General features: G+C 41.0%; 3 protein-coding genes across 7 annotated transcripts in view; 1 reads left to right on the top strand and 2 right to left on the bottom strand.

Annotated features, from left to right (window-relative positions):
• Window positions 1–8,631, top strand: part of LOC149314709 (hepatic sodium/bile acid cotransporter-like) — a 13,940-nt gene extending 5,309 nt beyond the window's left edge. The window contains exons 3-5 of the mRNA XM_089523134.1: window positions 3,225–3,406; window positions 7,382–7,578; window positions 8,456–8,631. Coding sequence (XP_089379260.1) covers window positions 3,225–3,406; window positions 7,382–7,578; window positions 8,456–8,631 — 555 coding nt within the window. The remainder of the gene's footprint in view (window positions 1–3,224; window positions 3,407–7,381; window positions 7,579–8,455) is intronic.
• Window positions 8,632–11,748: 3,117 nt separating this feature from the next.
• On the bottom strand, window positions 11,749–15,703 carry SRSF5 (serine and arginine rich splicing factor 5). 2 transcript variants are annotated; one of them, XM_089521768.1, is made up of 8 exons: window positions 15,578–15,699; window positions 14,887–15,037; window positions 14,344–14,414; window positions 14,133–14,231; window positions 13,969–14,038; window positions 12,786–12,859; window positions 12,531–12,641; window positions 11,749–12,377 (listed from the first exon to the last, which is right to left on the bottom strand). In XM_089521768.1, exons 2-8 carry the CDS (start codon window positions 15,010–15,012, stop codon window positions 12,128–12,130), a joined length of 801 nt encoding a protein of 266 aa, XP_089377894.1. In that variant the 5' UTR covers window positions 15,013–15,037; window positions 15,578–15,699; the 3' UTR covers window positions 11,749–12,127. The 2 variants fall into 2 exon arrangements, with proteins under 2 accessions (XP_089377894.1, XP_089377895.1); XM_089521769.1 differs by lacking the exons at window positions 11,749–12,377; window positions 12,531–12,641 and having other exon boundaries at window positions 12,841–13,738; window positions 15,578–15,703.
• Window positions 15,704–46,852: 31,149 nt separating this feature from the next.
• On the bottom strand, window positions 46,853–137,640 carry SUSD6 (sushi domain containing 6). Of its 4 annotated transcripts, none has more exons than XR_016280955.1 (7): window positions 137,433–137,640; window positions 94,638–94,834; window positions 70,458–70,658; window positions 68,651–68,789; window positions 58,503–58,930; window positions 54,707–54,782; window positions 46,853–47,042 (listed from the first exon to the last, which is right to left on the bottom strand). XR_016280955.1 is itself a non-coding variant. In XM_089521765.1 (7 exons), exons 3-7 carry the CDS (start codon window positions 94,756–94,758, stop codon window positions 54,757–54,759), a joined length of 915 nt encoding a protein of 304 aa, XP_089377891.1. In that variant the 5' UTR covers window positions 94,759–94,834; window positions 107,170–107,248; window positions 137,433–137,640; the 3' UTR covers window positions 53,213–54,756. The 4 variants fall into 4 exon arrangements, 3 of the variants coding, with proteins under 3 accessions (XP_089377891.1, XP_089377890.1, XP_089377892.1); XM_089521765.1 differs by lacking the exon at window positions 46,853–47,042 and adding an exon at window positions 107,170–107,248 and having other exon boundaries at window positions 53,213–54,782; XM_089521764.1 differs by lacking the exon at window positions 46,853–47,042 and having other exon boundaries at window positions 53,213–54,782.
• Between the last annotated feature and the right edge of the window lie 6,539 nt (window positions 137,641–144,179).

Here is a 144,179-nt window from a genome sequence, read left to right as displayed (position 1 = left end):
GCACTTCATGTGGGGAAAACCATTGCGGTATTTTTGTACAAATTCTGGTCTCTCCCATACATTTAATAAAGCTTTTTTCACAAGATGGTTTTTACTTTCTTTGTGGATTTTATCTTTACCATATACCAAATAGCTGTGCCACCCAAATCTCAATTGATCTCCTTCAAGGCTTAACAATTTCTCATCTTCTAGTGTGATCCATTCTCTAATCCAAACTAAACAACAAGCAAAATAATAAAGTTTTAGGTTTGGTAATCCCATTCCACCTCTTCTTTTATCATCACATAAAATTTTCAGTTTTTTTCTAGCGCTTTTCTTCTTCCAAATGAAATTAATGATTTCTTTTTGCCATATATTTAAAGGTTTAACATTATGTATTATTGGTAGTGTATTAAACAAAAACAAAAATTTTGGAAGCACATTCATTTGGATTACTGATGTTTTACCTAGTAATGAGAGTTGTATCCTATCCCATTGATCTAAGTCTTTTTTATGTCTCGCCATACTGTCTCATAATTATGGTACAAGTCTTAATTTTTGTTTGTCAGGGATTATACCTAAATACTTGACTTTTTTCTTCACTTTATACCCACTAATTTCCTCTAGTTTCTGTTCCTCTTTCCTAAGCATATTTTTAGTTATTATCATTGTTTTCTCTCTGTTCATCTTAAGACCTGAAATATCCTCAAATTCTATTAGGACATCTATTAATGGTTTAATACTGTGTTTTGGGTTCTCTACAGTGTAAATAGTCTCATATTTGCTCGTCTGCAAATATTCTCATCTTAAATTCAATTTTTTAAAAATTTTATCCCCTGGATGTTTTCTTCTTGTCTTATTCTGTTATTCAGAGCTTCTAGGGCTAGAATAAATAAAAGGGGTGGCAATGGGCAGCCTTGGCGGGTACCTTTGGTTATTCTAATTTCCTGGTTTTTTTTCTGATTTACAATTATCCTAGCTTTTCGATCTCTATATATTGCTTTAATCCAGCTTAAGTATAAAGATCCCACCTCTATCTTTTCCAGTGTTGTAAATAACATATCCCAACTTAAATTATCGACTCACATTCACTATTTTGAACATTTTTTCACTGTTTTAAGGCAAGAATATTTATCATTCAGGGCTGTAGGATGAGGAAGGATATTAGGGTGGGTCGATTTCCTTACTACTACAACCTAGAAGAAAATTATCTGTGTTTTGTAACACCACAAACTGTCATGGTGTTAGTAACTTATGAACATGTAAATCCAATGTACACCTGTGCAAGTCACTTGTTTCAGTTGCTGTGGAAGTCAGAATTCTCTACCCAAAGTGCAACAACTAAAATCCCCCCAAAACCAACCGTTTAAGCTACTGCATTCCATAAGAGCCACTCTCCCATTCTCTTTCTCTCAAATATATATAAAATATATATTGTCATATAGCTGGACAAGCATTGCTCTCTGGGATTTCCAAAGAAGCATGCAGTTGGAGGAAAACAGATGCACACTTATCTGTTCCCCGCCCCCTTGATCTCCACAGCCAGTAAATTGCTATGGAGTGTGTTTTCTAGTCACCTGTTGCCTTTTGGTGACACCATGAATATCATAGGATGTTCTTGGGTAAGGAACTCAGAGATGGTTTTTCCAATTCCTTCCTCTGAAATATAACCTACAGCACCTGGTATCGTTGGTGGTCTCCCATTAAATAACAACAAGATCTTACCTTGCTTAGCTTCCAAGATCAACTGAATCTGGTGCCTTTAGGGTATTTAGACCCTTGCTGCAGCAGCTTAGTGATGGTTTGAGATGTGTAAGAGAATAAAACATGTTTTCATTTACAATATGTCTCCCAGTCCAGGATCTCATCCTTCAGTGGCATTCTGCCACTCTGAGTGCACAGTATGGAGAATAAATTGGTGGACCAGGCAGGGAAAAACTGAAAAAACATCATATTTAAATAAAGTGAAATCAGGCATTGAATCTTTAAAATTAGCAATTGAAAAAGGTGAATTTAATTATTGAGGGCCTGAACAGACAGGCCAAAATAAAGCTGCTTCGGATCACTTTGGAGGTATGCTGTTTAAATGATGCAAGTATCCTAAGATGCCGGAAGCTGTGGCAAAGCCATGCTCCAGTCCTAAGGTCTGGAGCGCAACTTTGATGCAGCTTCCGACCTCTTAGGACGCATGCATCATTTAAATAGCATACCTTCAAAGTGATCCGAAGCAGCTTTATTTTGGCCTGTCTGTTCAGGCCCATAGTTACGGACATAAGATGAGTTCCATTACATGAGACCAAAAATCTATATCAGGAGTAGAAAGCATGCACACTTCCAGATGTTGCTGCACAGTAACTACCAGAATTCTTCACCATTGGCTATGCTAGCTATGGCTGATGGGAGTTGAAGTCCAGTATCTTCTAAAGAGACACGTTTCCCACTCCTGGTCTACACAATCCAGTCTCTCTCTCTCTCTCACACACACACACACACAACTGGTTGAAGTTGCTATAAGTTAAAGGAGTGGAGGATTGTTTCATTACTATATCAAATGGACTGGGCCAGGGCCGTGTCAAAACATGGAGAGGCCTGGGGCAGAATCTTAATTTGAGGCCCCTTCCTCAGGAGCAGTGTGACTAGAGTACTGGACTACAAGAGATTAGAACATTGGACTACAACTCAAGAAATCCAAAAGATCATGGGGTAACTTCAAGCTAGCCACCGACTCACTGCTTGATCTTCCTCACACAATTGTGCTCAGGATGAAATGTAGAAGAGGAATAGTGTTTTGTTTTTAATGTTACCTTGGATCTCTTTGTGGGTGGGGAGAAGAGAAATAACTGATTATTATTATTATTATTATTATTATTATTATTATTATTTTATTATATTAAACTTAAAACAAAAGTAAGAGATATTCTAAAATAACAGAATAGGCTTGAAGGGCAGGGCTGATGGCCTGCCCCTTCTTCATAGGGGAGGTCTCCCTCATAGAAGAGCCCCAGAGCTCTCTGTACCCCACCCCCATCTTAAAAAGGCCCTGGAATGAGCAAAGTAACTTTCTTTGGTACTCTATAGAAGATCAGTTGTTCCGAGGCAAGGGGGCTATCAATCACAGAGCTGTATGATCCTAATAGCTGGTCCCCAGTGTCTTGAATTATATTCATTTATCTCATTTTATTTATTTATTTATTTATTTATTTATTTATTTATTTATTTATTTATTGTTTCTCTTTTGTTTTCAGGTTGGTATGATTCTCCTGCTCCTTATGGCCATCCCTATGATTGTTCTGATGGTGGTCAGTCTTGGAAACAGTATCTTGCTGGTCATCTTATCACCACGCCTGGTGGGGACTTCTGTTTTAATGCCTTTTTTGGGTTTTTTCTTGGGCTACATCCTTTCTTCATTCTTCACATTCAACAACAAGTAAGTTTGCCTAAGCAAAACTGAGTTGTTGTTGCTTTTCTCCTTAAAGGCAGGGATTGATTCTAAAAGTCAATGAAGATGTTAGCTTTATGTGTTTGCTAGGGATAAGTCAATGAAGATGCTAGTTTTATATGTTTGCTAAGGATAATAAACTTCCCAACAGCCGTAAAGAATGACAAGTATTTATTGTGGTCAAGCCTTAATTGGAAAAACCCAAAAGTCACAAAAATCTTTGTGAAATATACTGAAACCACATGTTTCTTGATCAGGCAATGGCATTTTAAAAAAGTGTGCAAGGGGAAAGATTTGGTCAGTGATGGAGACTGTAGTATGCATGTTGTTTTCAGATGGTATGAGGGAAAAGTCCTGCAGATTCTCAAATTAAGTTCATTGAGCCCCACACACAATGGTTCTGGGCCTGCTGGAAGAAAATAAACAAATTCAATATAGCAATAGCAAGTACATTTCTATACCGCTTATCAGTGAACTAGTACTCCCTAAGCTGTTTACAGTGTGTAAGCCAACTGCCTCCAACAAGCTGGGTACTCAAAATTACAAAATCAGAGCAATAACATTTGTCCTTCTAGCTGAAGAGGAGGGGCAGAAACTTCAGTCCTGTTCCATGTTAAATAAACCATATTTAACTGGTTCAAAGTGGATGCTCAGTTTCCCTGCCTTCTGCCAACAGTCAACAGACCCTATGTCTAAGTAAGAGTCTATTGCCTGGAGAAGGGAACATATTGACCTGCCCAGGTCTGCCTGGGAAACAAAGGGAACAAAGAATGTTGTAGGGGCTTAAAGAATAACCTGTGTTGTTTAGCGTAAGCTGTTTTAAATACAGGGGTGGACTACTATGAGCTCCACTCCACAAAAACTTATGATGAGGAAAACTTGTTAGCTTTAAAGTGTCAGAAGATTCTTTAGGCAAGATCCCGGATCATGTAGGAGAGGAATAATACTTCATCTGCACAGTTCTGTGACCTCTCCCTATCTCAACAGCTTTCACGTCCCAAGGAGGATGGACTGCCACTGCTGCTATTTACTTGGGGGGAGGAGGGAGGGGGCAGAAACTCAGAGGAAGCATGACTGGTCTCAACTACAAGGGGGAAGGAAATGAAGGTGTGCTCCTTGACGGAGTACTCTCTCATTTCCCTTCCTTGGAAGCTGAGAACACCCACATATACCTCCTCACCACCACCCTGTCCCATTGGTAAGCAGAAACACCATCACCTGGGCTTAACAGTGACTTGGGATGGAGTTTTGGGATGGGGAACAAAGGGCTCAAGAATAACCCCTGCATCATGTCCAAAGAGACATACAGTATATACTTGTGTATAAGTCTAGAAATTTGAGTCAAAACATTGACTCAAAAAAATTATATCAACTTATCCATGGGTCAATGTAAATTTTGTACTTAGCTCTTATTTAAAAAGGAACCATCCCTTGGTGAAAAGCAATAGCATAATCTGTCCTTAAAGCACTGACCATTCTCTCTCATTCATCCAGCCTTTAGTGTGAGCAGTTATGCTTGCTGGGATTTTGTAAATTATTTGGCTTTGCTTTCCTTTGCTTCGTCCTTTAGATATTTTGTTACAGAACTCTAGGTTTTACCCTCAATTTATCCATGGGTCATATCAAAATCCATAATTTTGGTCCCCAAACCTGCCTTCGACTTATACAGGAGATCGACTTATAGTTGAATATATACGATATGTGTGTGTAAGCCACAGTTACATGTTTGTAAGAGCATTGCTGCCTTTGTTGTTTTTACTGCAGCATACAAACAAAGCTAATTAATTCCCTGGAATTTATTGTAAAGAACCATTTGGACTGTGTTGTTTGCAGGCTAACTAGCCAACACTGGACTTGTATTGGCCTCAGACCCAGTCTCTGACCAGGCTCACCACATTCAGTTTGTAGAGGACTCACTAGTCTTGCTCCCCATTCTTTCTCATATTAAACCAAAATAGCCAGATAGAGGCACTACCTCCATGGTTATCCTCTTCTATGATCAGGAATTCATTGTGTCAAGCTTGTGATTATGCAGAGGATCATAAACTGCATCAAGTCAAACAGGGTTGAAATGTCAGACCAGTAGGCCCATTCCCATATCCCTCCACAATTAGAACGTTTCATGTTGCAAGAAGGCTTTTATCTTCTCATGGACAAGTTTCCTTTACATTGAGGTCAGCAAGTTTGGCAGGTCTGACAGCCAATTTTGTCTCCTGAACCTATGAGTCATTATGGGCCTCATATCTACTGAAAATGTTGTTCACCAAGCCTGTTTTTAAAAAGCGACAAGTTGTTCAGTATTTCTCCAAACCCACACATCAAACTTCTCTAAAGCAAAACCATGCAATTTGCTGGATAGAGATAATTGCCATTGCTGGATGCTTTTGTGTGTGTGTGCGCGCCTTCAAGTTAACTGTTGACTTATGGTGACCTCGTGAATTTCATAGGATTTTCTTTGCCAAGGAATACTCAAAGGTGGTTTTGAGTATTTAAAAAACACTTTCTAAAGCAGTGCTCTCACCATGAGGTTTCTCTTCTCACCCTAAAACCCAAGAGACAAGCTCTGAGGTGTGGAAACTGTACTCATGACCCATATGTTGAGCTCTTCATTTCTTTTCCTATATGGCTGAGTCCTAAGCTGGTGGGTGCCTCTCATGAGGGTTTGTACCAACTTATGTTGGTGTGACAGTTTTGTGGGAATACCTAGATAGAACATGGTGACCTGACCAGCATCTCAGGTGCCTTGGTAATCTCCATGCTGGACTACTGTCATGTGCTTTGTATGTAAATACCTTTGAAAACATATTAGAAACTTCAATTAATTCAAAACGGAACAGCATGCTTATTAGTGGTAGCAAACCTTTGGGAATACATAACACAGAGACTGTAAGAAACATGATGGTTCCACAACTTTTCTTAACATTAAGCATTCTGAATACAGCATACCTTACGGACGTGGCTTTTCCTATAATGTGGGTAGGACTCATTTGCCCACCAGATGGCGTCAAAGTACAGTTCCCAGCAATTCTAGCCAGCAATAGCAATAGTAATAGCAAGTACATTTCTATACTGCTTATCAATGCACTTAAGCACTCACTAAGCCATTTACAATGTGTAAGCATAGCTGGTGATGAGGAATGTTTGAAGTTGTAGTCCAACATCTGGAGAGCTGCATGATTCTAACCCTTGTCCTACAAGAACTCCCTCTTTATATATTAAAAAACTTAATGACCAAGCTTCAAACGTTACCAAAAGATACCAACTTCAGTACAAGGTATCTTAATGCAGATTTTGGTATAGCTTGTTCACTAGCTACACTTGCCCTGGGTTTTCTCCAAAATATGTGGATAGGCATTCTGCTTTTTTCTTTTCAGTGAATGCCTAAATTCTTACAATAATCATATTCTGTAATAATGGCTCCTTCATTGTGTGGCGTGCACGCATGCACAAACACAGCTATAGACCTGACCCAAAAGCCACCCTCCACATGTATCAGGCAACAAGGGGGCAGACTTTTTTTCTTCTTGTATTCATTCTATAAAAGTAAATAAACATACCAGATTAGGATTTATGCTGAGCCTAAATACTAAATATTGTATTTAGTATTTCTCTAGCTCTTATATAATTTATGCTGGGTCTAAATACCTTACAATAACCATATTCTGTAAGGCACCAGACCCTATCTGATCTTTGAAGCTAAGCAGGGTCATTACCAGTTAGTATTTAGATGGGAGACCAGCAACAAATACCTGGTGCTATAGACTACTGTATATAAAAGAGGAAGGAACTAATAAAAACCAACTCTGAGTATTCCTTGCCAGAGAAAACCCTATGAAACTAATGTGCTTGCCATAAATTGATTGACAACTTGAAGGCACACTACACATATGGTTTATGCCGATGTGTCATGCCTATAACCCCATGTAATACAGGATTGTGTATTAATATTTCCTGCATTAATAGATGCAAGCGGACAATCTGCCTGGAGACAGGCTGCCAAAATATGAATCTCTGTTTGACCATCCTCAAGATGGCCTTTGCAGCTGAAGTTATTGGGCCTCTCTACTTCTTTCCTACTCTGTATACGATTTCCCAGTTGGGAGAGGGCCTTCTGCTGGTCGTGGTTTTCAGGAGCTGTGGAAACACAAAAGAACCAAATGGTAAGAATCAGCTTCAAATAACCACTTCTTTTTCTCCCTTTGTGTGGCATCATCTCTTGACCTAGTTTCCCATAGAACTTTGTAGATTTTTATTTATCCAGGATATAGCTTACAAGAGCTGTTGGCATATTGAAAATCAGCCTGTATGAATGTCAGAACAGAGCTACAACTAGGCATGGCTCAGAACTGAGATTAGAACTGCCGCTTGAAGCAGAAGGCAGAAATGACGGCTCTTGCTATACATAAAGCACAAACCTTTTAACTGCAAGGAAATAAACACTTTCATGCACTCACATCTGGAGGCAACATTACCAATAAAAGCACAGTTAATATCAGTTAACGGACAGTTAATAATCCAGGTTAAAACAATAGGTCTGCTTTATTTCCTTTAAAGCCAACAAACCCACTAGGTGACATTGAACAAGTCACACTCTTTCAGCCTCAGAGGAAGGTAATGGCAAAGCCCTTCTGAAAAAACTTGCCAAGAAAACCCTGTGATAGGTTTGCCTTAGGAATGCCATAAGTCAGAAATGACTTGATGATATACAGTAACAAAGTCCTACTGTAGCTGTGTGTGCCTATCTAGAACATGCAAGGTAAACAGGTGGCCAGCAGAATCCTTTACTGAGCTTGTGAACAGCAAAAGAGAAAGAGAGCAAATGAGCCTGTCACAGTAGTACCTACATGTTAAAAAAAACCCATAGATCTAACAGAACCTAACCAGAGTTAGAAACTGAAACTTTTGGGGGGCTAGATTTCAACACCGTGGATAGCTTCTTCAAATTCATACTATAACCCACATTGGATTCACCACACTCTACTGACATGGGAACACTAGGCAGCATTTCCATCTGTTTTCATTTCCTTTTCATTTCAGACTCAGTGAAGGTGGTCTCTGAAGCTATTGACAGAACTGGGGTCAAGAATGAAATGGAAACCAACCAACCAGAAAGTTTGAGACAAAGTAGCAGCAGAAAAACAAAAGGGTGCTGGAAAAAGTGGTCCACCTCAACATCAGAAGTCCAAGCCATTTCCACATCTGAGTCTTGCTGAACTGACTGGCAGCTTTGTGTAAAATACATGTCATTGTGATGATTGTGAAGTGAGATAAATACTTGCCTTCATAAATCATGCATTCCTATTTGCTCTGTGCATGTTTTCATCCTGTACACCAATGGAGTGCCAAGCTTACACCTTTTTGAGAAGAATTTTGGATTAGTATTCTTCCATCATTAAAAAAGGTGCTTGTTTCCAATAACACACTACAGTTGAGTGCTAATTGCCAAACTCAGATCCATTCCTCCTGTCTGATCTACGCTAAAAACGTGGAAAATAAAGATATCAGGAATTTGCCACAAACATTACTTGTATCGCTGCGTCTGTGTGAGACTAAAAAGCAAACCAGCAGTACATCTACTAACTTTGTCTTGGATCCTAAAAGGATGCAGTTAGTCAGTTAATAATAAACAGAACTAAAAAAATATAAAGTGAGCAAAATGTTTCAGCTTATACCTTTATCCAAGTTTAGAAGTTTTCAACATCTTCAGTGGATGATGGTATTCTCTTCTAGGCTTAGGCCATGTGGTGCAAGGGACTCTCATGTCTATGAATCTAGAAATGCTCCCTTTTTGTCCAAAATGCCTGAAGGAGATGGCACCTCAATATCAAATGGGAACAAATCAGAGTATGATGTTGAAGATTGCTCAAGCTTCCTGGTCAGGATTGTAGACTTGTGGTTCTTGAAGCAGGTATGCAGATGTGGTAGCTTTACCAAAGTATTGCAGAGACAGATCACACAAATGAGATTGCAGGACTGGCAGGCAATGTGTTAATATTGTAGGTCCTGCAAGTTGCAATTTTCCTAAAGGCAAGTCTGCTTAGGGTAGCTACAAAGCCCAATTTGTATTTCTATTGCCTGATTTTGGTTGGGAGTAAACAAGTGACTTGAAGGCACATACAAGCGAGGTAGGAGGTCCAAGGAATGATGGAACTTTTTGATTAGAAGGGGAAATGTCATTTGCTCCACCAGTTCCAGGTTTCCCATTTTCTCCTGAGCTGCTACCACAAGATCAAGCAGGGGTTGGAGCAAAGAATGTTTGCCCAATAGATCACTGTGAGCTATTTTTATTAAGGCCCCAAGGGCTTTTGCTAAATACTTGCTTCAGATGGAGATGAGAACTGTCAGAAATTAATGCAGTGGCAACTGCCACTCTATGGAACATCTTCATAGAGACCAGCACAGATAAGCGCTGGCTCTTCAGAGCATCCATCACTGGAGTAAAAATGCTAACCTGTGAAGCCAAGGAGCCTAGGACTAAAGTACCACTAGTCACAATATCCTAGTTAAAATGCCTGAGTCTGCAGACCCCAGTTGCAAATATTAATATGGCAACCCCTTGCTGAACAAATCCTGCCAAGGACACCCTGTGCCTTGGGATCAAAAACTACTTGGGACACAAAAAATAAAGATATGCAAGGGGACTTTGTAATACCTTTGAGACTATGTAGAAGACATTGTAGCATAAGCTTCAGTCTCTTTGAGTTTGACCACAACAAAAATGAGGTGAGGTTGCATCACTTCTTTTGCAAAGCTTGTTTTAAATCAGTACGTGACCCTCAAGTTGCAGATGTACTGTTTTCCTGAATGTGCGAGGCATAATTTAAGCTATGAGCTGCCTTGAAGATCATTTAATAATGAGCAGGCAGAGTATAAACCTTCATCTTGAATTACTAAACGATAGGCTTGCCGTGTGCAAATTTTCCCCTCAACCAACCCTCCTGAGAATTGTATGTCATATTTGTCCTCCAGCTAGAAGCACAGGAGCCACAGAATTTAGTCTACACTTTCAAAGGCATGGTATTTTACTTATTTCATTTAACACACTGTTCTATAGTGTAGTAGTGCTCATGGTGTTAAGATCCTGGAACTGAATCCTTCAGCCTGGCTCAAATTAAGTAGGGGGTCTACCTTTCAACTATAGGAATATAACCATTTTGTAAAATTAATAGTAAGCATAATCATGTCCAGAGGAAAACATGATTTTTAATGGCAATGATGGTAAATGGCCTTAAAGGTGAGCAATGTATTCAGCCTCAAGTCGATTCTTAGTGCTGCACAAGCTCCTTTTTCACTGTTTACAAGGTCAGCACGCTCTTGCTGATATCACATCACTGCATACTATGGCACTGAGTAGCACCATGAAGGAACATTCTGGAATGGCAGGGAAGAACAATCCACTGATGCTGGATTCCACCCACACAATGATTCACAACCATCACATGGGTGGAACCCAGCATTAATGGGCTGAGCTGCCCTGCCATCCAAAGTATTTTCTAGTTGAAACCAGTTTGCCAGCACAGCCAGAAATATCCCCAACTATTTTATTAAAACTGTATTTTGTAAGTGCATGTATTAGCAGTTTTAACTGAAGCTATGGGTGGTTAAAACCTGGGGGGGGGGGGTTTGCTGTGCTGCCATTCTGATAAATGTTGCAGTTCATCAGTAACCATATCCATTATTAACTATAACTGTACTGAAAGATCTTATTTTCCACTATCATCTAAAAGCAGCAGTAATCTTTCGTAACTTCAGGATATAATGCTCACTCCCCTGAATTTTATACTGTAGTATTAACACCATCACATTAGTAAGGGTGAAAGCTACCTAAGCCAGAGCAGTGGGAGGGGGTGACTGGTTAAGAAACATACTTTCCAGGAGAATTATGAATAAAATACTCAACCATACCGTTACAAACTTGAGTTCCTTAATTGCTAGTCCCAACCTAGTGTTCATCTGCCACATTTCTGTTGTTCTATAGGCCTGCTAGTAAAGACTCAATTGGGGTTATGCAGCATTACTTCCTTAATCCGTTTTTCCTTCTTCTCTGACATTTGAGCATTCAACTGACTTAGTCAAAGCCTCAAATGAAATGCCTGATTTATGTGAATCTGTTCCCCATTCTTCACTCAAGAAACCAGTTTACCAACCAACCTTCAAAGCCTACTGCTGTATAACATCTGCTTTTGTCATAACTAGATTCATTGCTTTCGAACCAATGACAACTTGGAAGAAATGCACACCACTTTTGTGAATATTTTTATTATCCATCTTGACCAGTATGATTGGAGATCAGGACAAGGAGTCAAACAGATTGCTTAAAGCACTATAAATCCAAAATAAAGCTTTATTTACAGCTGGTATAGAGCTCGGTGCCAATTTTTTAAGTTTACATCCTGAAATGGCAATTACTGGAATACACTGAGAGCAGGTTTTCAAAAGGAGAACTCTCCCTAATTACAAAAAAAAATTAAAGTTTCCTTAAAGAGCTCTAGCAATATACATAAAGCTATGCACTTCTGGTTCAATGAAGTGAGCAGGAAAAGGATTATCAAAAAGACAATACAATTAGTTCAATAACTTCTTGGTGGTCCACATATACAAAGCTGTTAAAGCCCTCCCCCCTCCCAGTCTATTTCCCAGAAGTCACATACTTACCACAACTATTAGCAAGTATGGTTCAAAAAGTCCCCACTGCAAACTGTTTTTAATTCAGTTTCCACTGTCAACAGAGCGTGATCTTGAGCGTGATCTTTGGCGATCCACAGAAGCTGGAGACTTTGATCTACTTGAAGAAGCACGCTTCTGGCTCTTTTCAGGGGCAGGAGATCTACTAACGGATCGTGACTTGCTACGGCTCCTGCTTCTGGATCGGGTGTAAGACTTGCGGCTTCTGGAACGAGATCGACTGCGAGACCTCGATGAGCTCCTGCTCCGGGAACGGGACCTGCTCCTGGACCTACTAATAGAAGTTAATTGTCCATTTTAGATTTAGCTAAATACATACCAACACACACACACACACACACACACACACACACACACATATATATACATAAAACCAATCCCTGGATGTGTATGATCACACCCAGTATTTTTAAGCTGGAATTCTTACCTATGCCTTTTGCTGCCTTCAATTAGCTTGATTTTCCTTCCATTTATTTCTTTGCCAGAAAGCTTTTCAATAGCATTCTTTAGATCACTGTAAGAGGCAAATTCAACCACCCTAATAATAAAAGAGAGTATACATAAACTCAAACTTGCCAAGTTTTGGACACTTACAACCACCATCAGGATATTTTTCTACAGATTCCTCCCCTTTTCACACAATATATTGGTGCAATATATTGGTTAATCCCAACAAACTTACCCTTCATTTAGTTTAGGCCTATGCGCATCTGCAAAGGTTACTTCCCCAGCCTGTCTCATGAAGTCTTTGAGATCCTAGCATAAGAAAAACACTGTTAGAACAGGCAGCAGACAGTATCTTGAGTATTTAAAAAAACATTACTGCAAGAAAAGATGTTAAGAATTATTACGTGGCAGATGCCACACTTGCAGATAATTCTCTATTTGATAGCATACATCAGGGCACGAAATAAATGAAAACAGCATACAGCTTTAAGCAAAATGCTAGATTTTAAATAATACACTTTATTAAACTGTCTTGCATTCAGTTTATTTGTAGAGGAGCATTCTGAAATGTTTTATGGTTTAAAAAGTACATTTATATAAACCAGTTATTTTGTGCCCCATATGTCATTAAAAATATAGTTTACTTTACCTTCATTAACATTTCCCTAGGCTAGCCAAGCATCAAACTGCATTAAGCGATCGAAGATACCCATCATGGTACATGCCCGACTGGCTCTTCGCCAACCGTTTGAAGAATACTACCCAGTCGATGGAAGCCTTTAATCGCACAGCCCTCCCTATTAGCAGACTATTGGCGGATCCAGACATTCTCTACTCTTGTGAAGTTACACCAAGGACCACTTCACTGCGATAGGATTCCAACGACCACCTAATGCGTATCTTTCAACTCTCTCGATCACGATCTCTTATTTCGAAGCTTTACGGGAGGTACAGTTCTCAACTTAGGAATCAGATCTCGTTAACTTTCGGGGATCGCTGCAACCCGGCACTTTTAAGGAAGTGCATCGATTACGTCTAGACCAGCAAACACAGATCTAGAGGTGGCCAACTGTTACACTGGAGGAGCTGACTGGATAAGTCAGCCAGGCCCAACCAAGAGTGACCAAGACAGAACGATTAGGATAACCCACAGGCACTCCTCGTCATAAGGCCAACGACACAGATAGGCTGGCAAATAAAATGGATTTTTAAAGTGGTTAAAATGGAGTTTGAAAACAAGGTAAAATTACATTAAAAATGCTACTATTAATCTAATTTTGAAAATGTATTTAAACATTACGTATTAATAATTTTGAAAATGTTTTAAGCTTAAGATATAAATTAGTTATAGTAAACAGCACTTTTATGTATTACATACCCATTAAATGAAGTCTAAAAAACAATCATGTTTAACAAACCTGCCAGCTGACTCTGGATGACAAATTTTCTACAATGAGGCGATTTTCTGTTCTTACAGGTGGAGCATTTCTGATGGGAATAAAATACTTAGCTTAGTACCAATGGCAATAAGCACCAATTAATTCTGCTGTAACAGAAATTCAGGGTGCTGCCATGTGTGTACCTTCTATCATTGCGTGGACGGCGGCTACTGAAACGATCAGAGTATCGTCCTCTGCCTCTTCCGCCTCTTGACCGAGCCCTTGCGTGCTCAATTGTAACCCTGAAAAGGAGAAGTCAAACCAGTGTCCTTTACTACACATTCAGACTTGCATGGACACTAAATAGAAACACATTCTCAGTACATAGTAAACAGCTCTTTAACATGTATTTACCTTTCACTGCAGAGTTCTTTTCCATCCAGTTCGTAAACGGCATCATCAGCATCCCTTGGATCTTCAAACTCCTGTGGGGGGGGAAAAAGAAAGCTTCTGTATCAAGAATGTACCACATCCTCCCTTCGTGTATGATACAATATATCAACAGCACAATACGGCCAGTCAAGTTGCACCGTGGCCTCTAGAACTGTCCCCAAGGCCCAGTAAACTCGAGAGAACTTATTTTTAAATAGACAGGCACAGAAACACATTCTGTGCTGTATGCTTTTGATACTGTTTATAGGGATTCAGGCATTTTCCCCTATGGAAGCTTACCCAGCAAAATTTCTACTTCTTCGCCTAGAGAAATGCAGTGAAACCACTCTCAAGACCCCATTCAGCATGAGCCATCCACATTCTTTTTTATTTAGTTTTAATTATTATATATACATAAACAAGAGCAAACAAACAAACAAACAAACATATAAGCACTCAAACCTGTTTTGTATAGCTATTTTTCTATTCCCTGTTATTCTAGAATTCTATTCCACATTCTCTTACCACAAACCCGAAGCCTCTTTTCAGGTCAATGTCGCGGATACGTCCGTATCCCTTGAAAAACCGCTCTACGTCTTTTTCTCGGGCTGCTGGGTTTAGCCTCCCGATAAATACACGACAGCCACTCATGATGCCGCTCCAGATGGACCACCAGCTGAGGAAAGAAAAAGAGAGAGACAAGAACAGAGCGTTAATTGGGAGCTTAAGCCCTTTGGAAAGGAAGGAAAGCGCAACACAAAATGGCCGCCAAGAAAATAGGTCACTGGTTCTCCGCTCGTCTCTGCCGCAGTCCAGGCCCCGCCCCGCCGCAGTGTGACGTCACAAAAGGCAGCGCGCCAAGCCCAACCCCGCCTCCTCCTCCCGCTGGACCAATCAGAATGCGCCACATCTGCTCCGCCTTTGTGACGCAGCATCGGCAGAGTGCCAGCCGTCCTCGAGAGGCGCATGCGCTCTAAGGCTCCAGCCGAGGAGGGAGAAATTCGTCCGACGCCATCGCTTCCACAAAATGGCGGCCGGGCCGCACCCAACCCCACCATTAACAGCGCGGCTGTTTCTCTCACTGCTTAGCCAACAAAATACTCTACATCGCCCCGATTAAAATAAATTGACAACCCTTTTTTCTCCCCCTTCTAATATATTTCTGTTCAAAATCCCCCCCATCGAGGATCCCTCCCTCAAAGCACCGTCACCTCACCTGCTCTTTCGACCTTCCGTTTTTGATGACTTAAGCGGGACCTTCACAAGAGACTTGGGAAAGAGCTTTACAAAAGCTCGAAGCGTCTCAACCGACGTCCAGTCCGCGAATGGCCGGCTCCGCCCGCCGGCAGCGCCACAAAATGGAACCCGCAGCGGAGCACGTGACGTCGAGGGGCACGTGACGCGGTTGCGGCTCCGCTATTGGTGGAAGGCGATGGAAAAAAATGGAGGGGATGGGCTTGGAGCTGGGCTGACGTCACCAGAAGAGGGCGACCGTTGAGGATGGCGGCTGTGTTCTATTATGTTCCCCTCGCTAGTTTACTAGGGTTGCATCCCGGTTTAGCACCGATTTAAATCTTTTTGGCTCAAGGCTATGGAATTCTGGGAGTTGGAGTTTGTTGTGGGCCCGGAGCGGAGCGGAGCTCCGCTCTGGGCCCCACAACAAACCCCAACTCCCAGAATTCCATAGCAGAGAGCCAGACAACGAGTTAAAGCGGTGCCAAACCGGGTTATTTCTCCAGTGTGGATGCAGCCTATGTTTATTATTCCCCACAAAACCAGATAAAACCTGAGACATATTGGTAGTGTTGAAAAACCACCCTGGAGACCAAGGTTCAAATCCCGCCACCTATTAGGTGACAAAGTCACACTCTCTCGGCCTCAGAGGCAATGGCAAAGCCCCCCTCTGAGCGAAACTTGCCAAGTAAAACCCATGATAGGGTCGCCCTAAGTCAGGAACAACTTAAAAAGCACACAGGAGGAGGAGGAAGAAGACACGTTAATAAGGGGAAACGCCCGACCTGAAAGGAATAGCCGTCATGGCGCCGGGGCATAAGGGACGAAGATGGCGATGTGAGGAGGAGGAGGAGGAGACATCGCATATTTGGCTGTTCAGTCGCACATCTTTTTGTTACATAAGCAGACATTTTGCGCAGGAATAACTGGCCCATTCCATATAGAAACCTGGCCTGGAAACACAACCTGGTCTGAGCCCGCTTTAAACATCTAAAAGTCCTAAAGATCTCTGTCCCAGCATTGAAAATGGTCTGAATCTGTTGCTGGAAATTTCTAGCAAGAAAGATGGTAGACTTCAATCTATTCCATCCAGCGAAGTCTCTTTTGCTACAGAATTCTTTGACATCTTTTTTAATACTGAAACAGACTTGGGTCCAAAAACACACTGCAGAAATAATCCAGTTTGAGACTGCTTTAACATTATTCTCTTTACGTATTTATATCCCACCTTCTTCCCAGTACAGGGACTCAAGGTGGCTAGGGAATCCTGGGAACTGTAGTTTTGTGAGACATTTAGCTTTCTGTCAGAGAGCTCTGGTGCCACAACAAACTACAATTCCCAGGATTCCCTAGCACTGAGCCAGGGCAGTTAAACCGGATTATGTCTGCACTGAGGAGGATGCAGCCCTGGTGTATCTAGCATTCTCCTTCCACCACTAATAAAAAGCAGTAATTTGCGTAGGAGGTGTCGGTTTTATTATCTAAAATGGCGCCCCCAAAAGACTCCTTCCTTCTTCAGACCCTTTTTCTGTCGCCCCCTCCCTTCCCAATTTCATCTCCGGTTTGTGGCAGCTTTAAGTCAGCTCTTCTTCCTGCTAAAAGGCTGCCATGTTTGTAGATCTCTTCCCAGGCTTTACAGGCTGGTTTCAATATAATTAAGGTCCAAAACACACTGCAGAAATAATCCAGTTTGAGACCGCTTTAACTGCCATGGCTCAATGCTAGGGAATCCTGGGAACTATAGTTTATTGTGGCACCAGAGCTCTTTGTGACAGAGAAGGCTTAATGTCTCACAAAACAACAGCACCAAAAATTCCCTAGCACTGAGCCAGAGCAGTTAAAGTGATCTGAAACTGGATTATTTCTGCAGTGTGTTTTGGATCCTAGTATTTAAAAGTCAGAACAGTTACATAAAGAAGGAAACTGGCCTTGCAGGACCATATAGAATGAAGATAAGCCCACCAATGTTTTAACACCATTGCTGTTAGAAAATAACTGCAATTTGTTTATTCAAAAATGAACCAGGTGTGGTGAAAGGAAGTAATCCTGAACATGTTGTTGTTGTGTGCCTTCAGTTCATTTATGGCAACCCTATCATAGAATCGTAGCATTGGAAGAGACCACAAGGGCCATCCAGTCCAACCCCATTCTGCCATGCAGGAACTCTTAGTCAAAGCATCCCCGACAGATGTCCATCCAGCCTCTGTTTAAAGAGCTCCAAGGAAGGAGACTCCATTACACTTGAGGGAGTTTGTTCCACTGTCGAACAGCCCTCACTGTCAGGAGGTTCCTCCTAATGTTGAGGTGGAATCTCTTTTTCTGCAGCTTGCATCCATTGTTCTGTGTCCTATTCTCTGGAGCAGCAGAAAACAATCTTGCTCCCTCCTCAATATGATACCCCTATCAGGAGGTTTTGTTTTCAGGTTTCTTCAGAATGGGTTGGCCATTGCCATGCCCTGAGGCTGAGAGAGTGTGACTTGCCCCCAAGGTCACCCAGTAGTTTTCCATGGCCAAGCTAGGATTTGAATCCTTTTCTTCAGAGTCACAATCCAACACTCAAACCACGACTACACTTTGTACATGTGTGGAGTAAATTCCATTAAAATTGTTTTCTGATTAAAACAAGCATTTTCAGCAAGGCTTACTCCAAATAAATGATATGGGATTGCAGCCAAAGAGCAGCAGTAGGAATCCAGCTATGGGACTACAACTCCCAGTGTCCTTGCCTCACAGTGGTGAGGAACAATGAGTTAGTTGTAATTCAACAACATCTAAAAGCCCTGAAGATTTTTGCCCCAGCATTGAAAATGATCTGCTTTGCTGGAAATTTCTACCATAAAAACTGTAGACTTCAATCTGTTTCATCTCATAGAGTCTCCAAATTGCCACGCGATTATTTAACACCTTTTTCTACTGAAACAGATTAACATGGGTCCAAAATACACAGCAGAAATAATCCATTTTGAGACCCCTTTAATTGCCCTTGCTCACTGCTAGGGAACCCTGCAAACTGTAGTTTTGTGAGACATTTAGCCTTCTCCGTCAGAGAGTTCTGATGCCACAACAAACTACAAATCCCAGGATTTCCTGCATGGCAGGGGTTGGACTGGATGGTCCTAGTGTTCTCTTCCAACTCTATGATTCTATGATTCCCTAGCACGGAGCCAGGGCAGTTAAGCTCATCTCAAATTGGATTATTTCTGCAGTGTGTTTTGGACCGTGGCTGTTTCTTCAAATGTGTACTGACTTGAAGAACTGAAATCTCTAAAACCACAAAAGGCTGGCTATGGTATGCTACTCAGTGACCTATTTGCCCATTGACCTCTCTAAAACACTTAGGGGTTTGCCTGTCAGCAGAATGGAAATATGAGGAAGTACAAAGTCTTTACAGAAGTAAAGTTGGAAATTAACTTTTTTGGGTGGTAAAGGTGCAGTAGGTAAAACAAATTCAATTGAAGCCAATTGTGTTACTAAATGCTTGAAGGCAGTGGACCTCATTGACTTGAAGAAAATCTTTCTCCTTCTCAAAGGTGTTACCAGGATTCCTTTATATCTTTTTTTATCCACTATGCATTGTTAGGTGTTATTCGATAACCTGCACACCTACCAGTAATTAACCCAACTGGTAACATTAGTCTTTTTTGTACTTGATTTAAACAATTACGGAAAACATGAACGCTTGCACACTGTCTGGCATTTTGGTAGTGCTCAGCTATGGATTTTATTTTTAATACTGTAGCTCTTCCTGCCTCCTACTGCAATACCAGACGTACCCAAGTAACCTGGTTGGTTTTTAGAGTAGGAAGCCTCCCATTTCTTCACCATACATCACAAAGGCGTATATTCACCCTTCCGTCCAAATCTCAGATTCTTTCCAGACATTGGTTTTGTAGAGAAAATAGCATTATCTCTGCTGAGAGGGATCCAAATGTGTTCCTATTATGTCACCCTTTTATGGTGAGGAAAATCAATGTATCCTAGCAATAAATTGCATTATGTTGTTGCTAGGCAAACTGAGGTTCCTGCTAGCAAACATTTTCTAGGACTGTGGACATGTTTGTCGCAACAAAAAGCAAGGAAATCTTTGAGGGCACCTGGAAGACTAATACATTAACTTGTCTGTGGTTTAGGGAATTACAGGCTTTTCCTGTTTTCCTAGTAGTCCTCTTGAGTCCTGCATGAGCTATCTAATTTGCTACAGTATTTCTGGTTTCATAAATTACAATTGATATCTCCACTCGCAGACCATGTTTGCGTAATTTTATAGATCTACTGAGCACTTTAATTAACAACAATAACAACAACAATCCTGATCTATACCATCGTTTGAAAAACACCAGCAAAACCACACTTCACAAGATTCAGGCCATATGTGATTAAAAGTGTTTGTTGGGATTCAAATAGTAAGATTGAAGGAGCATATGAGCGTATAGAGAGTTACACTGGAGAGCTGGACAATGTGTACAGGCATTTTTCATAGAGTGTGTGTTGTATATGAGGTATGTTTTATTTTATGTCTTTAATAAAATATATTTTAAAAAATGTTTAGTACAGTGGGCCCTTGGTATCCATTGGGGGTTGGTTCCAGGACCTCCCCATTAAATACAGTGGTACAGTGAAATGTTGTCCCTTATATAAAATTGCACAATCAAGGTTTGCTTTTTGGAATTTGTACATGTTTTGAATATTTTCAAGCCATGGATGCTTGAATCCATGGATATGAAGGGCCCACTGTTTTGTATGGGGAGGATTTCTACTTCAAGGAAAACGGATGATGTCAATTCATGTCAATGACCCAGCAACATCAGGGACTGCCTGAAGGAAGAGGCCCCTCCCTCCTCAACTGTCATCTTGGCCTCAGAGGGAGAGATCAGGCAGACTCAGCAACATCAGGGACTGCCTGAAGGAAGAGGCCCCTCCCTCCTCAACTGTCATCTTGGCCTCAGAGGGAGAGATCAGGCAGACCCAGCAACATCAGGGACTGCCTGAAGGAAGAGGCCCCTCCCTCCTCAACTGTCATCTTGGCCTCAGAGGGAGAGATCAGGCAGACCCAGCAACATCAGGGACTGCCTGAAGGAAGAGGCCCCTCCCTCCTCAACTGTCATCTTGGCCTCAGAGGGAGAGATCAGGCAGACCCAGCAACATCAGGGACTGCCTGAAGGAAGAGGCCCCTCCCTCCTCAACTGTCATCTTGGCCTCAGAGGGAGAGATCAGGCAGACCCAGCAACATCAGGGACTGCCTGAAGGAAGAGGCTCCTCCCTCCTCAACTGTCATCTTGGCCTCAGAGGGAGCGATCAGGCAGACCCAGCAACATCAGGGACTGCCTGAAGGACGAGACTTCTCCCTCCTTTGTCACCTTGTATTTTGTATTGCATTATGATTTTTACTGTACACCGCTATGATCATTGCGGAATAGCGGTCTATAAATAAAACATATTATTATTATTATTAATTCTTAAGCCGTAGCGTAGAGCTTTCCATTAATCATATTCAGCATCGTTCATTGCATATAAGGTAAAATTTCACCCGTTTGGATGGTGCAGCTGAACATATAACTTCCTAAGATAATAGTCCCATGTTCACATACTGAGAAGTGGTTTTGCCAGTTCCTTCCTCTGACATGTAGCCTACAAACCCTCATTAATTTGTGGCCTCCCATTCAAGCACCAACCAGGGCTGACCATGTTTTATTTCTAAGATCAGACAGGATCTGGTGACGTTAGGGTATTTAGGCCCCAGGTTATATAAAGTACAAAATATTTACACTTTATAGATTGGACCCTGGTTTCTGTGTACCTTTCTACTTTTTTACATCCAATGCACCACCCATTTTTATATTTTCCTTGATGAGGGCTGAATATAAAGATGTGAGAGAGAATCACACAAAAATGGAAATATACTTGAGAGGCCAGTTTGCAAGATTATCTTTATAAATGCTATAAAGTGCAAGTGGTCTTTAACGTTCTGTACCTGGCAATCACATCTTAATTTTATTATTTCAATCTAGCTAGGAGGAGGCCCCTGGAAATTTGTCTAGCCAATGCAAAACATAATATAGTCTCCTCTCTACAGTTTTCTTTTAGTAAGACATTGGTTACTGAACAGCATTATCTGTACCTGCCTACTGAGAAGAAAATCCCACTGAATTCATTGGGACTTTACTCCAAGGTGAGACTGCATAGAATTATAGCGTTAAATAAAAAGCATAAGAAAAATAAGCTTTTGATAACTGAAATTATTATTATTATTTTTATTTCCACAAACCTCTTGTTTATGTTAGAATCAACACGAAGCCTTACAAGGACAGTTTTAAAATGACTTAAAGAAAATAAGAAAAGAACAAAGGGATAATTTTGATAGAGGATACTATTTTAACCTATATTTACAGTTAATTAGAGGAAGAATTTAACATTTTTTAACTTAATGTAAATTAATCCCACCATAAATTTGTAGATTGCAATGAACTCTTGAGGAGCATTTACTGTCCTTCTACGAGGACAGTAAAAGGATAGTAGTTAGGTTCATTCTAAAATACCCTCATGATTGATGGCAAGCTATGAGTTACTGTATATAGTCACATCCATGTACAGTCAAGAATATCTCACTGCAGAACAACAACAAAAAAACTGGACTTATTTCCTTACACATTACATTAGGCTGGCAGCATGTCACAGATAGCAGTTACCAAACACAGTCTATGATTTTAGTACAGTGGACCCTTGTTATATGCTGGGGTTTGGTTCCGAGATCCCCCGTGGATAATAAAATCCGTGTATGCTCAAGTCCCATTAAATATAATGATATAGAAAAATGGTGTCCCTTATAAAAAATGGAAAATCAAGGTTTGATATTTGAAATTTATACTTTTTTTGAACATTTTCATACCGTGGATGCTTGAATCGGTGTATAAAAAATCCATGTATAAGAAGGGCTGACTGTTAAATATTTTGAGCTCATTAGAAGTCACATTATGGAATACTGACACAATAATCTTCTTGGAATAGGATTAAAACTATCCTGAGTGGGACAGATATCGTGCATTGAAAATTATTTAAACACACTTTATACTATTTGTGTAAATGTGGTGGTAATGACAGAGCAGATAACACTGTTAACTATATTTGAGCACTATTTACATTTCTGGATAAGCCACTACTGTTTACATAACTTCCTTTTTCATTCCTGTTGTGTTAGCCTAAATATCACCAGATTGATCTTAAAAGCTAAGCAGGTTCAGCCCCAGTTGGTACTTGGATGAGACACTGCCAATGAATACCAGGTGCTGTAGAAACTGACAAAACCTCCTCTGAGTACTGAGTATTCCTTGCCTAAGAAAACTCTATAAAATTCATGGGCTTGCTATAAGTCAACAGGCAAATCGAAAGTGTGTGTGCGCACACACATACAAACAGACATGCTTTTGTTACAATGGTGTAATGGTTCTGCTGAGGTGCAAAGCAATCCTATACAAGTCTACTGTGCTGAGTGGGATTTATGCCCAAGTATGTATGTTTAGATTGCAGTTTAAGGTGTTTCATACTATGAGCTTATCGCACATGCCCTAGAAAAATGCACGCAAAAAGGGCCTAATCTATTAGGTACATGTTGTGTGCACCCAAGTATACGTAACCAATCAGCTTATCGCGCAGGCCCTAGAACAGGCCTGTCATGTTACAAAAAGGGGTCTAATGGGGACGGGAGGCGGCATAGAATGCATCTTACCACACAGGAGACCGCCGCCACCAGACATTCCCATCATGTTCTGGATGCGTCCCAAAGGGGGCAATTTTTGAGAACTGTTCAAAAGTTCTCAATGGGAACGTGATGGGAATGTCCGGCAGCGGTGGCAGCATTCTCCTGTGCAGTAAGATGCGTTCTATGCTGCCTCCCGTCCCCATCACACCCCCTTTTGTAATGTGACAGGCCCATTCTAGGGCCTGTGCGATAAGCAGATTGGTTACCTATACTTGGGTACACACAACCTACACCTAATAGATTAGGCCCTTTTTGCGTGCATTTTTCCAAGACAAAAGTAACAGTTTTGTGCTTGCAATAACTTCTTATTTCTTGAAGCCAAGTACACTGGTACCCCGGGATACGAACGCGCCGCGATACGAAAATCCCGGGATACGAAAAAAAAAAATTAATTAATTATTTCCGGGTTACGAAGGTTTCCCCGGCTTGCGAAAAAAAGCCGGCGCTGTTTTAAATGGAGCCGCGGCGGAGCCGCGGCTTTTCCCCATTAGCGCCTATGGGGATTCGGCTAACGAAAGTCCCCCGGGTTACGAAAATGGCGCCGGAACGAATTAATTTCGTAACCCGGGGGACGAGTGTATAAAAAGAACTGCAAGCAGCAGGGTTTTAAATCTGAGTGGCTCAGACTATGCTGACTTGCTGATTGAGACAAAAATAGAATGAGTCATCATCTGACAGGGATACCAAGGCCCTTAGCACATGGGTCCCATTTTGGGAGAAAGGTGAGACATAAGTACAATAAATACAGTGTGCTCTTGGTGTCCCCTGGAGTTTGGTTCCAGGACCCCCCTCCCCTGTGGATACCAAAATCTGTGAATGTTCAAGTCCCATTAAATACAATGGTATAGTAAAATAGTGTGTCTCATATAAAATGATAAAACTTAGCTTTGCTTTTTGGAATTTATATATGTTTTAAAAATATTTTTAAGCCATGGAAGGTTGAATCCATGGATAAATAATCTCTAGATACAGAGGGCTAACTGTAAGTTACTCTTGTTATACTGCTATTGTTTTCTAAGGCGAACCTATAATGCGGGTTTTTTGGCAAGATTTCTTTAAAAGAGGGTCTGCGTTTCCTTCCTCTGAGGCTGAGAGAATGTGATTTGCCCAGGGTCACTCAGTGGGTTTCCATGGCCGAGTGAGGATTTGGACCACCAAAAGCATAGTCCAATACCTTAGCCACATTATCACACTGGTTCTGTATAGCACTGTATTCCATTTTGACTGTCATGGCAACATCATGTGGAATTCTGGGGCTTGTAGTTTAGTGAGGCCCAATAACTCTCTGGCTGGGAATTCTTGTTAACAGACCTCAAGTTGGCCTTGCCTCATGGCAATCATGTGGATGAGACATCTTTGCCCTTCTTTGCTCTGCTCAAGTCCTGCAGACGTTTGCCCATGACCTCCCTAATTGAGTCCAGCCATCTGGTCTTATCCTCTTTCTTCTACCCTCAACCTTTCTTAGCATTATTGTCTTTTCTAATGAGTCATGCCTTCTCATGAAGTGGCCAAAGTATGACAACCTCAATTTAGTCATCTTGGCTTCTAGGTGTATTTCAGGCTTGATCTGTTCAAGAACCCATTTGTTTGTCTTTTTGGCTGTCCATGATATCGTCAGCATTCTTCCCCAGCACCGCATCTCAAATGAGTTTATTTTCTTTTTAATCTTCTTGTTTTACTGTCCAGCTCTCACATCCATACATAGTGATTGGAAATACCATGGCTTGAACAATACATAGTGATTGGGAATAACATGGCTTGAACATGGCTCAGTTGTATATCCTTACTCTTTAGGATCTTGTCTAGTTCTTTCATGGCTGCCCTTCCTATTCCAAGACAGACGAGCCGAAAGGCGTGTGGCAGCAGCAGTACTAGGGTTCCGGACTGTGCAGCAACCACACAGTCCAGAACCCTAGTATGTAATGTTGGCGGCCTGATGGTGGCGTCCCATCCACATGGGCGTCACCATCTTGATGGTGTCTGCATATCGCTGCGCGTCTGTTACGTCACGAGTGTGCAAATGGTGCACTCGCAGCGTAATCCGGGCACCACTAAAAGAACCCAGAAAACCTGGGTTCTTTTTACTCCGGAGGGATGTTGCATGCTCTGGCGGCTGCAGCATCCGTCCGGAGCCAAAATGGGCATCTGCAGACTGCCATTTTCGGGCAGTCTATACTGCGCCCTAGTCGTCGTTGTCTTCTTCTTCTTCTTCTTCTTCTTCTTCTTCTTCTTCTTCTTCTTCTTATCTCTTGACAGCAGTTGCTGTTCTGAATGATGTTTGATCCCAGGTATAGGAAATCTTTATTTCAATTTCTTCATTGTCTAATTTAAATTTATGTTGGCCCTCCATGGTCATTATATTTGTTTTCTTTATGTACATCAGCAAGCCTGCCTTTGCACTTTCTTTCTTGACTTTCCTCAGTAGGTGTTCCAAGTCCATGATGTCTTATTCTAAATTCTACGGTAAATGTCCCTCCCTAAACTGCAGATCCTAGGATTTGATAGGATGTTGCAATTTATTTACATAAAATAATACTAGAGGGTGATTTACAAAGTAACATAGAACATTATATGGAATATAGTGCTGTAACAGCAAATGTGGAGGTTCTTCTCACCAGCTAATGTAGTGGGGTGGGTGAGATTACTCCCATTCCTGGAGGCAAAAACATGTACAAGCAGATCAGGGACTTAGTCTCATGCAAATTAGCTACCCATTAACACAATCTGGTCTCACATTTGTTCTTGCATGGCTGCAGAAACCCACAAGACTGCTAGAACTAGGGTTGCCATAAGTCAGGACCTCCAAACCGGGACAAATGTAGGACAAAATTTTCAAATGGAGGACACTTTTTTAAAAAATGGAGGACACGCGAAAAAAATTGCTGATTTTTTTAAAAATGTTAATATAAATGCATGTTTTTGAGGCTTCTATAGACAATTTCCCCCTCTTGCCCCCCCTTGCCCACCGCTGGCCCCCGCTTGCCCCCCTTGCCCACCGCTTGCCCACCTCCTCCTGACAGCCAGCAAAGCCCGTGGCACTGGTGGTGGCCGCAGCAGTGGCCACATGAGTGGCCCCGCGCAAGCGCGCTAGAGGCCCCGCGCGAGCAGCCCCCCGCGAGCGCGCCAGAGGCCAAAGGCCCCACGCGAGAGGCGCGGCATCAGAGGCCCCACACAAGCACGCGACAGGCCAAAGGCCCTGCGAGAGGCCAAAGGCCCCGCACAAGAGGTGCGGTGTCAGAGGCCCCGCGTGACTGCGTGAGAGGCCAGAGGCCCCACGCGAGGGCCTCAGGAGCGGCCGCAGCCAGCCCATAGCCTCCCTCAGCGGCGCCCAGGTTTGGGGGCCGGGACAAAGGCCAAACCAGGGCGGGACCGTGATGACCGGTCCAAACCCGGGAAAGTCCCACCCCCCGGCGGGATATGGCAACCCTAGCTAGAACTGAAGTGTAGCACTATAAAAAAAGAAGCAAAACTAAGGAAGGCCTGTGGCTCCATGTTGATATGTTTGTTCTCTGTTATTGAGGACAATATTTAGATAGTAAGCCCTGGTATAGCAGGAATCTTTTTGTTTTGTTTATGCTACTTTGTAAAATAAATATGCTATGGTATTATTTTATGTAAATAAACAATAATCATATCCTGTGCAAGGGGGCCCTTCTTCTGACTCATTGTAAGGGAATTTTATCATATCCCATGTGGAAAACTTAAATATGTAGACCGGAACCAGCAGTTAGCAACTGATGTGCCTTAAATCCACCTTGGCCCCTGAATGTTTGCCTGAGCTGCTGCCTATTTGTGTGTTTTTTTTCCCTTCTGCTTTCATCTTTTTCCTGTTATTCCTTTCATAAGAGGGTAAGTAGGTAGAACTAAAGTAGAACTTATAAACATTCCCTTAAAAAACCTCTAAAACTTCTACGATTTCTAACATCATCCAAAAACTATTTTTCCAAGTTCTGTCTTAGATGTATAAATGCATCTGCCTGCTTCAGGAATAAGATATATGCCTCCCTCTCCAAGAACTTGGAGTGCAGTTGCCTTGCCAGCATAGTCAATAGTGAGGATTGATGGGAGTAGCAGTACTAAAACTCCCAGAAAGCCACACATATCTATCCCTCCCCCCACCCACCTTGGGTGTGACAGGCCAGTAAGGAAACATTGGCTGCTTAGATATATTCTCAGACATGTCAGTTCCTTCATATGAAAAAGCAACATTCCCTTTTTCGTGTGATCAAGACCAACACCAACACCAACAACACCATGTGTACTGAGCAGAGGCCCCGAGATAAATGAGGAATTGGCATGAGTGAAAAGGTATTTTATGAAACAGAGTTTTTCTTTTTTCAATGATAACATTTTTAATGCCACATAACATTGATTGAATGTCAGCAGTATCTTCTGGGGGTTTTCATTGCTGATGGAATAAAGATGTTTCTGCTCTCCCTGTAACAGCCCACATGAGTTATGTTTTGTGAGCTGCCTACAGTTGTTTACTCTCGTTTCAACTTCCCTGGGTACAAAGGTCAGAGAAGGTTTTTCCAATCATTTCTTGCTCACATCACATGATTAAGCAAAGGTGCAGCCTCTGTACAAGCTTTAAACATTTAAGCTGGGAGGAGCATTCTGATATTTATGCTGGCATGCATACTGCTGAGCTGATTGGTTCCTATTGTTATATTCCTCAAAGAAACACCAACTTATATCTCCCCTCGCTTTTTAAAGAAGCATTTTATCCACCAGTGGCACTACCTTTCCGCAGTGATGGGATCGCATGCTCCTGTGAGGCAAGAGGCTATGCTGATGGCAGCAGTGCTGCTAATAGGGTCTCCCATGTCAGACAGGCTTTTGCTGAGGGGATAGACTAAATGTGCCAAGCAACTACTGCAGAGCAGCAGTAGTGGGGTGTGAGTCTGGTGCAGGATCTTTCAGAGACAATGGCAGTGGCATCATAGCTAACACTTGTTACCACTGCGCAGAAAGAAGCATGACAAACCCCTTTTGAATGTCTTATACTATGAAAACCCTGTGATAAGATAATCCAAAATGAAACAATATAATGCAAGAAGATGACAATCCCATGTTGTAAGGCACTCAGTGAACCTCTGGGGTATAGCAGAGGACAACTACAAGTAGTGTTGTGACTAATGATGCAACTGGACTCAACCAAAAATGACATTCAGCTGTTGACATACTTGGAGGTAGAAGGAAAATCTAAAACTGTACAACATATATTATGGGAACATGGAATGTGAGAAACATCAATCAGGAAAAGCAAGGCATAGTAAAACAAGAAATGGAATGTATACACATCGTAGTACTTGGGGTGAACAGGAATTGGACATTTTGCGTCAGATAATTACATAATGTTATGCTAAGAAAATAAAAATCTAAGAATTAATGGAGTGGCATTAATAGTGAGGACAAATGTAGCAAAAGAATATAATGCAAAGTATGGCCAAACAGTAAGAATTCAAGAAAAAGCCATCAATAAAGTCATAAGCTCCATTTTCTCTGCAAAAACAAGACCAGGAACAAATTGTGGTACAAACCATGAACTGCTAATTGCAAAAACTAGAGTAAAGCTAAAGAAGAACACCAAACTAAATATCTTTCTGTCCTTCAAAACTGGCAGGCAAAGCGCAGCTGGGGTACGGCTTGTAGTCTCCCGGCAGCATCGGCGGCATTTTCCTGTGCAATAACACTCATTCTCACCCCTTCAAGCCCGTTCCCAATCTGTGTGCAAATCGGGTGAAAAATGATGTGTGAGAATCTCCAAAGTCTCACTGTCTGTGTTTAGACTTCTGTGCTCCTCCAGTATAATGATGATGTACTCATTGCACTTCAGCAAAGCTACTTCACCATTTCAAGATTTGTTTATTTATTCCTTGTATACTATGCAGCCCTGTGCTGTACAAAGCCAGAAGCAGGGGGCAGGAATGAGGTCATCCAACCCTGCTTAGGAAAAAAAAACCTGGTTGAAAGTAACTGCCAAAGATTGTCCCTGCCAGCTATACATTAGACAGGCATTTAATATTTTGTAACTACTCAGATCAATGCTAGCAGAATAGCTCCAGGAGGAAAACCCTGGTCAAAAGACCTTGGTACCAGCTGGAAATTTTTACCAGAATGAAGAAGCATGGACCTTTGAAGAATTATTCACATTGTAAAATTCCTTAGGTCAACAATGAGGCATATCTCATTGAGGCTTTTGCACCTATACAGTATAGGCATATAAGATTGAGGTATACACCTGACATATTTGGAGAATGTTGCACATTTGCCCACTTTCAAACAAACGTCCTTCAGTATGCTTTGACCAGAAGTCTAAATATAGCCCCTTTCTACTTTTCCAGAATTTGGGTCTTAATGTGTTTTAAAATTGTATGGGCAAGGTAGAAAGTGGAATTACTTTAAACAGAGGAAGTTTGTATACCATCATGTACATTCTGAGTAAATTACTTTTTTCCTGACTTTCTTTCTGGAATTATGACATTTAATTCAGCTAAATGAAGGGAGTGGTTTACTTGGGTTATATAAAGAGATAAAAGGTCTCTGTCATTCTGCCAATTTCTTAGAAGCCATTGCATAAGGCTTCCTGGGGCATGAATGTAAATTTAATTGCCAAACCTGTTTGAAGTTGTTGAACCAGATAGGCTCCCACAGGTTTTCTTTAGCAGGCTCTTGAAGTATTTAATAGGCCTCCATTTAAAAGAGTAAGAGTTGTACATAGTTTCTTTAGGGTGCTCTAAGCCAGCCTTTAAGGAAGCCCATCATCCTAAGGCTCCAGACAAAATCGGGAGCTACAGATGGGACATAAAATGTATTTATGACCACTTGCATGTTATGCATTGTCCTGGATGGAAGAGAGTAGAACTAATGAAGGGGAGAGAAGACCTGTGCTTTTGTATCTTTCTGTCTGGGCATCCTAAATTCCTACCCTCCCACTCCAACACATATCTCCTTTGATATCTCCCATTTGAAGAACAAGTAGAGGGATGGGACACTGAATAAAATATCACTGCCTTTCAAAAAGTAAATAAGAAAGTAATCTCCATCTCTAACTTGTGGCTGATACAGCTACGAAGAGCCCTTACACTACAAAATTATAGCACTATGATTACCCTTTAACTAGCAAGGCAGCATCCTATGGAATCTTGGAGTTCATAGTTTAGAAAGGGGCACTTAAAATTTAGAATACTCTTTCACCTCACCACACTACAAATCTCAGAATTCCAGTGGATGCAATCATGGCTGTTAAAATGGAAGCATGGTGCTACAATTGTGTATTGTGAAAGTGCCCAAGATTAATTGTTTCATAGATCAGGAATGGGAAACTTCTGGACCTATATGTTCTGTCATCCCTCACCATTGGACATAGTAGTTAGTGCTGGTGGGAGCTGAAGTTCAACAGGATCTGAAGGCTCATATGTTTCCTATCTCATACAGATCTGTGGGCATAGCTTTTGCTTCCTTGTAATTCTTAATTCTGCTATACCAGCATCAATAACACTGATCAAACTGTCCACATCTATTAGTTCCATGAATGCAATGGCTGTATTTTCTGCAATGTGCTGGAATGCCTATTGATGTACCATTCCTTTTCCCGGCCTGGATCATTCTGTACCAAGGAAGAGAATGGAGTTTCCTCTGCCAGGGATGTAGCCAGGATTTTAGGAAGGGGGGGGGGGGGGTCCAGACTTAGTGCCACCATTATAATGGGGCTTGGGTGCGGCGGCACAGCAGCACACACCATTCATTTTTCTAATGGAAGGTGGGGTCTGGACCCCAAGAACCCCCACCCCTGGCTACGTCCCTGGCTCTGCTTGTACAGAATTCCATGAACATTATCATGACAGCCTTGTGTGCTTGTGGCACATTATTGCTGGTATTATTATTTGATTATGTATTTGAAAGAGATGTGTGATTTTCAGCAGTAGAATTTCAAATGGAACTTTTAGCAGCTTTAATTTGTGTAAGCTGCCTTCAGTAACCCAGGACTGGTGAACAGATGGGATATTAATTAATTAACTGCATTGTTTTCTACTTAATAATAATAATTGATATGAGTTTTAATTATAAATAAATTATACATACCATCATGTTACATTCTTTCTTTTTTGACTTAGCTTGGTCAACCGGTTCCCTTTCTCATACTGATCAATGAAACAAGTTCCTGAAAGGCAGCTCTTTACACTGCCAATTCACTGCTTCACTTACCTGTCAAAGCTACATTAAAATCCATCTCATTCCTCCGAATATGCATTTTCAACAGTAGATGGCAATATTTAACCATAGTTTCATATACTGTATGTCACTTGTCAAGCCTGGGTATGTTCATAGATGAACCAGCTGTATGTTTGCTGCTCTTTGTTCCCAGCTAAAGATCATTGACCAGTGCTGCTGCTGCTACTCCATTTGCACCCTGGACAGTGTTTATTTTCCTGGAGGCATTTTGAAAAACTTACCCTAGGCAACCTACCAAGTCACTTATTACAAGACTGTTGCTACGATGTTTATAAACTGAGAGGAAGAGGAGCTCTGAAGCTTTACAGAGATCTATGAAACCCTATGAAAACATTAAGGCTGTGTGGTTTTATTAAGTGATTGTGTAATTATGCAATCTTAAACATTTACTATAATCAAAGATAGAGAGGGTGCAGTAGAGGCAATGAGGAAAAGCAACTAACTAGGAAAGTCAAATATAAATAGCATGTTGAATAGCATGTGCCATATATACAACTGAGCACTAAAGTTAGAATTGTCCAGGCCACGATGTTCCCAATCACTATATATGGATGTGAGAGCTGGACTGTAAAGAAAGAAGATTTAAAAAAATAAATTCATTTGAGATGTGGTGCTGGAGGAGAGTGCTGAGGATACGGTGGACAGCCAAAAGGAGAAACAAATGGGTCCTGGAACAGATCAAGCTTGAAATCTCCCTGAAAGCCAAGGTAATCAAATTGAGGCTGTCATACTTTGGTCACATCATGAGAAGGCACAAGTCATTAGAAAAGACAACAATGTTAGGAAAGGTAGATAAGAGAGGAAGACCACATGCTAGATGGATAGATTCAATCAAGGTTATGTAAATGAATTTACAGGACATAAGTCGAGCAGTGGAGGATGTCTCATTTATTGGGATCAGAAGTTGGGGTTGAATTGAGGGCAGTTAACAACAAATGCCAGCTACTGCAAAGATGCTACTTATTTGAGGAAGTTGCATAAAAGTTAGGAATTGAGTGTAGCTTTGCTTCTGTTTATTTCTGATAAATTTACCAATAGTCACCTACTTATTTATGTTCATGATAGAAAGAACTGATTGAGAAAATGCAAATGTGGAAGAAACCAAAACTGACAGATTTGCCCATTGAAGGGCCTTTCCACACTTTACGAGTCTAGGACCATGATTCCACTGTAAGCATCATTGGGGAATCCTATGGAATGCTGAGGTTTATAGTTTATAGAGGTCTGTGGCTGAGAATTCTAAATACTCCTCCCTAAATTCTAAATCTCAGTATCATAGTGCTATATTTGTGTAGTGTGAAAGGGCCTAGGTGGAGGTCTTTGAATGCTGAATTCTTAAATGCCAGGATTTAAATCTCTGTGTATCAACCACATTTGCGTTGCCACATTTTTCCCCCACAAAAGGCTGCTTATCATGATCACATGCCTGACTGGCAGGTACAACAATTCTCTCCATGCTGGAAATAGCTGTACCTATTGAATTTGGTCGGTGAAAATGGGGAAGTGTTTTGTTTCAATTCAGTCCACATATCTTTGCATATCTGAGATGGAAGGAATTTGAGGTTTCAAAACTTCAAGTGTGGGAGAAAGCACATCCTTGTAGAAAATACAGTAAAGTTACTGACATGCATGTCTTGAATAGCAATTACATAATTTTAAACATTTACTATAATCAAACATGGAGGGGGTGCAATAGGGGCAAAGAGGAAAAGTAACTAACTAGGAAAGTCAGATATAAATAGCATGTTGAAAGGAGACAACCTTTTCAATATTGTCTATTAAAGCTCTGTAGGCAGCAGATTTTGGCAGGATCCTTGCTGGGTATTACATCAGCACATCTCTGGTTACACTAGTGGTTGTACCTTTTTACACACTTATGTAAGGAAATAGCCAGTACTCATATGCAAGCAGTTCCCCATTTGCCCAGAGCACAACAGGATGATTTAATGTTTTGCTTTCATGACCCAGCAGACTGGCCACCAGCATGACACTGGAATGTCACCTTCTTGTGTTTCATAAGTAGCTCTTGACACATTATGGGTAAGGGTAGACTTATCTCTTGAATTAGGATCAAAAATAAGATAAAAATGACCTCATGATCTAAGCACTTTGTCAGCGTGAGAGGAAATGATTGGAGAGAGCAAGTCTTAGGAGCCTAGAAAGTATCCCTCTAGTTCAGTACTGCTTACAATACTGGCCCAACCAGGTTAGTATTATTTACACTGACTGGAAGAGGTTCTCCTGGGTTTTGGGCAAGAGCTTTTTCCAGAACCACCTGGAGATGCCAGGCATTGAACTGGTATGCAAACTATGTGTTTTCCCACTGAGTTTCCATGTGTGTTCACCACCTTTTCTTTCTTGAAACCTACAGCTCTGTGGTTTCTTTATGTTCCATTAAAATGCAAATTACTGGGCTTTGAGCAAGTCGCTACCTTTCAACAGAACCTTTCTCAGTGGGTTGTCACGAGGATACAGTGCCTTCGACTGATTCATATTGCCTTGAGGTTTTTGGAAGTAAAGTGGGTTATATACAGATATCAAAATATAAAAATTAGAAAGTTAAAGAGCAGTGGAAGGTCCCTAATGAGCAAGTCAGGCTATTGATCTGTCTAGCTCAGTGCTCTTTGGAGCTTCAGAAGAGACCGCTTCCCATTGAACTTGGATTGAACCTATCATGAAGATTTGGAAAGTGAAGACAGTAGTGAGAAAGTCAGCTCAGAATATAGAAATGTTACTTTTGTGGGCTACAACTCACAGAAATTCTCAGGCAAACTCACCCCTTGCTGAGGTTTCCTGAGAGTCCAAAAGATTAGTTTTCCCTAGCTCACTCTATCACTTGTAGATCAACAGTAGTTGAAAATCCTCTATATGTAAGGTTTCCATGAAAGGTGTCTGCTGTAACATTGCAATCAACCAGCTCTCAAGAGGCCATAGAAATGTTTCATTGATTGGAATCAATCACTCATTTCTTGGACAGCCTTCTCTGTTGAGAAGGCACACTTACAACTACTAGCTTTGAGTACAATGTATCTGCCATCCACTACCAGTCTTCTCTCTACCAACTCCATTCTCTGAATTAGCATTGTATACTTTTGGGGAACAAATCAGTTTCACTGTCAATACACTGAATAGGACTTATTTTTAAAAGCATTCTTTAGTTTAAATCTTTCTTGGGTGACTCCTGAGAATGTCAAACACTGTGAAGGATTCCCTCCCCCATATGACCGCTGTAATGTTGTTGTTGTTGTTGCTGTTGATGTTGTTGTTGTTGTTGTTGTTGTGTGCTTTCAAGTCATTTCTGACTTATGGTAACCCTAAAGCAAACCTTTCACAGGGTCTACTTGGCAGGATTTGTTCAGAGGGTTTTTTCCTTTGCCTTCTTCTGAAGCTTAGAGAGTTACTTGCCCAAGGTCACCCAATGGGTTTCTATGGCTGAGCATGGATATGACCCATGGTTTCCAGCGTTGTAGTCTAAAGTGCAGATCACTACACCACACCTATGGTAGCCTCCCACAAATTGAGTAGTATTTATATCTCATTTGAGCATAGCAGGAATTTGGCAATTATCCAGCCCCTGTTTGCAGTGGTATAGCTAGGGTTGGCATTGCCTGATGCAGTAACTCATGGTGTCACCCCTCCCATTGGCCTCCTCCCGTCCCACACCATACAGAATCCTTAGTAATGTTTTTGTACTAACGTTACTCAGAAATCGTAATTCCCATTTATCACTGAATGTAATGGCAATAGTTGTGACATAAAGAACTAGCAAAATTAAAATTATAACTTTAAATTACAATATCATGTGCACAACTTAATTGTGTTTACTTGTACATGTGTTTAAAATAAAATTTTGGTAAGGTGATGTTTTTAAAGAAAATTTTAAAAGAACAAAACATGAATTTAAAAAATGAAATTTAAAAAATACAATTTTAATTTTAAAAAGGGCCTCTCCTTTCTCCTCCCACTGAGCCTTGCCCTACTCACACCATCTCTTCAGGGTTTTAAAAGGATACAGATGACCGCCAGAGCCTGATTCTACCAAAAGGCAGATGTTTGGAGAGTGTCACCACACACACTTGTGTCCCTCAAATGATGCCCCCACCTATTTGTCATGGCTATTATGTCATTTTTCTTATTACTGAATGTCATCAGCATCATGTTGATGGGGAAAATACACCGACTGGACTTCCTTGACACTCAAGAAAATGCTTTTATATTTTACAGTTATTTATTATAACAGAAAAGGAAGCATGTTCTCACAGTTAAGACGCATAGAGGCAGAAGCATTGAAAACATTGGGCAAGTAGTGCCTGGGTTCAGTGCAAAGTGGTAATCTCAAAATATCTTGGACTTCAGTCCCAGTGGCCTGATATCTTTAGCCATGTGGATGGCCATCTGTCGGGGATGCTTTGATTTGGATTTCTTGCATGGCAGGGGGTTGGACTGGATGGCCCTTGCGGTCTCTTCCAACTCTATTATTCTATGATTCTATGTGCTCCCCAATGGGCACATGTAAGACCTCTATGGCTTTGGCAAAAGGAATGTTGTTCTCTAAAATGCCATTCTAAACTAATACAAAAACATCAAACACTTCTGGGAGGGGCAAAGAGCAACTTTTACAAGCAAGTGACCTATCCTCAGGTAATAAGTATGTGCAGCTCTCATTGGGCAACTACATACCTGAGGAACAGGAAAAACTACCTGAGCATGAAATCTTCTTAATGGCGGCTCTTACCTGGTAGAACTTTAATCATCTCCAGTTTACCTATGAAAGAAAGATAGTGAATTGGCCCAGAAATCAGAACTTTTTCAGGATTTTGGTTGCCTAGTTTAGATTGTTTTAGAATGGAGTGGATTCCTTTTCTGCACCATTGATGTGCTGGGGGCTATACAACCCTGTTCCTGCTGTAAGTTTTCAAAAACAAAACCTTTACTTTTATGAATGCCTAAATAGCCTAAAGGCACATGCTCCTCTTTAATCCTGAATGCTAAGCAGGGTCACTCCTGGTTGGTACTTGGATTGAAGACTGCCAATGGATATCAGATGTTGTGGGCTACATTTCAGAGGAAGGGACCAGTAAAATCATTCCTGTGTATTCCTTGACTTAAGAAAATCTATGAAATTCATGGGGCAGCATAATTAAAAAATTCTGAACCTAGGACTTTGTTTTCAGTTCCAGAACAGTGCTCAGAGATGGTTTCTACAGTATCCTACACTTTCTTTTTTAAGCATTGTAATATCTTAGGGTAGAAAGGCAGGGGAGCAGTCTACAGGCAGCCTGTGCACTACGCAGAGGATCTGTTCTGGGAGCCTTTGCATAATATGATTTTCATATATAATATGGAACTCTGGGGTGGGGCAAGGGAAGGGATGGGGGCTGCCATATGAATGTGCAACTGCTGCTTCATCTGTTGCAGGCACTCCTTGAGGCAGTGAGGGACCAGGCAGTTGGAGCAATTGGGTGAGGGGCTGGAGAGACAGACAGTCAGAGGCCAATGCCACTAGCACTCCTCTATACACCGACTGGACTTCCTTGACACTCAGGAAAATGCTGCAAGCTCCCTCCAGTGCTACTGCCATTGGGATGGCTTGCTGGGCCATTTGCGGGGCCATTGAAGCCTGCTCTCCTCCCTTGCCCAGTGTCTGTGCCAAAGGAGGTGATCTGAGGAGGAGGTTAGGCTGATGAGTGCATGGACAGCTCACCCAGCTCACCTGGATAGAGCCCAAGGAGGAGGAAAAGGACTGTCACTACCCCCTGGCTGGGTGAGGTGGGAAGAGTATGTGGGGCTCCCTATCAAGGCATGAAGGTGGCAGTAGGTATGCTTTGGGAGGTTAGTCTGGGGTGTCTGTCACTTATAGCTGGTGATCTTCACCAGTGTCTCCTCACTGCACTGGCTGAGCCACATCCTGACTGATGGGGTAGGCATGGGTGGGTGTGTTAGGTGGGGGCTTCAGTCCCTTGGTGCCTACTGTGGACTCTCTGCTTTGGTAGGGCAGTGGGGCTACTAGTGTTGACACAGCAGATCTGCTACTCCTAGACTCCCCATACCTCTCCCAGCTGGATTAAGTGGCTGCGCCTGACTTCATCTCCCAGATGTCTCCCTATGCAAATTCAATAGGGTCTGCCTCTTCAAATTCACCTGCTAGAAAGGAAGATGTCTCTTGATTTTGTCCTCCTTGTATGCACAATCATTAGAGGAAGTAGGCATTCACTGGAGTTTGGAGGTTACATTGAACCTTCCCGCTAAACTCTACCATGGAGGCAGGCTGCTGGCCCTGTTCAACACCAGACACTGCATGCCCACCACCACACACCCCGAGGCTACCATCACTTCCAGCCCTGGCCACCGTCCAGCAGAAGGTCATTTTTCTTTGATATAGCCAAGTTCTATGACTGTGCCAGGCATCACATGGCTGTGATATTCTGGTGCTGCTCTTCTTGTGGCACAGAAGGAAGGTCTTTGTGTGAACTACACAGGCCTACTGCAGTTGCTGTTACTGTTTTAAAAAAACAGAAGTCAGAAATCCTTCTCCAAATCTCTCTCTCTCTCTCTTCTGCTCACCCCTATAATAATGGAATAAATTATCTGTGATCCTCAACAACATATCATCTGTCTTTCTGAGGGAAGCATGAGGTGGGGGGCATTTTTGAATCACAGATGTTTTGTTTTGTTGTAGTGCAACAGAAACAATCCAGCCCTTTCCATACTTGCATGTGGTGGTGAGGTCATGTCTATCCTCTGTGTAATAGCTCTCAGCCACCTGCTCCTGGTGGGACAGGAACTTGGTCAGGTTGCTTGAATGTCATGAGATCTATCAGGGCCCCAGCCATTTCCACCTCCCTTCCTCTTTTGCATTTTACTCTTAAATGCAAGATTTCACAGACAGATAATTGCAGAGTAAAATATTGTTTTTGTTAATTGACATCAAGCCAGCTTTGATTATTATGGCAACTTACGAACGAGAGACCTTCAAGACATCCTGTTATTAACACCCTTGCTCAGGTCTTCCATACGCAGGGCTGTGCCTTCCTTGGTTGAGTCTATTCACCTATTATGCAGTCTTCCTCTTTCCCTACTGCTTCCCACCTTACCAAGCAGTATCTCTTTTTTCTAATATGCCAGGTTCTGTCATGATATGTCCAACACAAAATAGCTCAGTTTAGTTATTTTGGCATCTAGGGAAAGTTCAAGGCTCAATTTGTTCTTGGATCCATTTATCTTGTATGTAAAATATAAAATGAAAGGTATAGAAAAGAACACTGGGTGGCCCAGCAAAAAGACTGTTGGGTTAACTAAGTACAAGGAAAAATCATGTTGTGTGACAGGACTGACAGCAGCAGAACTTGAAAAAGTTACCTTTTTTGAAGTTCAACTTCCAGACTATGATATCCAGTATATTCACTGTTACTTGGAGTTGTGATCCCAAAAAGTAACTTTTCTAAGCTCTGGGTAGCAGGCTGTTTGGATGCAATCAGTCTACAACTGTGACTATTGCTGGCTATGTGTGTCACTGCCAGGTGCTATTCTCCACTGATAAGCTTGGTCTTCCCTTTTGACCCGCTTCACCTTAATTCCCAACAGAGTCTTGTATTCTTCCTTTTAGGTATGATAAAACTTTAACTAGACAGAATGTATTATCATTTCTATCAAAACAGCAAGAACCTTCCTTGATTGGGATGGGATACTGTTTGGTAAAGCACTGTATGCAAACAGCAAGGCAAACAAGATAATTGTGCAAATAACAAGAACAATGCTTTCTCTTCCACAGTTAGTGCTCATCTATAATCCTTTCTAAGTGCCTCCCTTCTGGTCTGTTCTATGAGGGTGTGTGTAAATTTAGTAACTATTTATCTGAGATTGAATCCACACCCATGGAGTGTGCAGCTCAAACATCAGTTGCAGAAGGGATAAAAGAAACAAAAGATAAGTGCAAGCACATGCAGTCACAAATACAGCCACAAATACAGCCAGAGTTTGATTAGAGGAAGGCTTTGGCATTTCAAAATATTACACATTTTGAGTGTGTTCTACAGTTTTTAAAAAAGCTGATAATTCTTAATAAAAAAAATACCTTGACAAAGGGCTTGTTTATTTGTATTTTACTATTCTGAGGTAACTTTCAAGAGATGGGAATTAAGGCTTTAGCAGAGGGGGGCCCAACAGGAGAGTGTGAATGGTTAACCAAAGGTTAACAAATCATCATTAAAATCATTTGTATAACTAAAGGCCAAAGGAAGGCATATAATGAATGTTTACTGAATCATTAGTAGAATCCCAACTTGCTCCAGTGGCTTGGAAGCAATGTGATGCACTCATTGCCTGGTAAAGTGCTGGGTGGTTGAAAAAGACAACTGTCCCATCCTTTGCAGAGCTTCAAAATTTTACTTTTGGGGGCATCTGGGTCCAGAATCCCTCAGCAAGCAAGGCAACTTCCATTACAATTCTCAGAATCCCTCAGCTAGCATGGCCAGTGGTTGGGGGATTCTGGGAGCTGACATCCCAAAAAGGAAAGTTTCCCAAACTCTAATCCTTTGCTGGATTTTCCTTGGCCAAACTCAAAGACCAAAAGCAGACACTCCTATTTAGTTGGCCCATGTGTTTAGCTGCTGCGAAGGTCCTTGTAACTTAACCTTCTGGTTTCAAAAATATAAAAGCAATTCCTTATCAGAAGTACAGTTCCTTCCTTTTTACCAGCACCCTCATGTTTAGCCTCACCTCCTTGTTACAGGCAGGAAATCAAAGTGACAAATTCTTTCCAACTCATGTTGATCTAGCATTTAACACATTGAAGGGAAAGAGAAAGGGAAAATATTCCTAGATTCAAGGATGCAGGAAAGCCTGACCTTGTGGATAACAAAGGGCAATAAAAAAGCAATTTTTCTGAAATTGCTGTCCCCACCCATTCACCTTACTTGAAATCTACCTACAGTACAGAAAAAAGAATCTTAAAAGTCTCTGGCTTGGTTCTCAGCCTTAACTATGTGATAGTAGAAGCAGCATGGTGTGTAGAGCCAGTGTGGTGTAGTGGTCTGAGAATTGGACTAGGGCTCCAGGAGATTAGGACTGAAATCTCTATTCAGCTATGGAGACCTATTGGGTGACTTTTGGCGCATCACACTCTGTGTGGCTCAAAGGAAGGCAATGGAATGCTTCCTCCCAAATCTTTACAAGAAGATCTGATAGGTTCACATTAGGTTTGCCATTGATTGGAAACAGCTTCAAGATCCACAAAAATAACAAAGACAAGTCACAGCATCTTAAGATGGCTTTGAAAGACAACTAAGATCAAATAAATGACTGGCCTTGTGCTCCTCCTGATGTGCCCTGAGTCTCATCAGATATTTAGAATTCTCAGCTGGAGAGCTTTAGTGCCTCAAACTACAGATCTCAGGATTCCATATAATGTTGCCATGGCAGTGAACGTGGAATATAGCACCATAACTGCATAGTGTGAAGGGTCTTGTTACCTTATGGCTTTGGCAACAAAAGTTAATGTCTTAGGAGAACATGTCAAACTTATTTTATATATTCATGTATAAGTATAGAAATTTTAGTTAAAATTGACCCAAAAACCTGTGTTGACTTATCCATGAGTCAATGTAACTACAGTCAGCCCTCCTTATCCACAGATTTTTTTATCCACGGATTCAAGCATCCACAGCTTGAAAATGCTTTAAAAAATACTGTATATAAATTCCAGAAACCAAACTTTGATTTTGCCATTTTATATATTTTCTATGCCAACATGTCAGGCTCGGCCAAATTGATCACCAACAATGGTCCGCCCTGGCCTCGCACCGGGAGGCATGGAGACGCACTATCCACGATGCTGCAGCCTTTTTTGAAAGCTCACGCTGAATGAGTCTCGAAGAGAAACAGCAACGCAGAAAGAACCGCAACCCGGAAACATCACCCAAGGAGACTTTCTGCTGTGCTTTCTGCAACCGGACCTGTTTAACCCGGATTGGCCTTTTTAGTCATCAACGCACTTGTACAAAGTGCGGGATGAGTCCTTCCTGAATCTTCGTTCGTGAAGAAAAGCCAGAGAGAGAAAGAGATATTGAATGGGACTTGAGCATCTATGGATTTTGTTATCCATAGCAGGGCAGTTGAAGATAAGGTGACTTGGAGATCTCTCGTTCATAGGGTCACCACAAGTTGAATCTGACTTGATGGCAATCAACAGTGTCCATGTCCCTCCCCAGTAGGTTTGACTGGCATCTGCACTGTTTTTAGCACTAGATTTTATTATTATTGTAGGCTTTTCAAATATTTCATATATTTATTATGTATCTTGTTTAATGTATTGATTAGTTACTTTTATATTTCACCTTTTCTCTGATGATTTCAAGATGGTATACATCCATCACATTATTCTGGTTTTATCCTCACAACAACCTCAGGAGGTAGGTTAGGCAGAGAGAGTGAATGACCCAGGATCACCCAGGAAATTAAATGAGGACTAGAAACTTGATCTACCAAGACCCAATTCAACACTCTAACCCAGTGGTCCCCAAACTCTGCTCATTAAAGGATTTTGGACTTCAGCTCCCAGAATCCCAGGGAGCTAAAGTCCAAAATCTCTTAAAGGGCACAGTTTGGGAACCATCGCCTAACCACTGGTTTGCTTTTACAGCTTTAGAATCATAGTTGGAGAGGAACTTGTAGGCCACTTAGTTAAAGCATAGATCAATGCAGAAAAGCCAAAGCATCCCCAGTATGTGCCTGTCCAGCCTCTGTTTAAATACTACTTCCAGAACAGGACAGAACAAAGCGAGATCAAGATGATGTGAGTAATCTGAGCTTATTAAACCCAGTCCTGCTGTCTGGAACCATAAGGAACAACCTATTTACCTTTTTCTATGAGACCACCAATTTGGATATTAGAACCGTGACCATGTAAAATTTCTAGCTCTGCTAATTCATCAGTTTTAGTGTTAACTGTATGATTTATTTGTAAAGCATTTATGCTGTGACTTTATGGAACACTAATGTTGTTGGTTGTTTGAAGAAGAGGTTTGCCTGTGTAAAATTAAGCTAGGCTGCCTTGCTAAATAAATAAATACAAATATAAGATATTTTATTTATTTACACTTCACCTCCCAGCCATGAGTAGTTAAACATAATTAAAAATAATTGTAAAAGTATCCTTTAGTGTTAAAACGCTTTTGATGTTGCGCAGCAAACATGTCAACGTTTGGCACCAGATTTTCCACCTTCGTGACTGTAGTCAGCAGCTTGTGAGCTGGAGAAACTCCTCTCCCTTTCTCAGTGAGCAAAGAGACACTGTCTACAACAGTGTCTCTCAGATGAGGCTTTTATTCTTAGAAGAAGTTCCACTGTCTACAACAATATAGACATCGACACCAACCACTATCCACACTAGTAACAGCCCTCTCTGGGGTGAAATGCTCATCATGAGGCCTACTAGGCCTTGCCTCTCCCTCTGGGGCCACAAAGGATCCAGCCTCCCACCTGAGGGACTCTCAGACTGGCAGCATCCTACAGGACTTTACAGCACTTGTTGACTATCTTTTTATGTCACTTCCTGTTTAAATGCCTAATCATTATGGCTCACAGTAACCCTTTAATGCCTGGTTACTATTAAAACCCACATTGTACATTTTCCTTGTGACTCTATATCCCAACATTCAGAGGGAATAAGGAAAAAGGTGTGTATAGATGAGGGGAAAGAAGAAGTGATACTAAACTCACTATACCTGTTCCATGTTTCTTCCTTGTATTTCAAGTTCCCCATACTGTAGTATCTGCTTGACTGCATTTTTCACTGTCTTTCTCTGGTAGCTGAGGAAATGTCAGCTTGGCTCAAGTCTATATTAATATTTAATAAGTTGCAATTGACAAGATATGAACATACCCAGTATTGTTCTGCTGCACCTCCTCCAAGTGTCTGGCACTAGCTGCCCTTTGCCAAGATACTTCGCTACTAACTGGCCATTCATCTCATATCATAGAAGCATGGGGGGCTCTGCATATTAAATGGGAAATGAAATGGTGTCACACCATTATAATACTTGAACCTTCTCATCTCTGTATCTACAGGGGATCTGTTCTGGACACACACACACCCCGATACCAAAATCCATGGATGCTCAAGCCTGCAGTGTCCCCAATGGCGGTGCATGAACATAGCCACGCCACCATTAAGGACAGCCCGTTGTGCATGCAGCTGCACTGCCACTGAAAACTATGGAACTTAATGGTGGCGTAGCTGCAGCACACGCTGCTACAGGACAATGGGGGCTGTTCCTAATGGTGGCACAGCCGCATGTACACGCTGCCATTGGGGACAACTCAGGCTTGCCATCTGTGGATACTTGACTCCATGGATGGATGGCATGTCTGCAGAAACTGAAGGCTGACTGTACACACTGCATTCCAAAACAGGACTAGCAGGAACCTTCCTATTTCTTTACATTTTTGAGAGAATCTAAACCAGCAAAAGAAAAAGAAAAGATCTTACAGATCCATAGCATATTATTGCAGAATGGAGCAGTTTATACTTAAATGGAAAATCGTTTAAACTGCTTGGTCCCCATTAGTACTAAACATGTTATTGTGCAATTTGGCCAGTTTGTTGTGCTTAATGTAAATACTCCACTGCCAAATATCAGAGAGTTGGAATAAATCATCTTGTTCTATAGTTCTCTTCACCTATGACTCTTCCCCAAAGGGAAAGGCCAACAATCTACTGTTTCTGTAGAGATGCAAGGAAAGTATTAAATTTTACTTGTTGCAGCCTCAAAAATCGAGGATTGCGGCGACCTCCCGGAGGGCTTTCTCTGTTGTCGCCCCCAGGCTCTGGAACGGCCTGCCGGATGAGATCTGTCAATTAACATCTTTGGACAGCTTCAAAAAGGCTGTCAAGACGGATCTCTTCAGGCAGGCCTTCCCAGACTGAAATATCCCGGCCTCAGGATCTCAGGATTTCCCCCCTCCTCAGTAATGTCTCCAAAGCCCCCTTTTCTTTAGAACTGAAGTTGCAGTGGTTTATTGGTTGGTATTATTTTGTTTAATTTATTGTTATTTTAACTAGTTATTGTGGTTTTAAATTAGATATGTTGTTTAATAACTTAAGGGGGGAGGGAAATATATTGTTTTTATGCTGTATGTTATTTTAATGTTGTAAACCGCCCGGATTGGTTCGCCACAGGGCGGTATATAAATTAAAAATTATTATATTATTATTATATAGGAAAGTATTAAATTTTACCTTCCTAGCCTTCTTTGACTACTTCCAAATTCCACAGCCTCCTTTCCCTGCATCTAAAAAGAGAGATGCAGGGAAGAAAGCGTGATCTTATTCCAAACTATTTTTCAATGGCAAACCATAAATGCTACATCCCAGGTGCTTGGTCATGTAGATAAGTAAATATAGTGCAAACAGAACTGTAAGCAATCCATCTGTCATTTCTGAATGAAAGTCATTTCCAAATTGCTCCTTTTCTTTGTGAAAACTTTTTAAAAAAATTTCAGTGGGAATCTACCTGGAAATGTTTGCAGCATATTTCACAATTCTCCCTTTATAGTCAATAGAGCAACTTAACCGTCCCTCACCAATATCCTGCCACTCTGCCTCCCTATTTGTTGTTGTTTATTTATTTAGGTATTTATATTCCGCCCTTCAGCCCTAATGGCTCTCAGGGCGGCTTACAATATTATTTTTAATCAGCCAGTTCCCTGCCCTCAGGCTTACAATCTAAAAGACACGAAACCAAAGGAGAAGGGAATGATTGTTTCCGACTTACAGCAACCCTAAGGCGACTCTATCATAGCGTTTTCTTGGCAAGTTTCTTCAGAGGTAACCACCCTCTTTCCCTTTCTTGTTACTTTTTCATCTTTGAACATAGATCAGTAAGTCTGGCAACTGTATTGCAGGGATGTGGTGGCTTAGTGGTTAAGATGCCAAGTTTGATGATTGGAAGATCAGAAGGTTGGTTGTTCAAGGCCTGGGTGCTGCATGATGGGGTGAGCTTCTGTCACTAGTCCCAGATTCTGCCAGCCTAGCAGTTAGAAAGCATGCTAATGCAAGTAGATAAATAGGTACCATTTTGGTGGGAAGGTAACATAATTCAGTGCAGTTATGCTGCCACATGACTACCAGATTCATCTTCAGACAACGAAGATGAGCACTGTCCCCTACAGTCAGTTATGACTAGACATTCATGTCAAGGGCCTACCTTTACCTTTACCTTTATTGCAGCAACATGACTCTTTAATTAATTAATTGATTAATAACAAATAGAATGGAGCAATTGCATCATCACAGCTTTTTTTTTTAAAAAAAATTGTACCATTGCATACTTCAAAAAACTAAATGAGTCTGTTCATATCCAGACAGCTCCCTTTTTTAAAAAACAAAACAAAATGAATGCTGTGGTAGCACTGTGGCAGGTTGTTTGGTTTTTTTTAAAAAGCTTTTTACCACTTTACATCAGGAAACCAAGTGGATCTTTGTTGCTCAATGCAAGCTTCGCTCTAGGGCCACAATAAACTACAATCCCCAGAATTCCATAGCCTTGAGCCATAGCAGTTAAAGCGGTGTCAAACTGGATTATTTCTGCAGTATGGATGCAGTCACTGTTCCACTGTAAATGCCTTATGTTAAAGGACCCAGGTTTCACTGAATTCAGTTGATTTTACTCTCAAGCAAATCTGTATAGATCACATGGAACAAAGAATCCGGCTTTTTGTCCTAGGAAAGGGAGAAGCCTGCAGTATAGAGGTATATGGCCTTCCATTTTTGTTTATATAAAAATCTTCCATGAATACTTACTGTGACAGCAACTTCCAATATGACTTGTTCATACAAACTGATGGAGATCAACAAAATGTATTTTTTACTAATTTATTAAAAAGCAGATTATTGACTTACTCCTTGTACCAGATTTCTTGCCTGCATGGCAAGGGCCAAGCTAAATTTGTAATGTCTACAGTCTGGTGCAACTCAAAATTTGTTGTGTGCCTTCAAGTAATTTCCAATTTATGGTGAGCCTAAGGGTGACCCTATCATGGGTTTTGGGGATCTGGACTCACCCTAGGTCACCCAGTGTGGGTATCCATGGCCAAGCGGGAGATTCAAACCACTGTACCACACTGGCTCCTTAGACAAGAATTGGTTTTGCAGGCCCATCATACCACTCATTCTGCAACCTGTAACTACCATCAGGGAAAGAATGGAACCCCAGTGATGACTTTGGAAGTCAATGGTAATAAAGAACAGATGTGGGCAACTAAGGACAACAAAGTGAAATTTATTCCTATCACTTTTCTCTCTGCAGCCTTCCATGCCAAGTTAAAATTTATTCCCAATGATTTCCTCACCCCACAGAACTGATTTTTTGACAGGGGGTTGCTGTGGTAGGAACTGCTCCCTAATTTCGCTGGATACTGCTGTTTTCAAAGCAGAGGTCCATGGATGGATGGTGTCCTGTAATATAATACAAAGATACATCAGTAGCAGACAGCATCCTTATTACTAATAGAGAGCTCAAAGGATTAGCATGGTTAAGTGCAAGTGTCCAACTCTGCTCTTAAGTTCTCTATAGGAGCAGTGAGTACTTTCTGTAGAATGAATGAATGACCTTTTGGTTCTATAAAACGAATAAAATGGCAATTATCCAGTTGTGAGATTTCATGAGGTAGCTCAAGAGGATCATTGAAATGCTTCCATGTCCTCACTGTGTTGGAAGATTTTTTCATTCTCTTTCCTCCTCCTTAGATAAATAGGGATTTCCTGCATTCAACCCCCCTCTCCTCTCATTCAAGCTAACCATGTGACTTAGGTCACTCACCCTTTTGGGACTCACACTAAAAGATTTTCTCCTGACCTGTTGGGTCCTCTATCTTTCTCCTCCATCAAGTTTCTTTGGAAAGATAGTGAGATAAATATTTCTTTGTAATCTGAACTATTCACTAGATAGATTAGGATATACCCTCTATGTATATATGGATTCAAACCATTAGTGAACTTTTGTTTGAACTAGAAGCTACTTGTGTTGTTTTTGGAGTCAGTCTCAGTTCTTAGGGAAACATAGGCCTGTTACAGACAGCCAAAATAAAGCTGCTTCAAATCACAGTGGAGGTATGGTGTTTCAATGATGCATGCATCCTAAGAGTCCAGAAGTCGCACCAGAGCCACACTCCAGCCCTAAGGACTGGAGCGTGGCTTTGGTGTGGCTTCTGGACTCTTAGGACGCATGCATCATTGAAACACCATACCTCCACTGTGACTCGAAGCAGCTTTATTTTGGCTGTCTGTAACAGGCCATAGTTAGACAAAGGCACATTTCTGCTATTCTTCTAATTTAAAGCTAGACCCTAATAGGCTTGGCTTTGACATTTTTGATGGTTCAATATTTTTGTTTCCTTACTAAAGGCTCAAGCCTTGGGAAACTTAAATTACCCTACAAAAAGATCAAACACACAAAAGCAATTCATTTCAAAAGATCTTTTTTAATTTAGAAATGCAGTTATATACATAGAACAATTGAAATTAAATTAAACTTTGTACAAATATTAAAATACTATCTTCACACCCACTGCAATGTACAGGATACCAGAAAAATATATATATATAAAATAAAGCAAAATAAAACTGATTGACATCCTGCACAGCATTAATTATGGTATTTCAAAATCCCACATATATACGAGTACCATTCTGCAAATAAATTTCATAGTGGTGCAACTTAGATTATGAACAAATAAAAAGCATCGAAGGCAACCAGGTTCTCCCCATGCATTTGCATCCTCAACTTACTGCAGCCTGCCTGCTGGGTAACAGAGAGCATGTATATATTGAGTCTGAAAAGATGTTTGGTCTGAACTGCGTGGCTTCCATGCAAAAGCAAACCTAACAGTGAAATCTCCAGCAGAAAACAAGACAGCCATTCTCACTGGCTCACCTACTGGAGAAAAGCAAAAACCTGTATTCAACACACAAACATCTCCTCTGGTAAAAGCACTAGAATCTTAATAAAGTGACAGAGGTGGTCAAGTTCAAAAGCAATCAAAGAAATATGTCAGAAACAAACCAGACATGAAGGACAGAGGCATTTAAAACAAGAAATTCATAAAACAACACACTATACAAATAATGTCAATTAAAGAATTCATACAGAAAAAAGCATACTCTGCCTCTTGTATACGTGTGTACACTATGGTACTATGAAAGCACTAATAAAGGAAACTGAAAATCGTTTCACACTTTTAACAAGGCAGCAGCCTCTGTGTGTACATTAGTGCTTGCTGTGAATGCAATGAACACTGTTGAAGTGTGAAGGAAATATGTGTCTCTCTGCTCAGGGACATGGACTATATAACCTCTGGCAACTGTTGCTGACCAAAGAACACTGGCATATGTCACAATATGCCAGTGGTCACTACCAACAAAGACATCTGCCATGCAAGGGGTAAATTTCCTTTGATTTGTGGCTGATCTTTGAGGTTTCTGAATATGAGAGTTCTTTTGGCATATATTGTATTTGAAAACTTCAGCAAAGTTGCAATATAATATATCCAATAGGAAGTAACTGCTTTGAAAGAAGTCCCAATTCCAGCTCAACACACATGCAGCAAAATTACGACAAATTCCTTGGTTGTAGTCACTCTTCCTCACAAGAATCAAGATACAACATCACATACATCACTTGTGTAAGTTCTGTTTACTCTAGCACAAACAACATGAGCATCTTTGGTTTTGGAAACTTTCTGCATGAAAAATAGTAATTTTAATTACTTTGTTCAGTGTGGTATTTAGTCATGTATTAGTACACCTGACATTAGTAAATACCAGTGGTGGTAATAACATAAAAATTGGTCACTGTAGTGCCTGGTGTCTGAAAGTAAAATATCTCTCATCAAGAAAATTGTAAAAATTAACAGTGGAGTGTATAAGAAATGTTTTCAAGTTTTCTATCTGGCAGCCCTTATCTTATATCCAGTGTTTGAAAGTTGCTTCTCAAATAAACATTTTGTATAAGGGAGCAGACCTACCTCTCTCTCATCAAGTGAGTAGTAGTGGTGAGTGATGGGCAGGGATTAAAATAGGCCATATAGTTATTACAAGTAAAGAGAAGTTAGACATGGTAGTATATCATCCCAAAACTTTCCAGTCTGAAAAATATGTTGTGGGAAATGATCCTACAAGGAAGGCTATTTAACACATGCTGTCTGCCCTTTGAACATCTAGCATTGTTCAGCTCCTCTTTTGTCCACAGTACTGCATGTTTGTTCCAGTCTTTAAAGATGTACTTTGAACCCTACTATATTCACATCATAAAAAGGACAGTGAAATTTTTAAAATGCAAAACCAAAACAAATCTGTCTCAACAGACTTCTTACTCTCTACCCTCTCCTAACTTACCTTACATGAAAGTAAACGTCAATGCTAAGGACTTGACTAAAAGAGAATATGGTAAAGCAGGTTGTTCTGAATAGCAGGGGCTCTCAAATTTCAGATTTAACTGAAAGAGAGGGACACTCACACCTCCTGCAATGTGCCAAAGCACCTCTGGTCATTAGTAATTACTCCATCATGTCCCAAACAGATTATTTCTTGTTCTCTTCTGAAATACTCTGGAGTTAGTGGCAGCAACTGTTTTAAAATACACTGATTCTGTATTAGTTGTAAAGAAAGGATAAAAATGAGATGCACAACATTCACAGGTAAATCCTGTGAAGAATTTGCTGGCCATTCCCCCTAGCTCACATTTGTTCTTGAGGTCATACCGATTTTTATGTTTTGCTTCATTATGTGATTTGTTATTGTATTTCTCATATAAAACAGTAAGACCAATTTCAGGAAAAGAAGGTGCAAACAGCACTCTTTGCCAAGTGATAGCTTACCAGTGTGTGCACCTAACCAGTAAGTAAATGATCACCTGCATCCATAAATTGGGGGGGGGGGGGGGATATGCAGGGATCCCATGATAAACACCAGACATCTTCACTCATTCCTCTCTCATTCTCTCTGTATATGTGTGTGTTTCTCAAAGATTGGAAAGAGCTCAGCCAGTCTGACTAAATATTACTGAGCTAGGAAGGCAGCAGTCTAAGTTTAAGGCAGCTTCATGGGGTCCATTTGATCAACTAAGGTTGCTACCAAGATGGCATGGCATGGCAACCATTCATTCATTGCAAGTGCTGTGTTACATCATTTAAAAGATAAGGTCAAATTCAAAAGAAGGCCCCTGTTTCCCAAATCAAACAGACATAACTTAAACAGGGTTTAAGTGGGCCTTTGTAATAATATCTGATTCCCTGTGTACAAGTCTGGAAGTAGTAACTGAAATAATTAGGCACGTCAGCATCACACATTGTTGGGCCAGTGGGCTTTTCAACTGAATGATTCCTCTTAGATTATTCAAATAGTGCTACAGAGGCAGCCACCAGATTATCTCAAGGATATTGTCAACAACAAAAATTTATGAACTGTTCACAGGTGAATAAGAAATGGACATTAAAAGTGGTATTATTGGTCCATCCAGTTACTTTATCTAAACAATAATAAAAGATCTATATCTTCTTTTGGGTTAGGGGCACACAGAATTTTGGCACACTTCCATTTTATCAAAAACTTTTAACACTACTATTATCACTGTGTCCCAAGGTAGTAGAAATCGTCAGAGCTAACTCTTTCTTCATGCACATGTTCCATAAGTGCTGGTGTAATCTGCCTCCTCTTGTAATGAGGCCCATATTTATCAGATGTGTGCATACATACATATCACATAGGGGTAAGGTGTATAGTGAACTATTACACTATATTGTCCGCTGAACTAAACAAGTATCTGCTCTAAACTAGGGCTCTCAAAGTGTGTGCCAAGCTTTGCCAAGGTCAGGGCAATGTAATAAGAGTGATCAGTATCAAGCAATCCAAATTTCTGTGATCTCAACAAATTAATACAAGGAAGGAAACTACTTCTTTTGGCTTAGGGTAATTTTTTTGCCACTGCTAATCATGAGGAAGTGTAATGCAGAGCACTGAGGCATTGCCCCATACCTATGACCCAGATGTTTGCAAAATTAGGCTGTGGGAAGTTCTTGACAATGGCAAAAATAGCAATGGGTTTGTGCATGTCACACTTTTCCCACTCACGAACTATACTTTGCTTTTATTTTTAAAACAGAAGCTGTAATTTTATGGATTCTTATTTCTATATTCAGTATGAAAGTGTGTGCTTTTGAAGCTTATTTGGTATGTGCATAGTCTTGAGCTTGTGTAGAATCAAAGCTTGGAAAAGTTTTTCTTTTAGACTACAGCTTCCAGAATCCCCCAGCCTCCACAGGCATGTTGGCTGCCGGTCTCAGGGAGCTGCTATCCACAAAGCAACTGTTCCAAACTATGTGCAGAATGCAATGTTCATACAAAGAAAAATAATGGGGAAGTACCACCTACTCCCCATTCAGATTCTGCTGGTATTCAAGTTGGAAGAAACATAAAGTGCAGATGGCCTCATATTGATGCAGCTGCCTATCCCCATTAATGAACTCTATGAAGCAGTAAGCACCATGCTGACCTTTAGCATCATTTCCCCCAATGGATTTCCTCTCTCTGGATATGTCAAATACTCCTTACCATCTCCTTAGATCAAACTATTCCTAAGAATGGGGAAGAATGAGACCATGCAATTATTTTGCTCTATTTTTCTTATAGAAACTCTGGGAAAGCTCCAACTTTTTTGCTATTTTGCAAAAGCCATCAAGGTTTGTTTTTGTTTTGCAATTTTGGTAGGCTTGCTAGAAATAACTCTTAAAAATTTACAGTCCCACACTGCCATCAAGAAACGATATGCTTTGTCCACAGAGAGAGAGAGATACAGAAGAACAAAAGCATATTTATTCAAAATAGGTGGAGGTAAGCAAACATGTTCCCTGCATAGTAAGATGTTTCCAATTGGAAGCAGCACACAATGCAAAGGGGGGGGGGGCTTCCTTCAAGACAAATGAGCAGCATGGCTCTTTCCATTCAAGAAATTTAAGGCAGACTATGACTGTAATGCTTTCAAGGCAAACTGGACATGTCATTTACAAAAAAAAATCCTACTAGTTAATGAAGGTGAGTTCACAATGACTAGTTTCTAACAGAACAAGGAAGACATAACAGAGTGAGTACTAAACACCCTGGCACTGCCTCTACAAGTAGCAATGCCAAAAATCACTCTCTCACCATGGTGGGTCCAAGCAGAGGCACACTTAGTGAAATAATCTCTGCCCATGACCTGTGCATCTACAGTAGGGTTGCCATAATTGAGGACCTCCAAACCGGGAAAAATGTAGGACAAGGTTTGAAAATGCAGGACTTTTTTTTTTTTAATTTCCTGGCTAGGAAATTTAAAAAAAACGTCCTACATTTTTAAACCTTGTCCTCCTCTTCCTCCTCCTCCTCCCGGTCTGGGAGGAAGCCTAGGCCTGCTCCCAGGCCGGGAAGGGGCGCGGTGCCAAGCGTCCTCCTCCTCCTCCCGGTCTGGGAGGAAGCCTAGGCCTGCTCCCAGGCCGGGAAGGGCACGGGGCCGCTTGGCATCGCGGCGATCGCCACGGTGCCAAGTGTCCTCCTCCTCCTCCCGGTCTGGGAGGAAGCCTCGGCCGGCTCCCAGGCCGGTAAAGAGGTGGGGGTCGCTCCTCATCGCGGCGATCGCCGCGGTGGGAAGCGGCCTCCTCCTCCTCCCTGGCCTCGCGGAGGCCTTGGAGGACCCTGCGGCTGGAGCTCCGACCGCGGAGCCGCCTCCAAGGCTTCGCTGGGGCACGGGAGGGAGCGTCTCCGCGGCTGGAGCTCCAACCGCGGAGAGCCCTCCCAGGCCTCAGCAAGGCCTTGGAGCCGGTGCGGACGCTGAGGTGGCTACGGTGGGTGGGGCCGTCCCGGTTTGGGTGCCAAACCGGACCGGGACCGGGACGGCACCGCCCAAACCGGGATTGTCCCGCCCCCCGGCGGGATATGGCAACCCTAATCTACAGCCATTCCAAAGAGAACAAACTCTTAAACTGAAAGTGGAAGGCTTTGGATCAAGTGTGATACACCCATAGTATTGCTCACAGGTGGCTCCTCTAGAAGGAAGAGCACACACTCTCCAAAGGGCTTGACATGCAGGTACTCTCAAACCCAGCTAAATACAATAGAATTACCCAAAGCTCTTTGAATCAGACAGTCCTAGACTGCTCCTACATCAAAATCAGAGGGAAAATTGTATGTTGGGCTGGGAATCATGTACCCTTCCAGGTAATTGCTCAACTGCAACCCCAGCACTCCTCATCATGCTGGTTAAGGTAGCTAAGAGTTACAGACCAACGTCTGGAGGACCACATAATTTCCACCCCTTTTTAAGATGAATAAAGGAGCAAAAAAGGGAAGAGGGATAAGGTTTGTTCAGTTTTTTTGGAAGTGGAAACGTGCAGAGGTACAGACAAATTATCCCAACCATTAGCCTCTTTGGGAAACAAACAAACAAACAAAAAGCAAGTAGCATTCTAAGCTGACAATTAAATTTTGTTTTTGTTATGAAATTGGTCAGTTGTGATGGCCTTTCACATTGTCAGAACTGCCTAATGTGTACATGTGCAGCTATGTTGTATATGATTCTGAAAACCCTCAAGGGGTGCGGTACATGTGTGCGACTCTTGCTAGATTCCTTTGCTCTCAGTCACCCATCCAGAGGAGTTCTGTCTTGCCCTCATAAGATATTGAACAAATGGAAGGAAACTATCTGCACCCAACAAAGCAAGTTCTTTTGGCCCTGCTTTCTGAGCAGAAGTCCAGAAGACAGTAAGGCCCATGAGAAGCTGCAACAAGCCAGTGTGAGAAGGAGCAAGGCACAAGTAAATAGCAGCTCTCTGGAGACCGCACTCAGATATCTGGTTGGGGAAAGGGAGAGGTAGGAGGAGCTCAAGTCCATTACTATCACTGAAGCCCCCTCTTAATGCAGAAAGAATGCAAGGTTGGGGGGGGGGGGGATGGCTTGCACCCTGTACACCCCACTGATGCTTCAAAGAGGCATCCTGGCAGCATCCTTTGGGTCTTCAGCTAAGGGGTGTTTTGCTTGGAGGTATTCAGGGCACAGCACATGAGGGTGGAGAAAGCCTGCATGGAGTGCTCACCATCCCGAGAAGAAGAAAATGGATCGAAGGCTAGGCAAATGCAGCAAGCCTCATGCTTCTTTCAACAATGGAATATCTAGTATGAGAGAGAGAGAAAAGGGGAGGGGGGACAACAAGTTAAACACCCTTGTATGTTTACCTTCCATTTCAAAAGCTTTAATTTAAACCACTCAACTCCATGAGGTATTTGTTGTGTGCTTTCAAGTCGTTTCTGACTTATGATGATCCTAAGATGAACTTATCACGGTGTTTTCTTGGCAAGATGTCTTCAGAGAGGGTTAGCCTTTTGCCTCCCTCTGAGGGTGAGAATGTGTAATTTGCCCATGGCCACCCAGTGGGTTTCCCCTAGTCAGGATTTGAATCCTGGTCTCCAGTGTCATAGTCCAATCCTCAAATCACAATTTATCCAAGTTTAACTAATCAGCTCCATTTTCTATAAAACCTAGACATTTCAAAAAACCTTGATCATTTGTATTTTTGTAGGCTTATCCTCAGGTTAAGCCAAGAAACCTCTTGCAGATTTTCTTAAAAATGAGTTCACTATGGGATTTATACTTCACCTCAATTGATAAGTCCAGACTAAGAATTTTTGCCATTCTCAATGTTGCAGTCTATTCATCAGTTACCCATGCACACACATTGGAGATATTTACAACTTGTTGGTTAATTCAGAAAGTTATTAATTTGCTAGATTTTTCTAGTAATATCACCTAACTTTCTACTTCTCTCAAATTAACACTTAAGTTTAATGAATTAGGTTGACAGAATTTGTTACATTGGGTGGCTCTGCCTAAACAGGAAGGCCTGATGCCTCAGGGCAAATGGAGAAATATACAGTCGCCCCTCCTTTCTCACGGACTTGAGATCTGCACAGAGGGGCATCCTCCGTTATTCTGAATGGGGCACGCCCCTGCAGCGCATGCCCTGTGTGCACTTGCGGGGACACGCCCCATTCAAGCCTATGGGGCTTGAGTAAGTGAGAGTCTCCGTTTTTGTAGGGGGATCCGGAACGGATCCCTCACAAAAATGGAGGGCTGACTGTATAAGATGGCTCTGTTGTGATTTATTTGGGAAGACAGTAGGCAGTGAGAAGGGGGAGACTGTTCTGCTTCAAGAGCAGAAGAACTGGGTTTGTGGAGTAGATGAACAGCTGAATCTGGGAAAGAAAAAAAGAATAGGAAAGGTAGGGGAACATGAGTCATGGAATGGAACTGGAGAGCTTGGTTGGGGGGGGGGGAGAAAAGTGGGAAGGAGGGATTTGTTTGTTTAGCAGGAAACCAAAACTTTTAAAGTGATCAGGGAGCTTTCAGAGTATCAGGCTATCCAGGCCTGAAAGGCAGGAGTCTTCCTCCCATGGCCCTGTACAGAAGGAAGGTGTCTGGAGGTGTGCTCAAGATTGGGGATATATTGTGACCCTCTTGAGTAACGTTGATTACACTCTTTAAATATCTAAAAGGCTGTCACAGAGAAGAGGGTATAGGTTGCCCCAGAGGGTAGGACCAGATCTAACGATTTTAATTTACAGGAGGGTATCCTTCCTTGCACACATCAGCAAGTCCATTCATTCAAAAAAAATTTGTAGTAAAAATATTGTTTTATTTTATTAGCCTCACAATATAAGGTTAAGAGATTTAAAGAAATAACTATTAAGTTAAGATAGGACCAAGAATGGAGTTGTTAGATATGTGGTCTTTTAAACAAGCAATGCCAAAGATTGAATTTGGGATCTCTGGCTCCTGTGTTGAAAAAATGGGCTCTGCTGCTGATCACTGTAGAGCACACTTCTTGATTGCAAGTTGAGAGGCTGAAAGGATTTGTTTGAGCAGGAAAAAGTCCTGTACATGCTCAGATGCTCTCAAGCCATTTCTAATTAAGAATTGCCCACCCTTCATTCAGTGACAGATTTTTGTAACTAATTACTTATTGCTGCACACGTGGTAGATCAGTGTCCTTTAACAGAAATAAATCACTCCTTATTAACCTTCGGCACAAAAGGCATTTGAACAATGAGTAAAATGTATGAGTTCATATAATCACAGAATTGGAAGGGGCTACAAAGGTCCGTCCCTGTCATGTAGGAATACACAACTAAAGCACTCCTAAAAGATGCCCATCTGACCTATGCTTAAAGGCTCCAAAGAAAGAATCTACCTCCTTCCCACCCTAAGTTGGTCTATAGTTGGTGGGGACAGAAAGCAAAGAGAATTGCAGAAAAGTGACAAGATGGATTCAACAGATTTTAAGATGAGCCACCATATGTTGGGACATTTCCTAACTTAATAATTCCCAAATGTATTGCACTCCCACAACTCCCGGGCAACAATCATTTCATGGACCTGATTCATGTAGGAGGAAAGCAATTGCAGCCAAAAAGAAAACATGTTCCCCAAAAGTCAACAGTGAAAACTCCCATGACATCCTCTGCTGCTGTGCCATTGTCCATGGTCTGATCTCACATTTATATTTTGATCAGTGAGTTAATTAATGGTAATAGAAATTACCATGGCAGGGGGTTGGACTGGATGGCCCGTGCGGTCTCTTCCAACTCTATGATTCTATGATTAATGGTTAAACAATTTTAATTACTAGTGTTTGTGGTTTTGAATTAATTTTTCAATTTCTAATGTTAAACATAACATTACATAACATTTTGTTGGAAACATTAATTATATCCTCAGAAAAGCTAAAACTAACAAACCTAAATGATAAATGTTTGTTGGAAAACACTACATTTGATGTTAAAGGACGTTAAAATGGGGCAGAATAAACAATGTCACTGTCCTGTGCAACTCAATTAATGGAAAATTTGCCCCAGCTTCAACACCTAAATTTTCTTTAGAGCTAAAACTATGTTTGAGCCAAGAAAAAATGATGTTTTAAATGTACAGGACAACATTATGCCTTTTAAGAAAGAAACTGTCTCCTTTATCTAAATGTTGCTAAGGCAATACAGGTAATGCTTCCTTGTGACATATCATGTGAGCATGTTCAGTGGTTCTCCTGTTTTGGCTGGACATATTACAACATATTAATTTTGCACTATGTTCTTTTAAATTATATCCCTGCAGTTATGACATTCAACAGATGGTCAACATGGCTGGATCATGCATTCTTTTTCTGTTCCAGAAAGAGTTATACTGCTAGGCTGGAAAGACAAAACATCCATTATAAATGAATTGCTCACTAGTCAGAAGATCTTGCTCCTTCAGCTACCTATAAATGTGTATTCTGGAGACAACTTTTATACAGAGAGCCAGTGTGGCAAAGTGGTTTGAGTATTGGACTATGACTCGGCAAGTCACCTGCTCTCAGCCTCAGGGGAAGACAATGGCAACATCCTCTGAAGAAAATTTGCCAAGAAAACCCCATGGTAGGTTTGCCTTGGGGTCACCGTAAGTCAGAAATGACTTGAACCCACACAACACACACACATTTTTGGGAGTACGTATTATATTAATCTGCATGCCTAGCTCATGTTCATATACTGTATGGTTCACCTCTCTCCCTCTTTTGTATTGTTTTTGTAATTATTTTAAAAATCCATTAAAGAAAGATATAGACTAAATCCCCCCCGATAATTTTCTTGCATTTACTTGGACAAATACTACCCATTCTCATAGTTAGGGATCTTATATCTGCACATCAGAGAAAGATGTAAGGAGAAGGGGGTCCTATCTTTTATAAAGTAATGTTTCTTATAGATGTTTCAATGAAGGGAAAATTAACTTTGAATTCATAGACATTCAATTATGATTAGCAAAAGCTTATATACAAGAATCATTTTCAGAATGCTTACCATCAGTATACTCCTCTGAGGAAGTGAGTGACAGAAGGCTTTGTACATCACTGCTCTCTGAATCTGGAGCCTCCTTGTGCCCAGGTCTACTACTAGATGCACCAGCCACCCAGGAGGAGGTAGTAGCTTGATGCACTAGGACAGCCTCTGAGTGGTGAGAGCTACCAGCTTCACATAGTCCTGATTGTCCAGGGACTTCATCTTCCCCAACAAAGCAGTTGTGATCCCCACTGTCTGGTGGTGGCTGTTGCATCTCCCTTGCTCCACTTTGTTCAGCTCCTTCCGAAAGAACAATCTGTACCCGTGAATCTGAGGGAGGTATGCAGTTCCCAGCACTGCCATAGACAGCTTCTTCATATGACGGCAAAGCCACCTGAACTCCATCCACCATGATGGAAACCTGGTCCCCAGAAACACCTTGATCACGCCTATATTTGGATTTTAAAGAAATAATATATTATATTCATAATGGAGGACACAGAATAACATTCTAAAAGACTGCAAGGACCACAGCCTTAGTTCCAGTGTGCCTTCAGACATTCAGCCTTTCCCATGGTCTTGTTCAATAAATTAACAGTTAAGCAAATCTTTCTCCAAATCAATAGCAACCATACAAATTTGGTTACAGTAATACAGTAGTGCCATTTGACTTCAGTCCTCCTATACCAACATTAAACAGAAACTGGGGAAAAGAAAGATCAGGAGAATGTACTCACAGTTCTCTAGATGGTTTGCAGTTGGTAATTAACAGTAGCAAAAAGGCAACACACACACATGGCTGCCACACTGAAGAACTAAAACTGGATTTTTGGCAAAGTTATTGTAGAACAAACAACAGATTCCTGGATTGTGTATATGCTCTGACTCACTATTTTCTTAACCTGTTATGTGCCACTGACTGAGTGTCCAGGTAAGATATTTACATGTTATTGTGTTACTCTAAAGTAGATAAATGAGCTATTTTTAACAGCGATTTCTTGTTATCACTTTAAAGTTTATGTTTTATACCAGAAGTGTAATCAAGCTGAAAGACTGGCCTGATTCCCATATAGGGTTTCCATTTTATTTATCCTCCCCATTTGGAGAATTAAATTCCAGTTCCGTATTGAGGTCACAAAGGATGCCCCATGTCTCCTATTTCTTCACCTAGTGAGAATGGGCACCATCCACATTGCCAACAGACTCTTGAGCATCTGATATGATACCAAATGCTGGACAGGGGTGGGATGGGGATATCACTGCTACTGAGAGTCATACTCACAGCATACACCCTACAGGGTGAACAGTGAATGTGAGGAGCCACAGTCTTGGAAGCTGCAGTGGTGAGGAAGGATTTTCTCTACCCTAGCTCCAAATCTGGGAGGGAGGATGGGTGTATTTTGGCAGATGTATTGCTAAAGCAACTGGAGTTTCCTGGACGTGCAAGGTAAAATCACAAGGAGCAGGAAATGAAGGCAAAAAGCTCTGCTCCTCCCTTTACTTTGCAAAAAGCATAGTTTCAAGTCAAATAGTCCCACTATATTCTGCACTGATCAGACCTCATCTAGAGTACTGCATTCAGTTCTCGTACCTCATCTGAAGAAAATTATAGGCAAGTTGGAGCAAGTTCAGAGAAGAGCAATGAGAGTTGTATGGAGAACAACATTTATGAGAAGAGGTTGAAGGAGCTGGGGATGTTCAGCTTGGTGAAGAGAAGACTGAGGGGTGACAAGATTGCACTCTTTAAATACCTCAAGGGCAGCCACAACGAAGAGGCTGCAGGCTTGTTCTCTGTTCTCCCATAGGGAATAATGGTTTTAAGTTATAGGAGGGTAGATTTTGATTGAATGTTAGAAGGAAATTCTTTACAGCAAGAGAGGTTTGGCAATGGAACTAACATTCTCTGGATGTTCAAAACAAGGCTGGACAGCTACCTGCTGTAGATGCTCTAACTGGAGATACTGAGCAAGAAGTTGGACCCCATGGCCCACGGAGCCTCTTTCAACTCTATTTTTATGAAAAAGAAATTAATGCCCCTCCTGAATACTTAAAGCTCCTTCCTCCTCCCGAAGATTTTTTCCAGGTCAATAGTCTGATCCTGTCTGATCTTAGAAGCTAAGCAGGATCAGCCCTGGTTAGTATTTTGATGGGAGACTGCCAATGAATAGCAGGTTGTGTGGGCTATATTTCAGAGGAAATAACTGTAAAAACCATCTCTGAGTATTCCTTCCTAAGAAAACACTATGAAATTCACGGGATTGCTACAAACCTACATGTGGCTCGAAGGCACATACACACTCACTGTTTTTACCAGAACAACATGAGGCAGATTATTATTATTGTCCCAATATATACTGCAGATTGGGGGAGACAAAGAAGCAGGTGAAGATCTTGCATCACCACAACACTATAATCAGGACAAGAAGCCACAACTCTATTGTCTTATGAATCATCACAATACTGACTGCCTTCTGTCACTGGAGTCAGACAATGGATAATTTTGTATATGTGAAGTGAACTCATGAATTTTAAGTCTCATTCTGCTAATCTGAGAGTACTAAATAGAAATGCTTAAGATCCAGTCCAAAATGCAGGCTCCACGTACTGAGCAGCTTACTTAACAGCAGCTGGACAAATTGAAAATATCATGACTCAGAATGGCCCAAGGTTCTGGGCAGACTATGGAAGAGAGGAGAATTCTCAGCATGTCTAAATGTTTTGGTTGGGCATCTTCCCACTTCTCTTAAAAAAAAGCCCAGCAATTTTTAAAATGTGATTTTTTTAAAAAGCCCAATTCAAGCAGGACTTCTAGATTCCATAAGAATGCAATTCATAATGCTGGTTAATTATGTTGGAATTACTAGGGAAATTCCAGAAACTAAGCAATTTACAGGTAAATGCTTACTTCTCTTTTTATCTGTACCTCAAAAGGGAGTAGAAGAGAAATTGTTTGAATGTAATTTTGTTGATATGTAAGATTAGAAAGTGTAAAAGGTTGAACAACAGATGGAACAAGACTGCCACAGGAATTAGCCAGGAGGGGGGAAAGCACCACCTGTTATTATGAGACATGACTGCCTACATATATTCCAAAAGAGAATACCATAAAAGGTTGTAGCACTATCCTCAATGAATAATTTCTGTGTGGCATAATGTGGATGCAGTCCTGAGTTCACTACTTGTTATGAGGCAGACATTTTTTCCCATATCAGACAGCATCCCTCTGCTTCAGATGTGAGTTCAGAAGGATTCGTGCTTTTTTTTTTGTATTCATGAAATTGTTTGATTTTCTTTCAAAACATTCCTTTCCTCCATCTCACTGGGTAACACTTTCCATGTAAAATAAGCCAAGAATTGGATGCAGAGTCCCCTATGTGAGCATCATATTACAGGAATAGCTATTTCATGGAAACAGCCATCCTAAGTAGATACTTAAACCTGTAGGTTAAACCCTTTCATCCATCCAAGTATAGGTTCCACATTTTGCTGGCCATTATGACTACCGTTCCACAAGCATCAGCACCCCCAGCTTTCCTCACAACCTTGACACTACAGACATGCACAGGATATCTTCCTGGCATCTATTCAGAAATCTCTGCCCTTTGCTCCAAGAGGTGATGCAAGGCTGGAGGTCATTTGGCATTTTCTGAAGGAAAGATTGACCAATGGCTTCCTTGGCTAGACAGTTACCAAAACTTTAAGAGCAGGAATAACCATGTTTCTGTTTGGCTGTTTCAGCCCACTGCCAAGGTGTATCTATAAGGAGAACCTGCTTACCTGTAACTGTAGTTTTTTGAGTCTTGATGCACATAAAAGTAAGTGACTAAGGATTATTTCCTTAATTATCATAAGTTGCTTTCCTGTAACTGTGGTTCTTCAAGTGGTCATATATGTACTCACACATATATGTCACTCTGTGCCTGCAGAGACATCCTTGGAAGCCTTTAAAGCTGTGTTTTGGTGGTAACCCCATCCCCTCACTCATACTAATACAGAACAGTTCCCAGGAAAACTCAGTTCCAAGTCTGCCAGCAGGAGGCCTGGAGTAAAGCAATGGAAGGGAGGGAGGCAGGTTATGAATGCACAGATAATCAATTGAAGAACCACAGTTACAGGAAGGCAACTATTTCTTCTTTGTGGTCTCTGTAACTCACACATGTGGGAAAATAGCAAGCTAACTCACTGAGGATGGTGGGTCCTGCCAGGACTGATGACATAACAGTTCTATCAAAAGCCGCACTGGATCAGGACCAAGCATCCAGTCCATATTGGATTGGAATAAGGCATGAGACAGGAACAGGGATGGCTGCAACCACATAGCTATGTGGCAGCGTTCCAGTGGAAGAATCTCTCTGAGACATGCTGACAAGGTGGCTGTAGCTTGAGTCAAATGAGCTTTAACTTCCTGCAGAAGGGGTTTCCCAGCAAGGGAGTCAGAAAGGTGGATAATATTTACCACTCACTGGGGAGAATAACTGAGACAAGATTGTCTTTCCCTTCTTACACATAAGTGACGAACAGGTGAGGAATCTTTTGGAACTGTTTTGTATGAGTGACATAGAATAAGAGTGCCTTTTTATTCTAGAGTATGGAGGGCATGTTCCAGATCAAAAGATATTGACTGCATGAGCGCGAGCAATTTTTAGTTTTCAGAGGCATAAGGAAGATGTCTGAGGGATAAGTCATCTGGTACAACACTTTCAAATTGCAAAAAAGACAGAAAGAAAGTTCATTTTGACATATAACAGTGTTTCATCAACTGCTTGTGGCCAAGTGGACATTACTTCCATTATGTTGTCCAAAGATGGACTTGCCAAAAGGTTAGCCTGAGAATGACCACATGTGGGTGAAGCATTCTGCCATGACGCATGGTGAGGAAATCAGGATTCCTCAGGAAGCAGTAAAAGTTGCTTCCAGACAGCCTGAGGAGACTGGAGAACCATGGTTGGCAGGGCCATCACAGGGTGATCAGAGTAACATTTGTACTGTCCTGCTTGATCAGTCTGGGGAGGAAAAAGAGGAAAGCCATAAAACAGAGTTCCATTCCATGAGGAAAAAAAACATGTCTCAGAGGGAGCCAAAGCTTTTGTGGCCCCTGATGCAGAACTGAGTGTGCTGAGCGTTTCAGTGACAGAGCTTGGGGACAAAGGCCAAGTTTAGCAGGGAAAGCCCATGATCTTGTTTCAGTGTCTCCTTAAGACTTTTCAGTATGGACACTGAAGGCCCCGCTGCAGTCACCTGCAACACTTGTGGGATGTTTTCATTCTTGCCCACAGATGTGGGGAACTTCACCTGCACTAAGTGCAAGTGGGTAGCCCTCTTAGAAGAGAAAGTAGAGCAGCTGGAGGCCCAGGTAGCTACACTTCAGCATCATAGGGAGCATGAGGTTTTCCTGAACAGAACGGACCAGACGGTCCTGGACGGGAAACACACAGAGGAAGTTGCTGGGGAGGAGGAGGGCACTTCGAACACAACAGAAGTAGATAGTTGGAGGAAGGTCACACACAGAAATAGGGAAACCAGGAAATGTTCTGTGAGCTTGCGGTTGCAGAATAGATAAGAAGACAAGCCCTCCCTTCAGCCACCATCTTGAAGGGAGAGAGAGGGGCAGGCGAGCTCCAACTGCCTTTCCTGAAAGAAGACAAGCCCTCCCTTCAGCCACCATCTTGAAGGGAGAGAGAGGGGCAGGCGAGCTCCAACTGCCTTTCCTGAAAGAAGACAAGCCCTCCCTTCAGCCACCATCTTGAAGGGAGAGAGAGGGGCAGGCGAGCTCCAACTGCCTTTCCTGAAAGAAGACAAGCCCTCCCTTCAGCCACCATCTTGAAGGGAGAGAGGGGGGCAGGCGAGCTCCAACTGCCTTTCCTGAAAGAAGACAAGCCCTCCCTTCAGCCACCATCTTGAAGGGAGAGAGGGGGGCAGGCGAGCTCCAACTGCCTTGCCTGAAAGAAGACAAGCCCTCCCTTCAGCCACCATCTTGAAGGGAGAGAGGGGGGCAGGCGAGCTCCAACTGCCTTGCCTGAAAGAAGTCAAGCCCTCCCTTCAGCCACCATCTTGAAGGGGAGAGAGGCAGGCTAGCTCCACCAGGCCTGCCTGGAAGAAGCAGAGCCCTCCCTCCGGTCCATCTGCCTTGGTCCAGGCCTCAGAGGGAGAGAAGAATGCTGGACCTGATCCCCTGCCCCCTCACCATTCCCTTCTCCTTTTGTGTCGTGTCTTTTAGATTGTAAGCCTGCGGGCAGGGAACTGTCTGGTTAAAAATAATAATAAATGTAAGCTGCCCTGATAGCCATTAGGGCTGAAGGGCGGGTTATAAATAACCTAAATAAATAAAATAAATTTCAATCTCTCTCTACTATCAAGGATGATGAGGAACAGCAGCAGGGATATATTTCAGGGACAGAGCAGGGGACCCTGGGAGTACCACCAAAGGGAACAGCCTCTGCTAAGTCTCGGAGGAGGCATGTGGTGGTCGTGGGGGACTCCTTGCTGAGAGGCACTGAACCAGTGGTTTGTGGGCCTGACAAGATGTCTCGGGAGGTGTGTTGTCTCCCTGGGGCAAAGATCCGTGATGTGACAGAGAGGCTGACAAGACTTGTCTACTGACCATCACCCCTTTCTTTTGGTTCATGTGGGAACCAATGATACTTCAAGGCACAGCCTTCAGAATATCATAAGGAATTATGAGGCTTTGGGGAGGAAGTTGAAAGAGATGGATGCACAAGTTGTCATCTCGTCTCTTCTCCCAGTTGAAGGTCATGGTCCAGGAAGGGAGAAGAAAATAGTAGATGTAAATAACTGGCTCCGTAGATGGTGCCGCCAAGAATGGTTGGATTTTTGGACCATGGGCTGAGGTTCCATGAGGAGGGACTTCTGGCAAGGGATGGGTTGCATCTCACGTCAGTTGGCAAAAACGTTTTTACCAATAGTCTCAAAAATTTGATCAGGAGGGCTTTAAACTGAGTTATGTGGGGGAGGAGACAGTATTCTGGAAGGCAAAAGGGTTGGAGAAAATAGTCAAACTGACACAAAACAAACAGTGCAAGTACCCAAAGGTGGGAGGCAAAAAAACTTGCACAGGCAGAAAGTCAAAGGGATACATGGTCTTTGATGTCTCTACACTAATGCACAGAGCATGGGAAATAAGCAAGATGAGCTTGAACTCCTAGTACAACAAAGCAAATATGATATAATAGGCATCACAGAAACCTGGTGGGATGAGTCTCATGATTGGAATGTAGAAAATAACATTTTCAAGAGAAACAGGCCCAACAGGAAAGGAGCAGGAATAGCCTTATATGTCAGGGATATTTACACCAGTGAAGAGATCCAGGATATCAATCCTGGAAGCCAGGTGGAGAGCGTTTGGATAAAAATCAAAGGGGAGGGAAACAACAGGGATATTATTATGGGAGTCTACTAAAGACCCCCAGGTCAGATGGAGGAATTGGATGATGCCTTTCTAGAACATATGACTCAGAAAGGAGAGATGTAGTAGTGATGGGTGACTTCAATTATCCTGATATCTGCTGGAAGTCAGGTTCCAACATAGCTGAGTCTTGACAGGGGGAGATAAGCAGCCTGTTTATTCTTTTTCTTCTCTTCTTGGGATCTGCTGTAGCCGTAGAAGATGGACATTTTTCTCTCTGGAGTTGCTTCTCCAGCTTACCTGGAGTGAGAGGTAAATCTCTGGGTTTCTGCACCTGGAAATGGGCTTAGAGGTTTCTTGTATTCTTCAGGGCCAAATGTCCCAATCTTTCTGCTGGGGGAGCCTGAGTAGTAGCCACAGCAAACTGGCTCAACAACTGGCTCATGTTCCATACAGAAGATGAGTGTGAGCCGACAGCCACAGAAGCCATATGAAGCAGCTTATGGCTGAGCTGCAAGGGCTGCAGTTTGGAAAGCTCCTTACAACTGGAGAGCTTTAAGGTAACTCTATGATGTCTCACCTATCAAGCCTCTGGTAATTTGGGCACAAGTCGATGGTATAGTCCTTGTAAAGATAGAGGTGGCAATACATGTGACTGAACGCTATAGGCTAAATATTTCTTGAAGACACTTTCGGTGCCATAAGCCCCTGGAGAAGGAAAACAACTGTTGACACAAAGAATGCAAAACACTTGAGAAAACCCAACAATACTATTGTGATGGCAGGTGAAAAGGAACTAGGATTTGGTAGGAATGCACAGCTTGTATTTGTGAGAGTGAGAAAACTGGGTTACCACCAAAACAGCACTCTAGAGTCTTGTAAATGGATGGCAAGTATGTTGTCACTGGGAGAGGCCTATACAAGTTGAGATAAATGAAATCCAAAGCAATCCCAAAGCATCCTGGTTTTGCCTTGGAGGGAATAAGAACAGGGGGTTTACCGAGCTTCTGTCAGGCCAAAGCACACAGCTGTTAGGTTGCATTAGGCAGGTTTATAATTAATCTTTGTTGCAGAGACCTCCTCCAGAATGGACAGTCTGATAGCAGCTTTTTGCCAGGGAACATAAATGGATTTTTTTGGCCTAACAGAATAAAGGACAGTTCCATCAGAGAGAAAAAAGCAAAAGACTGAGAAAAATCTGTGGACGTTCTACAATAAAACAAACAAGAAACATGCCATATGTTCTGTAAGCAAACAGAACCTTAAAAGACTAGCAGGTTTTAATTCACGTAAGCCAGGGGTAGGCAACCTTTTTGAGCCGGGGGCTGGGTTGCTGTCCCTCAGACAACTGGGGGGCTGAAGCCGGGGGGGGTGGTGGAGCTTCCACCCTCCGGGGCGGAGCCGCACATGGGGGGTGGAGCTTCTACCCTCTGGGGCAGAGCCACATGCCAGGGCAGAGCTTCCACTATCTGGGGGTGGAGCCACATGTCAGGGGCGGAGTTTCCACCCTCTGGAGGCGGAGCCGCATAATAATAACAATATTTGCAAGAAGCTACTAGGCAATGCCATAAAACAGGAAAAATGCATGCACACTGTCTCAACCCAGAAAAGAGCAAGCAAGTCCATGTGGGGGGATTTTGCAAAGAGAATACCAAAGGATAACAACAACAATAATAGCAATATTTGCAAGAATGGAAGCGACTAGGCAAAGCCACAAAACAGCAAAAAATGCATGCACACTGTCTCAACCCAGAAAAGAGCAAGCAAGTCCATGTGGGGGGATTTTGCAAAGAGAATACCAAAGGATAACAACAATAATAATAGCAATATTTGCAAGAATGGAAGCAACTAGGCAAGGCCACAAAACAGCAAAAAACCCATGCCACTGTCTCAAACCACTTTCTTTCTCTCCCTTCCTCCCTCCCTCTCACTCCCCTCCTCCCACCCTCTCTCTCTCTCTCTCTTCTCCCCTCCCTCCCTCTCCTCTCCCTCCCACCCTTTCTCTCTCTCTCTCTCTCTCCTCCCCTCCCTCCCTCTCCTCACCCTCCCACCCTTTCTCTCTCTCTCTCTCTCCTCCCCTCCCTCCCTCTCCTCTCCTTCCCACCCTTTCTCTCTCCTCCCCTCCCTCCCTCCTCTCCCTCCCACCCTTTCTCTCTCTCTCTCTCCTCCCCTCTCACCCTCCCTCTCCTCCCCTCCCTCCCTCTCCTCTCCCTCCCACCCTCTCTCTCTCCTCCTCCTCCTCCTCTCCCTCCCTCCCTCTCTCTGCCTCCTCCTCCTTCCCCCCCGCCCCTCCATTTATAGGAGGGAGGAGGGAGGGCGGAGCCAGGAGGGAGGTGGGCGGTGCCCATTGGAAGGCCCGCTGCGGCCGTCGGAGCCCCATTTCTGGGCTCTGGCTGCTGCAGCGGGCCTCCCAGAGGCCAGGTGCGGCTCCTGGAGCCCTGTTTCAGGGCTCCGGAGGCCGCAGTGGGCCTCCTAATGGGCGCCGCCATTTTGCCCTTCAAAATGGCAGCTGGAGCGGCTGAAATCGGCGGCGATTTCGGCGGCAGGAGGGACCAGGGGCTGGCGGAAAGGCGCCCACGGGCTGGAGGTTGCCGACCCCTGACGTAAGCTTTCTTGGGCTTACGTGAAGTAAAACCTGTCCATGATAACTTTTGCAAAATAAAACTAAGATGCAACAAGATTCTTCCTTGTATATGATGCAGCAGATTAACAAAATTATTGCTCTAGAAATGGCGGCCATTTTATATGCAGAAGCATGTAACTTCTAGCTGAGAAACATCATCCCCACACACTCCCATGAGCTCACCTGCTGTGATGAAAAGACTTCAGCTTTGGCTGTAGCAAAACAAACAGAACAACTAAGAGAAGTACGAGAGCTACTGAACTTGCTGTGGAAGCCACGATGGATAGTGTAGGCACTCCTACACTTGGAGGAGAACCTTTATCTGTAAAGTGAAAGCAAAAAGAGTAATTTAAAATGATTTCTCATTGGGAAGTAACTATTTCCTATGACCAAAGCAGACTCTTCAGTAAACTGGGCTATAGGAAAAAATAGAATTACTGGGGTGTTAATGGATGCACATTATAAACTTTATTCCCAGCTTTCAGCTCTGGCCCCAAATGTATTCAGTCATGCACATAAACAGGACAGAACTGCACTTGTGTGTTATCTAAGTGACACTCTCAACACAATTCACAGGCAACATTTGCTATCATCTGGCCATCCAGATCCTTTTCCTGTGCTGAGTCAAATTGGTTTCTTGAATGTAAGCCAAAAGTACACTTTAAAAAAAAAATCTTTTGGAGCTTATTTTATCCCAAGGGAACAAGGAGTTGAATTTTCTCTTTGTGCTTGTATGACTGACTCACCATCTCATGGAAAACATTGGCAAAAAGTTTGGGAAAGTGAAAAGTCAACTTCAAGACAAGTCAGAGCTTGAAAATGAAGAGACTGCTATATTTTCTATCTAATTAATGCCCTTTTCTATTGGAAGAAAAAAAGAACCCCACCCCCTTCCCACCTGAAGCACTTTAACATATACATATTAATTTTAACATTTCATCCTGTTTGCAGAGTTGCTTTGTTACCATAAATTTCTGTTCAATTACACACTCTCCTCTTCCTCTGCTCCAATACTTCATGGTCAATTAAAACTTCATGAGAAACATTTTCCTATAGACTTTTTGGCTTCCTATCATGGGAAAGGAATTCTTACCCAACTAGTGAGAAACCCTGCAAGACTCAACTGTCACGTTCCTTCTGGAAAAGTTCTTTTCAAGACAGGCAGAACTAAACAGAGAATGTAATGTATTATGGCAGGGTTGTTGTTGTTACTGTGTGCCCTTCAAGTCGTTTCCAACTTATGGAGACCTGTCATAATGTTTTCTTTGCATGTTTCTTCAGAGAAAGTTTGCCATTGCCATTCTCTGAGGCTGAGAGAGTGTGACTTGCCCAAGGTCACCCAGTGGGTTTACATGGCCAAGAAGGTGATTTGAACTCTGGTCTACAGTGTAATAGTCCACTGCTCAAACCATTATACCACACTGGCTCTACTATCAGACAAAATTAAAACTCCCTTATTCCAAATTCACATAATATAATTTATCTGTGCTTTAGGTCTGGAAAGTACTTGTTTTAATCTCTAAAGCATGAATGAGGAATACATGACTGTTCTGATGCTGATAGAGTACAATTCTACTAGTGGCTATACTGATGAGGACAGACTGTGGAGTTAAAATCCAAAATTTAGAGAACCACATAGAACTGTTCCTTTGGAATGGATGTAGGGAACATCAATCTGGTACAGAAAGACAAAGAGAAAAAAAAACTTCAGGTTCCACAATACTTTTCTATTAACTTAAACTGGCTTAAGTGTCACCCCTTGTTCGGAAGGAGCTCTGGGAATTGTAGGGTGTATGTCTGCAGATGCATTCTCATTCACACTCAACACATATATTTATGCATATGAGATTTCTAGCCAAATTTCTGCATCTCATCAAATTATAGTTCCCTGGATTCAAAGGGTAGTGACATGGTAGTTAAACTTGTATAAAAAGGAAACAGGTTTACAGTGGAGACAATGCCTTTGCAGAAGATTAACAGCATAACTGACCTTGGCTGAGCCTACAGGTAACCTCCATGTCTGGATTCCACTTTCCATTCTTGCAGGTCAAATATTTGTAGTCTCCCTTCAGTAAGTAGCCTTCCTCACATATATATTCTATGACACTGTCAGACGTCAATGGGTCTTTGCAGGGTGCTGGATGGCATCTGTAGCCTCCATTCTCTGGCTCGGGTGGCTGTGGACAGACTGCTGAGCAAAAAAAATAGAGCCTATGAAAGTAACATCACATCAGGGAAAGAACATGACTTTATTCAAGGGCTTGGGCTGCCATGTTTGCGGGAGAACCTTTTTTGAGCTATAGATGCTTGGATCCGTGCATATGGAGGGACAACTGTACAGGATGGATTCAGAATATTTTAATAAAAAATAAAGCAGATATATGCTTTGAAAGTAACACTGAGAAACTTCTAGCAACTAGTAACTCATAAAAGTATTATCCCCCTCCCCTTTGACTTTTCAATTACACTCTGGTACTGAAAGGGATTTAACTTGCATTGGTACTATGATGTACACAAAATACTCAACATTGTGAAGTCACTAAGTAAAATAGACAAAAAGTAAGTAAGTGATGTAGAACTTAAATAAAGAAAGAGTGGCACTTGTTAGTTGCAGAAGTATTCAACCTCTTTAAATACTGGTAAGCTCTGGTACAACCCATTGTCTCCTGAAGTTACATAAGTAGTTGAATGGAGTTTACCTTGGTGCAAATACACCACCACAAGATCTGAGACTGAACACACCTCAAATACCCCATAGTTTGTTGAAGACTACAGCTACACAAACAGAACCGTGACAAGCAGGCGCAATCAAATCACATTTGAGATAAAGTTATGCAGAAGCACCACAGGTAGTTTTTTGTGGGTTTTTTGGGCTTATGTGGCTATGTTCGACAGGGACTGGTAATCTCACAAGGATTGAAGGCATGATGGATTGAGCAAATATAGGGCAATTCTGGTGGAAAACATGTTTCAGTCTGCAAGGGATATGGGACTGGGGTGTTCACTTTCCAGCAAAAAAAAAAAAAAGATCCTAAATAGACAGCCAAAGTAACACTGGAGTGGTTTCAAACACAAGAGCCTGAATGTCCTGGACTGACCCAGCAAAGGCTCAGACCTCATCTGATTAAGAATCTGTGACAAGGCTTGAAATTTGCTCTTCACCAACAGCCCCCACATCCAAACTGACAAAGGTAGAACAATCCTGAAAAAAGAAAAAAAGGTTAAAATAGTAGAAGCCATATACTGTATCTGACAGAGACTATACTAAGAAGACTTACAGCAGCAATTGTTGCCCGAGATTCCTCTACCAAGTATTGACTTGGGATGCGTTCATGAAAGCGGCACCAACTTGTGCCTGTTTCTTATTTACTTAAATTTTGTGTCATAAGAAATATTTTGCACCTCCATAGTGTTGAGTATCTTGTGTCTATTAAGTGGAAACAATGCCAATTAAATACATTTTAGTTCCATGTTGTAACAGAACAAATTGTAGAATATTTCTACAAGGCATTATATAAGAAATAAGTGCTATTGAGACATGTAGGAAAGCAAGCACTGAGATTCATTGTATTGCAATAGTCTGTGAAATCAAGGCTGGGGAAGGGGGCATGAGAGCAGTGTTGCCAATTTCTAAGGAATTCCCTAGAATCCGGGGAATTTAATTTCTTTCCGGAGATTTTGACTGAATAATAATAATAAATACTGGGGAATTCCGAGGATTTTGGTAAAATATTCTGGGGAATATCTTCGAGGCTTGTTGGCAACACTGCGTGAGAGACAGATGGGGGAACAGTACCCCTTCGAGTGGCTACTACTTTGCCACCATTTGTGCCACCTTCACCTCATCTCTTGCTTTTAGATGGCCACTTCTAAAGGTTATCCAGCTGCTGACTACTAATCTGCAACCAATAATGGCCACTATAATCTCAACTCATCATAATTCTGCTGGAACTAAAAGTCTCCTAGCATGTTCCAATTACGAAAATTTCCATTTTCAAAACAGCGAGAAAGCAGAGGACAATTAAAATTGACGATAACTGTCAAGACCACAGTAAATGCAATGAATAGGAAAATATGATAAAGAAGAGGAGGAGAAGACAAAGCATAAAAGTCTTAGGCTATGCTCTCATTTAGAGTGTTCACTGATGCAGGCTTGAGCTGCTGCCTAACAGTAAAAGCTGTCACTCAGAATCCAAGGCCATTAAGAGACTAAGGCATGTACTTCATATAGCAAGCACTCATGACAATGAGAATTAATTCATCACCTCATCTGCCCTTGCTGCACTGAACACAGAATGTTATTTTAGTGTCACAGCCACCCTGTGATGTGTGTTACCTAAGAACAGTGATTTAGCTGAGGTCAACCAGCGAGTTTCTAGGCTGAGAAGGAATGTGAATCTATCCCTGGTTTCCCATAATGTACACATATCCTGCCCCACAGAGCAAAAATAACTATTCCAAGGCAATTTCAAATGAAAAATACAGCCAACAGGGAAAAGATTAAGCCCACTCCCCCCCAGCTGCTCCTTTGATTATTCATTTTTAGAAAAGCATATTTACATGCAGAATGTTGCTTGCCCCTCAGCGTGCAATATACAAATGGCAAGTCCAACATTTTGTTCATAGCCCAAACTATACCTCAGCAACAGATTTTCCTTAGTGATTAATCTGTGGCTATGATAATTCATAAATCTGGCCACCTCTAGTTTTTTGTGGGTTTTTCGGGATATGTGGCCATGTTTTAGAAGAGTTTATTCCTGAGGTTTCACCAGCATCTCTGGCTGGCATCTTCAGATAAACTACACCACAGATGCTGGTGAAATGTCAGGAATAAACTCTTCTAGAACATGGCCACATAGCCTGAAAAACCCACAAAAAACTATGGATGCTGGCCATGAAAGCCTTCAACTTCATACTGGCCACCTCTGTTCCAATGTTTGTTTTTCAATGTAAAAAGTGGGAAAGACAACTTGTTGCCGTCCACATATTGCTGGAACCATCCATCATCCTGCAACATTTAAATTGGCCAGGGCTGACAAAAGCACTGAAATCCAAAAACATCTGGAGGATCACAAATGGTCCATCCATAGTCTATAGTATTCTATGCTAGGAATCACAGCAAGGTAGGTAATATAATGTACTATTTATTCACACATTACAACATTTTGTCTATTCTGACAAAAGCACTAATCTATTGCACAAGTAAGAGAGCCAGTAATTTGAATGCTAGTCTAATGGCTTTGGAAGGCCTGAGTTCAGACTCCACTCACACATGGAAACCCACTGAGTGACCATGGGCAAGTCACACTCTCTCAGCACTTTTTGAACAAATTTTGCCAAGAAAAACCCGTGGCAGGGTTGCTCTAATTTGGAAACAACTTGAAGGCACACAACACACACACACACACACACACACACACACACGCTACACCACAAAATTTATTTTGGTGACAAGAATAAGTGGCTGCAGTTACATCTATGGCTGAGTTTAATACTTCTGAAATGCATTTTGTTGATATAAAATCCATAAAACAAAATCTAACCAACAAATTATAAAAGATTAAAATATACATATGGATCAATTTTCTCTTGAAACTTGTTATTCCAGCAATGTATAAATAAAAGCCCCTTTCCTAACAGCTGTCTAGGAGTAGGGGAACAAAGCAGGGTGGGGAAGAGAATTCAAAATCATATTTTCTAAGTTTATGAAAAGAGTAAACTGTGTTAATCTGTTCCATCAATAATAGTCTCATGATATCTTAAAGACGAGCATTTATTATAGCATGAACTTCCACTGGTTACAGTCCTCCTTAGATATATGAAGCAATGTTCCCAGCTACACCTTTTATCTATCTTACTCCATTTCTATCTGTTAGTCCCATGAGGGGGTCTCCCATCACCCCTCCTCTTTTGATCTGAAACTCAATAAAGCATAGGCTGGGCGACCATTCCACGACCCTGATGTGGACACCATTACTATAAAGCAGCCTCAGCACGTAAGCTAGCATAAGGAGTTGCATGAAGGCCCCAAGCTTTGATTGATCAATTCTGGGCATTTGGAGGAGCTGAGGAGATCTAAGACTATAGATCAATGGGTTTCAGATTTTAGATAAACAAAGCATTGTCAATCTTGTACACTAATTTCCTCTGCCTCGAAATGTGGGTCCATTCACACCTCAGTGTCACCTCCTTGGAAAACTACTGAGAAGTATTTCCCGAGTACTTCAAAACCCATTTCAAAGGACTTCAAGACCATGCGATCTTCTTTCAACCCCTTGGAATCTGCCCCTGAGGCATCTATTTGGTATAAATATCAGAACTTTTTAGCCAGTCTTTGGCTGAGTCTAGTAAGCAGGCAGAATCTCTGCCAGTTTGCCAGGCTAGCACCTCTATCGCTGGCTACTCCCCTTTGTCCAGGGAGTGATCAAGTCCTCTTTCTGTTTCTGGACCATCTGCACTGGAGTCAAGATTTGTTCAGGTGCAGTATCACCGTTAGTGAAGCCTTAATCTATTCCAATTTAACACCTTGATTTCTCTAGTCCTTGTATGAGTGCGTGGTTGTTTGTTTTATGCATGTGTGTTGATTTCCTCTTTTAAATTAAGCTCATTATCATTGGATGTCTGGCACTGGAGTTTTATATACCTTTGGACTTGGTATACATAGGGACTGATCACCTAGGCTAAGTTACCTGGCCACTACATTTGAGCTAATATAATTCCCTAAGTTAGCCTTTTGTTTTGGACTGTTCTCCCCAAAACAGGTCCACATATAAGGTAACAACACATCCATGTGTGTGTGTGGAGTGGGGCAGAAATATAGCTACCAGGGGGCAAAATGAAGGCACTAACCCCTCCCAGTAATAATTCTGTCACCAACTGAATTTTCTTTTAATCACCAGTTACCAAATTTCTACTAGTGAAATACTGTAACGTAAAACTTTAGTAAAGCATTCAGAAACACAGTTTAGTAAACAAAAGAAAAAGGGGCTGGCAAAATTACCAAAGGTATGCAAACACAGTATAAAGTGTTTGTTCCAGATATTAACTGATTTGAATGTCTCACTCTCTGAAGTGCTAGAAATCCAGGGAATGAAGGAAAACCTAACAGGAGGGAGAGTTCTCCTTGGAGTAGATGCAATGCCCTCATCTTACCCACTGATAGTTCCACAGATCTGGTATGTATGCATGTGTGTACGTAGCTATCTATCTATCTAGAAATGCTTTCAGCTCAGAATAACATTTTAAACTTTCCATAAAGTAGATCACAGTCCATTAAATTTAAAGATGTATATTGTGAGTCATCTTGAGTTTCATGTTGGGAGAACAGTGGAATATAAATTAAAAAATGAAAAATAAATAAAACTTGAAATTGCTGCAAGTTGCTATTTTTGTTATAATTAAGTGAGCCTTTGTTTCATTTTTTACAATATAGAAAATGTTACATGGGATAATGACATTCAATAGTCCAAATCATGAATAAGAAATAGTCTTCTTATTCCCTTCTCCCATCTCAAATACCATTTTTAATCTGTCCCCATTGTGGAAGATCGGGGATCCTGAAGCAAACTAACAGAAAGTTTGTAACATCCTTGAGAAGCCAGTTCCTAAAGGAGCATCTGCCTAAATGTCCCACAATAGCTGAGACTGAAGAAGCATAAAACAGCACAATCTCAAAGACTAATCTATCCATTTATCTCTATACAAATCTATAAACACTTTCTGTGGACAAGAACTATGAGTTTTAAATATGACAACAATTATAATCTATGTTCACTGTTGAAAGGGATTTTCATTTCAGCTGATTCATTCTCTTTTGAATATCACTGAATTCACAGTGAATAAACAAGCATATTTTGCTCCATTCTGGTTTTGCTCTTATTAAGTCATTATTGGAAAATTACTGTTTCCATGTCAAGGGTGACTGTTGAAAAGGGGTTTATTTTTTATAAACTGAATGAAATCGTACTAAAAAAAAGGATTTGTCTATGTAATCATAGTTTCACATTTATGTAATTAGATGTAAGCATTTACACAGTATAAAATATGCTCAGTGATTTCAGACTTCCCAAAAGCATTCTAAATAAAAGGCACTAAAAACAGAAATAAAGACTAATTACAGACTTGCACCAATGCAATCACCAGCTGGTGATTCACAAGCAGCACAGAGTTAAATTATTTTAATTAATGTGCAGCAACGTTACCAATATGACATGCTTATTAACCCTCTGCCATTATTAACAAACCACAGAAGACGTTTGCCAGATTTTCAAGAGTTTTCTGTTAAAAATATTGTTTTATAACATGTTCTAAATGATAAAGCCTTAGCACTTTACAAGAAACAAAACTAGTCTGAGCTGCCAAGAAGCTAAGGAATATTGCATCAGATCTCTTTTTTACGTTCAAAACTCCATTGCTGAATATCAGCCCATGACTGTGGAATAATTTGTATCCCCTAAATCTCTTTGAAGGGAGTAGAAAACTAGAAGAACAGCCCACACAAAGCCCACAGACAGTTCTCACTATGAAGACAAAGCTATGTTTTAATTACAAAAATAATGGTAAGTTGTATATAGAGAAGAAAAACATGTTAAAGTCCATTAACATGTATTGTCAAACATTCAAAAACCACAAATCCTAAAACTTTCTGGAAATTTTACAGAAGAAATGTTGTGATTTGCTTTTTAGGACACTCCGCATATCTAAACCATGCTTTGTTTTCCTTTTATTTCTAATAACACAACATAAAACCTAAGGATATTAAGTAAGAAAAGGCATTCACAATTTGTTATACGATTCCAGAAGGATGGAAACCATGCCTGTGTGTGACTGACCAGTATCTATAGGTGAAACTTTAGATGATTAGATGATTGGTAGTGAACTGGCAAGGGTTTTTGATTCCTCAAAATAGCAAAACAAAAGGGTACTCCACCATAAATTTGGCTGCTGAAATGAAGACTGTTTTGGTGAAAGCTAGAAGTGGGTTTGTGGATGAAATAACCAATTGTAAGCAAATAACTACTTCATGACCTACTATTTTCCCAGATTGGTCTATTTCTTAGATTAAAAAACAAAAGTAGATCCTCCAAGTCTGAAGTCTCCATGGAATAGATAGTACTGTACCAAGACACATATTTTTAAAGTAGTTTTTAGTTTCACCTATAATTGAATTAAGCTATGCAACTACTGCTGTTAATTAATAATACCTCTTTCCTGTCTTGCCCTTCCTACAATTGTGGCACAGAAGAAAGGAGAAAACTAGATTAAGTATTCCACCCCTTCCAAACAGATAGCTAGTGAGGGGATGGGAGTGTATCACTCAGAATGCAATGTATGGAAGATTCCCAAAGCAGCCCTCACAGTCCTGAATGCCTACTGCAGATGTAGAGCCACTGAAACCTCAACAGCAACACTCTTCCGACTATGAAGCTCTCAAACTACCGGTAACTAGCACTGCTGTTCTCTCAGGCCCATTCCCCTCACTAGATCAGAATGAAAGTTTAGAAAACACTTGTTCTAGTACAGTGCCAAAAGGCCCCTAAAATGAAAGAAGCAAAAACAGAAGCTACTGCACAGATCCATAGCAAGGCAAAGATATGCATCATAAGTAAAAGTAGTAGGTGGTGGTGGATAACTATCTCCTCAATAATTATTGTATTTGCAAGACAGAACACACAGTATTTAATGCATATCCTTCATTCTGCTTAAAGATCATGTTTCAATTTTCAGAGAATTCAGTTTTTCATATATGTTTTTGATTGATATAATCTGAACCAGAAGCAATTCTGGTTAGAAACAGATTGTCACATTAAATGGTCATATTAATTTAAAGTTAAGTCTATCATATTGATGCAAATGCACCAAGAAAAGTGTTTGCAGCATTTTTATTAGCTTTTCATGCACATTAGTTTTAGTAAACCAATTGTGTACAAAAAATATTACAGCAACATATGTTAAATTATTAATTTGTTTCTTCCCCCAATCTTAAAATGTGGGAAAGTTCCACATGAAAATTAAAACCAGTAATGTTGACAAATGTTTGTATTAGGATGGGGAGAGGGGAATCATCACACAGCCATAATAAGCTGAAAAAATATTCCAGTACAGATCAGAAACAATCACTAAGTCCAAGTAAGCAGAGTAATGCCAAGTGAAGAAAGTACTTGTTTCCAAAAGCATTTTGAGTGCAGTTTCATTTTTCCTAAGAGTCATCATAAAGATGATAGCTTTGAGTTCTTTCCAAGAACAATGTGTAGGACTAAGTTAGTGTCTTAAGAAGGAAGGATTTATTCCACCCCACTCTTACCTAACATGCTTATTTCCAGAACATGTTAATTCTCTCCAGTAGTCCCAGTCAGCACTTAAGATGCTTTGACATGGGTCATTGTTACCAAGCAGACAGCTGTTTATACAGTATTATCCACATCCAAACAATTTTTCCAGTGGACATTTTTTAAAAAGAGAACTGACACCAGTTTGAATCAGACTTCCCAAAAGTAGTGGAGAGAGGAAGAAGACTCGGGTTAAAGGAAACTGGCTTCAACCGCACTGCCAGCTCTTTAGAAGCTGGAAAGAAGATGGTGTGAGCAGGTGTGAAGCCAATTTCCTTTAACCCGAGTCTTCTTCCTCTCTCCACTACTTTTGGGAAGTCTGATTCAAACTGGTGTCAGTTCTCTTTTTAAAAAATGTCAAGGGGCAGGGGAGAGAGAGCACCATTGTTACAACTTTATGTTTTATAATTAAATATACAGGACCAGGATCAAGTCACTTATGAAGAACCGAACCAGTCCTTTTCTTGTTTCCAGTGCTGCTTTAGTATGCTTCACTTTAGCCTAAGCCCTATTTTCACAAAGAAATCAGCAAACAAAAATGTAGTCTTTGTAATTGACAGACAGAAACAAGGTCTGTTAGTGTATAGTTTCATTCATGAGGTGAAGTTAACATATATGTTTGCTACTATAGAAACTGAGGACGATATCACCCGACGATTTTTGCAACTCCAATCCAAAGCCATTCCAAGCCCAACCATGCGAATTCACGTTATTATGTGATAGAGTATCACACGGTATTGCTTTCTATGGGGAGTCATTCCGAGCCCAATCCTAAGTCAGTCCAAAGTCACTCCTGATGTAGGTGAATTCGATGAACTAGCGAATTCACAAATCTTTCTCCAAGGTCAATTCGAATCCAATTCGAATTGGTCTTGGTGTGGAATGCAACTTTGCTTCAGTCCTGGTACACCCCCACACAACCTCCAAGGTGCCATATTTCCCATGATGCGGCACTGCAATTTTGCTCCATGTGCTTCCGGTACTCCTTCAAGAACAGAGGCTGCATTCGGATGTGTCCAGCAGGGATGGCAAGAATGGAGGGGGCAATCTGGTGTGTCCAGTAGGGATTGCAAGAACAGAGGGGGCAATCTGATGTGTCCAGGAAGGATGGTAAGGACAGAGGGGGCAATCTGATGTGTCCAGGAGGGATGGCAAGAACGGAGGCTTGACAGGAATGATTCACGTGAGGCTAGAGGCAGGGTACCCAAAGGAGAACAAGGCACTGTAATAATAATAATAATAATAATAACAACAACAACAACAACAATAATTTATTTTGCAGTGCTTTGTTCTCCTTTGGGTACCCTGCTCAAGCCTTGAGGAGAGGCAGAAAAGAATTTTTTTGTTAATAATAATAATAATAATAATAATACTAGGGATAGAAAGAAGGAGGCTGCATTCAGATGTGGCCAGGAGGGATTACAGGAATGATTCACGTGAGACTAGAGGCAGGGTACCCAAAGAAGAACAAGGCACTGAACAATAATAATAATAATAATAATAGGGATGGAAAGAACAGAGGCTGCATTCCGATGTGGCTGGGAGGGATGACAGGAATGATTCACGTGAGGCTAGCTTTCACGTGAAACAGGAAACAGGTAGTGGCCCCCTTCTTCACCCCGGAAACATAAAAGTTCACGATGCGTTCAGAGCTCCACTGAGCATGCACAAGGGTGCCAGTTTGAATTGTTGAATCCGCATGGTGTGATCATTTATTTTGCACTCGTTCCTTGCCTCAGGAATGACCACAAATTTGCTCTTCACATGGGATAATTAATCACGTGAATTGCCTTGGATTCAAATTGACTTTGCTTCCCCTCCCCTTCTGAATGGCTTTGGATTGGAGTTCCAATTTCATGTGTAATAAGGGACTGAGTTACAAGGATCTCTTCAGCCTATTTATTACACAAAAAACTGATTTAGTTTAGAGATCAGTTTGATTCAAATGTAACAATGTACCATCATTTATTATTGTATATGGGCTTACCCCTTATCTAAATACCCTAAAGGCACTAGATCTCATATGACCTTGGAAAACTAAACTGGGTCAGTACTGGTTAGTACCTGGAAGGGAGAACACCAATTAATACCAGGTGCTGTAGGTTGTATTTCAGAAGAAGAAACTGGCAAAACCACCTCTGTGAGTATTCCTCACCTAAGAAAACCCTAGGAAATTCAATGGGCCACCGTAGGTTGACAGGAAACTTGAAGGCATACACATACACACACACAAACACACACACACACACTTGGACTTAGGTCCTCTTGCCTCCCTTTCTTCATTCAACAAAGCAACAAGGAGGAGATCCGAAGTATTTGCTTCTGTTTACAATTAACCACAGTTTGCCATGATATCCAGTGTGAGAATTGTGGCTACTTCTAAACTGAAGTAGATTTGAACTAATTACAGTTTGAAATTAGTTTGTTCTGAGAAACCAAAGTTAAATCTAACCACTAGCCACTACACATGAGTGAGAAGTAAGAGGATGAAGGAAGCAATACTTCTAATTTTCAAACATTTCAGAACACCTTATCATTGGTGTTATTTGGTCCCAGTTCCCCTCGTGAATCCCAAATCCATAGATGCTCAAGTCCAATTAAATGGAGCGGCATGGTAAAATGGTATCCCTTATATAAAATGGAAAAATCAAGGTTTGCTTATACACACACTATATATAAAACTATCCATGGAAAGAGAGGGCTGACTATATAACAAAGAAATGCCATCAATTTTAATACACATTCTAGGACAGAAAGATCTGATATAATGTTTGAGCATCTGACATTTATTTAGTAGAGCACTAACAGTCAAAACTTTGGAGCAGCTCAAGTCATGGCAGAACTTTAGGTGGGCTCCTTACAATGAAATAGATTGATGCATTTCTCTCAGATCCTTTGAATGAAGTCATAACTGCTAGAAATCTCACTGAGAGTATTCATGTCTAAATGTTTCCTAGAAGATTGTGTGCTGTTCTGCATGGGACAGGCATGAGAACTAGATGCTTCTCTCATTAAATGAAATCTCAGATTTCCAGTATTTCACAGGAGGAATTTTTACATCATGTACATCAAACTAATGTATTCCAAAGACTGTTGGCACAATAGAAAGTGAGGTTCTTAAGGTTCATAAGCTGAAACAACTCCTCTTCCTTATGTGTTGCAGCTACATAACTTTGCAGAAGTAATCATGTTTTATTATAAAACTGACCACAGGTATCCCTTTCTGTTCCAAAAGGGAAATGGGGCCCTCCATTGTATTCACCTTACAGCACTTTGAACTCTACGGCACGGCTACGCAGCAAAGAGAGGCGGCTCTTGGTCGCCTCTTCCTGGCGCTCTGTACTGGGCCTGTGGTTTGCTTATAGAGAACAAGTCAACCACTGAAGCCAGATTGATTCTTCTTTTGTCTCACAATCTATATACATTTATGGACATAATTCCCAAGTATTACAATTTTCCGATTTTCCAATTTCATCTTTGGTTTATAAGCGAGATCCACCTCAGATTTTTAATCATACCTTTACAACCATAAGAGTTGTACAACACTGCTTCATTAATAAAAGGAGCATGTAATGTTAATGATATTAGGTTTTCCTAATGACTGGATACTCAACAGATGGAAATATTTCTTCCTTTCAGAAACTACTTTCTGAAGATTAATAGCCATACTCCCCAAATCTTTAACATGCAAATTAGCAAATTGTATACTTCTCAGAACCTTTCTCTTCTTCACTAACAATGCAAGAGTATAGGCTATATAGAGTTAAGCCCACCTGCTTAAAAATCTTGAACACTATGATTGAATTTCAATCAATAATAGACACAAAAGGAGTCTTCCCTTCTATGTGTGGAAGAAGAATGCTGCAGTCTACTGTGTGCTATAATTCAGATACCAGGGAAGAAAGAACTGAGTACGTGCTGTTTTAGCTGTATATGGCAAAAGAATGGGATTACTTTACCTTCCAAGCCTAAAATCTGTCAACACAGGGAATTCCACTCTCTGTGTAAATTCTGCCTATTGAGGTCAACAGGAAAGGCCTTGTGCAGAAGAACCACTTCTGTAATATATATGGTTCAGTTCAATGGAATGCAATAGCTAGGATGGCCTGTCCAAACTCCTTTGTTCAAATTCAGGAATGTTTAAAGGAAAGCAATTAACAATTTGCTTTTTTCATGAGATGTTTTTGTATTTATCAATCTTGCCCCTTCAAGTTAAAAAAAAATTCAATTTGTGTAGACCTTTTGATCAAATGCACACAAAATAGCCTACTTCTATCTGTCACTTGAGCCAGTGTGATGTAGTGGTTTGAGCACTGCACTATGACTCTGGAGATCAGAGTTCAAATCCCTGCTTGGAAACCCACTGAGTGACTTTGGAAAATCACACACTCTCAGCCTCCGAGGAAGAATGTGGCAACAAACAAACCTTACCAAGAAAACCCTGTACCAAATCCTGTCTAATCTTGGAAGCTAGGCAGCGTCAGCCCTGGTTAATACTTGGATGGGAGAGTACTAACCAATACCAGGTGCTGTAAGCTGTATTTCAGAAGAAGGAACTGACAAAACCACTTCTGAATATTCCTTGCCTAAGAAAACCTTATGTTAAAATTCATGAGGTCACTGAAATTCAACAGGTGACTTAAAGGCATGCACGTGTGCGCGTGCGCGCACACACACACACAGATTAAGTTATTAATAAAGTCAGGCTAGGTAATCAGAAAAGCAGGGGGTTGGACTGGATGAGACCTGGATGGTCTCTTCCAACTCTATGATTCTCACAAGTGGTGACAGTGGTTGAACTAGAGGTTTCCAAAGACATGCTAATAGTTCTTGTTTGGTATGAGTGTGACTATTGTCATGCACGGTCTTGAAACAATTTTTGGCAGTACCTGCCAGTAGTATATCCACAAAAGCTCTGGAACATCTGCAGTATTGTGTGTAAATTTTGCCCAATGAGAAACCTGCTTACTGTTTTGTGTGTGGATCAGGGAAAAGTTCAAAATCTCAGGCAGTACTCTCTTTTGAAAGTGTTCCAGGCATATCTATGATTTTGTGTTTAGTGAGGGGCAGAAGGAAAAATCTGACCAAACCTCCCCCCCAAATATTCATCTATCCCACATTTTGTGAAGGAAATTATTGGGCTAGTGGCTACCTTTATGGAGTAGCTCACTGAAGTACATTCTAAAGATCTCATTTTGTTTCAAAATAAGAATTTGGGAGGGGGGCAATTTCTGATGTACAGTAGTTAAGAGCATTAGCTGAGTCCCTGGTTCATCTGTTGGCTCAGCTATGAAGATAATAAATAGCCTTCAGAAACTTTCAAGCATGTCTAAGAATGGAACTGCATGCTGCTCTTATACTGCAGGCTATTGGCCACTTACACTCTTTATCTGAAAAGACCCTGTTCATTGCTCTCCTTTGCTTGTTACCAACCCTTTCTTATCTGGACCACAGCTGCAGATCCCATCAAGCATGGCCCATAAGGGATGCAGGGGCTGGAGTAGGGGTGCAGAGATTGATGGCTTACAAAAGGTCCTGATTAGACCAGCTGTTTAAGGGCACAGCCAGAACCTCTGCCTGCCAGACTCTGCCACATGTCTTCTGGTGCTATGCTTGTAATGACATTAGCATTTCAAAAGAGAAATTACCAAAAACCCCAAGTTCTATGAGGGAGGTAGACTTGTTTCTTAATTGCAAGCCTGCCTTGTGACTGATTGACATGTGCAGTAGATATAAAAGTGAACAATGGAAAAGTTTGCTTTTCTTTATAACATGAAGGTTACCAAAGACCTAGCAATTTGAAGAGTTTATAAATGAAGCTCTCCCTGTTTATTTTAAAATACCTGAAGAGTCAGCAATAGTGGCAGATGTTGAAGACATTTGTGACTTATGGCAACCCTAAGGAGAACATATCACAGAGTTTTCTTGGCAAAAATGGTTCAGAGAGGGTTTGTCCTTGACTCCTTCTGAGGCTGAGAGGGTGGATTTCCATGGTCAAGTGGGGATTTGAACTCCAGAGTTGTAATCCAATGCTTCAAACCACTATACCTCACTAGTCTCCTTTACAAAACAATACATTACCTTATTCTCTACACTATAAACACAGTAACAAATACCAAAATCCAAAACAGAGTATATACCCTCTCAATGGTGTCAGCAGATTTATTAAAAAGGGACTCTAAAAGCACCATAACACACATTAAATTTCTCTTTTTCTCCTAAAAATAATTCCACCTTTCCCTATCATTTACAGGGGTTTCAACAAGTCTCCAAGCAGACCACACAAAGAGCCTCAAGCTGAGCCTTCAGTCAAGTGGAAACTAGGCTAACGTTTAAACAGGTGAAAAAACATATTAACTGGCTGGGAGTGCATTGCTGATCAAGCTACTGTATCCAGTGGATAAATATTCCAGTGTTTTAAAGGTTGTTTCCATTCCACCACTGTACCCTGCCTGGACTTTGAGATGTCTGAGAAACTATCATCTTGCCAGAAGGAGAAGCTGTAAACTGAAGATCAAAATACGGAAACAGTTTTTATCTCATGCTGACAACACAGCAGTATGTGCTTTCTTTAAACAAAATGCCACAGAAAGAGAAAGAAAAATTAAGTAACACACAAACAAGCAAATACTAATGTGGGACAACCAACTAGAGTTAGCCCTCTGTATCCCCAGATTCTTTTTCCATGGATTCAACCATCCATGGTTTGAAAATATAACCCCCCCCCCCCAAATAAATAAATAAATAAATATTCCAAAAAGCAGACCTTGATTTTGCAATTTCATATAAGGGATATCATTTTACTATGCCATGGTATATAATGGCACTTCAGCATCCACGGATTTTGGTATGCATGGGGAGTCCTGGAACCAAACCCCAGCAGATAACAAGGGCTCAGTGTATTTTTTGTTTTTCTAGCATTTTTACAACTATCATTTTGTTTTATTTCATGTAGTGCATGAGGATGGACTGATTTGCACTTTACAGAGCTGAGAAATCTGTTCACTCTATGGCTGCAATACAAATTTCTAAATATCCCAATTGTACCAGATCCTGTCTGATTTTGGAAGCTAAGCAGGTGTGTTGAGTGTGTTGTGTTGTTTCCCTTCAAGTCATTTCCAACTTGAAAGGCAACCCTAAGTCAACCCTATCATATGGTTTTCTTGGAATGTTTCTTCACAGGAGGGTTGCCACTGCCATCATCTGAGGCTGAGACAGTGTGGTTTGCCCAATGTCACCCAGTGAGTTTCATGGTCAAGTGGGGATTCAAACCCTGGTCCCCAGAATTGTGGTCCAATGTTCAAACTACTAAGCCCTCCTTAGTACTTGGATAGGAGACAGCACACAAATACAAGGTGTTGTAGGCTATATTTCAGAGAAAGGAACTGGCAAAAAAAGATGAATTTTGAAAGCACGACTACTCAGTCTGTTACAATGCCAAATAAACAAAACATCTACTAGATGTTACTAAACCTGATTATTCAGTACCTAGGACTTCAAATACAAGGTTGTCTTCCCTACCTCCAGTAATAACTCCCACAGTCAGAACTCTAGATCCAACCCATAGTCTTTTCTTCTTCAATAAATATCCATCTTTATAAAAGTGCATACTGAGTTTAAAATTGTTTTAATTGGTTTTTAAATATTTCTAATGACCTTTTATTGCACATTGTTTTGGAAGCTCTGATAGGGAGAAAAGTGCTTAACAAAAACTTTTAATAATGAATAAGAAAATAAATCCTAGATGTGGTAGTGCGAAATGGCACTGAGAAGGAAGAGTTCTAACAAGACAAGGAACAGAAAGTGGGCAGAGACAAAGGAATATGCTTCCAACAAAAAAGTGCAGAAACTGGGAGGGGGAGGAGAGATGGGGAGGGGCTCAAAGTTTTTCTAAAGCTATCTTCTGTCATTCCTACTCTGCATAATTCAGCATTAATTCCACAATGGACCCTGGAACAAAGCAGTGCCTGCCTTTTTGAAAACAAGTCAGTGTTGTGAATATACGATTCTGAGCACAAAGTCAGTCATCTGTCTGCCACATTAGTATACAGTTCAGCAGGAATACCATTGGATGTCATCAGCAATTTAAGCCACTGTTCTCTGTGGAATGGCTGTCAGCCCAATGCAGAGCCCCTTTACCATAAAGCTGCTTTTCCATTCAGTGAGCAGCTCCCTGTATGCTATGGAGATGGTTGCACAGGGCTGCTCTTGTCACTTGCAAGGGAGCTTGGTACAGATGCATATGCCTAAATTATTTGTTCACATATTCTGGGGAGGGAAACTTGTGCCTCATTGTCAGATCTTATACAGCCCTCAGCCTGATCTCCATGCTGATGCACCTTTATTTTTGCTGAAGCTCTTTTATTTTATGTTGGATACTGTTACTAAGATGTGAAGGACCACAGTGATTCTTGGTAATAGCTGAAATCCTACGCTTTGAACCTTTTGCTTCTTATCAAGCACAATTTAAATTACTTTTGCTACTCAAGAATTATATTCCAATTGATTCAGATAGTATATTCCAGTATATCTATTTCATTTCTTACACGGATATCATTCCCATGATCTTTCACTCTGATATCACACAGTGTAATTGGTCCCACAAACCACTTAACTCTCACACATTTATCTTTCTCCTGCATATGGTATAGTTTCCCTTTCTTTCCAGGGGCTATATCTCCACTACTTTGAACTGTAAGAGTTCTAAATCTGCTCACATGCATGCACAACACACTTAAAAATGGAGACTGCAAATTTCTATAGTCCCTACTTAGGTTTGGACTGAAATGTCCTTCTGAAATTAAGTGACGAATCATAGAATCATAGAATCATAGAATCGTAGAGTTGGAAGAGACCACTAGGGCCATCCAAGTCCAACCCCCTGCCATGCAGGAAATCCAAATCAAAGCATCCCTGACAGATGGCCATCCAGCCTCTGTTTAAAGACCTCTAAGGAAGGAGACTCTATCACCTTCCGAGGAAGTGCATTCCACTGTCGAACAGCCCTTACTGTCAGGAAGTTCCTCCTAATGTTCAGGTGGAATCTCTTTTCCTGTAGCTTGCATCCATTGTTCTGGGTCCTGTTCTCTGGAGCAGAAGAAAACAAGCTTGTTCCCTCCTCAATATGACATCCCTTCAAATATTTAAACAGCGCTATCATATTACCTCTTAACCTTCTTTTCTCCAGGCTAAACATCCCCAGCTCCCTAAGTCATTCCTCATAGGACATGGTTTCCAGATCCTTCACCATTTTTGTCGCCCTCCTTTGGACACGCTCCAGTTTCTCAATGTCCTTTCTGAATTGTGGCGCCCAGAACTGGACACAATATTCTAGGTAGGGCCTGACCAAAGCAGAATACAGTGGCACTATTACTTCTCTTGATCTAGACACTATACTTTTATTGATGCAGCCTAAAATTGCATTGGCCTTTTTAGCTGCCGCATCACACTGTTCACTCATGTTCAACTTGTGGTCTACTTGGACTCCTAGATCCCTTTCACACGTAGTTTCATTCAGCCAGGTGTCACCCATCCTATATCTGTGCATTTTATTTTTCCGCCCTTACATTTCTCTGTGTTGAATTTCATTTTGTTAGCTTTGGCCCAGCTTTCTAGTCTATTCAGGTCCACACTTTTGAATCTTGATCCTGTCCTCTGGGGTATTAGCTATTCCCCCTAATTTGGTGTCATCTGCAAATTTGATAAGTATGCTCCCAATTCTGTCATCCAGGTCATTGATAAAGATGTTGAATAGCACTGGGCCCAGGACAGAGCCCTGTGGGACCCCACTGGTCACTTCTCTCCAGGATGAAAAGGAGCCATTGTTGAGCACCCTTTGGGTTCGGCCGGTCAACCAATTACAGATCCATTTAACAGTTCCTTTGTCTAGCCCACATTTTCCAAGCTTGTTTGCAAGAATGTCATGGGAAACCTTGTCAAAGGCCTTACTGAAATCAAGATATACTATATCCACAGCATTCCCTTCATCTACCAAGCTGGTAATTTTATCAAAGAGATTAGATTTGTCTGGCATGACTTGTTTCTCTGAAACCCATGTTGACTTTTTGTGATTATGGCATTGCCTTCTAGATGTTCACAGACTCTCTGTTTAATGATCTGCTCCAGAATCTTTCCTAGAACTGATATCAGACTAACTGGACGATAATTGTTGGGATCCTCTTTTTTCCCCTTTTTGAAGATGGGGACAACGTTTGCCCTTCGCCAGTCTGCTGGGATCTCTCCTGTTCTCCAGGAGTTTTCAAATATGATTGCCAATGGCTCCGATATTACTTTTGCCAGTTCTTTTAATACCCTTGGATGGAGTTCATCTGGTCCCGGAGACTTAAATTCATTTAGATTAACAAGGTGTTCCTCTACTATCTCTTTACTTATTCTGTGCTGAAATTCCCCTATTCTGTCCTCTGCTCCATTATCCTCAGGTTGAGCACCCTTTGCCTTTTCTGAGAAGACTGAGGCAAAGAAGGTGTTGAGTAATTCTGCCTTTTCTCTATCTCCTGTTAGCATTTTGCCATCTTCTCCACGCAGTGGCCCTACCGTTTCCTTCTTCTTCCTCTTGCTGCAGACATATCCAAAAAAGCCCTTTTTATTGTTCTTAACCTCTCCAGCAAGCCTGAGTTCATTCTGCGCTTTAGCTTTTCTGACTTTACCCCTACACATGCCTGCTATTTCTTTGAATTCCTTTTTCGTGATTTCCCCCTTTTTCCATTTCTTATACATGTTCCGTTTCAAACTTAGCTCGGTTGAAAGTTCCTTAGTCATCCATCCTGGTTTCTTGAGACACCTCCCGTTTTTCTTTCTCACTGGAACTGTTTGAAATTGTGCCTTCAGTATCTCCCTTTTGAGAAAGTCCCATCCGTCCTGAACTCCTTTATCTTTTAGTATTTCTGACCATGGAATCGACCTCAATACTTCTCTAAGTTTACTGAAATCCGCTCTCCTAAAGTCTAGGATGCGTGTCTGACTCTGCCTGGCTTCTCCTTTCCACTGTATTACAAACTCCAGGAGAACATGGTCACTTCCACCTAATGATCCCACCACTTGTACCTCATTAACCAAGTCATCCTTGTTGGTTAGGATCAGATCTAAAATAGCTGACCCCCTTGTTGCCTCTTCCACCTTTTGGACCATGAAATTGTCTTCCAGGCAAGTGAGGAATTTGCTAGACCTTGAGGATTTTGCTGAGTTTGACTTCCAGCAAATATCAGGATAGTTGAAATCGTCCATCACTACTACATCTCTCTTTTCTGACTGTGTGGTCATCTGTTCTAGAAAGATATCATCCAATTCCTCCGTCTGACTTGGGGGTCTGTAGTAGACTCCCACCGTAACACCCTTGTTGTTTCCCTCCCCTTTGATTCTTATCCAGATGCTCTCCACCTGGCTTCCATGATTGATGTCCAGGATCTCTTCACTGGTGTAAATATCTCTGACATATAGTGCTATTCCTCCACCTTTCCTGTTTGGCCTATTTCTCTTAATAAGGTTATACCCCTCTATTTCCACATTCCAATCATGAGACTCATCCCACCAGGTTTCAGTGATGCCTATTATATCATATTTGCTTTGTTGTACTAGGAGTTCGAGTTCATCTTGCTTATTTCCCATGCTCTGTGCATTAGTGTAGAGACATCGCAGACCATGGTTCCCTTTTACTTGCTGCCTGTGCAAGTTTTTTTTGCCTCCCACTGTTGGGTCCTTGCACTGTTTGCCTTGTTTCCTCTATGTCAGTTTGACTATTTTCGCCATCCCTTTCGCCTTCCTTAATATTGTCTCCCTTCCCCTCGGAACTCAGTTTAAAGCTCTCCTGATCAAGTTCTTGAGACTGTTGGCAAAAACATTTCTTCCAACTGGTGTGAGATGCAACCCGTCTGTTGCAAGAAGTCCCTCCTCATGGAACCGCAGCCCATGATCGAAGAATCCAACTCCTTCTCGGCGGCACCATCTGCGAAGCCAGTTGTTCACATCTGCTATTTTCCTCTCCCTTCCTGGACCTTGCCCTTCAACTGGCAGAAGAGACGAGATGACAACCTGTACATCCATTCCTTTCAGTTTCCTACCAAGCGCCTCGTAATCCCTTTTGATGTTCTGAATGCTGTGTCTTGCAGTATCATTAGTTCCCACGTGGACCAAAAGGAAGGGGTATTGGTCAGTAGGCTTGGATAACAAATATTAATATGGCTCTTTGGAAAGAAGTTACTGTGGGCCCTCCACATTTGCTGGGGTTGGGGTGTAGACCCATGTGAAAATGAAAAGAAAAAAAAAACCAAACGAACAAACACTCAAACAAAAAAACTTTTTTAAACCTAAAATAACACCTGTCTAGGAATCTCTAGATCCTCTAGCGCAACTTTATGACCAACATCTGACAGATGCTGAGCACAGAATTACACTGGAGGACATTCTAGTGAGAATGTATTTTCTCTAGGAATCTTTAGATCCTCCAGTGTGATTCTATGGTCAATTTCTGACAGACTCAGGCTAGAGGAGAGATTCCTAGAGAGAACATATTAATCAAATCTGCAAAGCCGCAAATGTGGAGGGCCAACTATACTTACAGATTCCCTATTGCATAGTCTATATATACACACCTTAACTTTTCCTCACCACCAATTTCATTGTATCCATCAGGAATTTTTAAAATATAGCAAAACTAAGCAGGCAGTGGGATTTTTTTTTTATTGGGAAATGCATTTGGGGAAATCTCAGAGCCACTAAATCTCCTGAAAATCTTATAAGCTTTTAAATGACATGCCAGCTTTTTGAGGAAACCACCTTGCTATTAAAAGCAGTGCAGTCAATGCTGACATTCAAATCACACCATAGTAGTGCTTAGCCACAGTATTTGGATAGAACCTCCATGTAAGCATAAGTATAACTGAACTGCCTCTGAATACTAGGTGTTGGAGACAAAAACAGGGAAGGGCTGTGGCAAACATATTTACAATCTTATGTCAACCACATTTTGGGGACAGCTGTTATCTACTTTTTAAATACGTACTGACCTTTCCACAAGGTTTTGCATGACAATCAGGCTTTAGGAAAATGGATTTCCAGACAGTTGATATTTTTCTAATGCTAAGGGCAGTCTGATAACAATGTCCATGACTTCCTCTGTACCAGTTTCTAAAGAGCAAGTAATCCTCTAAAACAGCCTTCCCAAAAATGGTCCCCCCAATATTTCTTGTCTGACAACTCCCATAACCTCAGAACAGAATAGCAAATGACAACGATGGCTGGTGATGATGCAATTTTTACCAGGTTAGAAACAGGCCCTTAGTTAACAGTTTAGGAATGGGTTGTGTGCTCCTACTGAAATCACAAGTGTGATCCCACCTATTCTCATTTTAGCACCTCTTCCATGATAATAGTATAGATCATGTTCAACGTTTGTTAAGTTGAAATAACTGTTCCTGAGAATATGCTTTTGCATCTCTCAGGAAGGAACAGACACACTATTAAAGGACTGGGCTTAACAGAAAAAAGATTTGGATTAATCATGCAGGTCTTTAGTCTCACTGCATCTTGAAGCCAGATTCTTGTTGGGGCCACACATTAGCATGAAAATTGCCAAGCAAGTGCTTCCATTTTCTCAGAGGCTGCCTAAATGTAGTCCAGGTGCTATAGACTATATTTCAGAAGAAGGAGCTGGCAAAACCACCTCTTGAGTATTGCTTGCCTAAGAAAACCCCATGAAATTCATAGGGTTACCATAAATCAACAAGCAACTTGAAAGCACATTATTATTCTTTATTTACATAGCGCTGTAGATTTACATACAGACACAGTGCAGGCAATAATTCCACAAGTACTCGCAAGAGTCCTCTCTCATTTTGGATTGAGAGGGTAGGGAGTAAACTGATTGTTGCATAATGGGTATATTTGTGTCAAAAATGTATTGTATCTAATAATAATAATAATAATAATAATAATAATAATAATAGTTTTATTTGTATACCGCCCTTCCATAAGATCAGGGCGGTTTACAGCAGTTAAAACACACAACACAATATTCAATTAAAACCATCCCAAAATTACATAAATCATACAGTGAAACGAAATCAAAACAGAAATCAAAACAAAACAAAAACAAAAGCCCCTGGGTTAGCCAATCCATTGCCTGTGCGGCGGGGGGGGCCTATAGGGCCTTAATCGGGGAATGCTATTTGAAACAGGTAGGTCTTCAGATCCCGTTTGAATTGGGCCAGGGAGGTAGCTGAGCGGAGCTCTATGGGCAGCGTACTGTATTCCAGAGGGCCGGGGCGGCGATGGAGAAGGACCTCCTAGAGGTGGAGGATAATCTCGCCCCAGGAACCCTAAGTAGTTGCTGCCCAGATGTTCTGAGGGTGCGGGGCGGAATGTATGGGGCCTTAAAGGATTCATTGCAGTCACTGAAATATAATGATAGGTCTCTTTTGAAATCAATTTATATCAGCAGTCACGTGCTAAAGTGCTCCAGCTTCTTAGGCCACCTAGTGGTGGTGGTGGTGGTGGTAGTGATGGTGTTGAGTGCCGATTTATTGAGACCCTATCATGAGGTTTTCTTGGCACATTTCTTCAGAAGGAGCTTGCCATTGCCATCCTCTGAAGTTGAGAGTGTGTGAGTTGTCCAAGGTCACCTAGTGGGTTTTTACATGGCCAAGCTGGGATTAGTATTCTGGTCTCCAGAGTCGTAGTCCAATGCTCAAAGAACTACACCACCCTGGCTCTCAGGCCATCTGTAATTTTAGTTCATTAAAATGAACATCTGACTAGAAGTTTCATGAATATTTGGAGCATCACAGATTGAGCTCCTCAACAACCAATTGATTGTTACAATGACAACCTAGAAACAGAACTGCTTGGCACATCATGTCTGACGCATTGCTTACCAAAGTGTCACGTTTCTATCCCATTCTAAATATTCACGCTAGAAGGGACTTCTGAAAATAATAGGACAAGGACTTCCTGTCCTTGTACACACATTACCACCAACACAGATACAATGGCTTTCGTTTTGAAAATATTAAAAAGGAAAGTTTCAGAGATAAGAACAGACCAGTTTTAACCTGAATCTCAGATCCTTAGCTGACTTATGTAGGAGATTGCACAAAAGGTGAACTTTGTTTTATATATGCTGACTTCTATCAAATTCCTAACACAAAACAGCTGTATATCACTTAGCCTCAAAGAGAAGGTTGTTATCTCCACTCTGTGTCACAGAATATTCCTAACATAGATCTTCCCTTTAAGACTGCATACTTGCTGCAGCCACCTATCTGACTCATTTCAAACCACAAAATAAAGAAAGAATGAGGCATAGGGAGCAAAGAACCCTCTCTACGAACAGAGTACAAGCATCAAGAACTTAGTCAATATCCCCAAAAATGATTGCACTTTCCCCTTTCTCAATGTAAATAGCAGCAAGTATGTAGCAGGAAAAAAGAGGGGGCTCAAGAATATAGTTTGGAAGAAGGCTAATATCTGCCCCATACTCCTGATTCCATTTTCTGATGGCGAGGAGGCACATTTTGCAGACAATTTATTTGCCTCTACAACAATATTTGGAAGTATCACTCTAACTACACCTTTATAGCTCCATAATTTACATAAAATATTTATGTTACAGACTTCACCATAGGAGAGATTAGAAACTACTCACAAGCATGCACTGGAAAATTCTTTTAAAAATAATCAAGTTGGCTTTACATTATTATTATTTATTTTTTGGGGGCACCATTGAGGTTATGGATTCAGTGGCACAAGCTCATCTTTTAATCACTGTTACCTGCTCTGAGCCACCACAAAGAGGGCTAGAAACTTAAGATAGGAAAAGTTTTACTTACATGAATCCAGTCCTTCCACCATACACGTGCTGAAGATAACCAGTGGGAAAAAAATCCCATGACTGATCAAGGTAAGCAGCGATGTTGTGGTGCTCTTTGTTGCTACCATTCCATTGCACATCTTTTAGACAACAAAAAATTTAGACCTTTTCCCCTCTCCAAAGTTTTAAGGTTTTGCTGGCCAAAATGAACTTTATCTATAACAAAAGGAGAGAGAAAAAAAATCAAAGGTTAGATAAAACGTCCTAAGCAGGGTGGGAGAGAAATGAAACAAAACACAAGAAGTCTTTTAAAGAGATCGAAAAACAGAAGAGGCCCAGAGCCCACAAAACAAAGAAACCTATCCTGCCTGAATGGACTCATGTTCAGGCAGACTGTACAGAAAAGAAAAGAAAAAGTTGCATATATGTCAGTGGGGGTTAGAGAGATAACCCGTCAGACTACCTTACCTGGAGAATTAATTCTAAAGACTTCAGGTAAACCAGTTTTGCTAGACAGATGCTTCTGTGTCTTTTAACACAGAAATGGCAGTCAGACTAGGCTAGACATATAGGATAAATAAATAAATAGAACTCTTTCATTATACACCTGTAGAGAAGCAGATTTTCAACCAGAAACCCCTCAGGAAAAGAAATCTCTTGAGTCTAGAGACATACGTTGCCTAAAAGGAACTAGTTGCAGTGTCAGAATGTCACAACTCTGAATTACAAAAAGCATAGCTATTTAAACTCAGGGAAGTGACATCATTCCTTCCTGCCAATATACTATTAGAGCCAAACCAATGGTCTATGTCACCTTCTATATTCAGAACTCAAGCCAAATACCTAGGCAAAAACCTGTCCTACGGCAAGGAGTTTCAGGAAGTCAACAATATATTCAAGGCAGTCTTAAATGCAATCCAGAGTTGTTAGTCTCATATAACTACCCTGGCCCCAAACAATTTAAAGACTCCCCTGATCTCAACTACTCAGAATGGGATTTCAAAACATGTAAACAAAAAAAGGTGTAGCATGAATACAGACTCTGAGATACTGGTTTAAATCCAATCACTAATCCCAGGTACAGCAGACCTACTGAATCAATGGAACTTAAATAAGCATTGATATCAAATTCCTTTTAACAGGTCTAGTCTAGGTGGGAGTAACAGTTGGATCCTAGACACTGTTCAGAAAGTTTTCGAGCAATGGACATCAAACATATACATCTTATTTGTCCTTTTAACCTGGTGTGTGTTTACCTGATGTCTTTTTAAAGTGATGTTGTTTGTCTATTATTGTTGTTATTCCCTGTGATCCATGGGGAGAGGAGGGTAAGAAATAATAATAATTATTAATTTTATTATTATTATTATGTCCCCCCCCCCCGTTTCCATGAATTCTTTATTTTATTTTATTTTTGCAATATGGTTTATTAATTTTACAAGCAAGAAAAATAAAACATTTAAAACGTACACTCTTGTTAATATCCCCATTTAGTCTCCAATATTCTCTTATCCTGTTTTACTTCCATACATATACACACTCCTCTTCCCTATTATCCGTCCCTCCTTTTTTCCATTTCCTTCTTTCCTTCTCCTTCCCCTCCAGTCCACACATCCACCCATACCTTCCCTCCTTTACCATCCTCACACCTTCTTCCACTTACTCAAACCCAATTCTACATTCTTTCTTACTCTCCTGCTTCTTACTCTTCCATTGCAGCATCCTCACTACCTAACAGAACTAGCTCGTTTCTTAAAGTGTCTTTTTATCCATTATGTATTTTCCATCTGTACTCAACTACTATTACAGTATTTTCTTTTCAATAGCCAACTACTATTAATCTCTTTGTATTCCAACTATTACATAATTATCCTATTATACTTCTTAAACCTCTATCTTTCCCATATTTCTATTAATCAACTCTCTCTCTCTCTCTCATACACATACACACACACACAAACACACACACTGATTCAAGCATCCACAGTTTGAAACTATTTCAAAAAGATATAAATTCCAAAAAGTAAAGCTTGATTTTTCTTACTCCCTTGTATTTAATGGGACTGTTGCATCCACAGGTTTTGGTATCCATGAGGGAGTCCTGGAACAAACCACAGGGGATATCAAGGGCCCACTGTACAACAACAACGGGGAAATTTTATTTAAATGACACCCCCCCCCCAAAGTTGCAGCACTTGACTACTAATCAGTGTAAAATGATAATGGGGGGAGGGGGGGCAGGGATGTGGTTGATTTCCAAAAGCTCAGATACCCAATACTACAAACTACCATTAGTCTAGATCAGTAACAATTAGAGTCCAGTAATTAGAGACTGGTACAATTAAGGGGGGAAATGCCCCAATGAAGTTGTTTTAGCTCAGAATCTTATGAATTACTTGGTGAATGCAAATGGTTCTTAAGTGACAGCAGCAATGCAGGCCACCTTGCGGCTGCTCCATCCCTAGACAGCAGTTACTTCGGTTGCTATGGAGAGAAGGCACTGCTCCTGCCATTCCCTCCGTGCTGCAGTGTGGTGGCACTACTTCCCGATCATCTGTTTACAAGGCCTGACTGTTCGCTTTCAAAATACCTAAGACATATTTGGAACAGATATCTGGACTGATGGAAAAGCAACAGGGAAGAGAAAGGAGCTCAAACTATAAAAACTGTACTGCTCCGTATCTTCAGTCACCAGTACAGATCACCATAAAACCATTTGGGAAATATGGTTGACCGGAGTGTGGAAAAATTACTTCCACAAACTCTGTTAAAACCTTGTTGGTATTTACAAATTGAAGAACTTAAAAACTAGAGAGAGAGAGAGAGAGAGAGAGAGAGAGAGAGAGAGTTTTTAAGCTCATATATATAGTTCCTATGTTCATAAGAAACACACCCGTTAAAAACTCAGTAAGATTAGAAGAGACAACTAAAAAGCAGAAAAGAGAAATACAGATTAGCAAAAATTAGAAAACTCAACATGACCCATAAGGTAGTCAAGTACACTAATAAGTCAGATTTTTGAAAACCTCAAATTTGTTTGATTTATTTGGAAAGTAAGATAAACACCCCAAATTTGTTTGATTTATTTGGAAAGTAAGATAAACAATGACATGACAAGCATTATGAGATCATATAACTGTAATTTTGGTAATAATGTCACAATATCTAACTGATAAATGGAATATATAAGATACTGTTGTTGTGTGCCTTCAAGTCATTTCCAATTTATGGTGAGCCTATCTTGGCAACTTTCTTCACAGGAGGTTTGCCTCTGCCATCCTCTGAGGCTGAGAGAATGTTACTTGGCCAAGGTGGCCCACTGGGTTTCCGTGCCTGAGCTGGGATTCGAACCCTCATCTTCCAGCATCCTAGTCCAACGCCCAAATCTATTGATAGTTTAATTATAACTTTTGCATGACATACATTTTTAGATGTAGCCATTTTAAGCTGCTGAGTCCCAGGTTGGGAAGACATCAGGCTATAAATAAATATAGTAACAATTAAAAATATAATAATTTATATTTGTGTGAACGAATGAGCACACACATGTTCACTTTATGGCAGCTGTAAGTGCAGGCCCCTACAGCCTGCAGGGCATACAGCTCCTTTTATCCCCAAGATGTTTCTCTTGGAAATTCTGGGGAGGATATTTTGTGTGCATGCTACACAGAGAGACACACAGTTTGGAGGGAGAGTGGAAGGTATGACAAAGCAAAGAGGCTGAGGAGGGCAAAGGAGGATGTATGCAAAAAAAGTACCAACTCAAGACTGCAATGGAAGACAAAACTGGTGCAAATACCCCCTCAGCCAGCAGCAGCTTTTAGACAGGGTTACCAGATGACATAACCACAAAGGCACCACAAAATGATGGGCATTCAAGAGAAATACAGGGCATTACACAATAAAAGCTAAAAACTCTCATTTAAATATAACAACAACAAGTCCCTGCAGCCTCCTCCCTCCTTCCTGGCCTCCGCGGCGGCCAGGAACGAGGCAAGGCTGCGGCGATCGCCGCCGGGCTCCCCGCCTCCTTCCTGGTCCCTGCGGGGACCAGGAATGAGGCAAGGCCACAGCGATGGTCGGCGGCCTGCTCGCCTCCTTCCTGGTCTCCACGGGGGCCAGGAAGGAGGTGAGGCCCTGGCGATCGCCGACGGCTCCTCGCCTCCTTCCTGGTCCCTGCGGGGGCCAGGAACGAGGCGAGGCCCCGATCCTGGCCTCCGATCGTGGCGAGGCCCGGGGCCCAGGCGGGGAGGGAAAGCCTCCTTAAGTGGAGGCTTTCCCTCGCCGCTTGGCCTCCACTCCCCGCCGTGATCGCGAGGGAAATGTAGGACAGAATTTTCAAATGTAGGACACATTTTTGTGTGTCCTACATTTGAAAATTCTGTCCTACATTTTTCCCGGTTTGGAGGTCCGGCACTATGGCAACCCTATTTAAACTGCATAGTGATTTGGTATGATCTGGTTTAAACCACCATGGTTCCCATTTAATCTGAATCGCTGAAGCGATTCCAAAAGAGGAGCCATGGTTTTGACTTATTTAACCTGTGTCAAAAAGACACTGGGTTTTTTTTTCCGAATCTTTTGGGCTGAACCGATTTATTTTCAAATAAATCGATTCAGCCCAAGTAGGAACCAGGCAGATTCGAATTTGCCCTAGTCTCTCTGCCCCAGCCTGCCCCTTCACCCTGTCTCTCCTCCATCCTGGCCTTGCCTCCTTCCACCCAGGCATGCCTCTCCTTCGTTCAGCCTGCCTTCTCCACCCCTGGCCTCCTTGCCTCTCCTGCCTCCTCCGCCCACGGCCTCCTTCTGCCGCAAACCATAGTGGGAACCACGCTCACTGCTCATTTTTACTCATGCACAAAATCACTATTGTGCTCCACACTGTACGCACTTGTGTACAACAGTGGGACAGGAAGAAGACCTTGATTTTCTGCCTTGAGGTTTCCAAGGTGCAGCTGGTTGACTTCTCTGGAAAACAGCACAGTGGATTCCACAGTCCTTTGGACCAACCCAGCAGGGCTTTTCTTATACTACACATTAGTGGTTTTAAGTGGAAGCAAGTAAAGAATTAGTACTTCCGAAAAACGTCTGTATTGGTATTATCTTCACTTACTTTCTACTCTTAAAGAAAACACAGTTTCCACCAGCATCTCACATCTAGGTCTGCCAGAAGTTTCTCAGCAGGGTTCTTCTTATGTTCTAACAGATATGTGGGCCCGGCTGACAATCTTTAGCCCACACTGTAAACATCTTCTTTGGCAGGCCAAAAAAGTGTTTCTTTCACACTAAGTAATCATTTGCTGATCTCAGCAACTCACATGGGCATATTTCCCAGATTCTAAGCCAAAGAAACCCTCCCCATGCAATCCAAGGGCATGAGAAAGACACAGCATGAAGTAGACATGTTCCGGTGCTTTAAGGACACAACAAAGCAAGGCTACAGAGCCCGCTAGGACTGTAGGAATGAATATTTGTCCACTTTTAAATACCACATGGGAGAGTCAGTAGATATAATATGCTTATGTTTTTAAATGAGCAGATTCCATATTTATAGATTATTTATTATGCATTGTATAGTTAACATTGCAGAAACAATATTTCTAAGGGAAAAGCTTCCTGAACAAAACAGTCCTGGATAAGATCACCATGGGTAAAGTAACAGAATTTCCATTTGCAACTTAACTCGGGAATGATCATCCAAATACAACAGAGACAATGGAAGGGTATGAAAAGCTTCTTGAAAGTAGAATGCTTGAAACCAAAAGTCCCCAACATGTTTCCAAGTCACAGAAAGCATCATTATGCTCAATGTCTCACAGTTTTTATCAATCTGGCACACACACCCTGATGCATGGGACTGCAACTCCCATTGCCCACAGCAAGCATGATCATTTGTGGCCTCACACAACTGAAGGATGCCAGATTAGGGAAGGCTACCTTACAATGCTCACCAAAGGCACTACCTTTCTACGGTGGTGAGATTGCATACTATTGTGAGGCAAGAAGCAGTGCTGCTGGAAGGGCCTTGCATGCCAGCTTGGTTTTTGCTGAAGAGCCTGACTAAATGTGCCACAGGTACTGAGCAGCACTGCAGCAGTAGTAGTGGATATGATATTGGTGGGGGATCTCTTCTGAGACAATAGCAGTGGCACCATCGCTAATGCTTGTTAGTACTGTGCAGAAAGAGGCATGGAAAACCCCTTAGGATGTCTTTTACCACAAACCCCCTAAAATGACACACTCCAAACTGAAACAAGAGATAGTGCCATCTAAGAGGTCTGATAACACTCAAAAAGCTACTGGGCTACAGCAGAGGGCAACTACAAGTATCACTGTAGTTAATGACACAACTGGACTCAAGTTGAAAGGTCATTCAGGTGTTGTCATGTTCAGAGGTGAAAGGAAAATCTGAAGATGCACAACACATATTATAAGAACACAAAATGTGAAAAGCATGAATCAGGGAATGCTAGACATAGTAAAAGAAGAAATGAGACACATAAACAGTACAATACTTGGTATGATCATGCTGAAGAGCAAAGAAATGGGACATATTGGCTCCATCACACTGCTGAAATAATCCAGTTTGATCCCACTTTTATCTGCCATGGCTCAATGTTATCGAATCTTGGGATGTATAGTTTTGTGTGATATTTAGCCTTCTCTGTCAGAGAGCTCTGATGCCTCAACAAAGTACAATTCCCAGAATTCCATGGCATTGAGCCATGGCAGTTAAAGTGGGGCCAAACACAATTATCTGACTGCACTGCAGAAATAATCACAGCCTTTCAAAGTAGTAAAGGATCACAACACCTTCTCTGTTTGAAAATATCACTGCTTTTTTCTAACAAATGCCTATGAGTTAAACAGCTGTTGCTACTAAAAAGTTTTTCTCCCATTACTCGGCAACAGACTTCTGTTTCTCAGCAACAGGTTATCCTTGATGATGCATAATAATTGTAAATATATAGAGATAAAATGGTTTACAGAAGCACCTTGTTCATCGTACTTTACTCAGTAGCATCTGTCAAGGTTGTGCTTAAGGAGGAAAATGAGGGAGGGGCTGTTTCAATGAACAGAAGGCCCAAAGCCTTCTTACCTGCAGGCAATAAAATTTTATGCCACAGAGTCAAAGCAGGTCTGGGTTTGAAATACTTGCAGGGAGCGGATCTCAAATGTCAGGTGTTCAGCAACCAGCTGCATAAATCTAAGGAGTAGCTTAAAGGCACATTTTACCTGGGCTGACTTCAAAGACTAGGGTGGAACCCCACCTTTAGATCTTAAGTCATAAGATAGGCTTTTATTAAATTGTCCTAGACCTACAGGTCTGACATTCCTGTGCTTTCCCTCTTTCATTCCTCAGCCCAAGATGTTTGAGGCTTCCAACTGCATTCCCCATAACTACCCCTCACTCTCACTCTCACAAACCTTCTTTGTTTGCAACAGTTCTCCAGAAGAATGCATTCTGAATTAGACCACAGAACACTTTCTACATGTACAAAAGATTACTGAAGCCAGGGTTATTGGGGGAGGTGGGCAAACAAAATTTGAGTCCCTACCAGGATTTTACCTTTTTTTAGTAAAGCTTCAAATCAGTTTCACTAGGCATGAAACTCTAGCCAAACATATGGGTGCACCAAGAGGCTGGTTTTGTTATTTTCCTGGTCACTTGGGAGGAATAAGGGGCAGAAGCCATAAAAGAGAAGGAAGGGAAGAGCAGCAGGAGACCAAGTTCAAAAGGTAAAATCCCATCTTTAACAAGACCTCTCATCTGCATTTGAATAGATATTGTATTATGCAGATTTTACAAAAGAAAACCCAGCACAATATTCTGTGGGAATGCAATTACCTTGCTAGTAAGAAGATTTCTGAATGAACGGAGACTGAGATACACTTATTCAAGCCCAATTGCAAACCAGCTCAAATCAAAACAAAATTTAGCTGTTACAAGAAAAGGGAAGGAACATACACATATAGAGCAATACCCAATTCTGAGTCTGGGAAATTTGGTGTGCTATTTTTTCCACAGAAAGCTAGGTTCCAGTCCTGAACAAAAGCACATTCTGGATTAGATCCCTGGGTCCTCACCCCTTTTTCAAAATAAAAGTGCCCCCTCCCCTGGAAAACAACATGAATATCATAATATGTTTAGCCCTAGAGAGCCAGTGCAGCAATTTGAGTGTAGTGATTCAACTGCTGGATCAGGATTCTGAAAACCAGGGTTCAAAACTCCCTGCACAACCATGGAAATCCACTGGGCAAACCCCCTCTGAACAAATCTTGCCAAGAAAACCCTGTGAAAATGCCTTGGAGTTGCCATAAACTGGAAATGACTTGAAGGCAATAACAGCAACAACAACAGAGCAACCTGTATCTTAGCTTGGCAGAATGTTCTCTTACCTTATGTGTTATTTCAAGATGGAGACCTTTCTCTGCCAGACTCCCTCTGCCACCCAAACACACCCACCATGTTTTTGATCAACCTTTCTGAGCATTCTTTAATACCCTCTGCTGTTTGTCATGTTTAATAGACTTAATGGGAGTGTCCTTGCTCTGATGCTGTGTTTATATCCCAAAAGACTTAAGTTTCTGATTTCTGAATGTGGGGATATTACCTGTTTCTACAATTCTGAATTGAGACTTATGGAATGCTACCTGTATTCGAAAGGTTTCAGTGATTTGCAAAAGCATTCTGTTGAGATGTTTCTTTTTCTTCCACAGCATAGCATAAATAAAATTGCTTCTTGTCCTTAATGCATCCTTTTCTTGGTTCTAAGTCTGTAAACTTATCTTTAAATTGTCAGTGTCTCTTAAACCAGACACCTTTTTAAAAGTGATTCATCATATAATAGAAGGAAACCATCCTCTACTTTTCAGTGCATATAGTTTTTCATTTAGGTTATCCTTAAACAATATTAAAGGCAAATTGGTAAACAGCATCAGTGGTAAGTAATGTATTACTTCCAGGCTGAGACACCCTTAATCTGGCAATCTTTCATTTGTGTTGGAATGGAACTCATATCCTCAGCTTTTCAGCAATTTGCTATGCTGGCTGGGAATACCAGTAAAAATATTCCAACATATTGGACTGTGACTGTGGCTGTGACTGAGGAAGCCTGATTTTTGTGGGGAGTTTATATGACTGCCAAGTGCTAAATGCATAGGCAGATAAATTCCCAGTATTTTGAAGAGACAATGGCCTTTAGCATGAGGAAGTGTTCTGAAGAGTGAGGAAGTGTTGCTTTCCACATCAGTTTGGGGTCACTTTTATTTGTCAGTTTTTTGTTTTAATCTTGGGAAGTGGTTGAAAAGAGTGAAAGGACAGCTCCATATATTTAATAGTTTTTTAAAACCAACTTTGATAAATGCTTTTCATACAGAATCTTGCAAATAATTATAGAAAAGTCACCTTTTTGTCTAGATTTGGCACCATCTATCTGACAATGAGGCTTGGAAAGCAAAACATTCCAGCCTTCTTCCAGATTATGGGATCTTCCATGTCAGAATGCTAGAAGGTGACCAGGCAGGCAGCAGTGTTTAAAGGTTGTTTAGGAGCAAGATTTAGTCTCGAATAAGATGCATTTTTCCCTCCGAGACTGCTGCTGTATTTCTCTTAAATTCTAGTATGAATTACCAGTGATTATAAGGTCTTGGTGAATATTAATATTTGTATTATTTGAGTTTTCTTGTCATAAACGCTTAGGGAGCATTGTGAAATGATATATGTTGTTATGTAAACTCTGATATATGTTGTTATGTAAACTTCCAGGTTTAGCATGGAAAAAATGGCATACAAACAAGGGTGGTGCTGTTGACATACAACTTACGTATCAGGCTTAATGGCTGTATTAGTGTTCCAGGGTTAAACTGCCATATGCCTTCATGTCACTTCTAACTTATGGCTACTTTAAGGCAAACCATTCATGGGATTTTCTTGGCAAGGTTTGTTCAGAGGGGGTTTGCTTTTGCCTTCCTCTGAGGCTGAGAGGGTGTGACTTGCACAAGTTTACCCAATGGGTTTTCATGACTGAGCAGGAATTCAAATCCCCATCTCCAGAAGCATCATCCAACACTCAAACCACTACACCATGCTGGCTCTTCAGATTTCTACCTCCACACAAAGATAGCATGTTCTTTATACAATGGAGAATAAAAGCCACACAAACAGAACTGTGGTTCCTTTGTTCTGCACACTAGGGTCCCCTTATAGGCTGCAGTGGATAATAGAACAGTGCTATGATTGAATGCCAGTTTATAATGTTATTTCTAGAATCCATACTGGGACACCGCAAAGGCAGAGACAATTTCCTGAGCTCCTAAGGCCTGTAGTAAGAAAGCAAGAAACTTCAAGGAAGGAGCAGAATAATTTGTGTTTTCAATGGGCACTCCAACATTATACTTTAATTTCAGTCTACCCTGGGAATACCTTTTGACACTGAAAGTATGGAGTGTAAATTGCAAAGTGAAGATGGGAATAAAATTATGCCCAACCACCAACATGTTTATGTCCTAACCCTCTTCCAACAATCAGGCATTTTTCATGCACTATTCTATTGAGAATGGTCTGTCCCTCCAGATGTTGCTGAAGCTATTCCCAAAATACCTTACCGTAGGTTATCCTAGGTTATGGCCAAGATTAATGGGAGTTGCAGTTCAACAACGCCTGGAAGATGAGACAATTCCAATTACTGCAACATACAGACAAGAGATTAGAATGCCAAAATATTCAGCTTTTAAACTGAATGCTTCCTACTACATGTTGCATACTTTTTCACAAAAGCAGCTATTACTTGTTGGTAGCCTTGAGCTCCCCTATTTGTGCATGAGATGAGCTTCTGCAAAAGTTGCCCTACAGGATTCAAATGAAGGACTGGCAAAACTATAATGCAGCCTATTTTAGATCTGAAGACAAATGGGAAGTGCCTAGGCTTTCCCTCTTGTTCCAAGCAACAAGTGGTTTTTGTAAATGTTTGCAACTTCATACATAGAAAGTTTAATTGGTCACTGCCTGTACCTACCAAGAAATTTAAGAGCTGGTGGAATGTTCAAGTCTAAGTTCATGATTAGCTCAGTAGCTAAACTTAAGCTGAATACACATTCAATAGCTATGTGTGTAGAATGCCTTACCAATGAATATCTCCTCAACCTTATTTATAATGAAGCAGAGTGTTAGATAAAAGTGAAGATATATACACAGGATCACTGTAAATTCTAATTGTGAGCTTCTACAGGCATATTACTAACTATGGTGAAATACTAGATTTACCCTTTGGTGAGACAGGGATTGAGAACCTTCAGATTTTTAGATTGCTGATAAACTAATGCTCCCATAATACTTCACTACCTGGGGCCGAGTTCAATGCCATTTGGAAGGCCAGAAGTGTCCTATATTTGCCTTGAGTCATAGTATGCATTTCCCTAGTGCCTTCCCCTCCTTTAATGTCCCAGATAGACATGTATTTAAACCCACTGTTTATTTCAAAAAATGCTTGAAGAGTGGGGAGAACTATGGATTGGCTCCAATTTAGGTTAGCCATGGTTTGGCCCAATCAAAATCAATGGGATTGGTCTAATCTGGATCGGAATTCTCATGAAAAAAGCTAGAGAGGAAGCTGGATGTTCAAACAAAAGTTCTGACAAAGCATAGATTTAGAATGAAACTAGCAAAGCTTATCCATGCTAGGAAGATTTCCTATTCTGGGCAAGAACACTGAAAGTTGAGGCTCTTAAAAATACAGAACTATTTAATTTATAACAAGCATGAATCGACCTTAATATTCAACAGAAACCTGTGGCAGGGAACTAGAAGTCCCCAAACAATATATCACAAGTAGTCTTATATGTAAGAGTTCCCATTTGCTTTTTGCCCCACTGTTCTATCACTACATCTTTTCAAAATATAGGCCCAGTACAGACCGCCCAAAAAGTACAGACCACCCAAGCCAGCGCCGTGGTTTGCTCCGTGAGAAAGCCACAGCGGACAAACCATGCAGCTTCCTCATGGAGCAAAAATAACCCGCAAAAAGCAGGTTCTTTTTGCGGCACCATAATGATGCCACAGTGCACCAATGGCGCACTCGTGACGTCATTATGGTGCCGCGACGTGCAGATGCTAAGTGTCCGTTGCATCAAAATGGCAGTGCCCAGCTGTACAGGTTGCCACCATTTTGACATACGGAAGACGTGCTAGGGTTGCGGGGCATCTGTAAGAGACGCCCCGAGGCAACCCTAGCACGTCTTCATGACGTGTTATGGCACCTGTCTGTACCGGCCCGTAGTCAGCAAGAAGGTCTCCAGAGCTGTCCTATTCCCAAACAGCTGCCCTGTTGATCATATAATGAATTTTGTTTAAGTACATTTATGGAATTAGAACTGTGAATTTTTTATTAAAAAAGGCAGCATTGTTGCAGTAGTAATTATATGCAAGGGTATACAATAAGTAAAGCTTTCCAGAAGTTCAGCTTTCAAAACCTATGTGCATTTTTTTACAAGTACCCTATTAACAGGAGTTGTTTAAAATGAGGAGTGGAAACAATTTATGAAAATATTACCTGCAATTACTGAGACTCAGTCCATGAGAATGTCATTTTATATTATACATGCATTCTTGATGCAGGTTTCAGAGCTTTTCTAGAAAAAAAAACCCAACACATGCTGTAATTAATATATTGGTGCAAACACCAGCAACAATGGGGAATTGCTTTGACTGTGGAAAGTGCCACAGCATTGTATATATTACAGGCCCATGAATTAAAATAAAGTAACTGAGACAGCATATTTACTCAAAGCGTAAATTTGCAATATTCTACAGATGTCTGGAGATCCTTTTCTTTGCAGTATTTTGAATAACTGTGTGGATTTCAGGTAGCACATGGATTGGGGAACACAACAACAATCCAAGAAATTAACTGTTTCTGGCAACAATGCCTTTTCTCTCTTTAGCTTCTATTATTTACGTCCACAGAGGTATGAGAGATGTTGTATCACTTACTTGGATCTTTATGAGTACCTTTCTAAAACACTTAAGATTTTCATAACTTACAAAAGCAACTCATCAGTGAGTACAACACTGACAATGAAACTGACAAGAGTTTTAAAAACCCACACAATTCCTATACGTTCAATACACTCCTTTTCTCCCCTGCTCCCCACCCTTATCCCCCCAGTAAAACTAATACAAATCTGTACAAAGGCTGGGCTCACTCACCAAAAATGAAAACAGCAATTGGGGTAATTCTGCTTTCTGTTAAGAAATTCTGTTGACTAACACAGCAGCAGACAGCACAAAAAAGGAGACACTATTCAGTTAAGAATGATGCAAAGCCAGGATACTGAACTCTTTGAAAAGGCAGGCTTCGTGGTTACATTGTTAGGAGCTTCTTTGTCCATGAATTTTGACATTATAAAATCCACGCCAATAACCTAACGCACAGCTACAATTGCTGCCTTCGTTATTGCTCCCAGCCCTCTGCAGACAGGACATGTGGGAACAAAAGATCAGGCAGCAACAGAGAAAAGGACACAGAGCAGGAGAAACATCTGCCGGTTTCGCTAGAAATACCATATGGCCAGTATCAAATACAGAGGGAGACAGACTAAATACATCCTTAAAGAAAACATAACCCCACCATTTCTTTCAGGAAGTTTTTCTTTTTTAAAAAATCAGTTTCAGTTCTTTCTTCTACCCAGCCCAGCTATGATGTAATGATGTCTGAAAATAGACAACAGAGCTACTGAAAATGGTTAGCAGTCCTGCCCAGAATCTAGATCATGGCATTTTCAACATTCATCTTTCAATAAATGGACTATTGCTGTTGGCTCTGCACTTAGCAGACAAGCATGGGACTGACTATCCAGACTCAACCAAAAAGCCACTAATTTCACACTTATAAATTCTTTCAGACATCACAAGAATGGTTCAGAATCAACAACGCTATCTAAATTTGGCTTATTTTGAAACATCCAAGATCCCCACCACTGTTATTGTCAGTAGACAAGGTATCAGATAACAGAGCTTGGAAAGGTTATGTTTTTGAACTACAGCTTCCAAAATCCCCCAGTCTGCATAGCCATTTAGTTCTCAAAGTAGGAGGGAGTGTTCCCTTTCCCTGCTCCCCTCGCAACACCTTTTGCATGTCAAACGATATGGTAGGAACTCTGAGCTTTACTGCAGTTGTGAAAAGTGTGTTTCTCCTCTTTAAATTCTTTTAACCTCTTCAGTTGTCTGACTGCATTGAGGCCTGCCTGCAGTTTATTACAGACGTTCCTTTGGGGCACTTAAAATATGCTAGGGGCCCACAAATTTGCAGGCTCAGCTTCAGAGTTGCTGTTGTTTTAACACTAACACAGACTTTTCCAGCACACATGTTCATTCACGACTCCGGTGCCAAATGTCAATCAACTACATCAGCAGCATAACAGATGTCATGTAACTATTCAGAACAAGCTGAAGGGATGACTCAAGATACACAAAAGCTCCTTTCCCTTTTAGACAAGACTAGCTCTTTCAGAAATTCAGAAACCTGGGAGGTGTGCAATCAAATTCAATTATATGAGCCCAGAGTAAAGCTTGCAATGTTTTGCATCCAGATTCTGAACACTGAACCACACTTAAAGTTGGCATTTTAAATAGTTGGATCATGATCAGTATTATTATTTCAGTTGGATAAAGCATACTCTATAAAATTTTTCTAATGCAGGCTGCAATAACCTTGTATTTCTTTACAAAAAAAAAAGTAAGGAATTGGGAAGTAATTTCCATTTGTGGACTCTGTGCAGATGTTTAAAAAGAAAAACAGCAGAATATTACAAGTGTAGATTTGATCCAACACTGTATCCTCCGACTCAGAGAGCAAAGATCCTGTCTTGCTAGCCTGCATTCCCAATCAAACCACCCCTCAGGTTGATAGCATGCCTTAATAGGCCATTCAGTTGAACAAATGTTGCCTATATAGCGTACAATGTTATGGTATATAGGGAAAGGGTCTTCAGTAGCTACACCAAGAAATTTAGTTCTAATCATCAGCATTTCTTTACTTAATAGAATGTTTTTAATCTTTAGTTGGCATTTAGAATCCCATCTCAACCTTCCCTTGTTGTACATAGGGGAGATCATGCTCTCTTTCCTTCTTGATGTCCTGATACCCCACTAACTCTGTAACAAAGGTTGATGATCACTTGTAGGTTGGTCTCCAGTTTTGAATTTCTTAACATAAGCAGCACTCAAATTATTTAACAGAAAATAATCTATGACACTATCCCCATTTAGGGCACTATATGTATAGTTCCCTGTTGTTTCATCAGAGCCAGTACCTATTAGTTATAATCACTGAGAATTTATACACCAATTTAAACAAATTAATCCCTGTTTTATTTATAAATTTATCATAGGATACCCTACTTGGAAGGTAGAATATCCTACATATTCAGTGCCAGCTTTAGGGTTATATTCATTGCCTATTCTTGCATTAAAATCTCCCATTACAATAATTGGGAAGAAAGGAAACTGTTGGTTTATTTCTTCCAATTAATACTCTAAGATCTCCCCTTCCTTTATTTTGTAAAACTGAAATATTTGGTCAGTGAATTAGTAGATGAATAAAGAGGTTCTGTCTATAAAAATTCATGGCTATTAGAATGTCAGGCAAATTTGAAGAAATTTGGCCTGGACCCTATACTGTAGTTCTAAAATCTGGTGATATACAGCATGGTAGGAAACTCATCAAAGAAAGGATGCAAGAGCATTATGCTCTGTGGGATATTAATGTCATTAGAGCTTCAAAGTTCTCTTCTAAAAGTATGTTTTGGAGAGGAAAAATATTTATCAGAAATAACTCAACCTCTTCTTCATAGGGCTTTTATAGCCCTATGATTCCAGACAATGAAAACCAACTACATTGAAGGGAAATATAAAAAGATTCCCAAGGAGCAGCATATTTGCATTTGTGAAAGTGAGGATACTGGAGAGACAATACACTATATGCTACATTGTAGGAGATATAAAACCCCAAGAGATAAGTTTCTAAAGAGAAGTTTAGAACTTGTAGCTAACCAAAATGACTTGGAGAAAATCACTTACTTGTTAGCTAATACAACTAAGTCTGTTATGTTCAACACTGCCAGATTTGCTATGAAAGCAGCTAAATTTAGATTAGATTTTGAGAATAAAGGCATGCATGGGAATCCGCAGTAAACAGATTATATTAATTTGAATAGAGTATGGAAAATTGTGATATGTTTTGTATGAAATATTTCTGTAATTTTAGTGTAAACATATTGCTCTATATGTTATAGAGCTAATTGACTGTGGAAGTTTTAAAGGGTTTTAATTATTTTTGTAATTTGATGGCTATGACCTGTATTTGGTCATCATGAATAAACCATACATTAGATTTGATCCAATTGTCTTTCTTTGCTTCTGACTACTTGTTCAGTTTTGAAATCTGGTTCATTCCACAGGGAGAGAGATCAACACTATGGGGAAGATTTTAGATTTCAAAACCATCTTTAGTGACAGAAGGTAGTAAGCAGGTGGAAGTGAACATTTCAGCCACTTCCTTTTACCATTTTAAGAAACACTTCACTGGCATGCCACACAAATGTCTTGAGCATGTATCATCAGTTTTGTTTTGCTTCACTGTCTTTCTCCAGTTTTGTTTTCCTCTCTACTTGACAATTTCAATACTATACTATACTTGTCAGATAGGCGGTGTGTTTCTATGTGACCCAAGTGAACTATTTCAGTACTTCTCTCTCATCTGCAGAGAAAGCTATGTAATATCCACCACCTTCTGCATGCAATTCTGCTTTTGTACAACCCTCTCTTGTGCATTTCTATGATGCAGTATGCCTTTGCAATCTACTGCTAGTCCCCTCCTTACAGGAGAAAACTTGTTATCTTTTACACAAGATGGGTATTATTGACAATAACAAAGTGAAAAATACACTCCTTGATCTTAGAACCATGGAATCATAGAGTTGGAAGAGACCACAAGGCCATTCAGCCTAACTCCCTGCCATGCACTCCCAACAGATGGCCATCTAGTCTCTACTTAAAAACCTCCAAAGAAGGAGACTCCACCACACTCTGAGGGAGCATGTTCCACTGTTGAACAGCTCTTACTGTCAGGATGTTCTCTCTAATGTTGACCTGGGATCTCTTTTCCTCTAGTTTGAATCCACTGCTGCAGGTCCTATTCTCTGAAGCAGCAGAAAACAAGCTTGCTCCATCTTCAACATGATATCCCTTTATATGGCTATGATGTCACATCTTAACTTTCCCTTCCCCAAACTAAATATATCTAGCTCCCTGAGCCATCCTCATAGGTCATGGCTTCCAGATCTTTCCCCACTTTGGTCGTTCTCCTTTGGACACGCTTGAGCTTGTCAACACCCTTCTCAAATTGTGGTGCCCAGAACTGGATACAGTACTCTGTGAAGTCTGACTAAAGCAGAATACTGTTGTACACTACTATTACTGTTTTCCATGTGGTTCATAGAGATATCTAAAGAATATGCCTGCTCTGTTTACTGCATGACTGTCACGTCCTGTGGAGCAGCACAGTTACAAAAGCATAACCTCATGAATGCGGACATAGCAAAAAGTCAAATATACAATAAATGGCTGGATAGCCAAAAGTAGATGATGCTAATGAAATCTGCCATGTGCAATACAAAGGAGTACAAAGTATGACCAAGCCATTTGGGGGCATAAATACACCCTTAGGGTGCAGTTATACTCCACCCAAAAAACCCTCACAGACACAGTATCTGTTTTGTTTACATCAAATGTACAAGGCTCCTAAATATAGACCTCAAAAAGAGTACTTTTGATGAACGCTTTCCCTCAACTTTGCATGCTGAAATTAACTCTTTCAGATCACAAGCCTCATATAGGAATTCCCTTGTTTTAGAAGGCATGAGCTAGGAAGGCCACTGCCCTGCCATATGGTGAACTGTGAAGATATATCTGTTCACACAATTGAACACTGAGTGTTTGTGTGCACATGTACTTATGCACACCTTCAAATTGCCTGTCAACTGTTGGCAACCCCAAGAATTTCATAGGGCTTTTTTAGGCAGGGGATACTAAGAGGTAGTTTTGATGGTCTCTTATTGTGAAATACAGCCTACAAAATAGCTAATCAAGAGATTTAATTGTTTTACTATCAGAAAAATTTCTAATAAATATCAACTCCATTTTGCCCATAAAACTTCTACGTGCTTCACAACTCATCTATAAATACTTTTAATCGTCTCTTACCTTGACATTTTTAATAAAGCAATTGATACAAGGAGCCGTTACAAATAAACTACATCACACTTACTACAATTTGTCTAACAAGGCACCCAATTATACAAATGTTCTGACTGCCAGGGCAGTTAAAGCAGTCTAGACTGGATTATTTCTGCAGTGCATTTTGGACCACTGGCATCCATTACCAGAAACATATTTCTTGGGTTTCTCCCAAACTCTTGAATCATCCATCATCTTTGATATAGGCATACATTAAAAGAATTCTCCAGATTACAAGACAAAAATAAAGACACTGAATAATAGTGTAAAAATCAGGACATTAATCACTAGTTTAATTTACTTATATCTCCATAGCACTATAAATCCTACTTTTATCTTGCACTACCCAAAAATCTTCCTGCATGTATAGATATAAACTGTCTTTGATAGCACCAATCTACAATTATTCAGTTAAGTACCCTGAACATTATATTCAAAAAATAACACTGGTGAAAACTCAACAAAACAATAACATCATTCAAAACCGTAGTGTCATTCTGAATATGCCATTAGTCACAGGAAGAATGTATAATAAGAGGTAGAGAGCAACAGAGTAATGCTGCTAACCCTAACAAACAGACCTCTATAGATCTTTAAATTGTTACTGACACAAGCCTTTATGCCCAGGAAGACAAAAGGGGCATTCATTCCTTACAGTCAATAACCAGACTTTTAAGAATAGAGTACATGTAAACCAAGTACCCTCAAAGGGGTGGGGGGAGAGATTACTGGTGCTTTTAGAAGGCCAACAACTAATACTCATTAATGGCAGTCTACAATGTAGTAACAGCAGGACAGGAACATTGAGCATACCTTGCCTTGTTGCTTGAGCTGGGCAACAAAGCTGGCAAAAAGGATTGTGACCTGCATCTAGATTATCCACTTCTGAAAGGAGGGAGGAAGAGAAGGAAATCTAGCACAAAGCTCTAAACACACAAGGCCAATGCAGGCTCGAGTGTCTTCTGTATTGTAACCCAGACATCAGAGGATTGCAGGTATACAGCATCTTTCTTCCATTTCTAGAATTTGTTCCTGTTTTCTACAAAGCTGACAGGTTGAGGGCAGGACTCTGAGAGAATTGTCTAGAGATAGCATTATGGTACAGTGGCACTCAAGTGTCTGAAAGTACAATGTATTTGTTACAGGTGTTGAAAGCATAACACTGAAAATGATGAAGTAGATTGAGGCTACAAAGGTTTATGCTGTAAACTTTTTTCTCCCAGTTAGTCTCAAAGGTGCTACAAGATCCTTTTGCATGGAGACTGAACCAGATAAAACTCTTAGCAACAGTTTTCAAATCAAAGGGGTCAATAATCTCTACATATTTCAGCTCAATGAAATAGCTCTTTTTTTTTTTTTACATGTGACCACCACTATATCTATTTAACATCATCATGCAAGGCAAATGGAGGCTTAATAATGCTAAAGAAGACTATTGAGAGAATGCAGGATACCTGGATATTTTTTTTAGGATTCTTAATTTATTTTATTACAAATATAACAAATATAACATTCACCCCTACCCTTCACCAAATCCACCATCATAAAACAACATCACAGCATCCCATTCTCTATTAACATACTGTATATATACCTGGATATTTTAATAGAATTACATCTTCATCAGAGGCTGACATGTATCTGATATGATAAAATTATCAATGTGGATATATTGTTTTTATGGTGTATGTTATTTTAATGTTGTAAACCGCCCGGATTGGTTCGCCACAGGGCGGTATATAAATAAAAATTTATTATTATATTATTATTATTATTATTAGGTGTGCAGTACAAACAAATCTGAATACTGTTTTTCTCAGCAGTCAATATCCAGTCTAGCTCATGCTACCTGCTTCTTTCTTTTAACTAGTCTCAAAGGTGCTACAAGATCCCTTTGATCTCTAGTAGCTACACCTAGACCCAGGCCACACTGTAGTACTGCACACAATCTGTTTGGGATTACTATTAGCTGCTCTCTGAAGATTTCACTGAAGGCATCTTCAATGCCCATCCATTCATCTTTTAAGAGCCAAGGAAAATCATGTAGGGCCAGCAAGTTAGCATCTCCCCATGATCTCTCAGGACAACCTCAAGACAGCTTGAGTCTCTACATGTCTTCTTGCATGAGAAAGCAGGGAAACAGCTGCAGGAATTGGATTCAGTATACAACAGCAATGGAGACCATCTAGTTGGCTGTCAAGTACAGCTGTTACACAGCCCAACTGGGCAAAACAATCATACCAGTTGCAGCTACCTTTGACTAATGGTACGGTATAAGACTGTGTACCTGTTTCTCTAGGTTTCTTTACTTTCTGAAGCCTCTATAGCTCTAGTTCCATACAACCTGAAACTAGGGATGCCATATCCCGGTGGCCCCTGGAACAAACCCGCTTTTGGGGGCCCCCTGCCTGCCCCGGTCTGGTTCCCCCGCAACCCCAGCCTTTGTCCCGGCTCCAGGCCCCTGCTCATGCGGCCATTACTGTGGCCGCTAATGCGGCTGGCCGCCAACCCACTTCCTCCTCCTCCTCTTCTTGGGCAGCGCCGCCCTCCTGCTCCTGGGCAGCGCTGCCTTCCTCCTCCTCACCAGCGCCGCCACGCCACCCGCGGTGGGGCTTTTCCGCCCGCGCGCGGGGTATGACGGAGGAGCTCGTCCCCAGCTGGCCCAAGGGGACGGGCTCCTCTTCCCCTGCGCGCGCTGCCCCGGCTGCAGCATGGGCCAGGCAGCGCGCGCGCATCCCCCACTTCTGCACCCTCGCTCGGGGCTTCCCAAGGAGCCCTTGTGCCGAGGAGGAGGGGGAGGATGAAGAGGAGGAGATGGGGAGGATGAAGAGGAGGAGGTGGGGAGGATGAAGAGGAAGAGATGGGGAGGATTGCTTTTTAATTTTTTTTTATTTCATTGATTTTTATTATTCCTTGTTTTTTATTTTATTACATTTTATTTACTGTAGTGGATTTAATACTTTTTTAAGCAGGGGAGGGTATTAGGGATTTTACATGTTCTGTATTTTAACTTTGTTAGCCGCCCCGATTGTTCTCAGAGGGGCGGGATACAAATAAATTTTATTATTATTATTATTATTATTATTATTACATTAATTTTTATTATTAAATATATACACCCCTGCCTTGTTTTTTATTTTTTTATTTTTTTAATTAAATATATGCAAGTACATTTTCTTTTTTATATATATTTTATAATTTTATTGGTAGAATGAAATTAATAAATGTTATTATAATAAATTGATAAAACAAAATATTGATTAAATTCACCTTACAATAATATATAAAAAAACTTTTACATTATATTCCCCATACATATAATATATACCTTTATATTCCATTCTTTAATACTTTATCTAACTTTAATTCATATTTTTTTAATCATATATTTTTCATAATTCCCCCCTTCCCCCAAGTGCTCCCCATCACCCGAGCCTATCTTCTTATTACTCTATCTCCAGAATTGTAACTCTTCCTCTGGTGGTAAAACACCTCCTTCTTTTCCTAAAACTTTTTGTACAAATGTTTTCCATATTGCTTCGAAATCATTTCTCTTGATTATTCCTCTTCTAAACTTAATTTCACTAGTTAACTTATCATTAATTGCTATTTGCCATATCTCTCTATACCAATCTTGTATTTGTAAATCTCCCTGGTCTTTCCACTTTTTTGCTATCATTAATCTCGCCGCTGTTAATAAATTTGTAATTAGATCCTTTATAACTTGGGTGCAGTTAGTTTTATCATATAAAGATAATAAAGCTATCTTTGGACAAAATTCTAAATCAATTTTTGTTATTTCTTTTATCTCTTCAAATACCATTTGCCAAAATTTCCTTACAGTTTTACAACCCCACCACATATGCATATAAGTGCCTATCTCTTGACACCCTCTCCAACATAACCTTGAATAATTCTTATTTATATGACTTAACCTTACAGGTGTTAAATACCGTTTCCAAATTATTTTATAATAATTCTCCTTTATTCGTATAGAATAAAATTTTAAATGGCGTTGATTCCAAATTTTCCCCCATTCGTGGACGTTTATTTTTTGTGCTAAGTCCTCCTCCCATGTTGTCCTAAGATAATCTTCTTTCTCATTATATTTTAATAGTAATTTATATATTTCACTTGTGACCCCTTTCAAAGTTTCATTCGCCTCTATACTTTCTCTTTGCCTAATCAACTGTTCAAATTTTGTATATTCTCTAATCTCTCCTATATTTTTCTCATACTTCTTTGTCCATTGTTCCAATTGAATACAATTATACCAAGTTAATTTTGATCATTGCAATTTCTCCTTTATTTTCCCTTTCTCCCTCATAGTCTTCATCCATTCTTTTATCCTATATATTTCTTGACCTTTTACTAATTTCCCTACTTCTTCCTTTAAATTTACTGGAAATTTTTTTAGCATTATAACTGGTGTTAAAGGTGAGATAGCTGGCATTAGTTTTTCTTTATTTTTTTTCCAAATTTCTAATAGATTCTTTAAAAAGGGGTTTTCTATTTCCTTCATTTCTTTCATAGTAAATTCTTTAAAAATATATTTTCCAATTTTTCCTCTATTCCTGTTGTTTCCATCTCTAACCAATCTAATTCCCCTTTCTCTATGATTCCATCTATAATATCTTATGCAAGTACATTTTCTGTGTATTTATGGCGCTTTGAATGCTAACAAGTCTGCCTTTCTTGGACAATTATAGTGATGATGATGATGATGATGATGATGATGATGATGATGATGATGATGATGATGATGATGATGATGATATTGATATCAACAAGCCTCTGAGACACGGCCAATGTAACTTGCTGTGATTTTTACAAACTCATGCGCAGTGAAGAAAAACCACAGTCCCTTGCCCAAGTACACACTTCTGAGAAGTACAGTTGAACCTGAGGGCAAGTACATTTCTGCCATCTGTCTAGGAATAATGCCAAAATGTCCTCCATTTTGATCATGCCTAAAAAACATGCATTTATATTAATATTTTTTAAAAATCCTCAAATTTTTTGTGTGTCCTCCATTTTTTAAAAAAAAATGTGTCCTATATTTGAAAATGTTGCCCTAAATTTGTCTTACATTTGCCCCGGTTTGGAGGTCCTGACTTATGGCAACCCTACCTGAAACTGAAGTCAATGGAGACTCCTGAACAGCAACAAGTTCCCCCTTCCTATCATTTGCCAGTAGAAGAAAGGTAACCACTACTAACCCTAACTAATCAGCAAGCTGAAGATATGCCATGCTGAGTAGTAAGATTTTAATTTTTTAACTAATTAAGAATATTTATAATCTTACTATGCTGTACCACAACCAAGCAAAACATACTATATCTATGGTGTTAGATTATGTCCTGCATATTATGAAGAGAAAGAGTAAATTTTGCTCTCTGGTACATTTAAAAACGGTTTGTGGTATGTTATGCATATACATGAATGGAGTGTATTATTTCTTTAAAGAGAGTAAAAACATGCTTTGTTCAGCCTGTTTCTCCCTCAACTTTTCTACATTTTTAAAGCCCTCAAACAACAAAAACAGGTTGCCAGGTCAAGTGATCAAGTTTCAGTACACTTTCCTGGGAGACTGATGCTAACAGTGATGAATTTATTGCAGCTTCTACACAAAGCAATTTCAAACTGAGCAATACTATTAACTGCTGTGAGAACCAGGAAAGAATTAATCCAGCCACCTTCTGCTTTGTTTGTAGTATCTAGCTCAAAGCCAATACTATTGTTGTGCTAGATAATGGTGTGTTCCATCTAACATGCTAGCAGATTTCCAACTGACAACAAAATTTCATCTTCCTCATCTCTCGTTTCCACTTCCACACACCCTAAATGTGCTCTGAAAGCTCCTCAACACCTACATAACCAATATGAATGGGCTACAAGAGAAGAGGGCATCCATTCTCCAGTGGTGTCCACACTACTAGTGGACCATCAATGGTATAGCACTTTTGTGGCGAACCTATGGCATATGCGCCATCTCTGGCATGTGAAGCCATTCCAGAGGGCTCGCAGAGAGGCTCTCCTGGACCTTCAGCTATCCCTGGGGAAGTCCCACCCCTAGAAGTCCCACTCCTGGTAAGTGGAATTCCCGCCCCCATAAATACTCCCCTGGAAGTTCTGCCTCCGGCACCAGGTAACACCCAGTGCTGGAAAACCTTTGAGTTGGGCACTCAGTCCCTAAACGTTTCGCCATCACTCATATAGCACAAGGACTCTGTCATTAGGAATTACATAACTGCCAGAAAATATTTTTATTTTTAGTGGCATAAAAGAGATACTGAATCCCTTTTAAACACCCTTAATCTGTTCTGAAGATATCATATGTAAAGCAGGATTAGACTTAGTTAGAAGGAGCTGTGAAAATTGGAGGAAGGGTCGGCAATAGACATGCAAATGACACCACACTGCTAGCAGAAAATAGCAAAGACTTGGGCCAACTACTGAAGAAAGTCTAGGATGAAAGTGCAAAGGCAAGTTTACAGCTGAGCATTAAGAAAACAAAAAGAATGACTACAGATGATTTACATAACTTTAAAGTGCATGATAAAGACACAGAAATAGTTCAAGATTTTCCATACCTTGATTAAATCATTAATCAGAATAGAGACTGCAGTCAAGAAATCAAAAGAAGACTAGGATTGGGAAGGGCAGCTATGAAAGTACAAGAAAAATCATGAAGTATAAAGCTACTGTATATATTCATTTAGAAATTTTAGTCAAAAAATCAACCCAAAAAACTTGAGTGAACGTATTAATTGGTCAGTGAAAGTACTGTACATTAACTATTATTGAAAAGGAACCATCCCATTCTCTGAGTAGAATGGCAAAAGGAGAGAGCTTAGTCTATCTGAGGAGAACCTAAAAGAAACACTCAGCCCTCTATCCTCCCTAGCTTGGCACTACCTCTGGCCTTTCTAAATACCTGGGTGGAAAAATAGTGGTGGTGGCAGTGGCTCTTTGGCATTTCCCCACAAAGGAGTGCCAAGAGAGGGGGTCTATGATTCTTTTAGGTCTTCCTGAGATGGTCTAAGGACTCTAAGCTCTTGCTTTTCATTACTCTACTCAGAGAAGGGGTGGCTAGAATCATAGAATTCGAAGAAACTTCAAGGGCCATTCAGTCCAACCTCTTGCCATGCAGGAAGACACAATCAACGCACCCCTGACAGATGGCCACTCAACCTCTGTTTAAAAACCTCCAAAGAAGGGGATTCCACACTCCGAGGAAATGTGTTCCACTGCTGAACAGCTCTTATTGTCTTATTGTTCATTTTTTGATAAGAGTAAATACTGCACATAACTACTGCCTTTACAGCCTTTCTGACATGTGAATGTTTCCTTAGCACTGTCCATGCCTGGTTGCATCTCACACACATCACACAGTTGCTATTTATGGTAGATCCCTCCTCATCCATCAAGCTTTTAGGATGAGCACTAACAGTTATGCCTTTTAGAATTTTGTACGTTTTTTGGCATCATTTTCCTTTGCTTTGTCTTTTACATCCTTTATTAAGCGCCCTTAAGTTTTACTCTCAGCTTATCAACAGATGACGTTTTGGCTATTTTAATGACTGTGCATGTATTTTTGTGTGCTTTTATTGCCATTTTGTAACTGTATTGTTCGATTTTATCTGTTGTAATCCCACATCGATCCGCAGAGAGAGGCAGGAAATATAAATTTTATTATTATTATTATTATTATTATTATTATTATTATTCAACAGGTCATATAAAAATCCACAATTTTGGCCCCCAATCTTTACAAGATGTTGACTTACACACAAGTATGTACAATATATCATTGAATATTAAAGTGAGGATTGTTCATGCCATCATATTTCCCATTTCTATGTATAGTTGTGAAAGCCAGAAAGTGAAGAAAGCTGATAGGAAGAAAATAAACTGATTTGAAATGTGCTGCTGGAGCAGTGTTCTATAGGTACCATGGACTGATGAAAAGACAAATAAATGGGTCCTAGAGCAAATCAAGCCTAAACACTTCCTAGATGTCAAGATGATTAAACCAGGACTGTTGTACTTTGGACATATCATGAGAATACAGTACATGACTCAGTAGAAAATACAATAATGGTTAGTCAGGTAGGAGGCAATGAGAAAAGAGGAAGACTTATTCCAGATGGATAGACAAACAGTCAAGGAAACCACAGCCCCAAAGTCTGCAAGATCTAAGTAGAGCTGTTAATGATATGGTAACTTTGTGGTCTCTCGTTCGTAGAGGTCAAAGTCGACTTGAAGACAGTTAACAATAAATGTATTCAGCGACATATGCAATGCATTCACCTATTTGCATAAAATGTGTCCTTACAGGCTTGCCAAAAATGCTCCTTTAAATTATAGGAAACAAATGACAAGTCTTTTTTAAGGAAAAAGAAAGCACAGCATGTCACCAAGTGCAACCAACTTAAGGTCAAACTGGACACTGCATGCAAAGAATAATATTTAAAAAATAAAATAAAAATGCAACACTAACCCTTGCTGAATTTCCTCACCATGTCAAAAATAGATTTGGGAGGCTGAGGCTGGACTAAGAGAAAAAGAGCCAGAAAAACCTCTATGAATTTCTGAAGGCATTTTGCCCAAAAACATGAATTTGGAATTCAAGTGGGTGCACACATGAGAGATATTTTGAGCATGAAAAATCCCTACAAGTAGGGAAAATGTTAGATACTCCCTATAGTACCATCCAAAGATTACTTTGGAGGTTTGGTGTATTACATGTTTATTTTTCCCAATCTGGATCCTCCTATATATGTTGGAATACAGCTCCCATAATCCCTATCATCATGGCCACTGTGCACATTGGCTGGCTTGAGAGGAAGTTGTAGTGTAGTCTAAAACATGTGGAGGACCTCAGTTCCCATCTACAGAGGCCACTTTAAACAACTCCAAATACTGAGGCTTAAAAGCTTACTATGAATATGAGGTGCTGTAGGCTACATTCCAGAGGAAGGAACTGGAAAAACCACCTCTGAGTATTCTTTGCCTAAGAAACCGCTATGAAATTTCATGGGGTTGCTATAAGTCAATAGGAGACTTGAAGGTGTGCACACATACACACTTCATGCAGCCCACATTAAAGTGTTACCTTGAATTCAAAAACGACTCTTGCCATTTCTTATCTGTAGTCTGTATCCAAGCTCAACATAAAACATCTCTAGTGCCCAGAAAAAGAATGCAAAAAAGTCTATACATTTATAAAGAAAAACTGGCTTTCTTCTATAATAAACGTTTTAAATTTTCTATGTGTGAGTTTTTGTGTGTCTGTGTGTTTTGTTTTTTGCTGCAGTTACAGAGGAAGATTTGCAGACACATAAATAATGTGACTTGAAAATATATAAGAAATGCAGAAGCTAAAATCATCCTTACATTCATGTGCACACATGCCATTTTAATCTTTCATTATACTCTCCAGCCAACCATATACAGACTGTAATTCCTACTTGATACAATAGTCTTCAGAACTGCATAGCTTTCTTTCAGAAAGAGGTATAATTGCCTGTGATCTCAATGCCATATAGATGACTACAAGTGGAAATTTTCAGTATGCAGCCTTCCTTCCCACGAATCTCCAGCTAATCTGTTTCCATACCTCATAATTAGGCATAGAAAAGCTAAGCAGGATAAGGATGGTTTCCAATTGTAAAAGCATAAGGTAATATTAAGATGCTTACATTTGAACACATGGATTCTAGGACATTAATCCACTGGTACCAACACTCTGCATAGTTTGGTTGACAACTGAAAAGATAATTCAGCCCTACACCTAGAATGTTCTTTATGTACTGTGATCAAGAACAATTACTATGCCAGGGCAACTAACTTCCTGCCTGCAACTAATTTGAGATGAAGGCTGCAACATACAAAGGTCTATCATTTAATCGATATTAAATACAACACTCTTCCATTATTAGCAGCAGGCTAACAAACAGGAAGTAGTCAGGCATCAGCTGAGGCCAAGCTGAAAATAAAAGTGAGTTTAGCATGCTCATTTTAGCCTTTATCTTGAATTCCACCTCCTCACTATAAGCTAGCTTTCCTGCCAGAACTGTATTAGGAAGCCTTTTGAAGGTATGCAAACTCACTTATAAAGATAATGTAAGAAGGTAAGCTCCACTATATTATTCAGGAACAAGAAACCAAATGTGAATATTGAATGCTCTTGAGATATTTTTATAAATAAAAAAAAGTATTTCAGTTCCTTCAGTTTCACTCCCTCCAACTCTTTGCCCTCAAACAGATCACATCTCTCAAACTGACCATATCTGATTAAACAGAAACAGTCCGGCCAAATTAACATTCCATACCACCGGCCTGTTTTACAAGCCTGTTGCAAGAAAACAGAAACAGATTTAAAGTGAAACTGTCTGTTGTTGTTTTTTAAACAAATATAATCATTAATGACTGATGTCAAGGACAATTCAGGTGTTAGAGTTGTTAGTGCAAACAGATGGGATAGTCAGTAGCTCCACTACTTCTAGATCACTGATCCATGTATCACCCATGGTCACATCCCTTATTCCAAGACAAATTCTTTTGAGCGCACAAATATGGCCACAGTTTACACTTACGTGTCAAGTATTGGTGGTTCAAACACTGCAGGAGCAGCAAAGTAAGCAATACTTGAATTATTCATAGATCCATTCTTTGTATTTCTGCCTGAAATAGTTCTCAGTTTACCAGCATTTCAATGTAGCCTGACTTAGCTGTATCAGGTACCCAGGCAATTGGTAGTAAAAAGTACCCTCAAGCCACAGCATTCATTTGTGCTACAAATACATGTCTAAATTCTCCATATTCCATAATGCCATGTCCATACCAAACATTCTCACGGTCACAATTCCCAGGTGCACAAATAGCATTTGTATATTGGCATTATATACAATGTTCTGTGTGTGCAAGAATTCATCCTCCCCATCTCCAAATGCACAGACACTTAGGAACTCTGGTCCTTTCACTGTGTACATGTAATAGAAAAGAAGTTCCCCTTTTATTTGTTAAAAGAAACACCAAAGGTACACACTGCATATAGACACGCTTGACAATACAGTACTCAAAAATGAAGCAATAGATATCCACATTTTAACAGGACAGTCAGCAGAGAAGTGGATAGGGCTTTTGGGAACTGAGAATGGTTAAATAATTCAGGGGTTAATGTGTGATGTTGTCTTAATAAACCTCTGCTTGCTCTATTTTTACAACTGTGTCTGGCTGTTCCTAATATGTATGATAGAGTGTCTGGTCATGCTTTCCACAGTGAACTCAAAGAACAGCACATCCACTGGTCCACAAAGGAATCACTTTGAGGCCCAAGTACCCAATTCAGGAAAGCATCTTTGGGGGGGGGAGGCACAAAGTGAGTGACAGGAGCCCAAGGGTTTGGAACTGTGGGGCTAGTCGGCAGAGGGGACCCATCACAATACTTTTCAAAACTTTGCTTGAATCACACATGGAGAAAAAACTGCTTGGAGTGACCATCCAAAGCAGTTTAATAGCTAATGATAAGAGAATTAAGGATTCCAATCCCTGCCACTTTTTTAGTCAAAGACTCCTGATGAAGCTGCTTTTCAGCATCAGAACTCAGTTACATGCATCATATACTATTAGTCCTCAAGAGATTCACTTTAGAGATCTATCTTGAAATCGAAAGCCTAATAATTAACATTTTCCTCATTACAATTTGCCTGTATCGCTCTCCCTCCTCATGATTTATGTCCTTCAACCACAACAGGAACTTGCAAACCATTCCATTGTTTCGATCCTACCTTGAACATGTCAGAGGAATTATGGTTCTAAAGAGAACAAAGATGATAATCTGGCTGAAGGGAAAGGAGGAAGTTACCTTTGTTGTCCTACACAAATCTCTCATGGTTATGTATTGCATGAGGCATCAGAATTTCAGAGTTCTGTGTCCATTTTGTCCTTTCACCTCATTTGCACTGATCTTCAGAAGTCAGTTGCATAATTGTTCTTTAAGGTCTCCAGTACAATTTTACTATTATAAACAACAAGTACTGGACAGCTTCTGATGCATAAGGTTGGCTATGAAAAACCCAGGTTAAAAACCAGCTATGAATCTCATTGACTGTAATTAGGTAAGTATTGTTGTGATGTTAACTGGCTTCAGAGTCTCAATATATTACTTACTTAATACACACACACACACACACACAGAGAGAGAGAGAGAGAGAGAGAGAGAGAGAGATTTGCAACATTGTGCAATAATAAAGCCTTGTTAGTTTGCCAGTTCACTAGTTGAGCTGTAGTTTACTCAAAGTGTAGTAACAATGCCTTTCAAAGCAATCCAAAAACAATACAATAGCTTTTGTCTTAACTCACACTAAGCCTGATCCACAGTGAGCAGCCCAGAAACAGGGGATGGAGAGCATTTATATTACTGCTTACAGCGTAAGTTCTGAAATACGGCTGAAAGACTCTGCACTCCTAGCAAGATTTCTGAAACCATTTCAACAAAATGCTCTGAAACAGTAAGCAAATGTTAAGCTTTTCAGGTCTTTCCCTTCATCTAGCAGTGACAAGCACCCCTGTTTTACATCAAGAGGGTTTTAAAAGTTCAGGAAACACCACAAGCTAATGTTGTGGTAATAGACAGAGATATACAGTACTTTCAGAGCTATACATTCAGGAACTCTGATGGATTGAGTGTTGAAAGACAAATGCTTTTAATAAAGTAAAGAGGAATTATTTTATTTATATCTGGTCACATTATGTATGAGAGTCAAACAGTAATGTCATTGACACTCATGAAACCACAGTGACAGCAAAAATGCAGACAAAGAACAACTGAAATTTCTGAATTACAAACCAAAATGCTTCTAGTGTTAAGAAACAAGCAGACCAATTCATGGAGGCAGGATTTTAGCACCTTCCCCCACTTCTTCCAAGTTCACTCCCACATTGTTTCCAATATAAGAAAATTAATCTACACCAGCTGGTTTGGGTACATGCTGCAAAAATGGCAAGGCTTTGATTCTGCGTATCCACAATCCTCCCATGACATACAGAACACTAGTTTTGGCTTCCTCACCTGCGGAGAGAGAAGATTCTAAGGTCAGATCTCCTCTGAAGACAGAGATCTAAAACACCCAAAGGACCTGAAGCAAACACTCAGCATATAGCATTAGACTTCATTTCACAAACAAGCAGTGAATTTTACTATGGGTGAAAACTGGCCCGTCAATTTGGCTTACACAGTGACATTACATTTTATCTGAAAATATTCGCATCAAAATGGCAATTCCTGGGTCTCTAGCATGGCCCAAATACACGGGTTAAGATTTTAAAAACTTAAAATATACATTCGCTCATATTAAGCTGTACCACTCTGATTAAGACTCCAGTTGCAACAGGCATTTTCAGATTTTAAAACAGCTGACAGTCTGTATCCAAGAAATATTCAGGGCTAACCATTGGTCAAATAGCAAAGTACAACAATATTCAAAATCCACAAAACAGTGATACCATTATCAGACCAACCAAATTGCACAAATCACATGATGCAAGTTTTCGAAGCTCCACTGGCTTCTTCATCAGGCAAAGGTGTTAAAAATCATACAGGTTGGTAAAAACTGATTTTCCTTGTTCTTATACTTTATGAGCTATATTTTATGGAAGCAGGATTTTAAATGTACAACAGAAAGCCCATGAAGTAGCACAGGATTGCCAAGAACACTACTACATTCCACTTTGGACACATGATGTGGATTTTAAGGACACATTGGCTAGTTTCTAATACCTCAAGGGTAATTTTAAGTGACACAAGACAAACTTATCTTTCATTCTATGAGGATGGATCTCAACATGCACAGCTACTTTTAGGGAATGTACTCCCTGTGACCCAACCTTTCAGCAGTGAGTATTAAGGTTCCAAAGCGGCATTAGTACAGGTGTTATAGCAGACTTTCTAAGTCAGGGGTGGGCAATTGTGGAAGTCAAGGGGGTCACATTGACTGCCAGGAGAATTTGGAGAGTGATACACCCTCCCACCGCACCTACTCCTGCAAAAAACAATTATCCCCGGGTAAGCCAAGGGCGGACTGTACTTTATTTTACCCCAAACAGCTTCTATGGGACATGGGTGTATTCTTACCATGATGGGGCTTCATGGGCCATTTTAGACCCAGGGTTTTTTTTTTAACACCAGGACATGAGCATTGTTCACTTCCTGTTTTTAAAAAGGCCTCTCCTGAGCATAGGTTGGCACAGAAGTCTCCCCAAAATGGTGAAAATACCCCATATTCCCCCAAGGCATTTTCAGGTTAAAAAAAGTTTGAAAATTTTTGCAGATGTTGTTTTGATCCTGGGGGGTCTTCAGCCATGGTGGAAATGCCCCCCACACCCCTATAGGTCATTTTCAAGCAAAACCTGGTTTTTTAAAATGGAAAAACTAATGTCCGGGGCCCACAAAAACAGCTCTTGGGCTGCACTTTGCCCACTCATTTCTGGGTATGCCCACTCAGCACTGCCACTAGTTCCCAGCAATTCCTTTCTGAATGGTCAATGATTCGGTAATACTAACTGCAAACAAAGAAAGCCAAGCTTCTGTTTGCCACCTGCCCTCTTTCCCGTGATATTCTCTTTTAAAACAGGAAAAGTACAATTGCATAAGAAAAAAGAAATTCTTGAATGCAGTCTGGCAAAGAGTGCTAACTAAATTTTGCTTTTTAAAAAAAGATCACAGCATGCAGGAAAATTCTGTGGGTTGCCACTCTTAGATTAATTTTGAGTTATTTTTGTTCAGTAAAAATATCCTGTCTGCAATGTTCAGCACACAAAACAAATACCTTTAACCACTTCCTGTTTTCACTCCATCTTTGGGCTGCAAACAATATTTGAAGTTAAATGCTGCATTTTTATTTCTTGATGTAAGTTAGTTCCAGGAAATATTAGATTTTCAGTAAATTCTCCTAGTAATTTATTTTAGATACACGATCCCCAATCTTTTATGCACAGATTTTCCAAGGGAATAAAAAAAAAATCCTATACAACTTCCTCTCTCTTCCCCACTAAAGAGAACATGAGAGAATACAACAGTGATCTATGAGACAGTATAACTGCCCACGCCACCCTGAACATAGTCCATTTTTTTGCAGTTTGGAAGCAAAGCAGACCTGGTTAGTACTCAGATGGCAAACCAACAGGAAATACCAGGGATCTCCAGATAGGGCTATGGAAGAATCCTGCCAGAAACCTTAGAGAACCACTTCCTCTCAGAGCTGACAATTCTGGCTAGACAGGCCAATGATCTGACTCAGAATAAGGCAGCATCTTATGACAACTGAAATAATACATACAAAAATACACAGTTTGGTGGCATGTCTCTGAACACCACTTACATACTGCACATCTAAAGGTCTAGATATCAAAAGGATGTTGTCTTCCTGCTGTACAAAGAAATGCAAAATTCACAAGGGGACAAAGTTTAAAGGGACGCTGTCAAATAAACAGCCACAGGTTTACATCTTTTTCGAGAACTCTTTTTTCTCAACAGTGTCTTCAATTCTAGTGAATGGTAATTAATGTTAAACACTGTTAGTTACAGCAGCAGTGTCCACTATGGCCCTCCCCCACAATGTTCTTTTTAAATGTCAGTCTTGGACTCTACTTCTCACAGCCTCTATTCACACAATGTGACAATTAAAAAAATGCTCTAACAGGGGAAGAAGTGAAAAGTTAATGTTTCCACTTAACTACGAGATGTCTGGAGCATTTCCAGCCCAAGATGGAGTAATGAAGAAATTAAACAGACATGAATGTTTGGATGTCACTGCACAACTAGAAAACATACAATATTCAGCATAAGTAGGTAACTGCCATCAGAAGCACAAAAGAAAGCTCCTTGCTTTAACTTCCAAGAATCTGTTTCAGTATGAGCCAGTGAGGCGCAGTGGTCTGTGTTGGACTATGACTCTGGAGACCAAGGTTCAATTCCCAGCTTGGCCATGAAACTCATTGGGTGACCTTGGGCAAGTCACATGCTCTCAGCCTTAGGAAAAGGCAATGGTAAACCTCCTCTAACAAATCTTGCCAAGAAAACCCCAATGATAGGTTCAACTTAGGGTTGCCATAGGTCAGAGGCAACTTGAAGGCACACAACAGCAACAGCAACATCATCTATTTCAAAGGAAGGAACTGGCAAAAACACCCCTGAGTATTCTTTGCCTAAGCAAGCCCTATGAAGTTCATGGGGTTGCGATAAGGTATCAGGTGACTTGAAGGCACATACAGATACATCTAGTTTAGTTCATTCTAGAACTGTCAACAAATTAATTTTGTTCTCACATCTGCCAAAAGTGTCCAGCTGTGTTTGATACTCCATTGCTCTTCAAGTATTCAGGCCTACATTTTATTCTGGTTGGGTTTGCATGCAAGTAATACTTTATCTTTGGTGGTAAATTAATGTTGTCCAACAACTGATAATGAAAGCAAAAGAAGAGAAATAGGAACATTCTAAATTATTTTCAGTTCACTTGACAGTGCTTTGAAACCAAAGCCTGGGCCATTTAAACAAGACAGTTGTCGGATGGTCAAAGCAGGGACTGTACAGAGCCATGCAAAATACTGATCAGCATGTCTTTGATGTGTTACATGTGTCATAAACAATATCAGGTTTTTGCCACAGTAAATAAGTTTTAGATACATTGTGTCTACCTTAACAAATTCCTGAGGATAAGGACAGAGAACTGTTTGAGGTGAAATGAAGTCATAAAAAGCAAATCACATAGATTTCCACCAAACTTGATCATTGTCTTGCCCAAAACAATTTTTCTCTGTCCCTGTCCTGAAGAATTTATTAAGAGAAATTCATTAACATCTTTGCTGTGGCAAAACATGATGTTGTTTATGAACTAACATTATACTGATAGGTTGCAACAGGATTGCAAGTTTGGTGGGAATCTATGCGATTTTACTTTGTATAACTGCAATCCAGTTCAACATATTAGTATCAAGTTAGTTCAACAAACAGAGCAAGGTTTGGGTGTTATCTAGTCAAAGCTGAAAAATCAACATGACCCATCTGTGACATCAAAAGTGGTATAACAGAATTCCCCATGCCCATTTGACCTGACTGCCGGATATCTCTATTCATGTTTACTTGTTTCTTCAAGAGCCGAGCTCCTCATTCATGGTTGAAATGTCACACTTTAGCTTTTATAACTAAAAAAATATATATTTTATATAATTTGTTGAATGGGTAGGATAATATAGTAATTTACATTTTAAAATGCTATGTCCATTACAGTCTACATTCAACCAAAAAAAAAACCCCTTCATGAAGGAAATCACTATTGTTCCCATATTATCAATGAGCAGCTGATGTTGACAATTACACATTGCACTATTAACCATTAAAACTCTGAAAGCTGAATTACAATTTAAACTCAAGGCTAACTTGGCATTAATACTGTTTACATAAATGTTTGCCTTAGTTACATAATCACAAATGGAAAGTGCACATAAAACAGCTATAATAACCCAAAGAAGTCGTTTATGTATCAAAAGAGTACTTTTCCAACAGCAGTTGAAGAACTCATTTATCTTTACTATTTCTCATCTTCTGAAGAAGCCCCAATACAAATGCAAGGAAACTCAAAGTTCCCTAAATAACATTGGTGATGGTGATTGTGTGCCTTCAAGTTGATACTGACCTATGGGAACCCCAGGGCAAACCTATCATGGGTTTTTCTTGGCAAGACTTGTTCAGAAGTGGTTTGCCATTGCCTTCCCCTGAAGCTGAGAGCATGTGAGTACAACAGTAAAATAATTTTAAGAAGAAGAAAAATCTTACTCTTCCAGGTAGGCATGTGGACTCAGCATATTTTAGTTGCTCCACTCTACTACATTCCTACAGAGCCATAGTATGGGATTACTGCCTCGCTTTTGCCACTCCTTGCAAGGGAAAGAACCAAGGCTGTAATCTGTCAGGGACTGCAGTGATGCAATCCAAGCATGGCTACCTGTGCATAGATCAACTGTGTTTGCTGGGATTAAGAGCTCTTATGGATATTTTCTTCATGCCATAGGAACCAAAAAGGCAAGTAAGATGAAGAGTCCTGGCCATGTGGAAGAAATCTACAATATGTTTTCTTTCCACTCCTCCCAGAAAGTATGGTGGCACTGGTAGGTTAAAAAGTAAAATCCATGAGGTTCAGGATTCTGACGTTACAGTCAGCCTGCCATTTTTGCAGCTTTGACTTTTGTGGATCTGATTATTCATGGATTTGATTAACATGTTCTCTCTAGGAATCTCTAGGTTCTCTCCAGTGCGACTCTGGTTGAAGTTGACCATAGAGTCACACTGGAGAGCTTAGAGATTTCTAAAAAAAAACTTCTCTAGGCATTTTAGGTCCTCCTCCATCATGATTCTATGGCCTGTTACAGACTGCCAAAATAAAGCTGCTTCAGGTCTCTTTGGAGGTATGCTGTTTAAATGATGCATGCATCCTAAGAATCCGGAAGCTGCACCAAAGCTGCACTCCAGTGCTTAGGAATGGAGCGTGGCTTTGGCGCGACCTCCAGACTCTTAGGACCCCTGCATCATTTAAATAGCATACCTCCAAAGAGACCCGAAGCAGCTTTATTTTGGCAGTCTGTAACAGGCCTATGGTTAATTTTTTTCTGCTGGATGTTGACCACAGAGTTGTGCTGGATGATCTAGAGATTCCTAGAGTTGTTCTCTCACATAAAGAGCAACAGTGTTTTTCCCCACTTTTACAGGGATCTTGTGCACCTAATACCAGTGAATGTGGGGCCCCCACTGTACTTGAATAGCATAGAAGGAACTGCAGATTTGCAGTGGTTCCCATGAGGTGAAGCAAACATTGTAGGGCATCCCAAGTACAGTATGAGTGCAAAGTGTTCTGTTGGTGCAAGAGCCAAGAATCCTAGCAATGCTATATACAAATATGCATGACATTTTTATGCTTATACATCTCAGTGGCCTTTCTTTTTAAGTACTTTACTTTTAAAAAAAATATCATTCTTGTGTTAGTAACTATACCACAACCAAATCTCATGTGAGGACTTAGGTTATGAACAACTGAAGCTAGAAAGCTGAAATATCTTTCTGCAGCTGCAGGTGACCAATCTATGCTATAAATTAACCAAACCATTGAAATAATACTGCTTTCAGTTCTGTTCAAGAAGACCTGAAGAAGTTTGAGTTGCTAAATCTTCTTGAACTTCATACAATGATGCAATTTTAGCCAGAAACTGCCCTATACAAACTGATTCTGGAGAAAGAAAGCAAGGGAAAAAAGCTGCACAGCTACAATGATAGACAGGATCCTGCAAAGTGAAGCTTCATTGCATAACAACATTTACAGGAACACAAAGATAGCACAGAGAAATAAGCTGGCAGCAGTATTGAACAACAAACCACTTCATGCATCATCAAGGTATTTCAACATCTTCGCTTCCTCTCACTTAAGGACAATATACAATAGACAGGGTTACAATCAGATGAAGAAGAAATTCAAGGAAACCAAAGAAAGCAATTCCTAAGAACAGAAACAGGCCAAGGTAGTACATGTTAAGCAATGCTTCCTACCAAGTTCATCATGACTGCATAGTCTATTGTCTTCCCAACATAATCAGCCACTGTCCCCCCCCCCTCGACCGGGGGAGAACTTGGAAAATTTGCTCTTTGGACTACAATGCCCATCATCCCTAACTAGCATGGCCCCTTACTAGCTGGTGATTCTGGAAGTTGTACTCCAAAAATTAACTTTCCATAGCACTGGGCCAGTGATGGGAAAGGGACTTTCCCACAGCTGCACAGAACTTCAACAACATACTGAGGCCGCCAGAAGCAGAACTACATGGCAGATACCCAACCTCTCCCAGCTTGATTGCAGACATAGTGAACTTGGGCTGACAGACAAATCAGGTATCAGCTAAAGGGAGGTATGAATTCCTACTCCCTCCAAACTTGAATGTAGGGATGTTAGCAAAGGCTATGAGGATTAGATACAACACATGAGGCACATTTTTATTTAGTCATTTATATCCTACATTTCCCCTAGTCCCCAGACTCAAGGTGGCTTACAAACATGAGAGCAGACACAGATAAAAAGTAACAGCAGAAACATACAAAAATTACAATATAACAATTGAACTATCAACAGAATCAAACACAATTTAAAAAAACATAGCCATTAAAAAGCAACAAATACAGACAACAAAGCAGACTATGTAAAATCTTTTCTCCAAGGGCTGCTGCAACAAAGAAGCCTTCAGCTGCCACTGGAAAGACGCTTTGGAGAGGCCCAGTCTAGCCTCCCTGGGAAGGGAGCTCCAGAGCTTGGAAGCAGCCACTAAGAAGGACATATCTAACATTCCCGTCAAATGGGACAAAGGAAAGTGATAGAACAAAGGAGTGATGGGACAAAGCAAGGACCTCCTCTGAAGATCCCCAAACCTAGGAAAGCTCATATGAGAGAATGTGGTCCTTCAGACAACCTGGACCCCAGCTGTATAAGGGTTTACAGGTCATAACCAACACTTTGAATTGTGATTCAGAACAGACAATGAGTTAGGTAAGAAGGGCAACCATGGTTCCAGTCGCACTGCAGAAATAATTCAGTTTGACACCACTTCAATTGCCATGGCTCAGTGCTATGGAATTCTAGAACTGTACTTTGTTGTGGTATCAGAGTAGAGCAGGGGATCAAGAGAGCAGTACCTCAACAAACTACAGTTTCCAGAATTCCACAGCATTGAACCAAACTCTATAGTATGGATGCAGCCCAGGTTTAAGGGCTAAGAGCATGGGGGGCGGGGGCGGGTTAAGACTGAATAACTTCAGCCTTTTTTTGTTTTTCAGCGTCTGCTCCCTATCACCATTCCCCTGAAGCTTTTGCAATGCTGGAGCAGGAAGAGCCCAACCAGGCTCCTGCTTACAGGCCTATCAGTCAGGGAGACCAACACAAGTTTTAAAAGGTCTTTAAAAGTCTGCAGAGAGATAACAATAGCTGATATTGCAGTCGTATTTAATAAATAAAGAGCTATGTATGGGGAATAAATGGATTCAATTGTTCTTTTATTTGTGCAAAATGAAGAGTTTCTAAAACATGTAACAAGCACAGTGGGAAACAAAAATATAACATGGTTAGATACACCCATACATATGCGCCTAACAGATAAAAGTGTACACTGTGGAGAAAAACATTACTGTGTAGAAACAATTCAAATCAATGGGAATTACATCAAATTTTAGTCCAAAAAGCAGGGGTCCCCCCCATCCCATACAAACATCTAAATTAACTACATATGAGAAATTATACCAAACAGATTTAGGGGCATAGACTACATAATCAGGAAAATAAAATACGTAATGAAGTGATAATATTTAGAACAAAATAATTGCCATTTACAACCGAGTATCTTAAATGGCAGCATTTTGAACAACATTTGGAAGATGCAGACCTTCCAAAAACATTTTCTAGAGAAGGAGTGCAGAATATGAGAAGTCCAAACTTTTTGAGTGCAAATGTAAACAGTTGATATTGTGTGCCTTCATTTCTGACTTATGGCGACCCAAAGGAGAACCTATCATGGGGTTTTCTTGGCAAGTTTCTTCAGAGGAGGGTTGCCATGGCCGTCCTCTGAGGTTGAGAGACTGTGACTTGGCCAAGATTCGAACCCTGGTCTCCACTGTCCAACACTCAAACCACTATGCCATGCTGGCTTCTGTACATGTCTACTTCTAAGTAAATCGCCACATGCTCAATGGCACTAGTTTTTAGATAAACATGACTAGGATCACTACCTAAGTCAGTGATGGTGAACCTTTTACAGACCAAGTGCCCAAACTGCAACTCAGACCCCACTTATTTATTGCAAAGTGCCACGTCCCTCTGGCTTTCTAGTAAGAAACTCTGGCAAACTCTGTGCTGGAGCAACAGCATGTGTGCCCACAGAGAGGGTTCTGAGTGCCATCTCTGGCACATGTGCCATAGGTTTGCCATCACTGACCTAAGTTGATGACAGAAGAGGTTAGCAGTCTGACATGAGGCTCAAACAGACCAAGCCATGAGTCCCTTTATATACAATCAGATTAGCTTTTTTTATGTCAGCTTTTCTCTGAAAAGAGGGCCATACTACAAAGGAAAGTGATGCCTTCACTCTCTCTTAACCTGATAACGTCTTTTTATTCTTTTTCACAGTCACCCTTGCTCTACCACTTGCACGACTTGTCGGTATATAAAAGGGGAGACAGCCTGATGTAGTGGTTTGACTCTGGAGACCAGGGTTCGAACCCTGGCTCAGCCACAGAAACCCATTGGGTGCCTTGGGTGAGCCACGCTCTCTCAGCCTCTGAGGCTAGCAATGGGAAAACCCCTCTGATAACACTTCCCAAGAAAACCCCACAATAGGGTTGCTATAAGTCTGAAATGACTGGAAGGCACACAAAAAACAACAACAAGATATAAAACTAGATTCATCCATAAAAGATGACATTTCACTGTTCCAGTAAGCAACAAATGAACAACGCAACCTTCTACCAGGGCACAGATTTCATCCATTATGTTCATTGCTCCCACCCTCTTCCCAGAAGAGGATGAAGAGAACTTCTTCAACTTTTCTCAGGAATTCCTCAGACGTCACCAGAGCACAGCCCCAGAGGGAGAGACACAAAGGAAGAATACAACTCCAGTTGTAGACTACAGAATCAGTAAGGGAGAGTATCGATAAAATAACTAAAATAACTGTATTTGCCATTCCAGCTGAACTCACCAAGTGGGTCCACCACCCACCTGGTGACATGAGTGAGAGCACAGTCCCACGATGCCAAGGAAGACCCAGGTCTCTTATTAACTCCCTCCACTGAATCCACCTCCAGGGAAAGAAACCAGGGCCTATGGCTTCTAGCCCACCCCCCAGGAAGTGCTGAGAGCGCCACTGCAGAAACAATCTGGTTTGACACCACTTTAACTGCCAGGGTTCCATGCACTGAAATTCTGCGAATGGTAGTTTTGTGAGACATTTAACCTGTCTCTAGTGCCACAACAAACACCCATTCCCAGAATCCCATAGCATGCGGCCTGGCAGTTTAAAAGTGGTGTCAAACCGGATTATTTAGCTCTGCTCTGATGCCACAACAAACTACCATTCCCAGAATCCCATAGTATGAAGCCTGAAACTGGATTATTTAGCTCCGTTCTGGTGCCACAACAAGCTACCATTCCCAGAATTCCATAGCATGGAAGCCTGGGCAGTTAAAGCGGTGTCAAACCTGATTAATTCTGCAGTGTGAATACTTCCCAGACAGCTAGGATGTTTCCAGCCTCCCTTCGCCTCGCCTCCTTTGGGATTTTGACCACGAAAAAGGGCGAGAAAAGGAATATTGCTGTGGTTTTCTGCCAAACCAAACAAGAAAAGGAGCTTCTGGACCCATTTCAAGCACCAGGGTTTCTCTGGTCTCCTCAGAGCAGGTGGGCGCCCCTCCTTGCCCAGGGGAACCAGAGGTCCTCACCGCCAAGGAGGACCAGGCACCACAAAATGGAGGACCTTTCAGGAAAAATGGAGGACATTTTAAAACAAAAGCTCAGCACACTCCTAAAAATATAAATGGATGCTTCTTTAGTGAGGCTCAAAATGGAGGACCTTTTGGAATCCCTCCTGGGCAGCAGGTTGTGAGGGAGGGCAGGTCCTGGAAAAAGAGGACCAACTCTAGTCCAGGGTGAGCAGCTGGCCTCACCACCGTGGAGGACCAGGCGCCATAAATTGGAGGACCTTCCAAAAAAATGGAGGGCAGGTCCAAAAAAACAAACAAAAAAGAAGCTCAAAACACTCCTGGAAATGTTAAAGGCATGTTTCTTAGTGATGCTGAAAATAGAGGATATTGTGGAATTCCCTCCTGGGCAGGAGGCTGAAATGGAGGACAGGTCCTGGAAAAGGAGGTCAAAGTCTGGTCATTTTGGCTTGGCAGCCACTGTGGCTGGCCTAAGAAACCCAAGCCTCCAGCTTTGTTGTTGTTGTTGTTGTTGTCGTGTGCCTTCAAGTCCTTTCTTCCAGACTCCTGGGAAAACCTGGGCTTTTCTTGGCAAGGTTCCTCAGAGGACCTTTGGTCATGGCCTCCTTCCCCTGAGGCTGAGAGAGTGTGACTTGCCCAAAGCCACCAGGCCAGACTTGGTCCTCCTTTTCCAGGACGCGTCCTCCATCCCAACCTCCTGGCCCAGGAGCAGCAACCTCCTCCATTTTGAGCATGGACTGCTATTTCTGCAGAAATCATCCAGTTTGAGACCGCTTTAAGTGCCCTGGTTCAGTGCTAGGGAATATTGGGAACTGTCTTAGCCTTCTCTGTCAGAGACAGCTCTGGTGCCACAACAAACTACAGTTCCCAGGAGACCCTGGGAAAACGAACCCAACGGGTAGAAACATCCCGGTTTGATCCCACTTTGATCTGCAGTGTGGATGCATGGTCTCCAGAGTGCTATCCAAGAGGCCCCTCTGGCAGAGACTCACCTCAGAAGCAGCCCAAGGAAAAGGCTTTGTATGGAGCAGGCTTCTGCCGCTCTTCTGCCGGTGCTTCTGGGAGGCCGCCTGGGCCCCTCTGCTCCAGGAAGAGGAGGCAGAGGCAACATTCGCCGCCCTTGCAACAAAATGGCAAGCCCAGCGCCCTCCCGGCTGGCTCTTGCCTGGCTGCTTCCTCCTGCTCCTCTTGGCCCCAGAGGCAGAGGCAGAGGCAGAGGCAGGCAGGCCAGGCGAGGAGGAGGAGGAGGAGGCTCCTGCTGCTGCTGCTGCTGCCGCTGCGCCGGGCCTGGCGAGGGGGAGGGAAAGGCAGGGGAGAGGCTGCCCTGCCTCCTTCCCTCCCGGAGCCCGGGTTTAAAGGGGAAGCCCAGGAGGCAGAGCCCGAGGGGAGGGAGAAGGAATAGGAAAGCAAGGGAGAGGAGGAGGAGGAGGAGGAGAAGAGGAGGGGAGAGGAAAACAGAAAAGAAAAAGAAGAGGAGAAAGAAGAGGAAAGGGGAAGAAGGGAAAAGAGAAGAAGACAAGGGGAGAGGAGAAGAGAGGAAAAGAGGAGAGGAGGAGGGGATAAGAAGAGAATGTCAGAGGAGAGGAGAGGAGAGGAGAGGAGAAGAGAAAGGAAGGGAAGTGGAGAAGAGAGGACAAAGGAGAATGGAAGGGAAGCCCCAGGCCCCAGGAGGAGCCCCGAGGGTCCCTGGGCACATAAATAATAGAATCATAGAGTTGGAAGAGACCACGAGGCCCATCCAGTCCAACCCCATTTTGCCATGCAGGAGACCAGAATCAAAGCAACCCCCCCCCCACACACACACACACAAATGACCATCCAGCCTCTGCTTAAAGACCTCCAAAGAAGGAGACTCCACCACTTTCCAAGGGAGTGTGTTCCACTGTCGAACAGTTCTCACTGGAGTTTATCACATGGGAGAAATTTCTCTTAATTTCAAATGAAAAGAAAGTGGAGCCAGAACGCATTCGCATGAATTCACTAGTTCAGTGAATTTACGTGAATTCGCATTGCATTCAAACTGACTTCCTATTGCCTGAAAATAGCTTGCCATTGCCCAAAATTGCATGTGATCACCTCTCATACAATAAGGTGAAACCTCATGATTGCGTTCGGACTGACTTCCCATTGCCCAAAATTGTGTGTGGTAGTCTATCACGCAATAACGTTAAACCCCATGATTGTGTCCAGATTGCCATTCCAATTGTCCTTGTCTGATAACGTCCACTGTCCTCCTAATGTTGAGGTGGAATCTCTTTTCCTGCAGCTTGCATCCATTGCTCCGGGTCCTAGTCTCTGGAGCAGCAGAAAACAATCTTTCTCCCTCCACAATATGATATCCCTTCAAATATTTAAACAGGGCTATTATATCACCTCTTAACTGTCTCTTCTCCAGGTTAAGCATACCCAGCTCCCTAAGTCTCTCATTGCTTTCTTCTGGAAATGCTCCAGTTTCTCAATGTCCTTTTTGAATTGTGGTGCCCAGAACTGGACACAGTATGCCAGGTGGGGCCTGACCAAAGCAGAATACAGTGGCACTATTACTTCCCTTGATCTAGACACTATACTTCTATTGATGCAGCCTAGAATCACATTGGCCTTTTTAGCTGCCTCATCACACTGTTGACATGTTCAACTTGTGGCCCACTTGGACTAGATCCCTTTCACACGTAGTTTCATTCAGCCAAGTGTCCCTCATCCTATATCTGTGCATTTCATTTTTCCGCCCTAAGTGCAGTACCTTACATTTCTCCATGTTGAAATTCATTTTGTTAGCTTTGGCCCAGATTTCTAATCTATTAAGGTCATTTTGAATTTTGATCCTGTCCTCTGGAGTATTAGCTACTCCTCCTAATTTGGTGTCATCTGCAAATTTGATAAGTATGCCCCCAATTCTGTCATCCAAGTCATTGATAAAGATGTTGAATAGCACTGGGCCCAGGACAGAGCCCTATGGGACCCCACTGGTCACTTCTCTCCAGGATGAAAAGGAGCCATTGTTGAGCACCCTTTGCGTTCGGTCAGTCAACCAATTACAAATCCATGTAACAGTTACCGTGTCTAGCCCACATTTTACAAGCTTGTTTGCAAGAATGTCATGGGAAACCTTGTCAAAGGCCTTACTGAAATCAAGATATACTATATCCAGAGCATTCCCTTCATCTACCAAGCTGGTAATTTTATCAAAGAAAGAGATCAGATTGTCTGGCGTGACTTGTTTCTCTGAAACCCATGTTGACTTTTTGTGATTATGGAATTGCCTTCAAGATGTTCACAGACTCTCTGTTTAATGATCTGTTCTAGAATCTTTCCTGGTATTGATGTCAGACTAACTGGACGATAATTGTTGGATTATGTGGCATGTCCCAAGCAGTGTCACTTTCTGTAAATGTGTTGTGATCCTATATGTAACAAATGTATTCAGTCCATGTTTAAAATTCATTTTTATCCCACCTTTCCCCCCAGTGCTGCTATCCAAGGTGGCTATCGGGGCCCTGTCTATCAGGACCCCGATCAATGTGTAATTAGAGATAAATACCATTTTTAAATAATTAGGAATCAGTTTTAACACCATTTGAAAACAAAGGAGAGATTGAACTATACTGGTTGTAATAGTCCACTGGGCATTTAATGGATATGGCACCTGCCTTTGGGAAGGAACAAGCAAGAAAACCAGATGAGAACTAGCTTCACCATATGCTTATGAATGCAGAATACTACCCTGCATTGGTGCAAATAGACAGTTGGGACCCTTTCCACATTCTTGTCTCAGTAATATTTCCCTGTTGTTTTCATCACTCCCATTTTCACCTTTGTCACTTTCCTGGATGGTCCTTGTGGTCTCTTCCGACACTATGATTCCGTGATTGATCCCTGCTAATCTGTGTATAAAAACAACAAGCAACATCTTTGTTAATCTTTAAGGTGCCACAAGTTCCTCACTATTTTTCTTTGAACTGCTTTTCCTCTCTCCTTGTCCTTATCCAGATGTTTTCATGTCCAGTTCACAAACCACCTTTATTCCATGCCTGTCATGTGGCTGCAAAAGTAAATCATCAGTTTTAATAAGAAAATGGTTGTATTCCTCCCCATGCCTCAAGCAATAGATTTTTATGGCCCTTAGATAAATAAGATGCATCCTCAGAAATATACTTCTGATAGAGAAAAGCAAGGAGATGAGACACAGATGTTAGAATCAATATTCATAATTACTACTTTGGGCTCCTGATTTCCCAAGGACCCACAGTGGTACAAGATGAAAACCTCTGAGGGTTTTTGTTTTTTTTTGCTGTAGAATTTTAGTCTTATACCTCTCTGACATTCACTTTGAAAAACTATGCATTTATTCCCCCCCCCCCCCTTTTCCCCATTAGCTCAGATTCAGAGAGCTGCTCCGGGCTTGAAAAATCTGGAAGTCTTTGAAAAAGAAGAAGCCCTCTGTGAGTCTTTATACTCTGTGTCGGATAAAACAACCTCATGAGGTATTTTCAGAAGTTTAAGCACTGTTTTGATCAGGCTTCCTGTTTTCTGTTTCTTTAAACAATCATGGAGAAACTGCCAGAAACATGTTGAATTCCAGCCTCCTTTCCTCATAGCCAGGCCTTGTGGGAGGGTGACTTGGAAAACTCCTTGTAATGCAACAGTACACCTCTCCCCCCTACTGCCTTTATTCAGAAGAGTGGCATCCCTAGCAGGAAGTTCCTGCCTTTGGAGACCTGAGCAGAGTGGCAAGGGCTGTGTCCGGTTTGTTGCTGTTGTGTACCTTCAAGTTGTTTCCAACTTATGGCAACCCCAAGACAAACTTATCACAGGGTTTCTTGGTAACAATTGTTCGGGTGGGGGGTTGCCTTTTCCTCTGCAGCTGTAAGAGAGTGTGACCTGCCCAAGATCACCCAGTGGGTTTCCATGGCTGAGGGATTCAAACTCTGGTCTCCAAAATCATAGTCCAGTGTTCTAACAACTACACCACTCTGGCTCTCGGATGCATGGTAGGGAGTGGCAACACTGCAACACCTAGTGTCACGCTGCCTGAGGCCTCACCCTGACAAAGACTCATGGTAAGACTGGCCCTGAGAGAGAAGGAAAAGTAGTGCTACCTGAGTGTTCATCTCATTCTCATGCCTCATTCTCATATTGTCTGTGGAGGCTAGAATTACTGTCTGAAGGTTTCTCCCTTGTCGGCTGCACTGAAATACTGTGTGCTGTGAACATATCCAGGGTAACCATGTTGGCCAAGTAGCAAATAACATCCACAAAATCCACAAAACAGTAATACCCTTTTTGGGGCCAACCAAAATACACAAAATACATATTGTAAGCTTTCGAAGCTCCACTGGCTTCTTCATCAGGCAAAGATGTTAAAAATCATATAGGAGGAAAAGAATATGACAATGTTAGTCACAAAAGTGATTTCGATCCGTAGGGAGAGGTGGGATATAAATAAAAATTGTTGTCAAAATGTGGTTGCTCTTAGTTCAGGTGGTACTGGAGGAAAATTCATGCAAGCAGGTCCCTCCTCTTTCTGCCATGTGGGTACTCCCAGAAATAGGGGGGGGGATTAAGTTCCATTAGCAAGACATCTCTTGTGAGTATGAGTGTTCCTTCCTGCGTGGGGTGAAGACATTGGAGCCTCCTCCTCCAGTGTGGCAGGAGGCAAGACCATTAGAGCAAGATAGTTCAGATAAATGGGGGACCTGGTCTCCGTAAGATTCAGTGGGGAAGGATGGTCAATGGAAGGAAAGCCGAAATAAACAATGAGTGGGCCAACTCTTTCCTCCTATTTTTGTCCCCTTCCTCTTCCTTTGGAATTACATAGCAGTACAACCCTTTATAATTTGTCACCTAGCCACACTAAAATCAGTCTCTTGTGGTGGTTCAGTAGGCTTCCATGCTATACTACTTTATCCTCTGCTTTATGTGTGGAAGTGGCTCTATCAATTTTTCTAACCACTGGCCAGAGTGGTAGGCAGGCAGTGGATGCAACCTCCTCCACCTCCCATTTGTTTTCATTTATTCATTTACAAGTTGGAGTGGGTTCACAGAAAGGCAACAAGGATGATATGAGGTATGGAGAACAAAATATATTGAAGGATCTGGGCTTGTTTAGTTTGGTGAAGAGAAGACTGAAGGGTGACATGATTACATTTTTAAATACCTCCACAGAGAGAAGAGTACAGTCTTGTTCACTACTGCCACAGAAGGTAGAATTAGGTCTAATGGTTTTGAGATGCAGGAGAGTAGATTTTGATTGAACATTTCAAAGGGACTTCTTGACAAGAAGAGCAGTTTGGCAATGGAACCAATTGCCTAGAGAGGTAGTGGGAGCCTTCCTTACTGGATATTTCCAAGAAGAGACTGGACAACTCCTTAATGTGGATGCTTTAGCTGGAAATCCTGCACTGAGGAGGGGTTTGGATTCAATGGCCCTTCCAGCTCTATGATTTCTATCCTACATTCTCCCTAAAAGTGGGGTTCATAGTAGCTTACAAAAAAAAATATTATTATACAGATTTTAAAAAACACACACACAATGACATAAATAAAAACAGACAAAAAGGTATAGTTAAATTGTAGTTTTAAATGTCCAGTAAAGAGGAAAATCAATAAAAAGTCAATAAAATAGCACACTCATAATAGCCCTTGTAGTGTGTTCCTAAAAGTCTATTGGAATGGAAAAGATTTTATTTGACAATAAGAACAGCAAAGAGGGAGCTGTCCTAACCTGCTTAGGGCCCTCTCTCATGCCCCACCAGATATTTTTTGCAAGTTCTTGATTAAGAAAAAATTTAAAAAGCTGATCACTAATCACTTTGAAAGAAAGCCTAGCCATTAGTTTAACTTACTGTTCAGAATAAAAGTACTGGTTAAGACACCTCATGAAGTTCTTGCTATATGAAGATTTTAATCAGGGAGGAATCAGCTTCTTCCTCCAACCACAGGAACCAAACAAGTCTATTTTTTACGTACTTGACACCAACAACATCCAAGTATTTGCCACCTACACAGACTTGTTTACGATACTGATCTCTGTTTTCACTTGAATGTCATTTAGTCAGTGGAGAAGCCCCGCAGAAACAATAGGATTACTCATTTGGAAAGCCATGTCTGATTATAACCCAGCATCAGTTCTCTTCATCTATGTCCTTTTTGGAAAAAGCAGCCTGAACTTGATTTTCTCCCTTTCTTTCCTGAAACACAGTCTGTATGAGCCAAAAAATGCAGCACAAAAACATGAGGAAACGGAAAATTATAATGTGGAAAAACAAATCCTAGACAGTACAAAAGAGCCACATGACATCACTTGCTAAATATACCCTAAAAGCCAGGCAGAGCTCTCTTAATTTTTGGTAATCTGTACAATTATAGGACCCTGCCTTGTACCAAGTTAAAACACTGGACATCATCTAGCTCCATACACCAGCAACCTGTTGTACTCCATATTGTTGGGCTACAACTACCATCACTCCTAGGCAGTCAGTATAGCCAAATATACTCAACAGCAGGCACACAAATATTGGAAGGGTGATAGAGAACAACCAGTGAAAGGCAAGGCCTCTCTCTCTACTTATCATCTTGACAGGAATTTTTCTAGACCCTAGTTATAACTTATATTTCATATGCAATTCAGAAGATGTTTATAGACTGATGTTTTAATGTATTTTACAAATGAGAATGGCAAATGTATGTATAAAGCTCACAAGACAGCTGAAATTATTGTCTTGCTTACCTTGTCCTCTTTG

Source organism: Sceloporus occidentalis, unplaced genomic scaffold (genome assembly GCF_023333645.1).
Source record: "Sceloporus occidentalis isolate IW3139 unplaced genomic scaffold, rSceOcc1.0.p SCAF_4, whole genome shotgun sequence".
Lineage (NCBI taxonomy): Eukaryota > Metazoa > Chordata > Lepidosauria > Squamata > Phrynosomatidae > Sceloporus > Sceloporus occidentalis.
This window is presented reverse-complemented; position numbering and strand designations above follow the sequence as displayed.

What these genes read in the sequence shown, in the direction of transcription:
- SRSF5 (XM_089521768.1), bottom strand. Translation starts at nt 15,012, where the DNA reads ATGAGTGGCTGTCGTGTATTTATCGGGAGGCTAAACCCAGCAGCCCGA. An exon ending in AAAGAGGCTTCGGGTTTGTG is followed by an intron (nt 14,415 to 14,886) that starts GTAAGAGAATGT and finishes CCCCCCCCACAG; the next exon opens with GAGTTTGAAGATCCAAGGGA. An exon ending in CATCCAGAGTCAGCTGGCAG is followed by an intron (nt 12,860 to 13,968) that starts GTTTGTTAAACA and finishes TTCTTATGCTAG; the next exon opens with GATCTCAAAGACTTCATGAG.
- SUSD6 (XM_089521765.1), bottom strand. Translation starts at nt 94,758, where the DNA reads ATGTGCAATGGAATGGTAGCAACAAAGAGCACCACAACATCGCTGCTT. An exon ending in TACCTGTAGGCTCAGCCAAG is followed by an intron (nt 68,790 to 70,457) that starts GTCAGTTATGCT and finishes TTCACTTTACAG; the next exon opens with ATAAAGGTTCTCCTCCAAGT. An exon ending in CTCAGAGGAGTATACTGATG is followed by an intron (nt 54,783 to 58,502) that starts GTAAGCATTCTG and finishes CTCTCATACTAG; the next exon opens with ATATTCCATTGTTGAAAGAA.